Source organism: Hyla sarda, chromosome 2, assembly GCF_029499605.1.
Source record: "Hyla sarda isolate aHylSar1 chromosome 2, aHylSar1.hap1, whole genome shotgun sequence".
Taxonomy (NCBI): Eukaryota; Metazoa; Chordata; class Amphibia; order Anura; family Hylidae; genus Hyla; species Hyla sarda.
The window spans coordinates 70,574,933-70,688,255 of NC_079190.1; the positions used below are offsets into that span (position 1 = coordinate 70,574,933).

The 113,323-nt window shown below is 42.5% G+C and overlaps 1 protein-coding gene across 3 annotated transcripts; it reads right to left on the reverse strand.

Annotated features, from left to right (window-relative positions):
- Window positions 1-21,692: 21,692 nt before the first annotated feature.
- FAM124A (family with sequence similarity 124 member A) lies at window positions 21,693-107,564 on the reverse strand. Of its 3 annotated transcripts, none has more exons than XM_056562039.1 (4): window positions 107,292-107,564; window positions 54,344-54,375; window positions 33,634-34,370; window positions 21,693-25,115 (listed from the first exon to the last, which is right to left on the reverse strand). In XM_056562039.1, the coding sequence occupies exons 1-4, from the start codon at window positions 107,342-107,344 to the stop codon at window positions 24,399-24,401; spliced, it is 1,539 nt and encodes a 512-aa protein (XP_056418014.1). In that variant the 5' UTR covers window positions 107,345-107,564; the 3' UTR covers window positions 21,693-24,398. The 3 variants fall into 3 exon arrangements, with proteins under 3 accessions (XP_056418014.1, XP_056418015.1, XP_056418013.1); XM_056562038.1 differs by having other exon boundaries at window positions 21,698-25,118; window positions 107,292-107,522; XM_056562040.1 differs by lacking the exon at window positions 54,344-54,375 and having other exon boundaries at window positions 21,696-25,118; window positions 107,292-107,541.
- Window positions 107,565-113,323: the final 5,759 nt, after the last annotated feature.

The following is a 113,323-nucleotide window of genomic DNA, read 5'->3' on the forward strand; positions in this document are numbered from 1 at the left end:
CCTGAAGTGGATTAAAGGGTACCATTTGGCTTTGGGACAGAACAGGTTAAAGAAAAATTAAGGGTTAGTGTAATATTTTTAAGATTCATTTAAATGGAATCTGTCAGCTGTAGATCATTGTTGGAGCTCAAGTGTCAAGGAGGCTTTGTGAGCCTCAGGGTGCACGCCTCCTCCCTCCTCCATCCCTTCCTGTCTTGACTGATTGATGTACAGGGCTCATCTTCCAACACTGAGCCCTGTATATCAATCAATTAAGGCAAGGAGGGGTGGGGGAGGGAGAAGGCATGCATGATGCAGCTCACACATCCTCTTGACACATGAGCTCTGAGCATTATCTAGAGTTGACAGATTCCATTTAAAGTGTTGATAGCCATACAGAAATATATAATTCCTTAATAAACTGTTATTGAGATTGTGCACTTTTAAGGTAGAGTTACACATGCCTGCGTATTTGCGTCTGCATATTTTCTTACCCATTGAAGTCAATGGGTAGCAAAATATGCAGCTGATTTTGATACCCATTGAATTAAATAGGTAAGAAAATATGCAGCATTAAGTACGCAGCAAAATATGGCACGTGTGACACTACCCTAGGAATGGAAGTGATCTGATAATACACATACCTTAGTGTCTGTTTATTGCTCCCACAGCTCTGGGTTTGTATAATTTTAGTATTATTAGGACTTTCCTGTTTGGTTTGATTCTGATAATAACATTATATTGTTACATAGATTTGAATAGATAGATGTAAATATGCGTGAATTTAAAATATTTTTTTATTTCTCTCATCGCTGCAGATATTTTATGACACAAGTATTTCAGAAAACTTAACTCGATTTTAGATTTCTTCCAAGAACAATTATTTTCCTGAGCCGAGGAACCGCATGGTGCCATATCAGTCCCAGCTTAGAGGAATAGTCTTCTACAAGCTCTTAATCTGGTGTTTGGTGGCTGGCACTGAAGTGCTAAGATGTTCCAATTTCTTTCTTTCATGTTTTTCCCTTCTCTGCTCCAAGGGGAAATCTTTGCCTAATAAGTTAAAATCTCACAGCATGTGCTCAGATTGTTGTGAATAGTCATGCCAAAGGTAGAAGCCGAAAATGCTACATGACAAGTGACACTTTGTATCACAAAACTATTACAGCTCTAAACAGTTATAATGTAGCATTTTTTATTAATATTTCCGGTGTCAAAATGATAGAATCCCCACTCTTAGAGAATGGTAACCCAGCTTTATTACATTATAGAAAACACACAAATCACAGAACATTAAAAGCTGAAAATTTGGACTTCATGAAACATCCCTCAAACACATAGAAGGATATTATTTCCATTATCAGCTGATATTTTCTAGATCAACTAGAAGAAATAAATATGGAATCTTCAGGTTTGCTGCTTTTAGATACTTTAACCCCCATAGAGGACACGGGGTATAAATGTATATCATGGTGCACTGGTACTTAGCACACCATAACGTACATTTACCGTATATACTCGAGTATAAGCCGACCCGAATATAAGCCGAGGCCCCTAATTTCACCCCAAAAAAACAGGAAAAGTTATTGACTCGACTATAAGCCTAGGATGGGAAATACATCATCCCCCCATGTCATCATCCAGACCCCCGTCATCATCCCCCCCCTTCATCATCACCGCCTGTCAATCCCTTCATCAGTGGTCTTCAACCTGCGGACCTCCAGATGTTGCAAAACTACAACTCCCAGCATGCCCGGACAGCCATCGGCTGTCTGGGCATGCTGGGTGTTGTAGTTTTGAAACCTCTGGAGGTCCGCAGGTTGAAGACCACTGCGGCCTTCGTCATCATCCAGACCCCCCCCCCCCCCTTTTGTTTTCTACTCACCTCCCCTCGGTGGGAAGGAAGGGTGAGCTGGTCCGGACCATCTATGCTGCAGGGACCATCCGGTGGGGAGGGTTAGTCGTTCTGGGGGGGCCCTCTTCTCCGCGCTTCGGGCTTGCCCCGGACTAGTGACATTGCCTTGACGACGACGCACAGGGACGTTCATGCGCGTCCCTGTGCGTCATCGTCAAGGCAGCGTCACTAGTCCTGGGCAAGCCCTGAGCGCGGAGAAGAGGGCCCCCCCAGAACGACTAACCCTCCCCACCGGATGGTCCCTGCAGCATAGATGGCCTGGACCAGTTCACCCTTCCTTCCCACCGAGGGGAGGTTAGTAGAAAACTAAAGGGGGGGGGGGGTCTGGATGATGATGGAGGCTGCAGTAGTCTTCAACCTGTGGACCTCCAGAGGTTTCAAAACTACAACTCCCAGCATGCCACTGAGAAGGGATTGACAGGCGGAGAGTTCACTCGAGTATAAGCCGAGGGGGGGCGTTTTCAGCATGAAAAATCATCCTGAAAAACTCAGCTTATACTCGGGTATATACGGCACATCATACACGTAAAGTGAGTGCAGGAGAGGCAGCGGGTTGTGATCCGCCATTAACCGTTTAGATGTCGTGATCTGTGCTGATCAGGGCATCTAAAACAGTTGCGAGGCTTTGGAGAAACTAAACGGACCATCAAAGATGGCAGCTGAAGCTCTCTTACCCTCCTGCTTACACTTGACATTAGACATCACCAACTCGAGATTGCGTTAAAATGTTTGCTTTTATCCAATTTGTTTATTATCTTATACAAAACACTTTTCAACAGGAAAGAAACATATTATATTCACCCCAGTGCAAAGTCTCTTGTGTGAATCCTTATGTATGTGATGTCTTCAGAAGGAACATTCACCCCCAGCCGGGGTCTTTCATTCCTGGCCACAATCCTGCTTATCCTCTGGACAGGACTGGAACCTGATTTTTGGTAGACAGAGAGACTCTCTTACCCTCCTCCATGCCACTCTCAGGGGATCCTCTTGTATAGTCTGCTGTAAGGCAGGTTGTACAAGTAGAGCGTCGATATTACTGATCATTGCTATGCCTTTTCATAGCATTAACCGCTTAAGGACTGCGCCCTTTTTCACCTTAAGGACTGAGCCCTTTTTCACCTTAAGGATGGAGCCCTTATTCACCTTAAAGGGGTACTCCGGTGAAAACCTTTTTTCTTTTAAATCAACTGGTGGCAGAAAGTTAAACATATTTGTAAATTACTTCTATTAAAAAATGTTAATCCTTCCAGTACTTATTAGCTGCTACAGAGGAAATTCCTTTCTTTTTGGAACCCTGATGACATCACGAGCACAGTGCTCTCTGCTGACATCTCTGTCCATTTTAGCAACCATGCATAGCAGATGAATGCTAAGGGCAGCATGGTGGCTCAGTGGTTAGCACTGCTGCCTTGCAGTGCTGGGGACTTGGGTTCAAATCCCACTAAGGACAACAATAAATAAAGCATTATTATTATTATAATAACGTCAGCAGAGAGAACTGTGCTCGTGATGTCATCAGAGAGCATTCCAAAAAGAAAAGAATTTCCTTTGTAGTATTCAGCAACTAATAAGTACAGGAAGGATTAAGATTTTGTAATAGAAGTAATTTACAAATATGTTTAACTTTCTGCCACCAGTTGATTTAAAAGAAAAAAGGTTTTCACCGGAGTACCCCTTTAAGGACTGAGCCCTTTTTCACCTTAAGGACTGAGCCCTTTTTTTGCAATTCTGACCACTGTCAATTTTATTTTTAACACTAAAATTATGTTGTTACACCAATTTTTCATTTTCACATGGTGTCATAGGAGAAAATGGACCCCAAAATATGAAGCCCAATTTCTCGCAATTAAGAAAATGCCCCATATGTGGATGCTAAGTGCTCTGCTGGCGCACTACAGGTATCAGAACAGAAGGAGCGCCATTGGTCTTTTGAAGAGAGAATTTTGCTGAAATTGAAGTCGGGGGTCATGTGCATTTTCAAACCTCTCATGGAGCCAGAAAAGAAGAAACCCCCCACATGTGACACCATTTTGGAAACTAGACCCCTCCAGGAACATAGCAAGAGTTACAGTGAGTTCTTTCACCTCACAGGTTTTTTTGAAGAGTGGGCCATGAAAGTGAAAATTTTTATTTTTAATACTAAATTGAAAATGAAGTTTTTAAGCCCCTACTCTAATAAAAATTTCAATCATCCTCTTTGCACATTTTAAATATAAAAAAATAAACATATTTGGTATTGCCACATGTCCAAACTACTAGAATATTAAAATATAATGTTAATGATCCTGTATGGTGAACGGTGTAAATATAAAGAAAAAAAAAGTCCAAAATTGAGTATCTTTGGTCACATCTGTAACACTCACATTTCTGAAGACAGGATTCCGGTGTATGTGGATCCGCTGGTCCTGTGTGGTAGATGACTCGGACCATACCATGGAGCGGAGTCTAAGGTGCCGCTGGTCTTCACCAGAGCCCGCCACAAAGCAGGATGGGCTTGCAGCTGCAGGCAACACCCAGGTCGCTACCCCTGGCACCGCTCGACCACACAGGTGGCTGAGGAGATGCGAGGCACAGGAGGGATGAGGCAACTCATAGTCTGGATAGCAGTAGGTCAGGGCAGGCGGCACAGTAGCGAAGCCAAGACATAGCAGGAGTTCAGTAGGCAGGCGGCAGAGGAGCAAGGTCAAGTCACAAGAACAGGAGATCTGGTACACTGCAATACAAATGAACGCTTTCTCTAGGGCACAAGGCAACAAAGATCCGGCAGAGAACTGAGGAGGGTGGAGGAATTTATCAACAAGACACAGGTGGTTACATTAATGAGCGTACTGGCCCTTTAAATCTTAAAGCTCCGGTGCGCGCACGCCCTAAGGGATGGGGACACGCACGTCGGAGCAGAGAGGTGGAGGCAGAGGCAGGAGAAACACCCAGAGAGCGACGGACTGGGGCTCGCATGCGGGGGCGTTCCGCGATGAGAGTACCAGCCCTGTCGGCAGCAGAAGGTAAGGGGACCATGCGCTCACGGCCAGCGTGTGAGTCCAGAGCGCATAGAGTAACAACATCCCATCCCAGAAAAAAATGGAATAAAAAAAGTGATCAAAAGGTCACATATACACAAAATTGGTACCGGTAAAAACTCATGGTGCATCAAATGAGTCCACTTACAGCCGTGTATATGAAAAAATAAGTAAGTTATTGACTCCACAGCCTTTAGGCAACTTATGGGGTGTGCACAGCCCAGATGATACATACCTAATCACCATTATTTGCCAAAAATGCCATCCTTACTTTGCAGAATCACCTGGCAGAGAGGGACACTCCATGCAGTTGTCGATGTGCAGCACAGTGCGTGCCACATAAGATACTTGGAGTAGTAGGTATGGCCAAAGCCAATACATCTCTTTTACTGACCACTAGGTCAACATCCTGCAAGATGAATAAAAAGTGATCAAAAAGTCCGATCAATGGTACCGACAAAAACTTCAGATCATGGCGCAAAAAAATGAGCCCTCATAGCCCCCTGAACATGGAAAAATAAAAAAGTTATAGGGCTCAGAAAATGACAATTTTAAACGTATAAATTTTCCTGCATGTAGTTATGATTTTTTTTCAGTAGTAATACAAAATCAAACCGATATAAGTAGGGTATTATTTTGACCGTATGGACCTAGAGAATAAAGAAAAGGTGTAATTTTTACCGAAACATTTACTATGTAGAAACGGAAGCCCCCAAAAGTTAGAAAATGGAATTTTTTTTTCAATTTTGTCGCACAATGATTTTTTTTTCGTTTCGCCGTTGATTTTTGGGTACAATGACTGATGTCATTACAAAGTAGAATTGGTGGCGCAAAAAATACGCCATAATACAGATTTTTAGGTACAAAATTGAAAGAGTTATGATTTTTTTAAAGGTAAGGAGGAAAAAACGAAAGTGCAAAAAACAAAAAACGCCAGGTCCTTAAGGGGTTAAAGAGGCAACAAGATTTGTCAGCAAGGATAAAAGTGGTATTAGTGGTGTTATGCAGGCCCGTCGCTACCGGACCGGCAAACCAAGCAATTGCTTGGGGCCCCGAGCAGAGCCGGGGCCCGCACATTTCAATTAAATTACCTTTTTGTAGGGCGCGGGCCCCTTAAGAAACAAAGCAGGGCCGGCACCGGACAGGTCAGGGGCTGATGGGAGTAGAGACGTCACGTGCCCCGCACAGGCACACACGTCTACGCCAATCACCTGACCTGTCCCTGCTTACATCCCCACGCGAACCTCCAGCATCCTCCGTGCAGTGACAGGAGCAGCAGCAGACTCACGCCGCTGCAACGATCCACGGCAGGGTAAGTAAACTGGCGCGGGGGGCCTGGGGGGGGGATTGTATGGGGGTTAGGGGACTGCAATGGTGATGAGAGGTGTGTGTGTGTGTGTGTGTGGGGGGGGTGTTATGGGGGTCATGAGAGATGCAGGGGTGTTATGGGGGTCATGAGAGATGCAGGGGGGTGTTATGGGGGTCATGAGAGATGCAGGGGGGTGTTATGGGGGTCATGAGAGATGCAGGGGGTGTTATGGGGGTGATGAGAGGTGCAGGGGGGTGTAATGGGGGTGATGAGAGGTGCAGGGAGGGTGTAATGGGGTGATGAGAGGTGCAGGGGGGGTGTTATGGGGGTGATGAGAGGTGCAGGCGGGGTGTTATGGGGTGATGAGAGGTGCCCCCCCCTGCACCTCTCCTCATCACCCCCCCTGGTTATAATAGTGATGAGGAGAGGTGGGGGGGGGGAGTTATAGTAATGATGAGGAGAGGTTTGGCGGGGGTTTATGGGGGTGATGAGGACACAGAGGATAAGAGGGGGTGTATATGTATATATGATGTGTATGCATGTGTGGCAGTATTGTATTCAGTGGATACAGTGTGGAGCAGCATTATATTCAGGGTACAGTGTGTGGCAGAATTATATTTAGTGGGTACAGTGTGTGGCAGTATTATATTCAGGGTACAGTGTGGGGCAGTATTATATTTAGTGGGTACAGTGTATAGCAGTATTTTATTCAGGGTACAGTGTATGGCAGTATTATATTCAGGGTACAGTGTGGGGCAGTATTTTATTTAGGGTACAGTGTGGGGCAGTATTATATTTAGGGTACAGTGTATAGCAGTATTATATTTAGTGGGTACAGTGTATGGCAGTATTATATTTAGTGGGTAGAGTCTGTGGCAGTATTATATTCAGGGTACAGTGTGGGGCAGTATTATATATTTAGTGGGTACAGTGTATAGCAGTATTTTATTCAGGGTACAGTGTATGGCAGTATTATATTTAGGGTACAGTGTGGGGCAGTATTTTATTTAGGGTACAGTGTGGGGCAGTATTATATTTAGGGTACAGTGTAAAGCAGTATTATATTTAGGGTACAGTGTATAGCAGTATTATATTTAGTGGGTACAATGAATAGCAGGATTATATTTAGTGGGTACAGTGTATGGCAGTATTATATTTAGTGGGTACAGTGTGTGGCAGGATTATATTCAGGGTACAGTGTGTGGCAGGATTATATTTTGGGGATACAGTGTATAGCAGTATTATATTCAGGGTACAGTGTGTGGCAGGATTATATTCAGGGTACAGTGTATAGCAGTATTATATTCATGGTACAGTGTATAGCAGCATTATATTCAGGGTACAGTGTGTGGCAAGATTATATTTTGGGGATACAGTGTATAGCAGTATTATATTCAGGGTACAGTGTGTGGCAGGATAATATTCAGGGTACAGTGTATAGCAGTATTATATTCAGGGTACAGTGTAGGACAGTATTTTATTTAGGGTACACTTTCTGGCAAGGTTATAATGATTACTGTCTTCATGCAGAGGGTGAGGATCTGCTGACAAAGTGAGGAGCCAATGATGTCTGGATGTCAGACTTTGCAGAGAAGATGGAGCTGGAGGAAAACCTGGTCTCTGGACCAGATGAAGAAGAAAAGATTACAGAGGAGACGTCACTCAAGTCACAAGACATCACTCAGGTCACTGATATCATTGTGTATTCTGACTGTCCCATCAGAGCTGTAGTGACTTGTAAGTTCTGCAGTGATGATGGGTAAAACTGTGTCCAATCTGTGTCTCTCCAGCTGTTACAAAACTACAACTCCCATTGCCAGAGGCTCTTCAGACATGATGGGAGTTTTAGCTTTCCAACAGCTGGAGAACCACTTTAACCGAGGTGATCGGTGGGGTCTCAGCAGTCAGACCCCCACCAAAAAAATGGCCCGGGGGGGAGGGGGGGGGTGTCTGGACAGGGGGTATGGGTAGGGAACACTGCTGCACCTAATGTGGGGGGAACACTGCCTACCTAATGTGGGGGGAACTCTGCTGCACCTAATGTGGGGGGAACACTGCTGCACCTAATGTGCGTCGTATCGACGTTCGCTCACGTTGCGCTCCCAGAATTCAAGGGCCGGCCCTAGAGAGTGAGGTGCGTGAACATCAAAGGGGGCGGGGGGGGGGGCCTCCATGTCCATTTTGTTGGGGCCCCCAAATTCCTTCAAACGGCCCTGGTGTTATGCTGCTGATATTCCTTCTGGAGAAAACGCTTATGGTGATTATTGAGGAAGGGGGCATGGAGGAGGGTTCACATCTGGCTGGCAGCAGTCTGGATTTTCTTCTTGAGGAGGAGTTGGATGAGGAGGATAAAGAGGTGGGACCTGACAAGGAGGATTTAGAGATGGAATCTGTTGATATCTCGATAGGGGATGAGGAATCTACACAAGGTGACAGTGACGATGATGATAATGTCAAGGACCCTGATGACCAACCTTGGCAGTATGGGATGGAGGCAGTACAAGCTAAGGTTTTAGAAAAGCTGGCAAGGATGGCAAGCTGTATGTTTACTTGCTTGCACCGTGACAGACAAATTGCATGAATGAAGGAAAGAAATGAGTGCTGGATAGCCACACTCTTAGACCGATGGTATAAAGCCAGAATGGGAGAATTTTTCCACCTTCCGAGAAAGAGTCTGAATTGAATTTTTATAGGGAAAAGCTACGCAGCCAGCTTGACACAGCTTCCGAGTTCCAAACAGCTACTGAACGAGGGTCCACTCTCCGTTTCCCACAGAGTCAATACCGCACTACCTCTGCCAGCACTACCCCAGCAGTATCTTCACATTAAAGTACAGGATGACAACGCTTTGATATCTGGTATTCTGGACAAATATCGTCACCAAAGGGATGTACACTAATGCATACCTAAGTTGTCCCCTTTCTCTGAAAGACACCATGAGCCCAGACCACATGGACTTCTAGGTCATCAGATTAGACCATTGATCAGAACTTCTGTCTTGTTCTGTCCTGCACACCCTTCAATGTAGCATCAGAGAGAGTGTTCAGTGTGGCAGGAAATGGCGTCACCCCTAAGCAAAGAAGATTGTCTGCCAGCCAGGGCCAGATCATCATTGGCGCTCATGGAGCACCTGCTCCGGGCCCCGTGCCCGCAGGGGGCCCCGTCACATTCGGGACATCCCTGCGGGCTGCTCAGTAGCGGATCGGGGCCCCATGATAGCCCAGCCGCGGCCACTTTAAAACAGTGACCAGCGGCGGCTCCTGTGGGCCCGCCCCGGACTCCTCCTGCTTTTCCTATATTTCATATTTCCTTACCTGGCCGCGCTCGGCAGGCTCAGGTGATGCGTCGGGTCATGTGGGCTGTGACGAGCGACGTCTCCTGCGGCTCCTCTGCACGACATCAGGGACGTCACTCATCATTTCCTGCAGGGCACAGTTTTCTTCATTACACCCCAGCGCTGCAGGAAATGACGAGTGACATCCCTGAGGCCGTGCAGAGGAGCCGCAGGAGAAGTAACTTGTCACAGCCCACAAGACCCGACGGATCACCTGAGCCTGCCGAGCGCTGACAGGTAAGGAAATATGAAAAATAGAAAAGGAGGAAGAGGGGGTAGCAATGATGGGGGGAATGATTGGCAGGGGGGGAATGTTAAGCGGGGGGGGGGGGGGTTGGAGGGGGAAATGATGAGCAGGGGGGTTAATGATGAGCAGGGGGGGTTAATGATGAGCAGGGGGGGTTAATGGTGAGCAGGGGGGGTTAATGATGAGCGGGGGGGGTTAATGATGAGCAGGGGAGGGGTTAATGATGAGCAGGGGGGGTTAATGATGAGCAGGGGGGGTAATAATGAGCAGGGGGGGATGATGAGCAGAGGGGTAATGATGAGAAGGGGGGGTAATGACGAGCAGGGGGGGAATGATGAGCAGGGGGTAATAATGATCAGGGGGGAGAATGATGAGTAGGGGGATGATGAGCAGGAGGGGGGGGGAGAATGATGAGCAGGGGAAAACACGGGAAAGGAGGCGGGGAGGTTAAATATGGCACAGAGGCTGATAAAAGGTGGAGGAAGGAGGGGGGGCAAACTGAGGATAAGGGGAATCAAAGTTGGTGGGGATGATGAGGCATATAGTTCAGAGCTATAGTCATTTATTTTACATTTATTTTTTCCCCCTCAAATTTTCCTGTGAAAATTAGGGTACGTGTTATATGCCAGTGCGTGTTATATGCAGATAAATACTGTAATCCCCCCCCCCCCCCCCCCACATTCAGCAGGAAATCCCTGTGTCCTGAAAGATCTTTTCGGGACACAAGGATGTCCCGGTTACTTTTCTGTGGCCCCGCTATAACTTTAAAAACGCAGGGGCCGCCGGGAGGTAGCGCACGCAGGGACATCACTGACGTCCCGTGCGTGCGCCCATAGGAGCGGAGCAACGAGGATGCACGCTTGGTAAGTTACCTAAACGTCATCTTCAGTGCTCCGACCACCGCTCCTCCGGTCCTGGGAACCTACTGCTATGGCCCCTAGGCCATAGCAATAGATCATGATCCCGGACCAGAGGAGTGGTGGTCGGAGCACTGAAGTGGGGCAGTACACAGGCATATAGTCGCCAGCCATACACTGCATATGACTGGAGGCTGTATGTCTGTGGGAGACACTGCCAACGTAATGTGGGGGAACTACAACCTAATGCGGGGAACTGCAACCTAATGTGGGGGAACTACAACCTAATGTGGGGGAACTACAACCTAATGTGGGGGAACTGGGGGTGGGGTTGGTGGAGAAAAGTGTAGTTGAGAAGGACCAGGAGGGCATGGGGGGCTGAAGTGAGGTTGTTTGGGGGGGGTGGGGTGGGGGGTGAGGTAAGGTAAGTGTGGGTTTGGTAAAGGGGGCAGAGGAGTGTGAAGGGGACTGAGGGGGTAGGGGGTGCAGAAAAGTGGAATAGTGGAGAAGGACCAGGAGTGTTGAAGGGGGGGGAATTAAAGGGGTACTCCACCCTAGACTTCTTATCCCCTATCCTTTGGATAGGGGATAAGATGTCTAGGGATGGAGTACCCCTTTAAGGACCAGGGGAGGACTAAGGCTAAGTTTCCAGAGAAGGCAAAAGCACAAGAAAAAAATGCCAGGAAATTACCATAACAGGAAAAAGCAGTAGCAATTTTTCTGTTTTTTTGCAGGTAAAAAAAAAGGGGGAAAGCTAGCCTTAGGGGTCTCTGGGAGCAGGAGTCAGGAGGAGGACTTAGGGGTCTGGGGGGGCAGAGAGGTCTGGGGGAATTAGGGCTCGTCCACACTACGAACTTCCGCCAGCAGAATTTTGCTTGTTTTTAATGGGATGCTGCTGCTTTGTGCAGACTACGGAAGACACAGTGTATGGTAGGATTATTTTTAGAGGGCATGATGTTTGGCAGTATAATATACAGGGTACACAGGGTTTGGCAGTATAATATACAGGGTACACAGGGTTTGGCAGTATAATATACAGGGTACACAGGGTTTTGCAGTATAATATACAGGGTACACAGGGTTTGGCAGTCTAATATACAGGGTACACAGGGTTTGGCAGTATAATATACAGGGTACACAGGGTTTGGCAGTATAATATACAGGGTACACAGGGTTTGGCAGTATAATATACAGGGTACACAGGGTTTGGCAGTATAATATACAGGGTACACAGGGTTTGGCAGTCTAATATACAGGGTACACAGGGTTTGGCAGTATAATATACAGGGTACACAGGGTTTGGCAGTCTAATATACAGGGTACACAGGGTTTGGCAGTATAATATACAGGGTACACAGGGTTTGGCAGTATATTTAGGAAGCACAGTCTCTTGTAGGGTTATAATGATTGTTGTCTTTATACAGAGGATGAGGATCAGCTGGCAAAGTGAGGAACCAATGATGTCCCGGCGTCGAACTTTACAGAGGAAGATGGAGCTGGAAGAAGACCTGGCATCTAGACCAGATGAAGAAAAGGAAAGACAACAGAGAAGACGTCTCCTGTGAGTCATTTTATGTTTGTGTATTCTCCTGACTGTCCCATTTGATCTCTCGTCACTTCTAAATTTTGCAGTAATAATGGATGACACTGGATGATACCCCAATTTGAGGCTCCAGCTGTTACAAAACTACAACTCCTATAATGCCTGAAGCTCTCCAGACATGATGGGTGTTGTAGCTTGGCAACAGCTGGAAAGAGTAACTTGAACTGAAGTGATTTTAGACCATGCAGCCATTTTATTTTAACGGGGGCCTGACTCCTGTGACACCCACCAAAAAAAAAAAAAAAGGGGGACATAGTGACGACCACCACGCCCCCTCCCATAGACTTGTATTGACAAGGCGGGCCGTGACGTCACGAGGGGCGGAGCCGTGACATCACGAGGGGCGGAGCTGTGACGTAACGATGCTCCGGCCCCTGTATTGCCCGTCATTACACGCAGAGCGATCTCGCTCTGCGCAGTAATCATAGCGGGGTGCTGCAGCAGCGATCCCCGGGGTCCCCAGCAGTGGGACCCTGGTGGTCTGACATCTTATCCCCTATCCTTTGGATAGGGGATAAGATGTCTAGGGGCGGAGTACCCCTTTAAAACCTGTTTCAACTCTCAAAAAGGGAGACTTTTTGATAATTTTGTTAACTTTTTAATATTTACAAAAGTGATTTCTTCCTCACTATCTACAAATCTTTCACTATTTTCAGACATCGTCACCAATCCTGTTGCTAATCCCAAAAAGGAAGAATATTTGGAATGCTTGGAAAAGGCCATTGCTTCTTCTGATAGCTCCGTGTGTATTTTAACACTGGAAGGCATCTGCCAATAAAAAGGGATATTTTATGCACCTTTATTTTAATGTTAAAAGGCATACAAAGTCCACTAGTGCAATGTGTTTCTAAAACTAATTTAAAACTATTTAAATGCATTTCTAGGTCACCCTAGCAGTGTTATACAGAGCTTTAGAGCTCTTAGACAGTGTTATACATGATTTTTTAGGCTTATTTTGTTTTAAAAAGTTCGCTCAAGTCTACCATCCTTCATGATGAACTGCACTGCGGATGTTTTCTGACAAAAATATAATTTAAGACACAAATAAGCAGTGAGCCTGACAGCTATGTTTGCTAATTCACCAGGAGCAGATGTCAGTGGCAGGAGCCGACTTCACAGGATCATTTGTTACTCCTGACAAGCCGAGCACGGTCTGTAGCCAAACATATAAATCATGACTTTTAGACTTATCTATGTCACCTGTCTCTCTTACAAAGGCTAGTGATCCATCAGCATTGATAGATTATTTATAATCCCCTAGAAATCATAAAATGCCCCCTCCTGTGTGATTACAGAAAGAGCAAAGTATTTGACTCCTTGAAGGGGAAAACTCAGGGGAAAACTCATATGGCATACTATTTTGGAAACTACACCCCTCAAGGAATGTAACAAGGGGTACAGTGAGCCTTAACACCCTACAGGTGTTTGGCGACTTTTCGTTAAATTCGGATGGGTAAATGAAATTTTTTTTTGCCACTAAAATGCTGGCTTTTCCCCAAATGTAATTTTTTTGAAGGGGTAATTAGAGAAAATGCCCCCCCCCCCCAAAAGTGTATGGAAGAACCCCATATGTGGATGTAAAGTGCTCTGCGGGTGAACTACAATACTCAGAAGAGAAGGAGTCACATTTTGCTTTTGGAAAGCAAATTTTGTTGAAATGTTTTTTTGGGGCATGTTGCATTTTGGAAGCCCCTATGGTGCCAGAACAGCAAAAAAAAAAAAAAAAAAAAACTCACATGGCATACTATTTTGGAAACTACACCCCTCAAGGAATGTAACAAGGGGTACAGTGAGCCTTAACAACCCACAGGTGTTTGACGACTTTTCGTTAAAGTCGGATGTGTAAATGGAATTTTTTTTTCACAAAAATGCAGTTTTTCCCCCCAAATGTTAAATTTTTAGAAGGGGTAATAGGAGAAAATGCCCCCCAAAAAGAGTATGGAAGTACCCCATATGTGGATGTAAAGTGCTCTGCTAGTGAACTACAATGCTCAGAATAGAAGGAATGCCATTGAGCTTTTGGAGAGAGAATTTGTTTGGAATAGAAGTCGGGGGGCCATGAGCATTTACAAAGCCCCCATGGTGCCAGAACAGTGAACCCCCCCCCACATGTGGCCCCATTTTGGAAACTACACCGCTCACAGAATTTAATAAGGGGTGCAGTGAGCATTTTTCATTTTCCCCGACCACTGTTCCAAAAATCTGTCTGACACCTGTGGGGCGTAAATGCTCACTGTACCCCTTATTACATTGGGGTGTAGTTTCCAAATTGGGGTCACATGTGGGGGGGGGTCCATTGTTCTTGCACTATGGGGGCTTTGTAAACACACGTGGCCTTCAATTCCGGCCAAATCTTTTCTCCAAAAGCCCAATGGCGCTCCTTCTCTTCTGAGCATTGTAGTTCGCCCGCAGAGCACTTTACATCCACATATGGGGTATGTTCTTACTCAGAAGAATTGGGGTTACAAATTATGGGGGGCTTTTTTCCTATTTTCCCTTGTGAAAATGAAAAATGTAGGGTAACACCAGCATTTTAGTGAAAACTATTTTTTTTTTCATTTTCCCATCCAACTTTAACAAAAATGTCAAACACCTCTGGGGTGTTCAGGCTCACTATCCCCTTGTTATGTTCTGTGAGGGGTGTGGTTTCCAAAATGGGGTCACATGTGGGTATTTATTTTTTTGTGTTTATATCAGAGCTGCTATAAAATCAGCTACCCCTGTGTAAATCACCAATTTAGGCTTCAAATGTACATAGTGCGCTCTCACTCGTGAGCCCTGTTGTGCGCCCGCAGAGCATTTTACACCCACATAATGGGGATTTTTGTACTTAGGCGAAATTGAGTTAGAAATTTTGGGGGTCTTTTTTTCTTTTTATCTCTTGTGAAAATGAAAAGTATGGGGCAATATCAGCATGTTAGGGTAAAACATTTTTTTTTTTTACAATAACATGCTGGAGTAGACCCCAACTTTACCTTTTCATAAAGGGTAAAAGGAGAATTTGTTAGGCAACTTCTCCCCACATGTGGCACTAAACTGTTGCCTTGAAATACGACAGGGCTCCGAAGTGAGAGAGCGCCATGCGCCTTTGAGGCCTCAATTAAGGATTTGCATAGGGACAGACCCAGATGCAAGAACTACACTTGCCTCCGATACCAAAATTAGGGTGCCTCCAGCTGTTGCCAAATTCCCAGAATGCCTGGACAGTCAATGGCTGTCCGGCATTACTGGGAGATGTTGTTTTGCAACAGCTGGAGGCTCCATTTTGTAAACAGTGCTGTACCAGACGTTCTTCATTTATATTGGGGGGGGGGGGGGGGGGACTGTGTAGGGGTATGAGTATATGTAGTGTTTTACTTTTTATTTTGTGTAGTGTAGTGTAGTGTTTTTAAGGTACATGCACACAGGTGGGGGTTTACAGCGAGTTTCCCTCGAGTATGAGCTGCAGCGGAAAATTTGCATACGCCCTGCGTTCCCAAGAGGTTAGAGGGGTACTCCGGTGGAAATTTTTTTTTTTTTTTTTTTTTATCAACTGGTGCCAAAATTTAAATAGATTTGTAAATTACTTCTATTAAAAAACCTTAATCCTTCCAGTACTTATCAGCTGCTGTATACTACAGAGGAAATTCTTTTCTTTTTGGATTTATTTTCTGTCTTTCCACAGTGCTCTCTGCTGACACCTCTGTCCATTTTAGGAACTGTCCAGAGCAGCATATGTTTGCTATGGGGATTTTCTCCTGCTCTGGACAGTTCCTGACATGGACAGAGGTGTCAGCAGAGAGCACTGTGGACAGACAGAAAATAAATCCATTATACAGCCGCTATTAAGTACTGGAAGGATTAAGATTTTTTAATAGAAGTAATTTACAAATATGTTTAACTATCTGGCACAGTTGATTTAAAAAAAAAAAAAAAGTTTTCAACCGGAGAACCCCTTAAAGTGTTTCCAAAAACAGCACCACACCTGTTCTCGGGTTGTTTTTGGTATTGCAGCTCAGTTCCATTGAAGTGAATTGAATTGACAAGCAGGGCTCTGCATACTGAGGACAAGTGGGGCTCTGTACACTGAGGACAATCAGGGCTCTGTGCACTGAGAACAAGCAGGGCTCTGTACACTGAGGACAAGCAGGGCTCTGTGCACTGAGGACAAGCAGGGCTCTGTACACTGAGGACAAGCAGGGCTCTGTGCACTGAGAACAAGCAGGGCTCTGTACACTGAGGACAGGCAGGGCTCTGTACACTGAGGACAAGCAGGGCTTTGTACATTGAGGATAAGCAGGGCTCTGTACACTGAGGACAAGCAGGGCTCTGTACACTGAGGACAAGCAGGGCTCTGTACATTGAGGATAAGCAGGGCTCTGTACACTGAGGACAAGCAGGGCTCTGTACACTGAGGAAAAGCAGGGCTCTGTACACGGAGGGAAAGCAGGACTCTGTACACTGAGGACAGGCAGGGCTATGTGCACTGAGGACAGGCAGGGCTCTGTGCACTGAGGCTCTGTAACATGCCTTCGTCTCAGGCGAGGAGCCCGCACATAGCCCTACTTGTCCCACCCACACTTCCTTTATTTTGTCTCCGCACAAAGACACACAGGCAATAGCTGCACAGCAATGTATCAGCAACAGGGGACTCACCAATAATGGAGGACATCAGTGACTACGCCGTGATCAATACCGTTCACATCATCTATAGTGAAACCTGAGGCTCGACTGGGCTTATCGCACCCCTGCTGTGCAATGGTGGAGGTCCAATAAGTGCAAATGGCAGCCAGAGATCTTCTCACCTCTCACCGAAGTGCAGGATGGCCAAGATTCTTGGGCAGCCTGGAGGCCCAGGCTATACAAGAATACTATGTGTTCCTTCCTACAAGTGCAATCTGAATTTGGGGTACCTAGGGAGGCCTTTTATTGTAATCTACGTCTGAGACATGTATTGAATGGGCAGTTCCAAGGTGATGGTCTGCAAATTTCTGCTTACCTTATTGGAGTTCTTCGGTCGCAGGGTCCAAGGGGACTCGTGTATATTCTCTATACACACACCTTACACAGGCCAAAATCTCCAAGTTTCCTCTGTCAGCTGAAAGGCATTGGAAGACACATAGCCCTGCTATGACCACTGAGGAGTGGGAGGAAGTCTCATACATTAGCATCGCCAGCAGCAAATAATAAACCTATTCAAATGTACATTATTCATTATAGCAATACACCTCACTATCATTACTGCGCAGAGCGAGATCGCTCTGCACGTAATGACGGGCGATACAGGGGCCGGAGCATCGTTACGTCACGGCTCCGCCCCTCGTGATGTCACGGCCTGCCCCCGTCAATACAAGTTTATGGGAGGGGGCGTGGCGGTCGTCACGCCCCCTGCCATAGACTTGCATTAAGGGGACGGGCCGTGATGTCATGACGTCACGCTGCTCCGGACCCTGTATCGCCCGTCATTACGCACAGAGCGAACTCGCTCTGTGCAGTAATGATGGCGGGGTGCCGCAGAGGCGATCCCCGGGGTCCCTAGCAGCGGGACCGCGGCGATCTAACATCTTATTCCCTATCCTTTGGATAGGGGATAAGATGCCATGGGCGGAATACCCCTTTAAGGCCAAAATGGGTTAAAGGGGCATCACAGTTTAAGCAATTACATTTTATTATTTTTGCTATGAAATGTTTGAATTTAATTTTACACTATATTTCCTGTATCAATTCTGCATGTGATCTCTGTCTACTGTGATTCATTAGGGACCATTATTATTTTATATAAATATCTGTCCATAGTGATATAATGGGCACACAGGTCAGGGCTAGTTACAGAACTCTGATAACTGCACTTTAAAGCGTACCTGTCAGAGCCCACAAGAAAAAATATTAACATGTTACTCAGTACCTAATCCTGACCATGTACATGTAATTTTTATGCCTTTATCATCTATATTTATAATAAAAATCTCTCTTTTCATTAGCTCACAGTGTTACAAATCCTCTCAGGAGAAGGGGGCGTGTCCCTCTCTCATGGTGGTGGGAGGTGATTGGTATGTGGTGAGAGGGGGTGTGTCCCTCCCTTGTGGTGGTGGGAGGTGATTGGTGTGTCTGCTCATGCAGCCTTGTCCATAAGTTATCACTTGTCCATGACACATGGACAAGCCTGATGCTGCTCCAGGACTATTTAGTGTCCCAGTAGATATGGGGTCCCCTTGAAGTGGCATATTCAGGATCTGTTTTCTTTGTTTTAACAAAATGTTGAATATTTAATAACCATATTACAAAAGGTCTTTAATTCTATTAGTAACAACCTATAAAAAGTTTTTGGACCGTGCCCATTTAACTACATTAGCCTCCATCACAGGACCACAACAGACAAATTCTGCTGTTGAATGTAATAGAAAATGTGGTGCACTGAACGAGTACAGTGGTCCCTCAAGTTACAATATTAATTGGTTCCAGGATGACCATTGTATGTTGAAACCATCGTATGTTGAGACCAGAACTCTATGAAAACCTGGTAATTGGTTCTAAAGGCCCAAAATGTCATCCAAAAATAGGAAAAATTAGCTAATATAGATAAAGGAAATCCTTACATATAAAAGTAAGAAAGATCTGCTGGGAGCTGTAAATCACTGTCTATGTCAGTGTTTCCCATGCAGGGAACCTCCAGCTGTTGCAAAATTACAACTCCCAGCATGCCCGGACAGCCAAAGGCTGTCCAGGCAATGCTGGGAGTTGTAGTTTTGCAACAGCTGGGGGCACCCTGCTTGGGAAACAATGGTCTATGTAGAGGACAGGAGCTTCTTCGGGGTCCTGTAAAGTATACAGTGTCCTAAAAAAGTAACATGGAGTCACCCTCACCTGGTGTCCAAAGGAGCAAGTAACCCTGGTACAGGTAAAGTATACAGAACATGTAGTACCTCCCTGTACTGTAGGGGGCGTTACCAGACATCAGTCAGTGCATACGCTTCAGTAAGACAGGTGTTTTACCAGTAAAATGCCCATTCTGATTGGTCAGTTCTTCCAGCTATTGACATGTTTTGCAGATCTGGACTGTCTGTAGCATTGTATGTTGAGTCTGGTTTCAACTTACAATGGTCCCAGAAAAGACCATTGTATGTTGAAACTATTGTATGTTGAGGCCATTGTAAGTTGAGGGATCACTGTATTGAGGAGGTGCTAGTTGAAGGTATTTTTCCAGTGATTATATAATGATTATAATAAAGTGAATGACAGCACACTGCAGATTATCTGCTTATACATATAGGTGGAAATTTATTTAGCCCTGCCAGAAGCATATTTGCTCAAAAGCTGCATATTTTGGACAAAAGTGTGTATTAATGTGTGTCACAATATGTCATAAGAACATAATGCCAGGAAAACATAATTACTGCTGGATGCTGGAAACCTCAATGCTCCACAGATGTGTCTGCTGGTGCCCCCAGTGGAGAAAAGTGAGAATTGTTTTTGTAATAAGCCCGGGCTGAATGTAGAAAGCAGCAATGTGCGGTACAGTGCATTCTGCATAGTCAATCCAAATAAATAGAATAGAAATAGAAGGCACTCACTATTCAGAAGACGTGCAATATTCTTTATTGAAGGTGCATAAAAACTTCCAGTAGCGGGACGCGTCCTGCTACTGGAAGTTTTTGTGCACATTCAAAAAAGAATTTGCATGCTCAGTGCAAACGAAATTTGGAAACAGGGCTAGGTACTGGCAGCTGAGTCCAGACTGTCAATCAAGCAGGAACAGGGATTGGAGAGGAAGCCTTCTAGTTGGGAATGCCTGTTTGACACTCAGCATTGGAGAATAAAAACATTCCCCTACATTGTAAAAGCACACATAGGTGTATCAAAAAGTACCATGTACCTCCTTGTCCTAACAGTTTCAGCAGTTTGGAACTGCTATGTGACCCTTATATGGCCACATGCAAGAGGTATCAAAGTAATAATTTAAAGGGGTACTCCGGTGGAAATTTTTTTTTCATATCAACTGACTCCAGAAAGTTAAGCAGATTTGTAAATTACTTCTATTGAAAATATTAACCTTTCCAGTACTTTATTTCCTCTGTAGTATACAGCAGCTGATAAGTTTCTCTTTTCTGTCTGATAACACTGCTCTCTGCTGACACCTCTGTCCATGTCAGGAACTGTCCAGAGCAGGACCCATAGGAAACCTCTCCTGCTCTGGACAGTTCCTGACATGGACAGAGGTGTCAGCAGAGAGCACTGTGGTCAGACAGAAAAGAAAAACTCACCTTCCTCTGTAGTATACAGCAGCTGATAAGTACTGGAAAGGTTAAGATTTATTTTATAGAAGTAATTTACAAATCTGTTTAACTTTCTGGAGTCAGTTAACATAAAAAGAAAATGTTTTCCACTGGAGTGCCTCTTTAACATAGTTTTGTGCATTCATTGGGGGAGATTTATCAAAACTGTACAGAGGAAAAGTTGCCCAGTTGCCCATAGCAACCAATCAGATCGCTTATTTCATTTTGCAGAGGCCTTGTTAAAAATGAAAGAAGCGATCTGATTGGTTGCTATGGGCAACTTTTCCTCTGTAGAGGTTTTGATAAATCTTCCCCCATTGTGTTCACCTATGACACATTTTCCAGGTGTTTTCTACAATAAAACTACATGGCCCTACATGTTTTTAATTGCATTTAAATGAAGGACACATATAAAGGAAAGGCTGCAACTTCTCTTTTCAAATCCTTTACTGCTCTTGTATTTAATAATTGCAATTAAAAACCTGAATGTGTGAACACACCCTAAAGGCCTAGACAACCATACTTCAGATTGCTGGGCCTACAGCAGAGTTCTTTGCCTCCTACTGCTCACTTTTTTTTTCTTTTAAACATCAGTAAGTGCCCTGGTGGGGTGTGCCCGAAATAGCAGAGCACAAGCAACATCCCTGCCCACTACATACATTGGCCCTCATTTACTATTGCAAACCCGACATGTTTTGTCAGGTTGTGCGCCAGATTCTGTCGCATTGCACAAGAAATTCTGTCTGCGCCAGATTTTGCACCAGAATTGGAAAAAAAACCCGACTAACTCTCCACTAAGAAAACCTGAAAAAGGGGCGTGGCTGCTGAGAAAGGGGGCGCGGTCTCCGAAAAGGGGCAAGTTCCCGACATTTTCACAAAAACCCAACATATTCACTAAGGTTTCCACAGAAAATGTGGTGGATTTGAGCTGAGGAAAACCCTACAGATCAGAGAATGTATAAAAAAAAAAGTTAAGTGTAGGGAAAGTGGAAAATGTAGGGAAACCTTAGTAAATACCGTGGAAAATAAATTGTAGGGAATTAAAACCCACAAAGAAACCTACACTCCACTCTTAGTAAATAAGGGCCAGTGTGTAAGAATGAGACACTGGTTGCTCATAGTGCCTACACATTCATGTACCACTTCTATGCTGATGATCATCCTTTCCCAATCTCACTCCACTTGATCTATCGATCACAGTCAATGGCTCCACTCTCTCTCTCTTGTACCACAAACCCGTTGCCTTGGGGTCACCTTTGATTATACGCTCTTTCAAACACACATACAGACCCTTACCATGCATGTCCTGCAACCTTTAACTCAAAAACATTTCACAAATCTGCTCATTCCTCAACTTTGACTCAACTAATCTACTGGTACATGCCATCCTCTCCCACTTGGACAACTGCAACGTCCTCCTCTGTGGCCTTCCATCAAACACTTTCCAATTCATCCTCAACTCTGCTGCTTGACTAATCTACCTCTCTTCTCTGCCAAACCAGTAACTGGCTACCCGTTGCCCAATGAATTCAGTTTAAACTGTTAACTATGACATACTTATGTGTGATCTCTTCAGGACCGCCTACAACCTGCAATTACCCTATTGGCACTTCAGTGTGTTTTCCTAACTGCTCACTGATGACCTTCGGTAGTCACGCCCCCTCCCACAGACTTGCATTGAGGGGGCGGTGTGTGACATCATGAGGGGGTGGGGCTATGATGTCACGAGCTCCCGATGCTGGCTCCAGCGTTCAGAACAGTTTGTTCCAAACGCTGAGCAGCGGAGTACCCCTTTAAGGTAAAGGATATAGCAGTCCAAAATAGCTGTATATAGAAGAGCCACACACACACAGGCATTCTTCAAGATGTCATCAGTTGATCACAGAAAATGGACAACACATGTCCCCAGATCGGTCACATCATCAGGTCTACCTCTCAGACTTTTTGAAGAATACTTTTGTGTTTAATACTTTTGTCTACAGCGATATTCTCCTTTTTTTGATTTACTTATGAAAAGTACATACAACACTATAAGGTGGATAAAAGCAAACATTTAGATAACCTATACATATAAATACACATATTTGAGGGGAAAAAAATGCCCTAATATTTATTCTGATCCCAGTTTGGATCCCAGATATTAATTTATGTCCATAACGAAAGACTACATTTTTGTTAATTTGTGTAGTTATAATGAAAACAGAATAAGGCACAATCTCTGTAAATGTACATTGTTTTCTGTGCTCCTAGCAGATCACATTGAGATATCATATGAATAATTTACATTCTGAGCAGATGTCACATAATAAGAATATTCTCCTTTAAAGTCATTTCCTAAAAAAAAATATAAATCATATAAATCATCACATGTCTCAAACAGCAGCTCCAGAATCTTACACTAATGTATCAGAAAATAAGAACATGCAGGGCAACCTATCGGCAGGTTATTGACAGGTTATAACTGCAGAAGATGGAAGTCTACAGCCTGTGGAAAACTGTTCAATGGAACCTGCAGTTCAAAGTTCCCAAATGTAAAATAATGCCCTTGGAGAGAAGGAATCTGAGTATCATATCCGCAAGTTCTATATTGGTGAAGACTTCAGAAGAGATGGATTTAGGGGGAGTGATCTCTGACAGCCCTTAAAGGGGTATCCCACCCATAGACATCTTATCCCCTATCCAAAGGATAGGGGATAAGATGTCTGATCATTGGGGTCCCACCGCTGGGACCCCCCACAATCTCTGTGGAGCACCCGGCATTCTATGGCTCCAGTTTCTGGACCCCCGCGATCAGACATCTTATCTCCTATCCTGTGGATAGGAGATAAGATGTCTATGGGAAGAATACCCCTTTAAGTCACCAGTGCAGCTGTATAGCTAGAGGTATAAACAATAGAAAGAGGGAGGTTATTGTAGTCCAACTGTATAGAGCTCTAGTTAGATCACATCTAGAATACTGGGGTCAGTTCTGGGGACCGTAGCCCCAAAGGGATAAACAGGTCAAAAGACAGGCTAAAAAAACAATGGAACTTCTAAGGACAGAATTAAAGAGAATGTATTGCCTAGATATGTTTTTCACCTATTACAGCCCGCTACTGAAACATTTTCTTTTTCCTAAACGGTTTCTTTTTTTCCTAATAGCAATTTTTTTCAAATTTCATTTGTAGCACATAATAATGAGGCAACCATCTTGTCTAAGCTGTTTTAGCAGCATTTAGAGATAAGCTTTACAGCAAGCTCCATAGACGTAGGCAACAATAGACAGAAGCTATCCCATTCACATGAATGGGAAACATTACTGATCATGCTCTGTGACTCCCTTAGAAAAGGTCACTCCACAGGGAGGGGAGGCTGAGCTGTGAGCTTTATCTATTGTCTTCTCTATCTTGAGGTGTCACTTTTCACTATAATGCTGTACAGATCGCTTTTCAGCAGCCTCCACCTTATCACAGACAAATCTGGAAGTGTCATCTCATTATTGGGCCTAGTGGCCAGACAGAAGACTGTACAAACTACAGGATTATTTTATAATAGACAGTAAGATGAAAAATTTGTAAAAATTACGGCAGACTAGATGGACCAGGTGTTTTTTTTTCTGTGGACAATCTTTTATGTTTCTATGACATTGAGTTAAATTTTTTCCAGGCAGCACTGAATCTCTTTATGTGATCATGCTCACAAGTTTAGGGAGCAATTTATACAATAACATTATATTATGGACTACTATTTAACATTATCTGAAAGGTTCACCAAAAGTTAAACTACTAAACCAAAACCTGCCAGAATCTTTACTTTATATTCAGTAGAGAAAGTCTTCAAGGAAAGTGTCTTATCCTATGACGTGACATGTTAGAAGATAAATCATGGATGCCAATAGAAGACCATTGATCAGATATAGAATTCTTCCTCTTCGAAGGTCTCTGCATCTGATGCATGCTTGGTGATCTCGTCTATGTCCTTCTGGGATTCTGTAATGGAATTACAACCTGAAACACCAGGAGATACCAAAGAGCAGGAAGATCTTTCAGAAACAGAATGGAATGACTGATATGAAAGCTCACAGAGCTTATTCCTGGAAGACGATTTCTCAGGATGAGGTTCTCCAGGTGAAGGCAGGGAAGCTTCTAAGTCACTAGAGAGTCCGTCTAGGGGTGAATAGGCTGACACAACAGAGAGGTCAGAGCTTGAAAGCTTCATTCCCGTGTCCACATCAGTCTCTTGCACCCCCTCCAGGTCATCAATGTTAATCCTTGGGCTGCTCCTCCATACAGATGAATGAGGGTCACGCTGATATAAATGAGGGGGCTCACTGAAAGGGAAGGACTCACATGATGGGAAGGAGTTCAGTGTTGGTAGGCATACCAAGGACTTGCTTCTCTGAAACCACTCTGGGACACTCTTTGAACTTTGGGTAATGTCTACTGGGTTCTTAGGAAGGTTTTGGTCAGATATTCCAAGTCCTGGAGCTTTTCTGTTTCTCAGGTGCGTCAAGTTTTTGTCTTTATAAGTGTGGTGAACCATGCTTATATATGGTGTTGTCCCAGCGGAATTCCTGGATAAATACTTTTGATGTTTCCAAATTGATTTTCTGGTCAAGCGATGGACCTGCTAAAAAAAGATAATACAGTTTAGTGACTCATTTTTACAGTGGGGCAAAAAAGTATTTAGTCAGCCACCAATTGTGCAAGTTCTCCCACTTAACCCCTTAACGACCAAGGACGTATATTTACGTCATTGGCCGGCTCCCACGATATAACGCGGGGTCACGCTTTGAACGCCGCATCTAAAGGGTTAATAGCGCGTGGCACCACGATTAATGCCAGGTGCTATTAACCCTTTAGAGGCGGCGTTCAAAGTTGAACGCCGCTTCTAAAACGAAAGTGAAAGCTGCTCGGCTGCTCAGCGGAGCTGATCGGGACCACCGCAGTGAAAATGCGGTGTCCCGATCAGCTGGGACACGAGCGGAGGTCCTCTTACCTGCCTCTGGCGTGTCCCTTCGGCAATTGATTGCTCCAAACCTGAGATGCAGGCTTGAGCAATCAACTGCCGATAACACTGATCACTGCAAAGCTATGGCTATGGCCAACGGCTGTCCGGGCATGCTGGGAGTTGTAGTTTTGCAACATCTGGAGGTCCGCAGGTTGAAGATCACTGTTGGGTGCAGAATCTTTTTTTTCTAGATTTTGCACCTTTAAAATTGGGTGCGTCTTATATGCCGGTGCGTCCTATAGGGCGAAAAATACAGTAAATATTGTATTTAGCCAGATAGGTGTGCTTCTAGTAAGGTCAGGTGACAACAACAACCCCTGCAGGATGTCCCAGATACCTAAATAGCAAATCTGTGAACAGTATGGTAACACAAGGAAAATCTCTTAACAACTAGACTGAATTGCCATTTTAGAATATCATAAGAAATCTGGGTGACAATGACTTCTATGACAGCCATGTAACAAAGATAACGAAGAAATAAATGAATCGAAAAAAATAGCACATGAAACACATCTACATTCAAAAGAACAGAAACTGCGCCTCACCTGACAAGAGAGACTTTTCAAGAAAAGGAGTTTATCTTTATCAGGAAGGCGGTGTGGGCTGTTTTTTGGGCTGTTTTTTTTTTTTACATACTCCTATACCAAAGTATTATAATGTAATGAAACTTCATTGTTACACACTGTTCTAAAAGAACACAACAACTTTACTCCAACTCAGACCAGTCTTATATTCTCCCTGGAATGAAGAGAGTCCAGCTCACCTCTCGTGTCGTGCTATGCACGGACCGGTGCCCGGCCAGGCGCCCCGGATACTAGAAATGAAGAAGGAGTCCAGCACTGCAGTGAAGGCAGCTTTATTATGTGAGGAGCAAGCATTAAAAGCACACTAGTCAGACATGTTTCAAGCGCGAACGCTCTTCCTCGGTGACATCAGTGTGAGCACAGGTGAGCCATTATATACCCAATTCAAAGGGTGGGGCAAGGTGAAACAACGCCCATGTACCTGACATCACACTGATAGACAGGGATCGAGGTATACAGGTAAAATGCACATGCAGGATACAAAATACAAAAGAAGTATATATATATATAAAAGTGTATCAAAATACATAAATAAAATGTATAATACCACATACCAAAAAGGCTAAAAACTAACAAAGGGTAACAGGACTAACAGGACAAAATATGTGAAATTAATAATGGAACAACAGTTCCCGTCGGATATTTAACCCTGTGGGACTGCTTGTTCCTAATGCGAACTGCCAGAAAGCTTAATATCCACAGCCAATATTCTTCAGATCTTAAAGAATTTATCAAAATGGTCATCTGGTTCCTCATGTCCCGCAACTATTTCATATTTGATAGAACATTCTACGTACAGACTAGTGGTGTTTCCATGGGAGCCAAACACTCACCATCCCTGGCCAATTTGACTATGTCCTTTTGGGAGTCTAATTACATCTTCACTACTGATAATCCATTTGCCAACAGCATACAGTGGTACGGTCGCTTCATTGACGACCTCCTCCTCATTTGGAAGGGGGACGCCGCGACCGTAACACTGTTTGCTGCATATCTGAATGATAATCCATATAATCTTAAATTTACATACCAGTTTGATTCACAGACCATGGCATTTTTGGATTTAACCTTCACCACCAACTCATCAAGTCAAATTTCCACCTCAACTCACCGCAAGCCCATCTCCGGTAACACTGTCCTCAGAGCTGACAGCAATCATCCATTACACACCACCAGATCCATACCAGTAGGGGAGTTCACTAGACTCAAGAGAAATTGCTCCGATATGACCACATACAAATCTCAGGCCGAGGATTTAAAGAATAGGTTGTCTAATAGGGGTTATTCCCATCATACCTTAAATAGGGCTGAAGGTATTGTAGCCAACAAGGATAGAAGTGCTCTTGTTAATCCACAACACGCACCAACAAAACAAAGTAAAAAACCCATTGTGGCACTCACTTATTCACCCTATTTCAATAACATCAAACAAATTATTAATAGACACCTTCACTTCCTCAGGAGGGATGAAACGCTATCATCCCTTCTGAGTGAGGGATGCCAAGTAGTGTCCAAAAGAGCCCCCACACTTGGTGATCAGCTATCGCCAAGTGTGGTGGTGAGTGAAAGATCCAGTCACTCACACTGGTTAGCCCAAAAGGGTTTTTTCAAGTGCGGACAGAGAATATGCCGCACTTGTAATTATGCAAAACCCACAAAAACTTTCACCTCTGCCGATGGCACCAGGACTTTTTCCATAAAGTCATATATTAATTGTAATTATACCAATGTGGTGTACATCATAGAATGCTCACTCTGTCAACTTAAGTATGTGGGTTACACAACCAGAAAGTTAAAAACCAGAGCGTTAGAGCATTTGAATGACAGTACCACTACATCGAGCAGACACAGATCAGCTGCATCTGCTCACTTTCAAACTGTGCATCATGGTAATACGAGTGGCTTTACCATCTATGCTATTGAACTTGTTAAATCTAACATTAGAGGAGGATGTATCAGGAAAAAATTAGCTGACAGAGAAGCTTTCTGGCAGTTCACTTTAGGAACACGCAGTCCCACAGGGTTAAATATCCGACGGGAACTGTTGTTCCATTATTAATTTCACATATTTTGTCCTGTTAGTCCTGTTACCCTTTGTTAGTTTTTAGCCTTTTTGGTATGTGGTATTATACATTTTATTTATGTATTTTGATACACTTTTATATATATACTTCTTTTGTATTTTGTATCCTGCATGTGCATTTTACCTGTATACCTCGATCCCTGTCTATCAGTGTGATGTCAGGTACATGGGCGTTGTTTCACCTTGCCCCACCCTTTGAATTGGGTATATAATGGCTCACCTGTGCTCACACTGATGTCACCGAGGAAGAGCGTTCGCGCTTGAAACATGTCTGACTAGTGTGCTTTTAATGCTTGCTCCTCACATAATAAAGCTGCCTTCACTGCAGTGCTGGACTCCTTCTTCATTTCTTATATTCTCCCTACATTTATAACACAAAATTCTGTTTTCAGACAGAATTTTTATTTTATCTGATACCGTTCAGACAGAAAGGTGCAGAGATATGAGTAAGAAGCTTATCTTTTTAAAGGAGAAAACGTTTAGTTGTCATCAGAAACTTAATAAATGTTATCAGTGTTTAATAAATTGGTATAAAAGTCCTAGGGACAAAAAAGTCCCATCTTGCATTCAAGGCAGTCTATCCAGAAAAATAGACACGCATTCCTTTTAAAATTGTCTTTCCTCACCTAAACAAAAAAATTCAAGAACTGGTACTTGACTGTCTCTTATGGGAAAATGCTACCTACTCAAGTTCTTCATTTTTTAATGAATCGCATTGTCATAATAGAACATTTCCAGCAGGTGGTGCTGTTATACAGTGGTTGTGATGAGGTCATGTAGATGTGACCATAGCAGCAATATCTGTCAATCTAGTGCACTTCTTGGCCTTTCTACAAAACAAAAGCAGGTTTTGTTGACAGACATAGGCATATGAAAGCTTGTTTCTTCTGGGACAAGTTAAGGTTTTTAAGTGTGATTGATCAATTCTAGAATACAATCCAGTAATATGATTATTATAATATTATTATTATTGCCAGTCAGTGTTTCACAGTGGCATTTAAGGTGTTGAGCAGACAGGATCACAGTTATCTCTGATCCCAGCTGCGATACATCTGACACATGCAACTGATTGTACAGGATCTCTTCCTGTGGCTGCACTGTATTCCTGCACTGTATTCCTGCCAGGCATTGTATTCCTGCACTGTATTCCTGCCAGGCATTGTATTCCTGCACTGAATTCCTGCCAGGCATTGTATTCCTGCACTGTATTCCTGCCATGCACTGTATTCCTGCCAGGCACTGTATTCCTGCACTGTATTCCTGCACGGCATTGTATTCCTGCACTGTATTCCTGCCAGGCACTGTATTCCTGCACTGTATTCCTGCACGGCATTGTATTCCTGCACTGAATTCCTGCCAGGCATTGTATTCCTGCACTGTATTCCTGCCATGCACTGTATTCCTGCCAGGCAATGTATTCCTGCACTGTATTCCTGCACGGCATTGTATTCCTGCACTGTATTCCTGCCATGCACTGTATTCCTGCCCTGTATTCCTGCCAGGCACTGTATTTCTGCACTGTATTCCTGCCATGCACTGTATTCCTGCCAGGCACTGTATTCCTGCTAGGCACTGTATTCCTGCACTGTATTCCTGCCAGGCATTGTATTCCTGCCAGGCATTGTATTCCTGCACTGTATTCCTGCCAGGCACTGTATTCCTGCCAGGCACTGTATTCCTGCCAGGCACTATATTCCTGCCATGCACTGTATTCCTGCACTGTACTCCTGCATTGGTCAAGCCATAGTGCTCTATAGGGTGCTATTGTGTACACTGATGGACTTTTCAGAAGAACTTGGCAAATAGATAAGCCTGACCAAAAATGGATAAAGGTTGTACAAACATATAGTTTGTAGCATGTTAAAGCTGTTTCACGCTGTCCGAACCACAGACAGCACGGTACAGGGTCCGCGTTCGGTGACACATCTCTCCCTATACACACATAAGGAGAGACATGCCACCCAAGGCCCAATGAAATAATCCCGGAACACCATCTCTTATAGCTCTGTGTTGTGCTGTTCTTGTGTTATTCTTTCTAGAAGAGTGAATTGCCATCTGGGTATTACCAGTTGGGGGCCAACTGGTAACACCCAGCTGGCTATTTACTCATACATGTCTAGTAAGGATAGCAGAGGTATAAGAATAAATGACCCATAACTGTGAAGCTTTTACGGAAACAGACTGGCAAGTGTTTAAGCATAGAGGGTGCCCTGGGAAATTTGAGAAGATGTGGGGGATTTGGTGTTCCTCTATGTCTACCCAATACTATATATATATATATATATATATATTAGTTTTTTTTTCTCATATACTTTTTTCATTTTTATTAAATTTATTTTAGTTTGTTTCCTTTATTCTCACGATTGTGACATTTGGATGTCCCATTTCCACATAACTTACATCTGTATATTCTATATATTACTTTACTTTTATTGCTTTTTGCCCCACTTTCTCATACTCCGCTATTCGCTATTTTTGGCACTTATAATTGACTATTGTGTTTTAGTGTACGAAGCCCCGTGCCCATCTCGTACTGCGTGCAGAGCCTCGTTCTTACTTCGCTCTGCGTCTAGAACACTGCGTGCAAAGCCTACTTTTCATTCCGCTCTGCGTATAGAGATTCTGTGTCATTTCACACTGACGTTATACTGCTGTAGAGCCTCGTTTTCATTTCGCATACTATGCGACTCTCGCCTGGACACTGCAAATGTCACGTGACTTATCCTGTTTCCGGTGAGTTATTTCCGGTTTAGCAGATAACATACAACGTCATGAGAAATACTGGCTGATTACACACAGGTATCATTACAGATGTTTTTTTTATTTTCCATGATATATAAGAGAGACCCAGTGAGTATGAAACCACTCCTGAAGAAGCCTCCGTAGCTGGGCGGAACGCATGGGGTTAGCTTTTCCCTGTCGTTGATGTAGGGAGTCCCGGCAGCAGCATGAGACAAGCTTGGTATTTCAGTAGCCACTCTCATTTGCACCTTTACTCCCATATATTCTTTAGCACATAGCACCTTGCATTTTTTTCATCTTGTTATTTATATTCATCTAAATCATTTGCTCAGGATGCTGTACAGCATATATATATATATATATATATATATATATATATATATATATTAGCTTAATACCCGGCGTTACCTGGCGGTTTTTCCTTCCTAATCCTTGTAGGGGAGGAAAATAAACAAAGGAGGAAGCTTTTGACTTCATATCCCGTCCTCATATATTGTTGTCATATCCCAACCCCATATCCGTCCTCATATCCCCACCTCCTATCCCGTCATCATATCTCGACCTCACATCCAGTCCTCATATCCCGTCCTCCTATCCCGACCTCCTATCCCGTCCTCCTATCCCGACTTCCTATCCCGTCCTCCTATCTCGACCTCCAACCCCGACCTCCTATCTCAACCTCCTATCTCAACCTCTTATCACGACCTCCTATCCTGACCTCCTATCCCGTCCTCCTATCTCGACTTCCTATCTCGACCTCCTATCCCAACCTCCTATCTCGACCTCCTATCCCGTCCTCCTATCCCATCCTCCTATCCAATCCATCTATCCCAACCTCCTATCTCGACCTCCTATCCCGTCCTCCTATCCCATCCTCCTATACTGTCCTCATATCCCGTCCTCCTATCCCATCCTCCTATCTCGTCCTCATATCCCGTCCTCCTATCCCATCCTCCTATCCTGTCCTCATATCCCATCCTCCTGTCCCGACCTCCTATCCCGTCCTCCTATCCTGGTCCTCCTATCCTGACCTCCTGTCCCGTCCTCCTATCCCGACCTCCTATCCTGGTCCTCCTATCCCGTCCTCCTATCCCGTCCTCCTATCCCGATCCTCCTATCCCCATCCTCCTATCCCAACCCGTAATATGTGTATCAGGTATTGAAGTATCTCCAGCCATACGGAAGTTATATGGGAACATACATTTCCCATTGATTTGCATGGGACTTTAAACAAAAACCCCGACCCTCACAAATGGGGATAGTTAAGGGTTAAATTAACTATCCTATATTTTAAGTGGACATATAAGTAACATGTGACCAAGTATTATCGAAATATCTCCAGCCGTTTGGAAGTTCTGCAGTAACATATGGGACTTTAAACATAAACCCCGCCCCTGGCAAATGGGGGTGAGTAAGGGTTAAATCACCTATTCTGTGTGTTGTTGACATATAAGTAACATGTGTGCCAAGTTTCATGTTAATATCTTTAGCCGTTTGAACGTGATGCTGGAACATACACACATATACACGTTGAGTTTTCTATATATAGATTATCATTATGGGGGATTAATAACACACATTATATTGGATCTGTTATTTGATTACTGTTTATACCTCGGTGCGTTCTTTGTTACTGCTGTGGTATTGTCTGGTAATTTTGTTAGTTATTTTGATTATCACATAGTGCCGGGACTGTTTATTGGGGTTATTATACCCAATACGGGGTGAGCGTAGTAGGATTACATTGCTCTGCTCGGGTCATACTGTATTTTAAATGTTTTTAATTGTTTGTGTACTCTTTTTTTGTGTCGAGTAAAATATAATAAAATAATTAATACATTAAGTGGTGTGCATCCCTTTATAGTTGCTGGCTTTTTTCTTCTTTGGTGTATAGCTCTGGTCTTAGACCGACCTGTTCCTGTTTAACATTCAATCCCCTGTGAGGGAAACTGTCACCTTGTATGTTATATTGTGCAAGTCTGTTGTTATTGTTTTTTTTTTTTTTATTCAATAAAATGAATAAAAAAAAAAAAAAACAGACTGGCAAGGAAAGGAGAAAGGCTTTATGCGTTGCATAGAAAAAAAATCTAACTTTATATTTGGGTGAATATATCCTTTAACAGGCTATAAAACCTTTTAGTACTGGGTCATTTACAGGATATGACTTAGACACTAGGAAAAACCCTTCTTCTTCCAAGCAGTGGGCTGTCAATATATTTAGCACATTTTAGATATCGTCTAAACCTGGTTAAACTATTTTCTGAAAAATACATTCAACAGGTGGATTTGTCATATTTTACACAGTGGTTGTGATAGAAATATGTCTACAAGGCTCAATATACCATACACATCTATTTAAACATATTTGCAGACATAAAAGCGGTGCTTAAAAGGGAACTACTAAAAATGTATCACCTATTCACAGGGTAGAGGATAAGTGTCTGATTTCATGAATGTTGCCCAACTACCCTCGCCAAGTGCCTCGGCCCCAACCTTCCGAAACAAACTGGTCTCATTAGGGATGAGCTTCTCGGTCAATCACTGGCCGCAGCTGTGTCCTGCCTCAGCGGCTGATTGGCCAAGCGGGCTGTCACTAGCAACACTAGTCCCTCCCAGAAGTTGTGGCCCAGAGAGCTCAGAGAGGTGAGTTGGGCCCTGTTCTGGAGATCGCAGTCTTCTATGGTGGCACTCTGAGCCCATGTCAAATTAAAGGATCCATACTAACCTGCAGTAATATTTTATTGCCATCATGATCTTCGGTCTGCCATCTGCCTTCACTGATCGGGCTACACTGGTTGGGCAAGAGAGGCACCAGCTGTCCAAAGTCCTTTACTCTAAACTCCAGTAAGGAGGATTCCAGGGGCACATGAGTTTGGCCCTTAAGAAGCCTTTTTAAAGAAAATTCTATATTGATATCCATATTGGAGTAAATTGGAAACACACAAAAATCAGCTTTTTTCTTCCACACAGATTTTTTCAGTATGAGTTCATACATTTTCATCATGTCTGAAAAGTTCTCATAACTGCAATATATAGTAAAGCGGATAATCTCCTTCCCATAATGCACCTGCCTGACGGCCCATAGAGGGGTTCCATTGGCCAAAGTGAAAAAGTCTTGATTACACGGCATGTAGGGGAGGAATTTACCATGTACCCGCTCCGTGTGATGGAACTGCCAAGGTGGTTTTTGGAAGCATTCATGAACATGTATGATCTGATCTTCCCCATATTCCTCTTGCAAAAACAGAATTATGGCAAGAGCAGGCTGAGAGGTAAAGCTCTGCTTCGGCTTCTTCTTCTTTGAAGTCCTTCTTTCAGAGACACGGAACAACTGGAGATCAGGGTGGATCCATGATAGGACTTTGTCGATAGCTCCTTGGAGGCATCGGGATTCACCAGGGTCTGCAATAATATGGATGCTGACTAGAAATGGGTCTTGGACATCATCTACAGAGAGCTCACCTAATGGGATAAATGCAGAAAAGGTATTATATGATCTGCTTCACACCAGTCACACTTTTATAGACATTTATAAAAAATAGGCACAAACGTTTAGACCTTAAAACATCAACAATGGCCGAGATATATCAATATATCAATCTGGCTGAAACCCAAACTGTCTGGTTTTGTCCATAACAACCAATCACAAGTTTCGGTTTCGGGCAGATTAATAAATATGGGCCACTAACTATAGAGTTGTTAATACAATGTACAATGCGTTTGGAAACACTATTGTTTCACATTTTGTTATGTTGCAGTCTCGTGCTAAAATAATAAAAGTTCAAGCGTCGTCGTCGCCAACTCCACCCCCCCCCCCCCGCCATCAATCTGCAGTCAGTATTCAATACATTTATTCAAAAGGAATACCTTAAATCTCCCATGGACATAAGTATTCAGACCCTATTACTATGACACTTGAAATGTAGCTCTGGGACCTTCAATTTCTATTGATCTTCTGAGATCTTTCTCCACCTTGACTGGAGTCCCCTTTGGTAAATTCAGATGATTGGACAGGATTTGGAAAGACACAGCCCTGTCTATATAAGGTCTCACAGCTGATGATACATATCCGTGCAAAAAAAATAAAAATAAAATCTATGAGGGACAAAGAACTGCCTGAAGAATACAGGGACAGGATTGTGTAGAGGCACAAATCTGGAGAAGGGTACTAAAAAAGGTGGGTTCTGGTCTTTATTGGATTGCTAGGTTAATATGTCTGGTCTTCATTGGAATACTAGGTTAATATGGTGGTAGTGGTATTGAAGAAGACCAAAGAAGACTTGGTAGGAGACTTTGTAGTGTTTTTACCTAGCTGTAGCTAATTTGTAATATAATTAAGTCAGCATAATCTTATGATTTAGGAGCATGTTATCTCATAGTGAAAATAATGGCTAATTTGCCAAATAAATGCACAGTAAACCATGGCTTTGGGATTACTGAAATATCATTATCTCCAGCTTCATGCAAACACAAAATATACACTCCTCAACATGGAAATTGTAACATCAGGAACAGAAGGAAAATTTGTGGAATTACATAAATCACAGGATCGATAGACATGTTAATGATAAGCAAATGATAAAGTAGGAACAAAACCACTAGTTTTTGCATTATTAACATCTCTATGATGTCCCTTCTCAAAAGCTTTTAACAGATGCTGGGAAAAATGTTCCAAAATATGGGTGGAACCTCTTAATTTAGAGTCTACACCGATGTGATGTCTGGGCCTTCAAATCACAAATCCATGTATGCATATCACCGGCCAGGAATTTGTATGTTTTGAAGGAGAAGCATCGAAGTGAAACTATTCTCTGGTGAAAAGACCATTTGTCTCTTAACTTAGCGCTTCAATTTATCCCAAATTCTATTAAAAACAAGCAAATCCCAACTGATAGGGCTCAGGCACAATACAGATTATATACTCAGAATTTGGATACTGCTGCTCAGTGCATACTATGGGAGTACCCCATCCCTTCAATTCCTTGGTTGAACTTGATGGGCGTATGTTTTTTTTTTGGCCATACTATGTAACTATGTACTGTAGTGGAACTTCCGAAACAGATATGGATTAAACACAGTCATACTTTTGGTGGAATCCCACCTGGAAAAGCCAATAGTCAATATTGAATTGCAGGGGTTTATTTACAAAGTAAAATATGTGAGAAATTAAACTTAAAGGGGTTATCCAGGAATAGAAAAAAAAAAAAATATTTTCTTTCAAAAACAGTTTCACGTCTGTCCCCAGGTTGGGTGTAGTATTACAATTTGTCTCAGTTCACTTCAATGGAACTGAGCAGCAGAACCACACCCAACCTGGAGACAGACAGGGAGTGGTTTTTGAATGAAATTTGCTCTGTTTTTCTATTCCTGGATAACCCCATTAATTCCAGACAGCCCAGATCCGCTAACAAAATTCAGCAAGGAAATTCTTTGTGTGCCTAGGCCCTTACAAGTAGATGTGGAAATATCAATAATGTTGGACTTGAGAAGATTGAGAAGTCTCATATGTGGGCTCCATATTTGGAGACAAGGTATTCTCTTTCCACTCTCTTGTCTCTGTGGCTGCGATCACTGATGAACTCATTAAAAGTCACAAGGAGAGAGAATCGGGAGCTTTGTGAGATCCGTCACAAGCATTAGTATTCTGGGGGAACATCTGATGGTGTCTTCAGGGCGAGATGGTAAAACAAATAGCTTCAGAAGACCACCGCAGAACTGACAAAGCCATCATTAGGAGCTAGAGTTACACAGACAGCAGAGAAAATCTTTTTTTGTTGAGCGGTGGAAAAGCCGAAGCCTGTGCCAAGAAAAAGAGCTGGCAGAGCTAATCGGCTTGTTAAGTAGAGTACTGTACACTTCACAATATCACAGAAGCCCCTCTTAGGTTCTTTTTTCCCACCTGCAATGAAGTGACTTCTTTGCTTTTTGAGGAGAGATGTTGATAGAGGCAAGGAGCCGGGGGGTTCACGTCAACTTACACTGGATGTTGACAAGTTCATTGTTGAGGGGAATTCTTTGAAACCTGTTCACATAACACTTTGTGCTGACTTGTCAACACATCTGCAGAAAGATTAAAGGAGACTATAGACAAAAACTATTTTTTTTTTCAGTTAAACCAAACCAACGTGGTGTTGACATGGTTACTTTGTAAGTAGATAATTTTTGGGCATACTGTAAAAGAAGCAAATGTAACATTTATGAAAGATCAAAAATAATTCGTCCTATAGAACAGTTAGGCAGCTTTCGCACTATAAAATTAATCCGTTAAAAGATCCGTTATAAACGTCTGTTAGAAAAGCTTTAAAAACTGATGTTAAACGTCCGTTACAAAATCCCATTCAAGTCTATGGGATTTTTTGATTATCCGTTATGACCCATTATGGCCCGTCATGAATAACGGACGTTAATTGTGATGAAAGAAAAAACAGCACATGCACTCATTTTTCTTCCGTCACAAGAAACGGGTAAATTAGCGGCCGTAATTTTTAACACTGAAGTCTATGGCAAACGGATGAGCCTTTATTTCATCTGTTTGCACCTGGTTTATAATGTCACCTCATCTGAGCATGCTCAGAAGTAATAATGGATATCAGCAGACTCGTGCACTGCTGAGGGACTACTACTACTCCCATCATGGAACAGACTGTGGCTGTGGAGGATACATTAGTGTTTGTACTACAACCCCCATTATGGAACAGACTCTGTACCATGATGGGGATTGTAGTACAGGGGCTGAGGTATTGATCATACCAGGTCTTACTTCTGAGACCCGATGCGATTAGAAGTTATTCAACAGGGGAGCGGCGGCATGCTGTGCTCCCCTGCAATGTACGATGTATATACTTTCATTTTTAAATTCCCCGCCGGGAGCCCTGAACAGTCGGAACTGAGGAGCTATTCAGGGCTCCTGGCGGGGTTTTCAAATAGAAGCGCTGCGGAGGGAAGATATATAGAATCGCTGGGGGTATATATCTGGCCCTCACATCACTTCTATATATCTTGCCCCCTGCAGCGCATTTATATATGTTCCCCCTGCAGCGCATATACATGTTCCCCCTGCAGCGCATATACATGTTCCACCGCAGCGCATATATATGTTCCCCCCTCGCAGGGCATTTATATATATTCCCCCCACAGCACTATCATATAGACCCCGGCAGCACTATGAATGAAAAGTATTCTACAGCAGCCGGCGCGATGTGCTGCTGAAAGAATACTTTTCATTCATATTAGCACTGCGGCGGCATTTGATTATAGAAGCGCTGTGGGGGGCAAGAAATATGGATATATGTCTGACCCCTGAAGCGCATCTATATACAGATGCCGCTGCAGCACGAATGACAAGTTTTCTTTCAGCAGCACATCGCGCCGGCCCCATGCGTTGCTGTAGAATACTTTTCATTCATAGCGCTGCAGCAGCATTTGATTATAGAATTGCTGTGGGGCCAAGACATATGGATATGCGCTGCTGTAGAATACTTCATTCATAGCGCTGCCGGGGGGGGGGGGGGGGGGAAATATATATATATATATACACTGCGGGGGGGGGGGAACATATATAAATGCGCTGCGGGGGGCTAGATATACTGAAAGGCTGTGGGGGCCAGATATATACCCCCCCCATCCCTCCCCCGCAGCAATTCTATATATGTTTCCCCACCGCAGCGTTTCTATTTGAAAATCCATCCGGGAGCCCTGAGTGGCTCCTCAGCACCGGCCATTCAGGGCTCCCGGCGGGGAATTTAAAAATTAAAGTAAATACATCGTACATCGCAGGTGAGCACAGCATGCCGCCCACTACCCTGTTTAATAAATTGTAATCGCATCGGGTCTCAGAAGTGAGACCTGGTTCGATCAACCCCTCAGCCCCTGTACTACAACCCCCATTATGGAGGTTCCATGATGGAGGTAGTAGTACAAACACTAATGTAGCCTCCCCAGCCACCCGCAGCAGGGGAACTACTACTCCCATCATAGAAAGAAGTCTGTTCCATGATGGGAGTAGTAGTAGTCCCGGCTGTGGGAGTCTGCAGGCTTTACTCTGCCGTTAGTGCTCGTTATTTCATCCGTTATTATACATCCGTTTTTACACAGAAAACGGATGTTTAATAATGGATGAATGCTCATAGTGTGAAAGGAGCCTTACACTTTTTTTTTTATTGCACTTGGAACTATTTTTCATGGGGAAGCTTCTCCAATTGTTGCATAAAGTTTTTTTTATATAGCCAATTGACAATTGTATTATTCATTTGTCAGAAGACCCTAAAATTAAGCACTTCACGTGAAAAAGGTGTGATGAGTCTCCTACACTTATATGTCTATTTAGAATCATATTAAGCATGCAGACTTCTTCCTGATGCAAGCGCCGATCAATTAGATCAGTGCTCGTCTATTACAACGCTCAGTAAACAGGCAGGGCAAGACTAGTAATGGGATTAATGGATCGTTTGTGTGACCCTTTACTTCTATCATTTGTCGACTGCACATTCCAAATTATAGAAAAAGTGATGTTCGGCCAATAAATGAGGATTTTTCAACATGTTAAAACCATGAGATCAGCTGAGAAATGTGGATGTTTGCTTGTTTGTGATCACTGGGCCTAATACACAGGGAAATGATTCCCTTGTTTGGCCATATAATAGGGCCTTAAGTCTGTGTTCACATGGTGCAGTAGCAGTGCAGTGATTTTACGTGATTACGCAGTACTGTGACAGTACTGACTCCCCCTGCGTTGCTATAATTTGGAGGTGCTGGGATATACACTCACCTTTTTATTCCTTACTATGTAATATGACTGGTTCACCCTCCTTTATGTAACCTAGTCTATTTATAAAACATGGCTGGATCACTGTATCAATAAAGCACATTCTACCTTTTGTCTTAAAGGGGTACTCCGCTGCTCAGCGTTTGGAACAAACTGCTGTTCCGAACGCTGGAGCCGATGCCGGGAGCTCGTGACATCATAACCTGCCACGCCCCATCCCATAGACTTGCATTAAGGGGGCGGGACATGAGGGGGCGGGGTTATGACATCACGAGCTCCCAGCTCCCAATTCAGAACAGTTTGTGCAGCGGAGTACCCCTTTAACCGCATTCTTGATAGACTATGCTCTGACGAGCAGGGTCCTCACTCCTCCTGTTTGAATATTTATTGTTTGACGTCAATGGGTAGGAAAATACGCAACAGCAAATACGCAGCAAAATACGGCAGCAGTGACCCTACCCTTAGTGTGTAATTTTGTTTTGTCTGATACTTGTCTTTATTTGTATCCCCAATATTGTAAAGTGCTGCAGAATCAGTTGCTATATAAATAAATATTATTATTATATTATAATCACTATTATATGCCCCTGACATTGGGATAACTTTCCTGAATACATTTTATATATGTCTATCTAGGAGCCTGCATATTTTGTTTTGAATAGGGTCACCCCGATATCTTTTTCTCATTTTGTGCGTTTAACTTGTTGATTCCTTGATTCAAATACAGTTTCCTTCTTTTGGAATTTTGTCTTTTATGTTCTGTTTTATTCTTTGTGAATAGATCTATAGTAACTGGTTAACACCAAGTATATGATTAACTAATAATGACCAAGAAAACTTTTCAAACACAAACAACTTATTTTCATTTTGACCATCAGTGTTTGGAATTAGGGGTTTTCAGTACCATAAAATAATGATCATAAATGATTGTCAAATATACAAAAAAAGAAGGGGATGGGGGAGGGTTCAATAAATGGCACGCTTATCTTTTTTCATTGATCCAGCTAAAAAAAAAAAGTACACAAAAGAGGTTATCTATGCTTTTATTTTCTCTCTGTTTAAAACACACAGGTTTTAGGGAAATGTTCTGGGAGCCATAACTTTCTTTTATTTTTCTCTTGATGTTAGTAGTCATATCAGAACTTTTTTTGCAGGATGAGTTGTGGTATTTCTTGGGGTAAAAATAATTACAATTTATAAATTTTATGAGGCGCAAAAACTTTCCTGACACCTCCTCCCTTGAAACACCAAGCGTGACAAGCAAAGATTGAATGTAACATTTTCTATCCACATAAAACAGTTTGTAGGTTGGTCAAGCAGTAGTATGGAATAGCACAAATCCTTGGCGAGCTGAGTGATTTCTTGGTTTATTGTATTTTCTTAGTATATATTATGATAACTGGACCTAAAACATGTTTTGCTACATTTTTCTCGAGAGTACCAAAAAGTTGTATCTTAAACACTGATTAAGGAAATGAAGTAAAGGATAATAAAGCGGAGGCTCTAACAGAGTACAGCGCTTCCGTCCCTTTGATTAATACTATAGATGGGTCCTGGTAAAATGATTGATGGAATACTTCTTGTAACATCAAAGAAGGAAGCCGCCCTCAGCTTCCTGAGGATATGTCCATCCATTGCCACGGCCCTTAAATGGCTTTTCAATAATGTTCCCTTAAAGGGACGCCCCCCAAAAAAACTCTTCATTTTGAACTATGAGAGGTAAAGACTATAAACATCTGTGTTTAAGCTCCAGCACTCAGCAATATGTTCTATGTAACACAAAATGCTGCCAAGTAACACACTAGGGAATGATTTAGCGATTGAATGGGATTTGCATGATATAGAGTGAAATAGGATTTGGTATCAATGATCCACAGTGATGAAAAATCTATCAGACCAGCAGTTTATTTGGAAGAAGAGAGATTTGCTATAATGGACACAAATGCAAACAGGAGGAAAGAGAGAATACACTTGTTGCTTATATTGAGAGCAAATGTGCAACACTTGAAATAGATCATAATCATCATCATATATCTGAATATGTAGGGATATGTGTGAATACATACACCAGTAAGCCACAAAATTAACTCCCTTAAAAGAGTATTGCAGCTGAGGTTTTTTTTTTTGTTTGTATTTTAAATATCTCCAGGCTACCTGAATAAAAAAGAAAAACCAAACCTTTACCTACCTCACACGCTCACCGGTCCCCTATGTAATCCTCTACAGATACACAGTGCTGCTCAACGAATCGTTGGCCAAAGCGGGAGTCATACCTCAGCCAGTGGTCGGGTCCAGACTCCAGAAAACGACAAAAAATACAATTTTGCAAACTTGGGATAGGGGGGTGACCACCAAAAGGGAAGTAATTTTGCGATGTTGTCACCCTAGCCACTCTTCACTACCTCTGCGTCCGCAGACACAGTATAGTAGAATGGTGGAGTGGGAGCTGACCCCCGGCAGGCTGGCATGATGATGTGACATCATCGCACCTGCCCAGAGAACCCATCCCTGTGGCTTACAAGCTGAAGGCATAAAGAGAGGGAGAGAGCTGTCTGTGGAAACACGGACTGAGTTAGTATTGTTTTTTTAATTACTATTCTGTTTGGAGCTTTATGACCATTTGGGTGGCAGTGGGGGCATTATTACAACTTAGGGCATGGGGCAGAGGGCATTATTACAACTTGGGGGCACAGGACAGGAGGCATTTTTACTATATGTGTGGAGCACAGAACAGGAGCATTACTACAACTTGGGGACACAGTACAGGGGGCATTATTAAAAGTTGGGGCACAGGGGGCATTATTACAACTTAGAGGCACAGAGGGGAAGTTTTACAAGTTGTAGGCACAGGGGCCATTATTACCACTTAGTGGCAGAGGACAGGGGGCATTATTACAACTTGGTAGCAGCGGACATGGGGCATTTTTACTGTATGGAGGCATGGGGAGGTGGGACATTACAAGGGGCATTACAATAGGGGCATTATTTGTGAATAGGATTATAGTAGAGGCATTACTGGTATGTGGGGGACACAGTTTGGGCATTATTAGACACCATTTTATACCTCTCCATGCCACTGGCTTGAGGGCCCCTGGTTTGAGGATCAATGTGTAGGGGCCCTAAATTACTGCAGCTCAGCTCCCATTGTCAATCAAGGGAATAACATTGATTATCTCATGGTAATGTCCACTGTGGGATATATAAGGCAGCAAGTGAGGAGTCAGTTCTTGAAGTTGATGTGTAGGAAGCAAAAAGTTTAAGAATCTGAGTAATCCTCACAAGGGCCATTTTGGGATGGCTAAACCACTTCAGAGTATCTCCAATATGGCAGATATTATGGGGTGTTCCTGGTATTCAGGTGGTTGACAGGGTCTGGGTATCCAAGGCTCATTGATGCGGGGAGCGAAGAAGAGCTACTGTAGCCCAATTGCTGAAAAAATTACTGCTGGTTATGATAGAAAGGATTCAGAACACATAAAGCATTACAGCTTGCCCTATACTCTTATAGAGTTCATTCCCACATGCATAATTTTTGCTAGAGATTTGCTGTTGCAGGTTTTGCTGCCTATTGACTTCAATGGGTAGCAAAATCTGCTAAAGCAAATCTGCAGCAGAAAATCCGCCGTGTGAACATAGCCATAAAAGACATCTTATATTATTGTAAATCAACACGGAATAGTGTTACTGGTAGTAATGATAGAAAGGTATGGAAAAAAGAGCGACTGTCTAATCTCTTACCAGTAAGTATACCCTGCCAAATGATGAAGACAGAACAAGGGAAAACATGAGCTATTCCATCGCTGTGGGAAAGTGACTAATTTCCTGAGGCGACAGAACAGTGTCTCTTATCTGCGAAATGTACAGCGGTGTTATAGACAAATGCATGATTAATACCATGCTACACCCGCTGGCAAACGGAATAGGCCCATTTAGAGAGCATGCCATTGTTGAGAATCGTACTTCAGACTGCCTGAAACAGTCCATTCTCTCGTCTTTCTTCCATTGTGTCAGACCTCAAGAAGATATATTTACTGTTCAGAAGTCTACAATGTGCTAGTTTAATGTAACATGTGACCCCCGACAGTCGTCAATTCATTTTATTTGCACAGCTAATAGAATGGTCACCGTGCATTTCTCTGTCCAACTTCTCGAAGAGTCTTTCAGCGATTTTGTATGCAGTGGTGCCAATTTATCTTGTCGACATTTCCAGAGGAGTTTTGCTTCTACTTAGAAAAATTCTTGGGACATGCACTGGGTAGTAGCGTGGGTACCTGCTTCAGCTAAGATTGAACAAGCTATAGTTTTATAGCTCCTGTTGCAACCATAGAAAGCCCTATGCAGCTTACAATTACGTGTAAGAAAACTGCCTCAGCAATAGGGGGTTACAAGGTGACGCAACATTGTAACAAATGCACAATATCAGTTTCCCAAATAAAGTAAATTTTTGGGAAACAAGACAATGATGTAGAGAGAGGAAACAAACTCTGTGTTCTGGGTGGCAAAATCCAACAGCATAATGGGGAGGAGGAGGGCAATTTTAAAGGGGTACTCCGGCCCTAACACATCTTATCCTCTATCCAAAGGATAGGGGATAAGATGTCTGATCGGGGGGTCCCGCCGCTGGGGACCTCCGCTATCTCGCATGCAGCACCCACATCTGGGAGCTGCGCACAGCAATGCAGACTTGGAATCTGCCTGGTCACGACTACAGGGCCGGAGTATTGTGATGTCACGACCCACCCTTGCAATGCAAGTCTATGGGAGGGGGCATGAAGGCCGTCACGCCCCCCTCCAATAGACTTGCATTGCGGGGAAATGGCATGACGTCACATGGGGTGGATTCGTGACGTCACGATACTTCGGCCCCATAGTCGTGACCCGGCAGACTCCGAGGCTGCAGCGCTGCGTGCAGCTCCAAGAGGTAGCTGCTGCATGCGAGATAGTGGGGGTCCCCCGCGGCGGGACCCCCCTGATCAGACATCTTAGGGGATAAGATGTCTTAGGGCCGGAGCACCCCTTTAATATTTAACACAGGAAATCATGCTAGTAATCCAAGAGCCAGAATGTTAGAAAGCTAAAATTTTCTAGAAGCAAAGCTGTATTGGTGTTGTCAATATGGAATTTCTGTAAATGGAAAGAATTACAGACATGCATGGCCACCTCTTCTGTCTGGCCTATATTACTTCCAGTATTTGTCTATGGAGAATCCACACCTATGAGCCTGATTTTACAGGGGTGTACTTGTTCTGCAACAATGTGTAGGTAGGTGATGCGTGTCAAAGTAGTATCCACGTAAATGTCAAGACCCAATGTTTCTCTGAAGGACATTCCCCAGATTATCACAATGTCTCTGCCGCTTATCTTCTTCCTATATTGCATCTTTGTGCCGTCCAGTTGATATAAAAGAAAATATGAGTTATTAGAGCAGGCAGATTTTTCAATGGTCCACTTTCGATGATTAGGGATGTCCAGATACAGATACTAGTAACGGTATTGGGGGCCAATACTAGCCATTTCCCTGGTATCGGGGACTCGTTCAATGTCCCCGATACCAAATCCGATACCTGCTGCCACTCCTCTGCCCCGTTCTCTATGCTCCGGTCGAAGCAGAGTGATGTGTATGTCACATGTTCCTTCATATAACGCCATTATGCGTACGGGAGAACGTGGCAGCAGCAGCACCCGTCAGAGGACAGCCACAGGTGAGCTGTTTACAAGGGTGGGGGCTGCGGTCTACAGGAGGGCTGCTGTCTAAAGGGAGGCTTGCTGTCTACAAAGGGGGCTGCGGTCTACAGGGGGGCTGCTATTAATGTCTACAGGGGGTGCCTGCTGTCTACAAGGGGGTGCCTGCTGTCTACAAGGGGGTGCCTGCAGTCTACAAGGGGGGACCTGCTGTCTACAAAGGGGGGCACTGTCTACAAAGGGGGGCTGCGTTCTACAGGGGGGCTGCTACTAATGTCTACAGGGAGGAGCTGTTAGTGTCTGTAAGGGCATACTACCTAATATTAAAGGCAGTCTTACAGCAGAGTCACCTGCACTAACTTGAATTTATAGGTAGATAGTGCAGGTGACCCAGTTTCTACCGCTGCTCATCATGTGGTCATAGGTTTTGCCACCAATGCAAATTTTTTGTTCTCCAACCGACATATCATACGGTAAGCAGCGCCAGAGACCGGGTCACCCTGGGGTCAGATTCCCTTTAAAATAAAAGTACTTGTACTTGGTATCGGCGAGTACTTGAATTAAAGTATCGGTACTCGTACTCGGTCTTAAAAAATGGTATCGGGACATCCCTATCGATGATCATGTGTCCATTGTAGGCACTTTCAGGGGTGGACAGAGGACTGCATGGGCACTCTGACTGGTTTGTGGCTTAACAGCCCCCATACACAGACAGCTGTAATGCACTGTGTTTTGACAGCTTTCTATCATAGCCAGCAGTACATTTTCCAGCAATCTGAGCTACAGGAATTCTTCTGTGGGTTCAGACCGAATAGGCTAGCCTGCGCTCTCCATGGGCATTAGGGAGCGTGAAGTGCCCATGACTGTGTCAATAATTGTCCTTCTCTGAAGCACTTTTGGTAGGTACTTACCTCTACATAATGAGAACATCCCCAGAAGATGGGCATTTTGAAGAAGCTCTGACCCAGTCGTTTAGCCATTACAATTAATCCCCTGTCAAAGTTGCTTAGATCTTTATACTTATTTTTCCTAATGCCTGCACATCAGCTTTCTACCTAATATATTCCCCCCCTTGACAGGAGACATTGTCATGAGATATGCGGCATTATTCACGCCACCTGTCAATGGTTTGAATGGTATTGCTGATTGGTGCGGTATGTATACATACTACTTTATATACACAAAGCAGCAGTCGCCAAGTAGGATCAGCCTTAGTTTTTTTTTTTTTTTTTACAGCTGGAATTTCTTGGTTCTATCAGTTTGTTAGAACATCTATCCCCACAGTCACTTGATATTCGTTGTACATTCTGTTTGCACTTTGACCAGTGTAGATGTGTTGCAGGGATCAGTCTGTAACCTGCCGGGATAAAAATTCTTTTGTCCAGCTTTTGTAGAAAAACTGCAGCGCTCTTCAGTCCTGATGAATGACTTAATGCGGAAGCACCAAGATAATTCCCACTTTATAAAATGTAGCTGTCAGCATTGCCACGCACTCTCTGAATGGAGCCTGTCTGCTGTAAGCGTAACGTCCTCTAATAACTCCTATTCAAGGGAAACCAGACATGAACCATAGTGCAATTTATCACCAAATCTGCTGCCCTGACCAGGACATGGCTCCTACTGTCGATGCGAATGATATCACAACAGAAAAAAATCTATTCTAGTGAAGAACGGCCGGTGTACACATACAACGATCATAATTAACATTAGGATCAGGACAGACACTCCATTCATGTTAATATGAGTCCTGTATTGGGGCGTCCCAAGCCATTGCACTACCGACTGAAGTCTGTTATATGGAATATTCTCCCTAACTTAGTGTTTCGAGTATGGTCTCTCTTTGTTTCCAGAACCATTAAAAAAAAAAAACCTATAGGCAACAGCTTTAAAGCGTACCCGTCAGATCCAACAAAAAAATTTTTTTTTAATATATCACTCAGTACCTAATCCTGACCATGTACATCTAATTTTAATGTTCTAGCACTTTTATTTATTTATTACACTTTTAATTTAGTCTGAATTCCTCTCAAAGGGAGGGGGCGTGGCCTCACTGTGCAGGTCTCCGCCCCCTCCCTCAGTATGCTGTCTACTCACATCTCCCCTAGAATTAGCAAAACTACAACTCCCAGCATGTCCTCACTGACAGTAGCGGGACACAAGCTGACAGTGGGAGGATTTTTCCTCCAGCTGTGAGCCCTGCGCTCACAGCTGTCAATCAAGGAAGTGTGTCCATGACATAGGTGATGATGCATGGACACAGCAGGACTAGTATGTGTCCAAGCAGGCAGGGGGGGGGCAGTTGTTTGACTGGCTTTTCTGTATGAAATACTGAAAATTTTCTAATGAAAGCAATTGCAAAACCTATTGGTTTTGCATGCTTTACAACATATCAAAAATGTTGGTATCTGACAGTTGCTTAAAAACAAAACAATAAAAATATACTTACCTGACCCATCCCCTGCAGCTCGTATGTTGCCTAGTCCCTGCCTCCTATTCCATGTCTCCTCGGTCACAGGCTGCTGCAGGTTACCAATGCAGCCAATAGCCAAATAGCCAATAGCCAAATGATCTTTACTAATAAAGAACTTGAAGCGTACATCCAATGATGTTCCTGGTTGCAGGAAATCTGCTTAAAATCTGCTGCAATTCTGAGCACAAGACTATCAGGGTGTGGAGACTTATTTGCTGGAAGTCAAATGCAAGCTTATGGGACTTTCGGCAGATTCATCTCCAAATGGGGATATTCTCAGGGCAAGTCTAGGGCTCAGAAGTTGTTAGGAATTTGACACAAACAGATATCCTGCCTTTAGGACCATCATTGGATGTACGCTTTAAAAGGGACAATTTATCTATGTCATTCACAAACTAATAAAAGAATAAAAAATACTAACAATTTAGTGCAAGACCATGCACACAGCGATGCTTACCGGAGGATAGCTGATGGCATTCTAATTTTACTACAAAGCATTAGCAATGTACAGACCCCACAAACGGCAGCTTGATAAAATATTCATGGGCATATTACATTATTTGTGTAGCTTTTTTGTCCCAAATAACTAGAAACAGAACAGTTTGATGTAAATAAACTAAAATACACTATTTAACTATAACATATCCTACTTAAGAGGCTATCAGGCAGATCATTATGAGAACAGCAGCGAAAAAATGATATAAACAGGTTTATTTTTAACAATGTTCCTATGAGTAGGTTTCCCGTTTCTCACACATTGCTCAAGAGACGTTATCAGGATTAGTTAAAACTGAAAAGCCTGGTTTACTACTTATGAAGAATAGGGATTATTATGCATCATCTCCAGCGTATCATCACGGAAGGCCCTGTCAGAACAATGAGCTTTGTTTGTGATGGGACTTTACCCAATGTCACAGGATTATCCATAAACAGCAGGTCAATGATATACTGTTGCATGGCTTTATAGACTGCCATGCTATGCATCCTTAAAGGGGTATTCCACGCCAAAACTTTTTTTTATATATCAACTGGCTCCGGAAAGTTAAAGGAGTAGTCCAGTGGTGAACAACTTATCCCCTATCCTAAGGATAGGGGATAAGTTGCAGATCGCGGTGGGTCCGACAGCTGGGGCCCCCTGCCATCTCCTGTACGGAGCCCCGACAGCCCGCGGGAAGGGGGCGTGTCGACCTCCGCACGAAGCGGCGGCCGACACGCCCCCTCAATACAACTCTATGGCAGAGCCGAAGCGCTGCCTTCGGCAATCTCCGGCTCTGCCATTGAGATGTATTGAGGGGGGCGTGTCGGCCGCCGCTTCGTGCGGGGGTCGACACCCGCTATATGGCCGGAGAGCCTGGCCCCCGTACAGAGAGATCGCAGGGGGCCCCAGCGGTCGGACCCCCGCGATCTCAAACTTATCCCCTATCCTTAGGATAGGGGATAAGTTTTTCACCACTGGACTACCCCTTTAAACAGATTTGTAAATCACTTCTATTAAAAAATCTTAATCCTTCCAATAGTTATTAGCTTCTGAAGTTGAGTTGTTGTTTTCTGTCTAACTGCTCTCTGATGACTCACATCCTGGGAGCTGTGCAGTTCCTATGGGGATATTCTCCCATCATGCACAGCTCCCGGGACATGACATCATCATTGAGCAGTTAGACATAAAACTTCAGAAGCTAATAACTATTGGAAGGATTAAGATTTTTTAATAGAAGTAATTTACAAATCTGTTTAACTTTCCAGAGCCAGTTGATATATATAAAAAAAGGTTTTGCCTGGAATACCCCTTTAAACTCTATGTGCCTTTCATTTTATACAGAGGCACACAAGGACCATATTTGTTCACTTGTGCCTTTTCACTTTCACATGATGTATTATGGAGGTATTAAAGGGGTACTCCACTGCCCCTAGGAGCGGGCTGCGGGGGTCGTGATGTCACGGCCACACCCTAGTGACGTCACACCACGCCCCTTCGATGCAAGTCTATGAGAGGGAACGTGGCGGCTGCCACGCCCCCTCCCATAGACTTGCATTGAGGGGGCGTGGGCATGACATCACGACCCCCGCAACTCGCATCCAGCGCGTGGAACAAGATGTTCAGAACACTGGAGCAGTGGAGTACCCCTTTAATGTAATGTACTCTGCTACTTATTTTGCCTTATTTATCATACCCATGATTTGGGTATTTCTGTATACTTATGTGTATTGCTTATCTTTTTGGCTTATAATATAACTTCACTGTTTAAGTCATAGAAGTACTGCATCTAAAAGAGGATACTCTGCCTCATAGGGCACCATACAGTGACTATGGGTCAGAAATCTGCTGGGGGTGAATATAATATACAACTTCTGTGATGTGATATAATATACATTAACCCCTTGGGAACGGAGCCCATTCTAACCCTAAGGAAGGGAGCATTTTTAGCAATTCTGACCACTGTCACTTTAAGCATTATGCTTTTCATTCTGATTCCGAGATTGTTTTTTCGTGACATATTCTACTTTATGTTAGTGGTAAATTTTTGTTGATACTTGCGTCATTTCTTGGTGAAAAATTCCCAAATTTTATGAAAAAATAAAAAAAATTGCATTTTTCTAACTTTGAAGCTCTCTGCTTGTAAGGAAAACAGACATACCAAATACATTATATATTGATTCACAAATACAATATGTCTACTTTATATTTTCATCATAAAATTGACGTGTTTTTACTTTTGGAAAACATCAGAGGGCTTCAAAGTTCAGCAGCAATTTTCAAAATTTTCACAAAATTTTCAAAATCTGAATTTTTCAGGGACCGGTTCAGTTTTGAAGTGGATTTGAAGGGCCTTCATATTAGAAATACCCCATAAATTACCCCATCATAAAAACTGCACCCCTCAAAGTATTCAAAATGACATTCATAAAGTTTGTTAACCCTTTAGGTGTTTCACAGGAATAGCAGCAAAGTGAAGAAGAAAATTCAAAATCTTAATTTTTTTACACTCACATGTTCTTGTAGACCCAGTTTTTGAATTTTTACAAGGGGTAGTAGGAGAAAAAGCCCCCCAAAATTTGTAACCCAATTTCTCTCGAGTAAGGAAATACCCCATGTTAGGGCGTAAAATGCTCTGCGCACGAACTCCTATGCTCAGGAGAGAAGGAGTCACATTTGGCTTTTGGAAAGCAAAAGCAAAATGTTTTTTGGAGGGCATGTCGCATTTAGGAAGCCCCTATGGTGCCAGTACAGCAAAAAAAAAACACATGGCATGCTATTTTGGAAACTACACCCCTCAAGGCACGTAACAAGGGGTCCAGTGAGCCTTAACACCCCACAGGTGTTTGACGACTTTTCGTTAAAGTCGGATGTGTAAATGAAAAAAACTATTTTTTCACTAAAGTGCAGTTTTTTCCCCCAAATATACAATTTTTACAAAGGGTATTGGGAGAAAATGCCCCCCAAAATTTGTAACCCCATCTCCTCTAAGTAAGGAAATACCCCATGTTAGGGTGTAAAATGCTTTGCGGGCGAACTACAATGCTCAGAAGAAAAGGAGTCACATTTGACTTTTTTGGTGGGCAAGTCGTATTTGGGAAGCCCCTATGGTGCCAGAACAGCACAAAAAAAACACATGGCCTACTATTTTGGAAACTACACCCCTCAAGGAATGTTACAAGGGGTACAGTGAGCCTTTACACATCACAGGTGATTGACGAACTTTCGTTAAAGTGGGACGTGAAAATGAAAAATTTGATTTTTAACACTAAAATGCTGGTGTTAACCCAAACTTTTGAGTTACACAAGGGGTAATAGGAGAAAATGCCCTATCAAATTTATAACCCCATTTCTCTCGAGTAAGGAAATACCTCATATGTGGATGTAAAGTGATCTATGGGTGCACTAGAAGGGAAGGAGCGACATTGGGCTTTTGGAGAGCGAATTTTGCTGAAATGGTTTTTGGGGGCATGTCGCATTTAGGAAGCCCCCATATTTTGGAAACTACACCCCTCACAGAATTTAATAAGGGGTGCAGTGAGCATTTACACCACACTGGCATTTGACAGATCTTTGGAACAGTGGGCTGTGCAAATTAAAAATTACATTTTTCATTTTTACGGATGACTGTTCAAAAAATCTGTCAGACACCTGTGGGGTGTAAATGCTCACTGCACCCCTTGTCACATGGGGTCACATGTGGAGGGGGTCCACTGTTCTGGCACCATGGGGGCTTTGTAAACACACATAGCCTTCAATTCCAGCCTAATTCTCTCTCAAAAAGCCCAATGGCGCCCCTTCTCTTCTGAGCATTGTAGTTCGCCCGCAGAGCACTTTACATCCACATATGGGGTATTTATATACTCAGAAGAAATGGGGTTACAAATTTTGGGGGCTTTTTTCCTATTACCCCTTGTGAAAATGAAAAATTTTGGGTTACACCAGCATTTCGGGGGAAAAACAAACTCATTTTTATTTTCATGTCCAACTTTAATGGAAATTTGTCAAAGACCTGTGGTGTGTTAAGGCTCACTATACCCCTTGTTATGTTCCGTGACGATCAGCCACCCCTGTGCAAATCACCAATTTAGGCCTCAAATGTACATGGCGCTCTCTCACTCCTGAGCCATGTAGTTCGTCCGCAGAGCATTTTACGTACACATATGGGGTATTTCCGTACTAATTTTGTGGGTCTTTTTCTCCTTTTACCTCTTGTGAAAATGAAAAGTATGGGACAACACCAGCATGTTAGAGTAAAAATTTAAATTTTTTTACACTAACATACTGGTGTAGCCCCCAGCTTTACCTTTTCATAAGGGGTAAAAGGAGAAAAATCCCCCCAAAATTTGTAACGCAATTTCTCCCGAGTAAGGAAATACCCCATATGTGGCCCTAAACTGTTGCCTTGAAATACGACAGGGCTCCGAAGTGAGAGAGCGCCATGCGCATTTGAGGACTAATTAGGAATTTGCAATAGGGGCGGACCTCGATACAAGGATGGGGCTTGTCTCCACCAAAACCCTACAGCAGTGTTTCCCAAACAGGGTGCCTCCAGCTGTTACATGACTCCCAGCCTGCCAGGACAGTCTATGGCTGTCCGGCAATACTGGGAGTTGTGGTTTTGCAACAGCTGGAGGCTCAGTTTAGGAAACACTGCCGTATGAAACGTATTTCATTTTTATTGGGGGGGGGGGGGGGACATGTAAGGGGGTATATATGTAGTGTTTTACTTTTTATTATCTGTTAGTGTAGTGTAATGTAGTGTTTTTAGGGTACATTCACAGTAAGTTTTCTGCTGGGGGTTTGAGCAGCGGCGGAAAATTTGCCGCAGCTCAAACTTGTAGAAGGAAACCCACTGTAAACCCGCCCATGTGAATGTACCCTGTACATTCACATGGGAGGGGGGGCACCCCAACCTTCAGCTGTGGCAAAATGACAACTCCCAGAATGCACTGACAGACTGTACATGCTGGGAGTTGTAGTTTTACAAAAGCTCTAGGCACACTGGTGGGGAACCACTGAGTTATAAAACAGACTCTAGCTCAGTGATTCCAACCCGTGTGCCTCCAGCTGTTGCAAAACTACAACTCCAAGCATGTACGGTCTGTCAGTGCATTCTGGGAGTGGTAGTTTTGCAACAGCTGGAGGCACACGGGTTGGAATCACTGAGTTAGGAAACAGACTCTAGCTCAGTGTTTCCCAACCAGTGTGCCTACAGCTGTTGCAAAAGTACAATTCCCAACATGGCCAGACAGTCAGGGATGCTGGGCATGTAGTTCTGCAATATCTGGCCCTTCAGATGTTGCAGAACTACAACTCCCAGCATGCCTGGACAGTCTAGGCATGCTAGGAGTTGTAGTTATGCAACAACTGGGGAAGAAGAGTTTGGAGACCGCTAAGTAGTGATCTCCAAACTGTAGCCCTCCAGTGTGGGCATGCTGGTAGTTGTAGTTTTGCAGTTTTTAGAAGGCCATAGTGAAGGTCATTTACCGCGATCTTGACTGCAGCCTTCTCCACGCCGCACTTTCTGGCTGCACTCCTCCTGCTGCCGCCGCTGCTCTGGGTTGCTGACTCCGTCGGTCTCGGTAAGCCGGCCATGCTCCCCCCTTGCCGCCCGTGTTCCCCCTGCTCTGCCCCGCCCCCCACCTGCCATTGGTCGTCAACACTGCCACCTCACTCCTATCCTTTAGGATGGTCGGTGCTGTCCATCATTGACAGCTCCGATCATTCTTATTTTCCGGGCGATCGGGTTACGAGTGACGCGATTGGCCCGGATCACAGCAAATTGCCGGTCTGCATTGACCGGTGATTTGCCGCGATCGCCGACATGGGGGGGGGGGGGTCTCAGGACCCCCCTAGGCATTGCCACGGGATGCCTGCTGATAGATATCAGCAGTCATCCCGGTCCGATCACCGCCCGGCCAAAGGCTTACGATTATTTACAAGCCCTATTTCATGGTATAGCGTTAAAAAAAAAAAAACACATAGGAATGTACTGTATGTATGTGTGCATATACAAATACTGTATGTACTATTATACTTACTACTTGTAGAGGACATGCGGCTGTAGTCTGACCTGCAAAGCAAACACAGAACACGGTTACAATACTAAAAGTTTCTAGGGGCTCATGTATAAAATGTGTTGGTGGAAAGAAATGCCATAATTCAGTGGGTGATAATCACTAAGACTGTAGTATCTTCTGGAGCGATTTGTATAAGAAGAAAAAAGTCACACTTGTACATGTGGTGGTCCTGGAACTTTAACCCCTTAAGGACCTGGGGTTTTTCTGTTTTTGCATTTTCGTTTTTTCCTCCTAACATTTAAAAAATCATAACTCTTTCAATCCTTCACCTAAAAATCCATATGATGGCTTATTTTTTGCGCCACCAATTCTACTTTGCAGTGACATCAGTCATTTTACCCAAAAATCTACGGCGAAACGAAAAAAAAAATCAATGTGAGACAAAATGGGAAAAAAAAACGCCATTTTGTAACTTTTGGGGGCTTCCGTTTCTGCACAGTACATTTTTCGGTAAAAATTACACCTTCTTTTTATTCTGTAGGTCCATACGGTTAAAATGATACCCTACTTATGTAGGTTTGATTTTGTCGTACTTCTGGAAAAAATCAAAACTACATGCAGGAAAATGTATACGTTTAAAATTGTCATCTTCTGACCCCTATAACTTTTTAATTTTTCTGCATATGGGGCGGTATGAGGACTAATTTTTTGCGCTGTGATTTGAAGTTTTTAGCGGTACCATTTTTGCATTTATAGGACTTATTGACCAAAAATGCATTATTTTGGACTTTGGAATCTTTTTGCGCACATGCCATTGACCGTGCGATTTAATTAATTATATATTTTTATAATTTGGACATTTCCGCACGCGGCGATACCACATATGTTTATTTTTATTTACACTGGTTTTTTTTTTTCATGGGAAAAGGGGGTGATTCAAACTTTTAATAGGGAAGGGGTTAAATGATCTTTATTCACTTTTTTTTTCCACTTTTTTTTGCAGTGTTATAGCTCCCATAGGGACCTATAACATTGCACACACTGATCTTTTACATTGATCACTGGTTTCTCATAAGAAACCACTGATCGATGATTCTGCCGCTTGACTGCTCATGCCTGGATCTCAGGCACTGAGCAGTCATTTGGTGATCGGACAGCGAGGACCCTCCGGCTGTCTTGTAAGCTGTTCGGGATGCCGAGATTTCACCGCGGCTATCCCCAACAGCTCCCTGAGCTAACCGGCATGGTTTCACTTTCATTTTAGTGAACTAAAGGGTTAATAGCGCGCGGCAACGCGATCAATGCCGCAAGCTATTAGCCACGGGTCAAAGAACGGCCGGGCCCGACCCGACGGGGTCACGTTATAGATCGGGAGCGGACTCAGGGCGTACAGGTACGCCCTGGGTCCTTAACAGGTTAAAGGGGTACTCCGGTGGAAAACTTTTTTTTTTAAATCAACTGGTGCCAGAAAGTTAAACAGATTTGTAAATTACTTCTATAAAAAATTCTTAATCCTTCAAGTACTTTTTAGCTCCTGAATACTACAGAGGAAATTATTTTCTTTTTGGAACACAGAGCTCTCTGCTGACATCATGACCACAGTGCTCTACTGACATCTCTGTCTATTTTAGGAACTGTCCAGAGCAGCATATGTTTGCTATGGGGATTTTCTCCTACTCTGGACTGTTCTTAAAATGGAAAGATATGTCAGCAGAGAACACTGTGCTTGTGATGTCAGCAGAGAGCTCTGTGTTCCAAAAAGAAAAGAATTTCCTCTGTAGTATTAAGCAGCTAATAAGTACTGGAAGGATTAAGATTTTTTAATAGAAGTCATTTACAAATCTGTTTAAAGGGGTATTCCAGGCAAAACCTTTTTATATATATATCAACTGGCTCCGGAAAGTTAAACAGATTTGTGAATTACTTCTATTAAAAAATCTTAATCCTTCCAATAGTTATTAACTTCTGAAGTTTTCTGTCTAGCTGCTCAATGATGATGTCACGTCCCGGGAGCTGTGCATGATGGGAGAATATCCCCATAGGAACTGCACAGCTCCGGGGATGTGAGTCATCAGAGAGCAGTTAGACAGAAAACAACAACTCAACTTCAGAAGCTAATAACTATTGGAAGGATTAAGATTTTTTAATAGAAGTAATTTACAAATCTGTTTAACCTTCCGGAGCCAGTTGATATTTAAAAAAAAGTTTTGGCCTGGAATACCCCTTTAACTTTCTGGTACCAGTTGATTTAAAAAAAATAAAATAAAAAAGTTTTCCACCGGAGTACCCCTTTAAGTTCCACCAGCATTGAGCATGTTTAGGGTACAGACAGAAGCATGGTGCTTTTAAGTAAATGTACCATCTAGATTGTTTTCCCCTGATTAGAACCAGAAGCTGGAACATGTAAATTTTTCTAATCTGTTTTTATTACCAACATTTAATGAGTGAGCCCCATGGACATAGGCACAATAGACTAGATCTGATCCTATTGACTGCACAACACACAGAATTGCCGCCACTTGCCAGGTTTGGACCCCACGACCTCTGCTGTTTCAGGCCTTTCTCTTTTGCCACATATGACTGAACTACTCTACTTCACAGTCCACCGTATTTCTGTCATTGTCCCTAAGACAGACACTAAACAACAATTGAAGTGTAGGTTTACTTGACCAGACCCCAGTCTACCCCAATACTCATCTGTAACCCTGGGTACCATTTCAACTACCAAAATGTGCAAAATGAAGAATGGAGCTGACAAGGTTATTTATGAAGAATGGACTAGACACCAATTAACCATTCAGGAGCCAGATGGGGAGGAGGAGTGCAGGGCAGGCCAGACAGGTCCTGGAAGTGGGGGACACTATTATTAGGGGGGACAGACAGGGCGATCTGTCACAAAGATGGGGATCGTTGACCAGAGTGTTTTCTTCCTGGCACTCGAGTTCGGCACATAGTGGATCGGGTTGACAGGTTGCTGGGTGGGGCTGGAGAAGACCTAGCAGTTATGGTACAATGACAAAGTAAGAGGTAGGTGGAGTGTCCCTAAAAATGATTTCAGGGACTCAGGCCGCAAGCTTAAGGCAAGGACCTCCAAGACAATATTTTCTAAAATATTACCTGTATCATGAGCCACACCAGAGAGGCAGCGGGAGGTTAGGGAGGAAAACAAGTGACTCAAAAGCTGGTGTAGGAAGGAAGGGTTTGGGTTCATGGAGAACTGAGCCGACTTCTCTGTCGGATACCTGCTCTACAGTAGGGACGGGCTGCACCTCAAGGGTGGAGGAGTGTTTAAACTAGGGACTGGGGGGGGGGGCTACAACATAGAGGGGGAAGATAGTGTAGATAGAGAGGTCAACATACAGGGATATAGTCTATTCAGGAAGGTTCGGACAAAACGGAAAGGAAGAGGAGTTTGTCTTGACGTAAAGTCCAGTCTGAAGGCCGCACTGTGGGAGGATATATGGGAGGGAAACGATAATGTGGAGTCATAATGGGTAGAAATATATGGAGATAAAAATTAAAAATTCTGATAGGGGTTTGCTATAAGCCACCAAACATAATGGAAGAAGCAGAAGATCAATTACTGAGGCAAATAAACAAGGCAGCAAATCAGAATGAGGTGATAATAATGGGGGACTTTATCCTGATATAAACTGGGAGACTGAGACCTGTGAATCTCATAAAGGAAACAGGTTTCTGACTATAACTAAAGACAATTATCTGTCCCAAATGGTGCAGGGCCCGACCAGAGGGGGCGCCCTACTGGACTTAATATTAACCAACAGACCTGACAGAGTAACTGATGTGCAGGTAGAAGGACACCTAGGAAATAGTCATCATAATATAATACATTATAACTTGTTCTTCAATAAGGGAATCTCTCGAGGGGCCACAAAAACAATGAACTTTAGGAAGGCAAAGTTTGATCAACTCAGAGAAGCCCTTAACAATATAAAATGGGATTATGTCCTCAAAAAGAACAATACTGACACTAAATGGGAGACTTTTAACTATCTTAAATTCTCACTGTAAGAGGTACATATCTTATGGGAATAAAAGGGTCAGGAATAGGAGAAAACCAATATGGATGAATAAAAATGTTAAAGAGGTACTCTGACCCTAATACATCTTATCCCCTATCCAAAGGATAGGGTATGAGATGTATGATCGCGGGGGTCCCACCGCTGGGGACCCCCGCAATCTGTCATTTTGCACCCACCTTTGTGAGCTCTCCGCAGCGCTGGAGGCTCCGAATGTGAACTGTGACGACCACCGGGTCGGAGTATCATAATGTCACGACTCCGCCCCCGTGATTGTCACGATACTCCGGCCCCGTGATTGTCACGCTTCACACTCGGAGCCTCCAGCGAGAGCTCACAAAAATGGGTGCGGAATGACAGATTGCAGGGGTCCCCAGCGGCGGGACCCCCTGCGATCATACATCTTATCCCCTATCCTTTGGATAGGGGATAAGATGTATTAGGGCCGGAGTACCCCTTTAAGGGGCAATAAATGATAAAAATAAAGCATTTAAACTACTAAAACAGGACGGCAGTGAAGAAGCATTAAAAAGCTATAGAGAAAAATGTAGAATATGTAAAAAAAAAAAGTTAAATGTAAAAAAAAAGTAGAGACAGAAAGACTCATTGCCAAAGAGAGTAAAACTGACCTCAAAATGTTCTTTAACTATATAAATAGAAAAAAGATTAAAAATGAAAGTGTCTCTTAAGGAAAGTAACCTCTTAAGGACGCAGGGCATACCTGTACGCCCTGCGCCAGGTCCTGGTATAAAACGCGGGGTCCGCTCGGCAATTGATTGCTCCAAGCCTGAAATCCAGGCTTGAGCAATCGGCCGCCGATTACACTGATCTTTGCCGTGTCAATGCACGGCAATGATCTGTGTATGAGATCGGTATGTGCAGTGAAATAGCCACCAAGGGGGGATATAACACTGCAAAAAAAAAAGTGTAAAAGAAAAAGTTAATAAAGATCATTTAACCGCTTCCCTAATAAAAGTAAGAATCACCCCCCCTTTTCCCATTTAAATGTGGTATCGCCGCGTGCGGAAATTCCTGAACTATAAAAATATATTGTTAATTAAACCGCACGGTCAATAGCGTACGCGCAAAAAAAATCCATAGTCCAAAATAGCGTATTTTTGGTCACTTTTTATATCATGAAAAAATGGATAAAAAGCGATCAAAAAGTCAGATCAATACAAATCGTACCAATAAAAACTTCAGATCATGGCGCAAAAAATGAGCCCTTATACCAGCCCATATGCAGAAAAGTAAAAAAGTTATAGGGGTCAGAAGATGACAATTTAATCGTATACATTTTCCTGCATGTAGTTATGATTTTTTTCAGAAGTACAACAAAATGAAACCTATATAAGTAGGGTATCCTTTTAATCGTATGGACCTACAGAATAAAGAGAATGTGTCATTTTTACCGAAAAATGCACTGCGTAGAAATGGAAGCCCCCAAAATTTACAAAATGGCGTTTTTTTTTCCAATTTTGTCTCACAATGATTTTTTTTTTCCGTTTCACCGTAGATTTTTGGGTAAAATTACTGATATCATTACAAAGTAGAATTGGTGGCGCAAAAAATAAGTCATCATATGGATTTTTAGGTGCAAAATTGAAAGGGTTATGATTTTTTAAAGGTAAGGAGGAAAAAAACGAAAGTGCAAAAACGGAAAACCCCTGAGTCCTTAAGGAGGTTAAAAAGGAGTCAAAAAGCGATCCCGGGAATTATAGGCCTGTTAGTTTAACCTCTGTTGTATGTAAATTGTTTGAGGATTTTCTAAGAGATGCTATTTTGGAATATCTGGATAAAAATAAATGTATGACTCCATATCAGCATGGCTTTATGTGGGATCGGTCCTGTCAAACTAACCTGATCAGCTTTTATGAGGAGGTGAGCTCCAGACTGGACCAGGGGCAATCGCTGGATGTCGTATATCTGGATTTTTCCAAAGCATTTGATACGGTGCCTCATAAAAGGTTGGTGCATAAAATGAGAAGGATTGGGATGGGGGAGAATGAGTTTAAGTGGGTAAGTAACTGGCTCAGTGACAGAGGGTGGTTATTAATCGTACTTATTCTGATTGGGTGACTGTTACTAGTGGGGTACCACAGGGGTCAGTCTTGGGTCCTGCTCTATTTAACCCCTTGGGGACGGAGCCCATTATGACCCTAAGGACGGGAGCATTTTGTGCAAATCTGACCACTGTCACTTTAAGCATTAATAACTCTGGAATGCTTTTACTTATAAATTTGATTCCGAGATAGTTTTTTCGTGACATATTCTACTTTATGTTAGTGGTAAATGTTCAGCGATACTTGCATCCTTTCTTGGTGAAAATTGCAAAAATGTCATGAAAAATTTGAAAATTTTGCATTTTTCTAACTTTGAAGCTCTCTGCTTATAAGGAATATGGATATTCCAAATAAATGATATATTGATTCACATATACAATATGTCTACTTTATGTTTACATCATAAAATTGATGAGTTTTTACTTTTGGAAGACACCAGAGGGCTTCAAAGTTCAGCAACAATTTTCCAATTTTTCGCAAAATTTTCAAAATCGGAATTTTTCAGGGACCAGTTCAGGTTTGAAGTGGATTTGAAGGGTCTTCTGGTTAGAAATACCCGATAAATGACCCCATTATAAAAACTGCACCCCTCAAAGTATTCAAAATGACATTCAGTAAGTGTGTTAACCCTTTAGGTGTTTCACAGGAATAGCAGCAAAGTGAAGGAGAAAATTCAAAATCTTCATTTTTTACACTGGCATGTTCTTGTAGACCCAGTTTTTGAATTTTTACAAGGGGTAAAAGGAAAAAAATCCTCTCAAAATTTGTAACCCAATTTTTCTCGAGTAAGAAAATACCTCATATGTGTATGTCAAGTGTTCGGCGGGTGCACTAGAGGGCTCAGAAGCGAAAGAGCAACAATGGGATTTAGAGAAGTGAGTTTTTCTGAAATGGTTTTTGGGGGGCATGTCCCATTTAGGAAGCCCCTATGGTGCCAGGACAGCAAAACCCCCCACATCGCACACTATTATGGAAACGACACCCCTCAAGGAACGTAACAAGGGGTACGGTGAGCCTTAACACCCCACAGGTGTTTGACAACTTTTTGTTAAAGTCGGATGTGTAAATGAAAAAAAAATATTTTTCCACTAAAATGCTGGTTTTTCCCCAAATTTTACTTTTTTACAAAGGGTAATAGGAGAAAATGCCCCCCAAAATTTGTAACCCCATTTCCTCTGAGTATGGAAATACCCCATGTTTGGACGTCAAGTGCACTGCGAGCGAACTACAATGCTCAGAAGAGAAGGAGCGCTATTGAGCTTTTAGAGAGATAATTTGTTTGGAATGGAAGTCGGGGACCATGTGCATTTACAAAGCCCCCCGTGGTGCCAGAACAGTGGACCCCCCCACATGTGACCCCATTTTGGAAACTACACCCCTCACGGAATGTAATAAGGGGTACAGTGAGCATTTACACCCCACTGGCGTTTGACAGATCTTTGGAACAGTGGGCTGTGCAAACAAAAAAATAAAATTTTTCATTTTCACGTACCACTGTTCCAAAAATCTGTCAGACCCCTGTGGGGCGTAAATGCTCACTGTACCCCTTATTACATTCCGTGAGGGGTGTAGTTTCGAAAATGGGGTCACATGTGGGTATTTATTTTTTTGAATTTATGTCAGAACCGCTGTAAAAACAGCCACCCTTGTGCAAATCACCAATTTCGGCCTCAAATGTACATGGTGCGCTCTCACTCCTGAGCCTTGTTGTGCGCCCCCAGAGCATTTTACGCCCACATATGGGGTATTTCCGTACTCAGGAGAAATTGCGTTACAAAGTTTGGGGGTCTTTTTTTCCTTTTACCTCTTGTGAAAATAAAAAGTAAAGGGCAACACCAGCATGTTAGTGTAAACATTTTTTTTTTACACTAACAGGCTGGTGTAGACCCCAACTTTTCCTTTTCATAAGGGGTAAAAGGAGAAAAAGCCCCCCAAAATTTGTAGTGCAATTTCTTCCGAGTACGGAAATACCCCATATGTGGCCCTAAACTGTTTCCTTGAAATACGACAGGGCTCCAAAGTGAGAGAGCACCATGCGCATTTGAGGACTAAATTAGGGATTGCATAGGGGTGGACATAGGGGTATTCTACGCCAGTGATTCCCAAACAGGGTGTCTCCAGCTGTTGCTAAACTCCCAGCATGCCTGGACAATCAGTGGCTGTCCGGAAATGCTGGGAGTTGTTGTTTTGCAACAGCTGGAGGCTCCGTTTTGGAAACACTGCTGTACAATACGTTTTTCATTTTTATTGGGGGGGACAGTGTAAGGGGTGTATATGTAGTGGTTTACTCTTTATTAGGTGTTAATGTAGTGTAGTGTTTTTAGGGTACATTCACACTGGCGGGTTACGGTGAGTTTCCCGCTAGGAATTTGCGCTGCGGCGAAAAATTTGCCGCAGCTCATACTTGAAGCAGGGAACTTGCTGTAAACCCGCCTGTGTGAATGTACCCTGTACGTTCACATGGGGGGGGGGGGGGGCAAACCTCCAGCTGTTTCAAAACTACAACTGCCAGCATGCACGGTCTGTCAGTACATGCTGGGAGTTGTAGTTTTGCAACAGCTGGAGGCACACTGGTTGGAAAACCTTCAGTTAGGTTCTGTTACCTAACTCAGTATTTTCCAACCAGTGAGCCTCCAGCTGTTGCAAAACTACAACTCCCAGCATGCACGGTCTGTCAGTACATGCTGGGAGTTGTAGTTTTGCAACAGCTGGAGGCACACTGGTTGGAAAACCTTCAGTTAGGTTCTGTTATCTAACTCAGTATTTTCCAACCAGTGAGCCTCCAGCTGTTGCAAAACTACAACTCCCAGCATGCACGGTCTGTCAGTACATGCTGGGAGTTGTAGTTTTGAAACAGCTGGAGGCACACTGGTTAGAAAATACTGAGTTGGGTTCTGTTACCTAACTCAGTATTTTCCAACCAGTGTGCCTCCAGCTGTTGCAAAACTACAATTCCCAGCATGTCTCATCACAGAAGGGCATGCTGGGAGATGTAGTTATGCAACAGCTGGAGGTACGCAACTACAACTCCCAGCATGCCGAGACAGCTGTTTTCTGTGTGGGCATGCTGGAATTTGTAGTTTTGCAACATCTGGAGTGCTACAATTTAGAGACCACTGAAGAGTGATCTCCAAACTGTGGACCTCCAGATGTTGCAAAACTACAACTCCCAGCATGCCCAGACAGCAAACAGCTGTGTGGGCATGCTAGGAGTTGTAGTTTTGCAAGAGCTAGAGGGCAGTATAGAGATCACTGTGCAGTGGTCTCTAAACTGCAGACCTCCAGCTGTTGCAAAACTACAAATTCCAGCATGCCCACACAGCAAACAGCTGTCTGGGCATGCTGGGAGTTGTAGTTTTGCAACATCTGGAGGGCTACAGTCTAGAGACCACTATAGTGGCTCAGACTGTAGCCCTCTAGATGTTGCTAGGCAACTACTCACCGGCTTCCGTCGCATCCGGGAGCCGTCCTCTTCTGCCGCACGCAGATCTCCGTCGCCGCCCGCCGATCGCCGTTGCTCCGCTGCCTCCGGAGGGGTAAGTGGACTCCGGCGCCGCTCCTCTTCGTTTTCCCCGTTCTGCCCCGCCTATTGTGGGAGGGCAGGACGGGGAAAACGAAAGTAAACCCCTCCGCCCCAGATCTGCTATTGGTGGTCGCGTCTAGACCACCAATAGCAGAGATAGGAGGGGTGGCAACTCTGCCACCTCACTCCTATCGCTTTAGGGGGATCGTGGGTGTCTTAGACACCCGCGATCCCCCTTCTATTCCGGGTCACCGGGTCACCATAGACCCGTAATGACCCGGAATCGGCGCAAATCGCAAGTGTGAATTCACTTGCGATTTGCGCCGATCGCTGACATGGGGGGGTCTAATGACCCCCCTGGGCATTTGCACGGGGTGCCTGCTGATAGATATCAGCAGTCACCCCGGCCCGGTACCCGGCCGGCCCGCGGCGGGGGCCGAAATTCCCACGGGCGTATGGATACGCCCTTCGTCCTTAAGTACCAGGACGCAAGGGCGTATGCATACGCCCTTCGTCCCCAACAGGTTAAAGCAAGACATGGAAGACCAAAAAAATATTAGATAGAACAGCTAGCAGGATTGTGAGAAAAACAATCCCTCTAGAAAGATCTGGCAGACACTGGAGTTGTGGTACACTATTCCACTATAAAGAGATACTTGTACAAATATGGTCTTCATGGAAGAGTCAGAAGAAAACCTCTTCTATGTCCTCACCACAAAAATCAGCATTTGAACTTTGCAAATGAAAATATAGACAAGCCTGATGCATTTTGGGAAAAAAGTTCTGTGGACCGATGATGTTAAAAATGAACTTTTTGGCCGGAATGAGCAAAGGTACGTTTGGAGAAGAAGGGGAACAGAATTTAATGAAAAGAACCTCTGTCCAACTGTTAAGCATGGGGGGTGGATCAATCATGCTTTTGGGTTGTATTGCAGTTAGTGGCACAGGGAACATCTCACGAGTAGAAGGAAAAATGGATTCAATAAAATTTCAGCAGATTTTGGATACTAACTTGATGCCATCTGTGAAAAAGCTGAAGTTAAAGAGAGGATGGCTTCTACAAATGGATAATGATCCTAAACACACCTCAAAATCCACAGGGGATTACATCAAGCGGCGTAAACTGAAGGTTTTGCCATGGCCTTCATAATGTCCTGACCTCAAAATAATTGAAAATCTATGGATAGACTTTAAAAGAGCAGTGCGTGACAGACAGCCCAGAAATCTCAAAGAACTGGAAGACTTTTGTAAGGAAGAATGGGCAAAGATACCTCAAACAAGAATTGAAAGACTCTTGGCTGGCTACAAAAAGCTTTTACAAGCTGGGATACTTGCCAAAGGGGGCAGTACAAGATATTAACTCTGCAGGGTGCCCAAACTTTTGCAGATGCCATTTTTTTGTTTTCTGTTATTTTGAAAGTGTAAATGATGGAAATAAAATCTAACTTTTGTTGACATATTGTAAGAATGTCTAATCTGTAATTTGATGCCTTTTTGAGATTTTTCCATCTTTCCTTGGCTTCTTTATGCACATTAATACAAATTTTTACCTGGGGTGCCCAAACTTTTTATCCCCACTGTAGTTATTCGGTGCATAGGCTCTTAGTTTGTTCTGTGCATGCGACATGGCCCTCCTGCTTACAAGCAGGTCGTGTCTTGCGTTTTTTTTCTAGGCGTGCACTCGTCAAAAAAGTGTCCACTATTTAGAGATGCCCCTTATTGGGAAAAAGGCTCAAAATGCTCAAAATGATTTGGCACAGGGAAATAAAGAGGCACGGGGGGATCAGAGAAAGAGGGGGGTAAATTATGTGTCTGGCAGACGTACAGAAGCAGGAGATCACTGTTTAAACATTAGTCTTCTGCTTCTGTGCTTGGGTTTCTGCAGGGGGGTGCAGCGTGGGCCTGGGGTATTGACAGTACCCCCTCACGAAGGCCCTGCGTACAAGGTAGGGCCGGCACATAAGCCTGGTTGTCCCTATTGGGAGTGTTTTGTCCCCAAATGGGAGTGTTTTGTTCCATATTGTCCCTTAATGGGAGTGTTTTGTCCCCTATTGGGAGTGTCCGCGTCCACTATTGGGAACGTCCACTATTTGGAGGGTGCAAGTACATTAAGTCTTATGGGACCCAGCCGGGGAATAACTGTCCGCTATTGGGAGGTGTCCTCTAAGGGAGATTTCACTGTACTAACCACTATATGACTGAGCCTCCCCAAGTCATTATTACTCCTTCAAAGTCATAAAATCTGCAGGGTCCCCTGGGATGGTGTAAATACAGCTCTAAATACAGAATATGTAGCTTTGTTGTTGACAGCGGACTAGTAAACCTTAATGTATTCAGAGCAGGACCTGCAGAGCAATAATCCAGATTTTGTACTGCTTAGTGATGACTGTTCTTCACCTCGGTAGAATGTAACTTTAGTGAATGTACTTCGCTCTCAATAGATGTCTGTCAGCACGAGTTTTAGGTTTACAATATGAACAATGGCTTCTGTGAAGAGACATTAAAGCCTCATGAATGGCTATCTGAAGTGTACATCATGTCTTCATGTGACAACACTGACATTTCACAGAACAATGGCAGCCATTACTTCTACTGTGGCACATATTTTATACACACAAACTAAAATATATTTGTTGTGTGATGCCCTTGAAAGTTAAACTGAAGCTGAAGGGGCCTTGATTCTGATCGGCTGTTTTTTTAAGCCTGAAATGAGTTGTGGAGACACGCTGTGTGCTATGTCCTTCAGGCTTCTAAAACAATGCGACCGAGAAGAAATTCAGATAAATAGTGCTAGATCACCAATATTCTATATGGCTATACAAAAGAAACCATAAAAACTATCTTAAATTACCTCTTTGGCAAAAAAATATGAAATATTTATTATTAATAATAATAATAATAATTATATATATATATATGAGAAGCTGCAGAGCAGTTCCAGGTACAACTGATATTTGCTGACATGTTGAATAGAAGGCCCTATAGGCCCTATATTTAGATGTGGTGGATTTGGTGCCTATTTTAAGCGCAGATTTCTCTATGAATACAGACAACCGACTTGTACCGATCCCACCTAGCCAGGCATCACATGAGCTGGTCCTCCTGAGCTGGGCTTCAGTCTGCTTCTACCCATTGCCTGTGTTATCTGCACTAGCTCCTGTTCTTTGCTATATTGATCCTATGTATTCTGACCTTGGCTTGTTACCTGACGAGTCTTTACAGAGAGTAACATGAGCCTCCATCTTTCCTCTATCCCAGATTGCAAGTTTTGAGGTAAAGGTGCCTCAGGATGTATGTGAGAGATTTGGGTGCAATGCACCATAATTTGAGATGCTCCTAAATTCTGGCTGATGTGAGACACATGAATGAATGTAAAGGGTTTGAGGCTAAGTTTCTACTTGTTTTTTTTTTTTTTGTGGCCCAAAAAACGCCAGAAAAACGCAAAAACGCAACATTTTCCTGTTTTTGGCGTTTTTTCTGGCATGCTTTTTTTTTTTTTTTGCCTTTGAGTGGAAATTGCATTTTTTCCAAATGTGTTGGGTACCAAAAGGAAAAAAAAAAAAGATGCGGTTGTGATGGAAAAAAATGTATTTCACTAAATGTATATTTTTTTATAACGACATTTGAATGAATTTTTAATAAAGTGTGTGTTTCACTTTTTTTTCTCTATTTTTTTAAATTTTTTAGGTAGTACTACTACTCCCGGCATGGAACAGACTGTTCCATAATGGAAGTAGTATACAGCGCTCGCATCTCTGCTCTGTACTCCAGGCCTGGGGATTAGTCGGATGGTTGCAGCCAATCACCGCTCTGAGAGGGAAATATAAATGAGTGATGTTCTATTCATATCACTGGCCAGAGTATAGAGCAGAGATGCGAGCGCTGTATAGAGCCGCTCCGCATTTCTGCAATAGATAGGACGATCGCATCGGGTGTCAGGAGTGAGTGTAACTTCTGACACATGTTGCAATCTGTCTATTAATGCAGGTACTACAGTTCCCAGCATGGAGCAGAGTGTGCTCCATGTTGGGAGTAGTAGTACCTGCAGTTAAGGAAAGATCACAGCAGATGTCACTCCTGACACCAGCTGTGATCCTCCTGTATAATGTATAGATGCGGCCGGCCGCTCTTCTATGGTCCCCTGCACTGACGGGCCGGACCTGACAAGCAATGCGGCGCTCTGCAGTCTGTATGGAGCGGGCTCCGGACTCGTGTCCGCTCAATACAGACTGCAGTGCGTCCTCTGAAGCAGAGCAGGGGGAGATGAGAAGCTGTCCCTCCCCTGCTCTGCAGACGTGCGAGGGGGAGATGAGGGCCCCCCCGCAGAGTGATCGCAGGGGGGCGATCCACTATAGAAGTAGCCGGAGGGCTTACCTCTGTTCCCTGCTGTGTCTTCCCATGGCTCTGTCATTGATAGATCCTGGCTGGACCAGGCTCTATCAATGGATCACAGAGCACACAGATCAATGAGTTCAATAGATCTCTATTCATCTGTCTGAGGAATCTAATGATTCCTCCTATAAGTCTAATAAAGTGTAAAAAAAAAGTTTTAATAAAAGTTTTAAAAAAACACACATGAACCCTTCCATGTTAAAAGTTCAAATCACCCCCTTTTCCTATATAAAAACATGCAAACATAATAAAAATAAACATATTTGGTATCGCTTCGTGCGTAATTGTACGACCTATTAAAATATAACATTATGTATCCTGTATGGTAAATGTAAAAAAGATACCAAACCGCAGAATTGCAATTTTTATAATATCCCAGAAAAAAAGAGTTAAAAAGTGATTAAAAAGTCAGATCAATACCAAAATGGTACCGATACAAAAAACAGATTATGGCGCAAAAAATTTGCCCTCATACAGCCTGGTAGGTGGAAAAAAAATAAAGCTACAGGGGTAAAAAAAAAAAAATGGCAATTAAAAAAATTCTAAAAAGTTCAAAATTTTTTTCTAAATTTGTAAAACAACGTAAATTATACAAATCTGGTATTGCTGTAATCAGGCGACCTAAAGTATGAAACTAACATGTTAGCTCAACCACAAGGTAAATGGCGTAGAAAAGAAAACCACCAAACCTGCAAAATTATCATTTACTATTTCACTATAGATTTTGCTCCATTTTAGTCCCGTGGACAAGTAGTTTTTTATAAAATTTCCACACCCCTGATATATATATATATATATATATATATGTATATATGTACACATATTCATATTTCCCACAGAGAGTTGTGATTGGCTGGAACCATCTGGCCAATCCCAGCTCTCTGCAGGAGACATGAATAGGTGTATATATACGTCAGTGCAGGGGACCATAGAAGAGCAGCCGGCTGCATCTATACATTATACAGAAGGATCACAATGGACCCGGGGCGATCTTTAAATTAGTACAGCTACTTCTACTCCCATCATAAAACAGTGCTGGGGGTAGTAGTACTACCTAAAAAAAAACACACACACACACACACTACATTTTTATCGTTCAACAAGTAGAGAGAGATAATAAGTGCACTCACCGCAATAGCTGCTTTATCCATGAAGTTTATTCAAGGTCCACATCAAAAATAGACAGTGCAGGGAGACGACATAGGGAGGAGGTGAGCGTGGGCTATGGACCCGTCTCGCGCTACAAGCGATTTGTGAGGCCTCACGAAGCGCTTGTAGCGCGAAACGGGTCCGTAGCCCACGCTCACCTCCTCCCTATGTCGTCTCCCTGCACTGTCAATTTTTGATGTGGACCTTGAATAAACTTCATGGATAAAGCAGCTATTGCGGTGAGTGCACTTATTATCTCTCTCTACTTGTTGGATTAGATGAACTTGAAGCTCTTGCATGCATAAGTTTGCACCACCACCCGCTGCCGAAATATCACACTGTAGGCTATTGTCCATTACACGTAACATCCTACAGGTGTATGCAGCAGCAGTGCCAGGCTGCCTTTCTCTCTTACCTTGCACATTTTTATCGTTGTTGGCTACATTTTTTGTTTTTTTAGTGCCCTGCCCGCCCACATAAATTGATCCCGCTTTAAAAATTAACAAAAATTTTGTTATAAAAAATGATAAATTTGGTTACATACAATTTTTTCCATCACTACTGAATCTTTTTTCTTTTTTTAATGGTACCCTACCAAGCTTTATTAAAAAAAGGTATCTCCATCACTTTTTTTGGGATCGCAAATGTTCAAAAAAAAAAAAAAAGAATAAAAACCGGCAGCAAAAATGCCAAAAGTAAAAACCCACATGTCGTCTTTCTTGGCGAGAAAAACGCCAAAATTTCAGGGGAAAAAAACCCATAGGCTCAACATGCTGTGACTTTGCAAAACCGCCAAGGAGCTGAAAAACATCACAAAAGAGTGAAAAAACACCAAAAGGATTAACAAAAAAATGCCAAACTGAAAAACACAAAGTGGAAAAAGAATTTTGCGATTTCTCATTGATTCACAGCTAACATCTGGCTGCAGCATTTTTTTCAATGAAAAAACGCCATCAGGGCCGTTTTGGCGTTTTTGGGGGGAAAAATGCACAATAACAAAAAAAAAAAACAAGTAGAAACTTAGCCTTACACCGTGGTAAACAGAACATGAGAAATGCAAACACCACACTATTAATACATTTCCCCCAATGCGTTAAACCCGATCCGTGACAAGTGTCTTTATGCTGTTGAGACATTGTGGTGTTTCTAACAGATGCCCATCTTTCTATTATAAAACATGTTTCCAAAATGTCTCCTTTCACTGATGGATTATTTTGTTTTTTTATTTTTATGCTGGATGTGTTGCTTACTGCTGCAAAGTATGGTGCGACAGATAGAACTGGATGACATTTTTTTGCGTATCCATTTACTTTTTGCCCATATTTGTATTGTTTCCTATTAGAGATGAGCGAACTTACAGTAAATTCGATTCGTCACGAACTTTTCGGCTCGGCAGTTGATGGCTTTTCCTGCATAAATTAGTTCAGCCTTCAGGTGATCCGGTGGGCTGGAAAAGGTGGATACAGTCCTAGGAGACTCTTTCCTAGGACTGTATCCACCTTTTCCAGCCCACCGGAGCACCTGAAGGCTGAACACATTTACGCAGGAAAAGTCATCAACTGCCGAGCCGAGAAGTTCGTGACAAATCGAATTTACTGTAAGTTCGCTCATCTCTATTTCCTATACTAAAAGGTATACCCAGATAAGCTGCATCCATATTTTCAGATTCATCTAAAAAGGTGTCCACATTGTACACGTTTTTTGGACTGACCTAGCTAGATGTCCAAAAAAAAGAAAAAAGAAAAAAAAACAGGAAGTGAAAAAGCTTTATACTGAAAAGTAGAAGTTTTAGAAGCAGCTGTAAAAAATAACCTGTTTTTTTTTCCAAACGATGTTGCATTTTTTTACCCATCGTTTGCCAAAAAAAAGCACAACAAAAATGAAAAGTACATTTTCCATACAAGCTGTACATTGATTCTCTTCCCATATCTGCAGTCCCAGCACCTCTATTGGAACACTTAGTTTCTGCATTTTTGTAACAGGACGTAACCTCACGTGATGCTGGACACATCATGCCATAATAGGTTTAACAGGTGTTTTTTTTCCCTTTTTTTGTAACGTTTTCTGCTGTACTAGCAATGTGGCCCATCGTATGTAAACATACAATAATAGCGCACAGTTTATCAGATACATTCCCTGCGTAGTGTCAAGTAAATGAATGTATACATAAAATTATACATGACGTCCGGAAATAAAGGTAGGGAAAAAATAAAAACAGTAGTGTGAGACAATAAGCAGCTCGCTCTATTTCGGCTCGGGATGAGATCACTCGCTGTGAATTATAAATCTCCCATGTGTTTTCCTTGAAGCTGTATGTGCAGCGCTGGGAGATGTAAACTAATTGGCTTATTTGTTCTCTTTTGTGGATGGACTTAGACCATTCTCTCATTATTCGGACACTATTTTGGTCCAGTAATCTGCCTTCAGGTTTCACCAGCTGAAGACATGTGGCAGCTTGAGAGTATTCTCTAATGAAAGCGGACTAAGGGGCTCCGCATTTAAATAAAGCATTGTGGCCGTATAATGCCTAGATTAAAAATGGCCGTTGACGAGAGATGAATGTAGTAGTGTCCGATGAAAACAGCAACATGCTTATTGTGCCAAAAATGTTCTGCTTTGATGCCAATACTAGACGCATAAAAAAATGCTAAATTGATGCCCATTAGATATTGGTGTCAATGAACTGTAAACCAGCTGCAGAACATTTAACCCTTATGCAGAGCGATCCATTTCTCATCCCCTGCGCATTACAGAGTGCAGCACACTGCGCTAGCCAAATGTCGCAGTCCATCTATACGAGCTTATTACTGCTCACTTCTTTTTAGTCCACTTTTCCATTATTAGCACCAGATGGCTGGGAGGTCAGCTGCTCCATAATAGTGTAAAATAACAAAGAGCAGATCTGTGCTGCGTGAAATTAACCAAAATCATCTGCTGGCTTCTAAAGTCACTTGGGAGGGAACTGATATTGTGCATTGCGTAGCGGCTAGGATACTGTCTTCTGGAAACTAGTTATCCAATTACTGTGTAAATCAGAAAGTAAATCAAACATCCCTTTTAGTTATGATGATATATATATATATATATATATATATATATATATATATATATGAGACGCCAAATAAACGTAGAGCGAGAAGTGCTGCCAAATTATTTAGAGGGAACTTGCCACAAGCACATGTTCTCTAAACCGTATCAGGACAGGAAGAATTAATCATTATGTTTGTGCCAAATAATAGCCCCCAAACTGACACTCAGGGGCCAAGCCATGTCCATCCGTATATTTCTGAGATGGAAAATCCATCAATGAGGAGCCTTTTTTGCAGCATCCAGATAGACAGTTTACGCTATACTGAATTATTATTAATCTTGGGGGGATTTAGGTAAAAAAAAAAAAAATAGATTTGACCAAAATGTACAAATATATGAATGGACAGTACAGAGATAGCTCTAGTGATCTTTTCATACCTAGATCAATAACCATGACAAGGGCGCTTTGTCAGTAACTATGTCAAGAGGAAAGAAGGTTTCACCATCGTCACAGACAGGATTCTTTACTGTAAGAGCAGTGAGACTATGGAACTATGAGACTATGATGCCACATGGAAAAAGGCAAGTGGTCCAGCGTCTCTTGGTGTAAATCAGGAACTCTTTATTAGATCGATAAAATCACATCACAGACAAGGAACAAATGCCGGCGCATTTCGGATCATGCAAGATCCCTAGTCATGGCATTACAACCTAGACACACAGTTTTATAGCAGTATTATTATTCAGAGTTCTGAACCGAAAATCCTTGATTTCAGATTTCAAAAGATCTGAGAAACAGTAATGAGAAAAAAATTTGAGCTGCTGGATTTTGTAACAGGGTACAGCAAGCAATTATTTGCTATCATACAGTTATTTCAGAAATATCTTCCCATCCTAGAAAACGACACGGCGTTATCAGATTTAGACAAATCTTCAGTAAGGGTCGTCTCTAGGCGGGGCCCTTCTTTGGGATCTGTTTTGTCCCCAAGTTTATTCCAGGATTCTAACTACAAAGGATCTAGTAAAATATGGTTACATTATCCAGGACCTTGGAAACGTGGACACGGGCAAAGCATCACATGTACCCATAGAGATACATCAAAAAGTTTTGTGTCTAATAGCACAGGTAGAAAAAATACCTTAATAAAAATCATGTTAATTGCAATACCTGTTCGGTTGTCTATCTGGCATCATGTGTTGAATGTCACCTACAATATGTAGGTTGCACATCTAATTCCCTAAAAACTCGCATACGCAGGCCCATTTCAGATGTCAGTAATAATCAAGTTAATGTGTCGGCGCTTTCAAGACATTTTAGAAATGTGCATAATGGGGACATGTTAACAGTATTGAAAGAGTATTTAATAATGTTAGAGGCGGTGATCTAAAACGTAAACGCTTTAATAGAGATTCTTATGGGATTTTTGTCTTAGAGACTAGAGAATCTAAAGGTTTTAATCTCAGACATGATCTAATATGCACATATTGATATCACCATATATAATTCTTAAAATAACCCTTGTGGCCTTTTCTTTTTACTGTAGTGTATACATAAGTGGGGTCTCTTTTTTGTTTCCTTGGCTTTCATTCCATCATGTCCCCTCCCCCCCCCCCCTTTTGCCAATTCTAATCCAGTCTCCAGATTTTATATGTGTCTATGTTTCTATGTGATGTCATGTGTCATGTGACCGATAATACTGCTATAAAACTGTGTGTCTAGGTCATTTGTAATGCCATGACTAAGGATCTTGCATGATCCAAAACAAGTCGGAGTTTGTTCCCTGTCTGTGATGTGATTTTCTCAATCTCATAAAGAGTTCCCGATTTACACCAAGAGACGCTGGACCACTTGCCTTTTTCTTTTCCATTGTATCCACGTGGCCAAGCGAGGTGCTGGCCGGTCCGGGCACAGGTGTGTGAAGAAGCAGAGCCGTCATTGTATCTATCTTATGTACCGGTATCTATCTTATGATGCCACATGGATGTCTTTCTTGAAAAATATAATATGGGTTTTGGATACTAGATACTGAAGATGTCCATCCAGGGATTTGGAGGGGAGGATTTGGAAGGAATTTGCCTCATATGGTTTTTAGCCTTATTATGGATTAACACAGTAGGCTATAGGTTATATTGAAGGATTCTCTTTTTTCCTCCAAATTCTTGCTGTTACAATGGTACAAAACAAAAGGACCCCTATGATAAGTGAATCCGTCATAGATTAGATCTTAAAAAGCAGCATTAACAGAAGTTACAGCTCAGATGTGAAAAGAGTCGTAAAATGTATGTAACACCAGGTTTTGTCGCAGTTACTTTAGTTTTCAAGTAGATGATTTTCTCATGGTTGTGTGGGAATGTCAAAATTAAAGTTGTTTTTCTGCAGTGGTGATGAATTTAACATGTGAACTTTAGGTGACAAATCGCACATTTAGTAGCAAATCTACACCAGTCCTTACCTGGCTTACAAAATTGGCTGTGGACAGCAGTTTTGCCGCACTTTTTGGAACAATGGATTAAAATTTTCACACAATCTGTTGCACGTATTACCACACAAAAAAAAAGTTCACCCACACCAATATTGATAAATCCACCCCCCCCCTCCGATGTGCACATAAATGAATCTTTAAAGGGGTACTCCGGTGAAAACCTTTTTTCTTTTAAATCAACTGGTGGCAGAAAGTTAAACATATTTGTAAATTACTTCTATTAAAAAATCTTAATCCTTCCTGTACTTATTAGCTGCTGAATACTACAGAGCAAATTCTTTTCTTTTTTGAATGCTCTCTGAAGACATGACGAGCACAGTTCTCTCTACTAACGTTATTATAATAATAATAATGCTTTATTTATTGTTGTCCTTAGTGGGATTTGAACCCAAGTCCCCAGCACTGCAAGGCAGCAGTGCTAACCACTGAGCCACCATGCTGCCCTTAGCATACATCTGCTATGCATGGTTGCTAAAATGGATGTCAGCACTGTGCTCGTGATGTCATCTATGTTTCAAAAAGAAAGGAATTTCCTCTGTAGCATTCAGCAGCCAATAAGTACTGGAAGGATTAAGATTTTTAATAAAAGTAATTTACAAATATGTTTAACTTTCTGCCACCAGTTGATTTAAAAGAAAAAAGGTTTTCACCGGAGTACCCCTTTAATACTGCCCTTATATACATGCACTGCTATATGGTCACACATAATCAGAAACCAATATACATCTTTTCTCCCCGGAGCAATGTCATTTTTGCAAGTTTTTTTCAGTACTCGGGTATCAGCCCTGCTGGGAGTCCTCTGTGAGTAAACAACTGGGGTTATAGGTCATATCATATAAGACTTGTGAATGCTGGTTCCTTGGCTGCTGTAGCACAGCAAGTCCCAGCAGCTGGATAGCCCCAGGATGCTTCCCCTCCGCTCTGTGTGTAAACACTGTCATCTACACGGAGAATTTGCAGGGTACAGGCCCTTTGAAGAAGCAAAACAAATGCTTCCTGTAAAATGAAAAGAATCTATTACTGTGAGAATTTAAAGGAATCTCCTTTGAAATAAATAAAAAATATATCAAATAAAATCACTGGATCCGCTTTTTTTCATTTCTATTAGCTGATTCGTAGCAATATTTGTTTCTGGAAAAAACACAAGACAGACACTGCCCCTATCTATATCGGCTCTATGGCCTAGTTGTAGCACCAGAGGACAAAAGAACCAGTGAAGAGTCGCAAATATTCAGTATGAGACCATGTTCACACAGCTGAACTTCCGAGCGGAATTTCGCATAAAAATTACGCTGGAAATACTGCAGAAATTTACTGGCCATTTGCTTCAATGGGATTCCACTGTTCGGCAGAATTCCACAATTCTGTTCACCAAGCGTTGCTAAACGGAATTTGTGTGGAATTACAGACATTTCGCCATGTGAATACAGGGATGTGGAATTTCTATCGCCCGACGCCCCGGACTAGCAGTTTTAAGCGCCGGGCAGGTGAATTTGTCCGGCCCTTAGCCCGGCTTCGGGCAAGCAGGGCCGGACCTGACAAGTGCGGCGGATCTGCAGTCTGTATGGAGCGGGCAGGAGTCGGGAGCCCGCTCCATACAGACTGCAGATCCGAAGCAGAGTAGGGAGGGGAGATGAGAAGCTGTGTATTTGTCTTCTCTCCCCTGCTCTGCAGACGTGCGGGGGGAGATGAGGGGGCGTGGCTTACTTCTCCCCGTGCAGACCTACGTCCTCTGCCTTCACTCCCCCAGCTGTAGCTTCGGAGAGGTGAGGGGAGGAGGCACGTCTGCACGGGGAGATGCTTGCGGCGCTCTGCAGTATGTATGGAGCGGGCTCCGGACTCGTGCCCGCTCCATACTCTGCAGCCCTCTGCTGTTCTCAGTAGCCGGGGGCCGCCGCTAATAGCCAGCATGCGGCGATCGCCGCGGCTGGCTATTAACCCTTTAGATCGCCGCTGTCAAAGCTGACAGCGGCGTCTAAAGCCTGGGTTCTCAACCTGGGGTACGCGAAAACGCTGACAAATACCGGCCATGCATTGGCCAGTATTTGTCAGCGCATAGCCGCGGCAGCTCACTGTACAGTAGCGCGGCCAGAGATGCGTCCGGGGCTACTGTAAGTGAGCTGCGTGGTTGCCAGGGAGACGTGTGGCCTCCCCTGACGTTGCGCGGAGTTGCTGCACAGCGCAGGGGGACGTCACACGTCAGTGCGGCCCTGTGGAACATCCCGTGAAGCAGCAGGCAACGGGACCACAGGACGCCAGGTAAACAACTCTATGGCACAGAGGGGAGGGGGACTGTATGGGACGGAGCACAAGGCATTAAGATGGAGGGGGGGGGGAGTAATAAAGCACAAGGCATTGAAATTTTATGTCTTGTGCTTTATTACTCCCCTCTCCCCTTCCATCTTAATCCCCTTGCACCATTCCCCCTTCCTCTGATCCCCCTTTTGCCATATCGGATAATAATGGCACAAGGGGATTAATATGGAGGGGGGAAAATGACAAAAGGGGATCAGAGGGAGGGGGGAATAATGACACAAGGGGATTAATATGGAGGAGGGGTGGTTGATTATCCCCCCCCCCCCCCTCCATCTTAATCCCCTTGTGCTATTATTATCCGATATGGCAAAAGGGGATCAGAGGGAGGGGGGAATTATCAAACCCCCCTCCTCCATATTAATCCCCCCGTATCATTATTCCCCCTCCTCCATCTTAATCCCCTTGTTCCATATTGGATAATAATGGCACAAGGGGATAAAGATGGAGGGGGAATAATGGTAAAAGGGAATCAGAGGGAGGTGGGAATTGTGGGACAGGGGGACTAAGACGGAGGGGGAATAATAGCACAAGGGGATTAAGATGGAGATGGGATGCATTAGTATAAAGGTAAGAACACGCCTTTTGTCTGCGGGTCACTATGGAGGTAGCCGGAGGGCTTACCTCTGCTTCCTCCTGTCCCGGCTCTGTCATTGATAGATCCTGGCTGGACCAGGCTCTATCAATGGATCACAGAGCACACGGATTAATAGAGTTCAATAGAATCTATTCATCTGTCTGAGGAATCTAATGATTCCTCATATAAGTCTAATAAAGTGTAAAAGAAAAAAAAAAGTTTTAATAAAAGTTTGAAAGACACCCAGTGGTCTTCAAACGGTGCCCCTCCAGATGTTACAAAACTACAATTCCCAGCATGCCAGGACAGCCGTTGGCTGTCCGGGCATGCTGGGAGTTGTAGTTTTGCAACATCTGGAGGGCCACAGTTTGAAGACCGCTGCATTAACCCCTTCCATGTTAAAAGTTCAAATCACCCCCTTTTCCTATATAAAAACATGCTAACATAATAAAAATAAACATATTTGGTATCGCTTCGTGTGTAATTGTGCGACCTATTAAAATATAACATTATGTATCCCGTACGGTAAATGTAAAAAAAATACCAAACCACAGATTTTCAATTTTTATAATATCCCAGAAAAAAAAAATAAAAAAGCGATTAAAAAGTCAGATCAATGCCAAAATGGTACCGATACAAAAAACTGATTATGGCACAAAACATGAGCCCTCATACAGCCTGGTATGCGGAAAAAAAAATAAAGCTACAGGGGTTAAAAAATGGCAATTAAAAAAATTTAGAAAAAGTCCAGAATTAGTAAAACATGATGTAAACGATACAAATCTGGTATTGCTGTAATCAGGCGCCTAAAGTATAAAACTAACATGTTACCTCAACCACAAGGTAAATGGCGCAGAAAAGAAAACCACCAAATCTGCAAAATTATCTTTTACTATTTCAATTTCACTTCCCTAAATATATATATATATTTTTTGGTTCGGAGAATATGTTATTGAAAAATTAAAAGGTGTCATTATATTAGGTAGTCATGGCTATTATAGGGCGAGGAGGAAAAAACGAGAGCGTAAAAGCGAAAATTGGCCGGACAAGTGGATCGTCATGAGGGACAAGTAGATTTTGCTCCATTTTAGTCCCGTGGACAAGTAGTTTTTTATAAAATTTCCACACCCCTGTGAATATAGCCTACCAGAGGCTTTTCATATCCTGATCTTTGCAGGCTGAAAAAGTTTATGAGGTCCCAAAAGAAGCACTAATATACAGTATATATGTAATTTCAGGGGTTAGAGCCCAGTTTGTCTGGTACCGAGCAGCAACAATGTGGACTTGCAACATTGATGGCAATGCAGTTGGAGCTTAATTCCATGGAAGGATTGAACATGTTCATTCTTTTGGCATGTACCGTATTTTTCCCCCTATAGGACGCACTGGCGTATAAGACGCACCCAATTTATAGGGGCAAAATCTAAAAAAATAAAGATTTTAAACCCAATAGTGGTCTTCAACCTGCGGACCTCCAGATGTTGCAAAACTACAACTCCCAGCATGCCCAGACAGCCGTTGGCTCTCCGGGCATGCTGGGAGTTATAGTTTTGCAACATCTGGAGGTCCGCAGATTGAAGACCACTGCATAGGAGGTAATACTCACGTGTCCCCGCCGCTCTGGACCCGTCACCACTGCCCTGGATGTCGCTCCATCGCTGTCGCCGTGTCCCCGTCGCTCCGGAACGTCTCTGCTGCCGGCCGGGTATCCTCGCTCTCCGTCACCGCCATCACATCGTTACGCACGCCAACGCACGTACGCAACGACGTGATGACGAGGAAGGAGAGCGCCGGCCATACAGGGGATCCCTGAACAGAGAAGACACCGAGGAGGCAGGTAAGGTCCCTCCCGGTGTCCTGTAAGCACTAACCCGGCTATTCAGTCAGGCTGTTCGGGACCGCCGCGGTGAAATCGCGGCGGTCCCGAACAGCCCGACTGAACAGCCGGGTTAGTGTCACTTTCCCTTCAGACGTGGCGGTCAGCTTTGATCGCCGCGTCTGAAGGGTCAATACAGGGCATCACCGCGATCGGTGATGTCCTGTATTAGCCACGGGTCCCGGCCGTTGATGGCTGCAGGGACCGCCGCGATAGGGGTGTATTCGCCGTATAAGACACACCAACTTTTTCCCCCCAGTTTTGGGGAAGAAAAAGTGTGTCATATACGGCGAAAAATACGGTAAATTTTTGCAGCTGAATTTTTTGCCGCTGAACAGTGACTTTACTTTCCATTGCAGCTCCATTATATATATATATATATATATATATATATATATATATATATATATATATATAGTAATTTTAATATAATAGAGATATTGTATGATAATATTAGTAAGAGGGCCCTGCACAAGCATTTTATATATTTTTATATATTAGTATATCACTATAACAGCTTGATTGGATACACACCATACATTCTTCCATAGTATTTATTTTCCATCTATTTTATTTATTCTTTTTCAAATATTTTATTAATGGATTTTTGTAAATATACAAGTCATACACAATTATAATCAAATCATACATAATTATGATCAAGTCTTTTACGACTTTCATTATCTTCATCTAACACAATCTGCAGTATATAACAGCATATGACAAGTACATCCACTGTGCTAAATTCAATGATCTGTTCCGTTAAAGAAAAACAAAGAAGAGAAAAAAAACACAAACATAAATAAAAAAAAATGTATATAGCAGCAACAAGAGACAAGAGAAAACTATTAAACAGAACACTAGTAAAATTCCTTAGAATTTTTAGTTACTATAGTCCACTGTAAGTTTTGTATTGTATTGTATTATATTGTATACCCAATCTGAAAACAATTTCTTAACACCTCTAGATAAGCGAGCAGGCCATTAGTTGTTTTGTCGAGAATTTTATTTTGTAATATTTCTTCCAGCTATCCCATGTCTTGTAAAAAGTCTTTGATTTTCCCTCCCCAATTGCAATTATCTCTTCTAGTTGTAAAGTATGATTCACTGTGTTGACAACCTTTAATATATCTGGTATCTTCTCTGACTTCCAATATCTTGTTATTATTATTTAACAAAAACAAGGATAAGTTAGCCAGCACTACTGACACCAAACTACTATATGGACCTGGCATACAGGTGCACGCTGCTAGGCTAAATATACAGCAACAGGAGAATACAGCAGCACACTGCTAGCACAATGATACAGCTAAAACATGAACTGCTATACAGCTATAGTGAAAAAAATGAAAAAGTGAGGTACTTAGCTCACAATTTGGCGGCCAAATAGTTTGGACCATCCCACCACGGTAAGGTGACCTCATTGGGACTGACCCTATTAATATTTAGCTATAATAAGAATCATGCATAACAGTTTTCTTATTGCAGGGGGAAAATCTTTTATCCCTATCATTAATAACGAAAGGTGAGGCATTAGGACCACTACATGCCCCAAAATCTCCGATAGGAGGTTTGCAACACTCTCCCAAAACACTGTAAGATTGGGACAAGCCCAAAGGACGTGCAATCCCCTTTCCCAACACTTCCTCCAACATTCTCCATTACCTGTTTTATAAATGCTCACTAGACGGTGTGGAGTATAAAACCAGCGCAGCTGCGTTTTTATTGCTGCTTCTAAGTGTGATATAGAGGTTAGAGAGCCCCAAATCCATCTAATAGCTATTAACCATTCTGCTTCTGAAATTTTAATCCCCAATTCGGGCTTCCACGCAAGATATGGTCCTGTACTTTTAAAACTCATGAACTTCACCATCAATGAATAGATTGCCTTTAACCCTATTGAGGGGGTTGAAGTCAGGAGGACAAGCCCCTTCGGACTAGTAGTTCAGAGTACTGCAAAATTCCCCCTCTATCTTCATAGAATTGACAGATATATCAGCTTTAGAGCAAGGCCTAATGTCCAGATCTACCAATGCATATTTCAAGATCGTTATTGGTGTTATTTGTCTGAAGGCATTCGAATTTACTCCACCTTTCCTATGAAAAAAATCGACCAACAATCTAATCCCACACTACTTAGTGGAAAAAGATTGTTAGGGAGCTTTATACCCCAGAAATGAAACATTAGTAGCAATTTTAAACCAATATTTTGGGTCCTAGGTTCCTCTATCCTGACCCAATGTTTATCTGCTAAACTTTGCCACCAGTATTTTAATTGGGTGACTTTAGTAGCTATATAGTAACTATAAATATCCGGCACCCCCAATCCTCCTACAGATCGATGTTTAATCATTATGTTGTAAGCCACTCTTGGTTTGGACCCTTTTCAAATATAATCACTCAGTATCCTCTGAGATGTATTGAAAAAGGTTGGTGGTACCATAATTGGCAAGCAACGAAACAAATATAAAAGTTTTGGTAGAAGCTTATCTTAAATGTAGCAATTCTTCTAAGCCAAGATATTTCCAACTTACTATATTCTCCCAATTCTTTTTGTAATTGGTTTAACAAGGTGGTATAATTCTCTCAGTATAGAGCATCAAATGTTGGGGTTACAGAAATCCCCAAATAGGTTATATATTTTTGTTGCCAGTCGAGACTATATCGCTGTTTCATAGAACTAAGGGGAGGTTTAGAGTCATTGCCTGGGATTTACTTGTGTGTAAACTATAATATGAGAGACGGCCAAACCTCTCCAATAATTCCAACACTGCTTCAATAGATTGGACTGGGTTCAACAGGGTCAGGATAATATCATCCGCATATAGCGAGATTATATGTTCCTCTGTCCCTACATTAATCCCTTTGATCCTCTCGTGCTCTCTTATTGTTTGCGCCAGGGGTTCCAACGAAAGAACACCATTGGCGACAGTGGACACCCTTGGCGTGTTCCGTTTTTTATCATAAAGGTTTCCTATATTGCTCCAATGGCCCGTACCTGTGCAGATGGTTATAGGGCATTAATTGCTGAAATAATCTGCCCCCTTAGACCCATCTTATGTAGTGCCCATAAGGCATTCGACCAGTTCAACCGGTCGAACGCCTTCTCGGCATCCAGGGCCAAAAAAGTAGATGGAATCTGCTCCTGCTCTACGAACCATAACAGATCTAAAATCCTCAGAAACATTGTCTGAACCCTGACGTCCTTTAACCCCTTAACAACCAAGCACATAAATGTACGTCCTGGTGCGGCGGTACTTTGATTTCTTTGCACTATGCATAGCACTGAACAGTATTAGCAATCAGCTGATTGCTATTAATAGTCCCCTATGGGGACTATTAAAATGTAAAAAAAAAGAAGTTAAAAAAAAAGTAAAAAAAAATTGAAAAATCCCCTCCCCAAATAAAAATGTAACACGTCCCTTTTTCCCATTTTGCCCCCAAAAAGTGTAAAAAATAAAATAAAATGAATAAACCTATTTGGTATCGCCACGTGCATAAATGTCTGATCTATTAAAATATAATGTACATTTTCCCGAACGGTTTGAAAATTACTGCTTTATTTGTCACATTTTATTAAAAAACAATATTAAAATTAATAAAAGTTTTATATACACAAATGTCGCATCAATAAAGAGAACAGATCACGGCACAAAAAATGAGCCCTCATACTGCCGCTTATACGTAAAAATGAAAAAGTTATAACCCGTCAAAATAGAGGGATTTTAAACGTACAGTGGTCCCTCAACATACGATGGTAATTCGTTCCAAACGAGCCATCGTTTGTCGAATCAATCGTATGTTGAGGGATTCATGCAATGTTAAGTATAGGAAGCTGTAGTCACCTGTCCTCGCCGCTCCCGATGGTGTCCCCGACGCTCCCGATGGTGACCCCAGGCCTCCGCTGGGCTCTCCTGGTCTTCTCCGGTCCTCTGCTGGGCTCTACTGGTCTTCTCCGGTCCTCCGCTATCTTCCGCAAGGCCTTACTGGGCCGGCGTAGCGACGTCATTAATGCCACTGCGTACGCCGTTCCTATGGGATGACGGGACGGCGTGCGCAACAGCGTAGTGACGTCACCGGAGAGGACCAGCGCTGGACCCAGAGGGCACCCTGGAGCATCGTGGAGGGGTAAGTAATACTTACCGCACCACACGGGGAACATTAAGCTGCTATCCGGCAGGCAGCAGCTTAAGCATTTTGCGCTGCCGGATAGCACTTAATGCGATGGCCCAGACATAAAAAAGCATCGTATGTCGATGCTGACATCGACATGCGATGGCCTCTGAGAGGCCATCGTATGTCGATTTGATAATATGTCGGGGCCATCGTAGGTTGGGGGGGTCACTGTACTAATTTGGTTAAAAAGTTTGTGATTTTTTTTTAAGCGCAACAATAGAAAAGTATGTAATCATGGGTATCATTTTAATCGTATTGACGCACAGGATAAAGAACACATATCCTTTTTACCGTAAATTGTACGGCCTGACAATGAAACCTTCCAAAATTTGCTAAATTGCAGTTTTCTTTTTTATTTCCTCACACAAATAGTATTTTTTTGGTTGTGCCTCCCATTTTATGGTAAAATAAGTGATGTCATTCCAATGGACAACTGGTCGTGCAAAGAACAAGCCCTCATACTAGTCTGTGGATGAAAATATAAAAGAATTACGATTTTTAGAAGGCGAGGAGGAAAAAAACAAGATGCTAAAACCTGTTTGATCACCCGAGATCAATGTTGGAAGGATCATTGTCACACGACTGGCCAGGACCTTGGCATATATTTTTAGATTGTTGTTTAAGAAAGAGATCGGTCGATAATTTCCTGTCTCTTTACCAGGCATTGGTATCGTTGTAATCAGTGCTTTATGGTTTTCAGCAGGGAAGGATCCCAGACTCATAGCTCGTTGGAAGAATTTTGTCATAAGGGGGACCAGGGTAGCAGAGAAATTTTTTATAATACTCATTAGTGAAACCATCTACCCCAGGTGACGTTCCTAACGGCATAGAAGCAATAGCATTTGCGACCTCTAATTGGGATACTGGTGCATTTAACTGTTCTAACTTCTCTTGTGCTATCTGAGGTAGAGTTATTGATGAGAGAAAGGATTCAATGTCCTCCAAAGTTGGCACATAAGTAAGTGTGTCTGAATTTAAGTCATACAAGGCAGCGCAGAATTCTTTAAAGTGGTTGGCAATGTCATAGGGGCTGTCAGTTTATCCTTTCAATCTTTTGTTTTCATAAATGGGATTTTAGTTTTGAGGTGTTGTGTTTTTAGTTTTTAGCCTTCTTCCTGCTATTATAGTATCTTGCTCTATTTCTCTGAAGCACCTTTTCATATGAAAAGATCCCTCTCGTAACTGATTGCGTAACCAGGTCATCTCTTTCCCATGTTCTTTATTTTGCTGGGATTTGTTAGCTGACTCTATTACTCTAATCTTTGCAAGTAATTCATCAATCATTGCCCCACGTACTTTCTTTAATCTATGTCCTAATGAGACAAAGACCCCTCTTATTGATGGCTTATGTGCATTCCACAGTGTAAAGATATTCATGTCTTCTGTATCATTTGTCATGAAGTAACTCTCCATATTATTTGTGAAAGTTTAGAATGGTTGATTAAGAAGGAATTGGCCCTCCACGGGTATGTTTAAGTACTATCATGTCTTTCCTGGATGGATAGAGACACAGGTGCTTGATCCGACCATGTATACTGCTTAATGTTTGAATCCCATATTGTCCGCAAAGTGTCCCCATCCACCAAAAACATGTGTATTCTTGAATAGCTATTATATACAGAAGTATGAAATGAGAAATCTCTCTCTGAGCTGTGTTTTACCCGCAAAGCATCATACAGATCTGCACCATGCATTATTTTTAACAAAGTTTTAGTGCGCCACTCCGATACCGTGGTAGTATCCCAATCTGGGTCCACCACGGTGTTGAAGTCCCCACATATTATCACTTTTCCCTGTCTATATTTATTTATAATTTTTTGTATTTTTTTGAGGAAGGTAAATTGTCCCTTATCAGGGGTATAGATGCTTGCTATCGTATATGTAATATTATTAAATGTGCCAACTAAAATAATATATCTCCATTCTACATCCAATATCTGTTGGGTCAATTTTATTGCTACCGTGTCTCTTATTGCCATCATCACCCCCCTTGTTTTCTTTATATTATGTGCCTGTATAATATATGGGAATGAGGGGTGCCAAATAAGATGGGCATCTTTTGCTATCATATATATGTCTTGTGCACAAAATAGGTAGGTTTTCAGCCTATTTGCTTCCTCCCACATGCAAGCCTGCTTGTAAGCACTATTAAGGCCTTACATTTAACGATACTAGCTTAAATACCATGTTTCCATACATACGTACATTTACGTCCTGTGCATAACCGCGGGCATCGGAGCGATGCCCGTGTCATGCGCGGCTGATCCCGGCTGCTGATCGCAGCCAGGGACCCGCCGGCAATGGCCGACGCCCGCGATCTCGCGGGCGTCCGCCATTAACCCCTCAGATGCCAGGATCAATACAGATCCCGGCATCTGCGGGAGTACGCGATTTCAATGAATGATCGGATCGCCCGCAGCGCTGCTGCGGGGATCCGATCATTCAGAACGCTGCACGGAGGTCCCCTCACCTGCCTCTGTCCGGCTCCCGGCGTCTTCTGCTCTGGTCTGAGATCGAGCAGACCAGAGCAGAAGATGACCGATAACACTGATCTGTTCTATGTCCTATACATAGAACAGATCAGTATTAGCAATCATGGTATTGCTATGAATAGTCCCCTATGGGGACTATTCAAGTGTAAAAAAAAAATGTAAAAAATGTACAAGTAAAAGTAAAAAAAAAGTGAAAAATCCCCTCCCCCAATAAAAAAGTAAAACGTCAGTTTTTTCCTATTTTACCCCCAAAAAGCGTAAAAAATTAATTGAATAGACATATTTGGTATCGCCGCGTGCGTAAATGTCCAAACTAATAAAATAAAATGTTAATGATCCCGTACGGTGAACGGCGTGAACGTAAAAAAAAAAAAATAGTCCAAAATTGCTACTTTTTTAATACATTTTATTAAAAAAAATTATATAAAATTTATTAAAAGCTTTTTATATGCAAATGTGGTATCAAAAAAAAGTACAGATCATGGCGCAAAAAATTAGCCCTCATACCGCCACTTATACGGAAAAATAAAAAAGTTATAGGTCATCGAAATAAAGGGATTATAAACGTACTAATTTGGTTAAAAAGTTTGTGATTTTTTTTAAGCACAACAATAATATAAAAGTATGTAATAATGGGTATCATTTTAATCATATTGACCCTCAGAATAAAGAACACACGTCATTTTTACCGTAAATTGTACGGCGTGAAAACGAAACCTTCCAAAATTAGCAAAATTGCGTTTTTCTTTTTAATTTCCCCACAAAAATAGTGTTTTTTGGTTGCTCCATACATTTTATGATATAATGAGTGATGTCATTACAAAGGACAACTGGTCGCGCAAAAAACAAGCCCTCATACTAGTCTGTGGATGAAAATATAAAAGAGTTAAGATTTTTAGAAGGCGAGGAGGAAAAAACGAAAACGCAAAAATTTTATTGTCTGAGTCCTTAAGGCCAAAATGGGCTGAGTCCTTAAGGGGTTAACAAGGGAAATTGTAACAGCCAGCAATCACCGATTAGACAAGGGTCAGAGTGAGCAGACACATCCACAACTGGTCACACCCACTGATCACACCCAGTTGTGTCATTTTTGGACTGTGTCAGTTTTTGCTGCCAGACCAAAAACCGTGGTCTACTGTGGTTTTAGTCCTGCAACAAAAAAGGATACAGATCCTTGGTCAGACCAGGACTTGGTGTCATAAAACAGATACAAGAATTCTGAAGTCTTTTCTTTTAGGGTAGTTTGGCTTATGAGTTTCTTCCATAACTGTTGGGGAATTGGATTCCCTCAATAACTGCATTCTTTCCAGATCTGAGGTCTGAACATAATGGCCCTGATTTATCAGAAATGTAGGGTTGGGTTTGTTTTTTTGGTTTCAACCCGACCATCTTTTTCCCTATCAATGTATTATTGTGTCGCACGTTTTTTCGCAATCAGGTTTTTTTTTGTCGCAGGCAAGTTTTTTTGCCTCAGCTTTCTAATTCTCGCGTTATTAGCAAATTTCATGTCAGAAGAAATAACAAATATTTTTTTTTTAGTTTAGAAAACAATGCATAATGACTATTGACATAAGAGCATGTATCGGAGAGTTTAGAAGCCTAAAAAGGGGCGTTTCCCTAACAAAACCAAGGTTTCCAACTGATTTATTAAGAAACCGACCAGACTTTTAGGGTTTCAGTGTACTTTTTTTTCCCAATGCTTGAAGCAGTGGGATAAAAAGGACACTGAAACCCTAAAAGTCTGTTGGGTTTCTTAATAAATCAGTTGGAAACCTTGGTTTTGTTTGGGAAACGCCCCTTTTTCATCTTGAAAAATCCCTGAATCGGGTTCGTAGGTAAGGCTTGTCGCAGTTTGTCGCACGATATCTGCGCCTTGTCGCAGACATCTTGCACCAAAAAAAAAACGACAAAAACTGTCGGGTTTCCAATGATAAATGAGGGCCAATGTGTTCCTTAGGTACCCTTCCTAAAGGCTGTTTGATCAGAAAAAAGAAAGAAAATAAGCAAAAAAGTGTTTTTCAGTTTTTTCTCTAAGTCACTGATTTTTTTCATGATATGTATCTAAAATCCAGACCTGAATCCATGCACAAACCACAGCATACAAGTTGCAAATACGCAAATGAAATCGGAGGGTATTTTTTGATTTTTCTGCCACAGATCTCACAGATTATTCAATGGAAAAAAAATCTTTCGTGTGTGACTAAGGGGGGGAATTTATCATTATGTTTGGAGGTTTTTTAAGTCTGTTTTTGTTGCAATGGTTTGGCGAAGTCATTTTCTGCAGCAATAGTGTGCAACTTTTCTTATGGAAAATTTCTAAAGCTGTTGACTACATGGTTGTGTTTGATGAGGAATTTTACAGTGGTAATGTATTTACTAAGTTTGACATTTCAAACAGTCGCATTTTGCTAACACAACTGGCCTCTAAACATCGCAAACCCACGCCACCTGAAATCACACTTCAAAAAAACTGCTTGTTCAGACTCTAGAAAGTGATAACAGCCAAAGTTACATATACTGTGCAACAAAAAATAACTTTGGTGCACAACAATCAAAATGCCAACCAGAAACCATACTAAACAAACCAGCAGACAACAACCTACTTCAGTAAATTTCTCCTATATCCTTACCGTCCTTTTAATGCAAAAAAAATTATTCGGAGCAGTCTTCTCATCGCTTTGTGAGTGGAAACATGCGTCCACTGAGTAGAACAGATACTGTGAGAATAGCGCTAAAACGTCTGAGGAATAACATAAATTAGCGCCTTTTACAATCCCCATCATGGGAATCCCCAAACAATGTCATCAACAACCAGGGTGGTCCTGCTGGGTTCACTTACACAAGCGACAGAAAAAGAATGTAAGAGTGTTTATCCTCTCTATATACTAGTGTTTTATGTCTGATGGTAGCCGGCTATTGGGTGCTGGCAGAACATGCTATCCATCACTGTCGCTCCGCAGCCCCTTACCAGTAACTGAGTGCATTTCAGCTCAATAAATATACAATCTGCTAAGTAGTATTTATGGGCTGTGGAGCAGTCTCTCAACCCTTAGCTGTGATGTCTGTCACAGGGTAATAAAATCCTGCAGACCTCTAGGCTGTCTACAAAAAAAAAAAACTCATGTATTTATAGGCGGCCATAGTCACTCTGTAAAGAGCTGGTTTTGACATCTTCGTGAAAGTCAACCAACATCTTCCCCTAGTTCTCTACAGACATCAGACTGAACTTGCACAGGTGGCCATCATGGTGACTGTGGTCCTGTGACAAGAAACGGTGATCATGTGGAGCTACTGTATAAGCCAATATGTAACTCTCAGTGGCTTGAAGTATAAGTGGACCTTTAAGTGCACCTGTCATATCTCACAAAAAAAACGTTATGTTACTCAGTACCTAATCCCGATCACGTTCATGTAATTTTTAGTTGTCTAGCACCTATCTTTATCCACAAATACCTTATTTCTGTTGCTCACTTGGTTTGTCATTCTGTGCATTAGAGGGGGCATGTCTGCACTCTGCATGACTCAGCTTCCTCTCTAAGTCTGCTGTGCTGAGTCTCTTCATCCAATCACTGCAGGCTGCTCTGTAACCCCTTCCTCTCTGTTTTAATGCTGCAGTCTGATAGGAGAGGAATGAGCACAGAAGAGCACTAGTCCCACCTTCATTTACTGGACTCTCTCCATGCCTGTGCTTCAGCTTGGACAAAGATGGGAGGGTGGGCCCTTAGTGGTGTTTTTAATAGGCCATGATTTCTATAAAAAAGGAAATAGAATCTTTTTATGAAGTATATTAGAAAGGTTAATGCTTTGCCAAGATGTACAACATATAAAAAATGTTTTTCAATCTGCCAGTGCCCACTTAAGACATGACACAAGATGGCATTGGTTGGGGCTGATAAGCTATGGCTGTATGTTGTCACCACTAGACGGTCAAACTACACAGACCAGCAGAGCTTGCGTCATGACCAGGTAAACATGAACAATAGCAATGCTTACTGAACTTGGGCAGCCCCTGGCAATCTAGATAAATTTGTTCCTTCATTGTAAACTTTCGGGAGGCACGGATTGTGTTGGACGAGGGTATACATACACCAAAGCCTTCCTTTAATAGCAACCAAGTGTGATAGGTGGGGAACAGAAGCATGTGCATCACACTATACAAATACTGTAGCCTTATCAAGTATCTCAAAAATTCTAAATCTATTCTGGTGCATAGCGGGAAACAAGGATTGGGCATGCTGGATCTTAACATGTCCAATTCTTTGCTGTCAGAGGAGATACGCTGCCACCAAAGAGGAATGCCCGCTCAGCCAAGCATGAATGTAAAAGGGGGCGTGAGAAGGAAGAGTTGTTGATCAAAAGTGTATGACCACCTTAGTGGGGTTGTCCCCATTTTAAAATGTATCACCTATTCGGAATATAGGTGGCTAGAATATGATTGGTGGGATCCAACTGTTGGAAGCAAAGGACCCATGTCCCCCAGTGTGAATGCAGCAGCATTTAAGAATGGACACTGCTGCTCAATTCACTCTCTCAATGGGGCCGCCAAAGATGGAAATAGCCGAAATATGAGTGAATGAATATTCAATGTGCACATTCACCCACTGCTCTTTTTACACGTGTTGTGTTTATGTGATCAGTGGAGGTCCCAGTGGCTGGATGCCTATCAATCAGATACTTATGACCTACCCCAGGGATAGGTGATAAGTCTGAAGGTCCCAATAAACCTCAGTCAAAAGTAAGCCAGACCAATAAATTCATTGCGACCAGACAAAGATCTAGAGGAAGCATTTTGACTCCCCCCATCAAATGACGTCAGACATGTTGGAATTCAACTGCCTGACCCTTTAGTCTGGCAGCGGCTTACACCATATTGTTCCCTTAAGAACATATTTTAGTTTGGCCGCCCCAAACATGCATGTGTATGGTGAGATTGGGAAGCATAGCAGTCAGCTGAACAGCCACTGAAGGTGTATGGCCATCTCTAGGAGATATACAGCATCCCACCAAGAATGTCATGTTTATGGTCGGCTCTAGAACTTACTCTAAGCTGTCTTGAAAACTATTTCCCCATTGTTCCACACATGAATATAAACAAAAAAGGTAAGTATGGAAAGCAGATTGTACCATCAAAAACTTTTGAAGCCATGTTCACACAATGGAATTTCTGAGCGGAATTGGGCAGAAAAATTCTACACACAGGCAAAACATCTGCCGTGGAAATCCAGATTCCGGGATCCACTGAATAAAGTGACATGTCAATTCTTTTGGTGGAATACACTCAGAAATGCATTGCCGTCTATGGCGGAGGCTAACTTCCGCTATTTGCAGGGATGTCCACCCATGTTTTCACAAATTTTTGGTCATGTGAACATGGCCTTAGAAAAATTTATCATAATTTCTCTGAAAGACTTGGTTTGATTACACTGACTTTTCGGCTCTTCAAGGCCACACATCACATCTTGAGCTAGAACATTGATAAACTCCATTCACCGAAACGTATCCAACTTTTACACTGCATGACCAATTGTCAGGCCCAAGGCCTGATTATTAAAATCCTATATGTGTATTATAAATTATAACTGTGTGTGATGAATTGTCCAGGACATGGGTGAGAGGTCATTCGGACGGTGTGTCCTTTTGTGTATTGCATTTTATTGGGGGTCTGGCTGTTTGTTTACATCTCCTTTGAAGTCAAAGGCTTTTTTGAAGTCATGCACTCTGGTCCCATCATATAATCAAACAGATAAGGGGCCAGGAAGAGAGAAGACCCCCTGGTGGGATCAGAGGGGAGGGGGGAATGGAGTCTCCCTCCCAAGAAAGGAGATAGGATATAAAAAAAAAACAATGCTAGACTCAGGTTGTTCAAGGCTGTGCAACAAGCTGACAAGACCATCCTAAGAACAGCTGGAACTCACTCTGACTCACAAAGGAGGGCTATACCATCATGCTGTAAGAACTTCATCTTTTGTTTTCTGAACTTGCCTTGCAAAACTCTTTTATATATTTTTGTACCTGTATGTCATTTATTTCTGTATTTTTATATAGTCAGCACTGTGATACCTTTTATCAGATTAAATGTTTAATTAATCAGCTCTGGTCTTTGATCTCTAAATATATGAGCTCACCTTTCTGAAGGAGGCTCTGGTAAACACGTTTATCTAAGGATTAATTTGGTGACTTGCTGGGACTTGTAGTGGATACCCAGAGGTCTGGCGGCTTTAACCCTTGCACCATCACACTCTCTCTAGCGTCTTGGCTGGACCGATAGGGTGTGATCGTTACAACTGGCTGTTTGTTTACATCTCCTTTGAAGTCAAAGGCTTTTTTGAAGTCATGCACTCTGGTCCCATCCTATAATCAAACAGATAAGAGGCCAGGAGAGAGAAGACCCCCTGGTGGGATCAGAGGGAGGGGGGAATGGAGTCTCCCTCCCAAGAAAGCAGATATGATATAAAAAAAACAATGCTAGACTCAGGTTGTTAAAGGCTGTGCAACAAGCTGACAAGACCATCCTAAGAACAGCTCGAACTCACTGAAGCACTGCTATATCATCATGCTGTAAGGACTTCATCTTTTGTTTTCTGAACTTGCCTTGCCAAACTCTTTTATATATTTTTGTACCTGTATGTCATTTGTTTATTTTTATATATTTAGCACTGTGATACCTTTTATCAGATTAAATGTTTAATTAATCAGCTCTAGTCTTTGATCTCTAAATATAAGAGCTCACATTTCTGAAGGCAGCTCTGGTAAAACACGTTTATCTAAGGGTTAATTTGGTGACTTGTGGGGCTAGTAGTGGATACCCAGAGGTCTGGCGGCTTTAACCCTTGCACCATCACGCTCTCTCTAGCGTCTTAGCTGGACCGATAGGGTGTGATCGTGACAACTGGTTGCAGTGTCGAGATATATTTAGAGATTTTTAGTGCTTGGTGGATTTTACCTGTAAGGAAATCTTAGCATTAAAAAGAAATTGCATACATATTCTTGTGTGTAAATTCAAAAGACAGAGCTCAGTGCTGGTTTAATAGACATACAAAAATAGTGCAAGACAGTTCTGTCCTCCCCATCTCCTGTTTTACCTCCTCTGTCTCATATCGGAAATATGAAGGCATATCGCAAGCAGTTCAAGCCTGCACTGGAGCTAATGTGCCAAGAAAAGGACATCCCTACTGCAGGAAAGAACAAGGAACAACTTATTGCTGATCTTGTGGAGTATGATGCCCGTGCAGAAGAGCTGAGTGACATGAGACAAAGTCCTACAGCTGGAACTGCCATCCAAGGACTGATATCTCCTGGGGAATACAACATTACTCCCCATCAGGACAGTACTCCACATGAGGCCTTGGACTCTTATATGCGGACTGCCTTACAACACCTTGGGAATGTGGATGCCAATATGAAACTCCAACTGCTTCTCCAGTACCAAACTGCAGAGAGAGAGGCACAGGCACGGGCTGCAGAGAGAGAGGCACAGATATGAGCTGCAGAGAGAGAGGCCCAGATACGAGCTGCAGAGAGAGAGGCCGCAGAAAGAGAGGCCCAGCGAAGGCATGAATTGGAGGTTCTGAGGCTGAGAGGGGATATTTTATCTGCACTCAGTGATGTGCAGGATCAAGGAGACCACAAACCTCGCCTGGAACATTTCCCCATGTTGGAGAAAGATGGTGATCTGGATGTGTTCCTGAGGGGATTTGAAAAGGTTTGCCGGCAGTTCCATCTACCTAAGGAACAGTGGGGACGATATCTAACCCCACAGCTGCCAGGCAAAGCTCTGGATGTCTTTGCTTCTCTTCCCTCTGAAAGTGACCAGGACTATGAGGCAATAAAATCTGCCCTGCTAAAAAGTTTTAATCGGACTCCAGAGGCTTATGGGAAAAGATTTAGGACTTTGCAACAAAGCACCACAGAAAGCTGCACTGAACATGCAGGTCAGCTAAGGACTGCATTCAGGCAATGGACTGGGGGCCTACAAGTCACTACCTATGAGGCCCTGGAGGACTTGATGGTCCTGGATCAGTTTCTCCAAACACGGAGCTTTGAAGCCAGAGAGTGGATTTTGGACCGCAAGCCCAAGACAGCCATGGAAGCAGAAGAACTAGGAGATGACTTTGCCAACAACCGCCAGCAGCAAAGCGTGGATCTGCACAAGCTGGAGCAAGTACCTGGAGGGGAGCCACACAACCACAAAGCACCACCATGTCAGCGGGGAAATTCTTGCCATCATTCCCAAAAGTAACAGGAGCCACATTGGGTCAGGGGGACACCCGCCGATGCTACAGATGCAACAATATTGGGCACCTGAGTGCCACTTGCCCCAACAAAAAGAATTCTCCACCAGTAGCTGGAGGACACACAGCTGTTCTTCTGGTGTCTGGAGCGGTGGAGAAAGGAGCGGATAACCTGCAGAGTGTAACTGTGGGTGACTGGGTGACAGTGGGTTTGCGAGATTCTGGAGCCTCCTTTACCTTGGTGCGGCCTGAAGTGGTGGATACAGAGGACATCATCCCTGGAAGAACCATGGCTTTAAAAGGAATTGGAGGTGTGCGGCCTGCTGTGCCCATGGCCCGTGTGTACCTGGATTGGGGTACAGGCAAGGGTTTGCGGGAGGTGGGGGTCTCTGAGGACGTCCCTGTTAATGTTCTGCTGGGGAATGATTTGGGTCGGATGCTCTGTCATTATGCTCCAGAGGACACTACCTGCACACCAGAAGGGCTAGGAGAGAGCCCTGTTCATTCTGAGGTACTGTGCGAGACTTTGGGAGACACTGCGAAATGTGGTAACCGGGAGGGGGTGCAGGGGATTGATAATTGTTTACCTGTGACTGAACCAGTAATGTTTTCCAAAAGTGGAATGGGATGTATAGTAAAATGTGGTGACAATGCATTGCCAATGCCAAAACCTAGTGGAGATGGGCTAGGGGGAGGGGTTGGTGTGCCCCTGGTGACATGTAAGGATGAGGGACCAGCAGTGAGTGATATATCCCAATCCTGTGAGCCTAAGGAGGAGGAGGGAAGGCGTGATAGCCCTGTGTATGATGCCTGTATTGTTATGTCTGGAACTGAGAGAGAGGAAGGTAAACCCCAGGGAGGCATACCAATGGTGGCAGTGGTAACACGTCAGCAGCGTGCCAGGGCTGCAGCTTTAAAAGGAAGGGAGGATGGTGATGCAAGGGGCAAGCTGTGTGACTTGTAAGCCCCAGCAGAGGAAGGTGGAGATGCTAGTTCACCTGGGGGAAATGTGCTCCCTGATACCACGAGATGGGGGGAGGGAAATGAGCATTTCCGGGAAGCTCTGAGACAACGTGCTGAACATACAGGTGTTGACACAGATGGGCTCGGGTATATTGGGAAAATGATATCTTGTACTGGGAGTCCCTTTCCAAAGGCATGCTAGGGGCCCAGGAGAGAGAAAGGCAGTTGATAGTTCCTAGGCAGTACAGGAAAGAGCTGCTGAGGTTGGCCCATGAGACTCCCCTGGCAGGACATTTGGGAGTAGCCTATGTGGTCATTTTTTGAAGTCATGCACTCTGGTCCCATCATATAATCAAACAGATAAGGGGCCAGGAAGAGAGAAGACCCCCTGGTGGGGATCAGAGGGGAGGGGGGAATGGAGTCTCCCTCCCAAGAAAGCAGATATGATATAAAAAAAACAATGCTAGACTCAGGTTGTTAAAGGCTGTCCAACAAGCTGGAACTCACTGAAGGACTGCTATATCATCATGCTGTAAGGACTTCATCTTTTGTTTTATGAACTTGCCTTGCCAAACTCTTTTATATATTTTTGTACCTGTATGTCATTTGTTTATTTTTATATATTTAGCACTGTGATACCTTTTATCAGATTAAATGTTTAATTAATCAGCTCTGGTCTTTGATCTCTAAATATATGAGCTCACCTTTCTGAAGGCAGCTCTGGTAAAACACGTTTATCTAAGGGTTAATTTGGTGACTTGCTGGGACTAGTAGTGGATACCCTGAGGTCTGGCGGCTTTAACCTTTGCACCATCACACTCTCTCTAGCGTCTTAGCTGGACCGATAGGGTGTGATCGTGACACCAATATCAAAGCTGTGCAACCTGTGGCTTTCCGTCTGGGGGTTGTAGTTCCAGTATTTGGGAAAACACAAGTTTCTTCAGTGGGAGACCCTGTCATGACCAGCAGACAGGGTGTTAGCAAAGCTTTACAAAGTGTCACTATATACCAGTGTCTCCCAACCACTATACCTCCAGGTGGTGAAAAAGTACAACTCCCAGCATGCTAGGATTTGTAGTTTTGCATCCTGGAAACATCCTGGTTGGAAAGCACTGATATATACTAGTGAACACCAAATTTAACCCCTTAAAGACCGAGGGTTTTTCAGTTTTTGCATTTTCGTTTTTTCCTCCTTGCCTTTAAAAAATCATAACTCTTTCAATTTTGCACCTAAAAATCCATATGATGGCTTATTTTTTTGCGCTACCAATTCTACTTTGTAATGACGTCAGTCATTTTGCCCAAAAATCTACAGCGAAACGGAAAAAAAAATCATTGTGAGACAAAATAGAAAAAAACGCTGTTTTTTAACTTTTGGGGGCTTCCGTTTCTACGTAGTAAATATTTCTGTAAAAATGACACTTTATCTTTATTCTGTAGGTCCATACGATTAAAATGATACCCTACTTATATAGGTTTGATTTTGTCGGACTTGTGGAAAAAATCATAACGTCATGCAGGAAAATTAATATGTTTAAAATTGTCATCTTCTGACCCCTATAACTTTTTTATTTTTCCGCGTATGGGGCGGTATGAGGGCTCATTTTTTGCGCCGTGATCTGAAGTTTTTATCGGTACCATTTTTGCATTGACAGGACTTATTGATCGCTATTTATTCATTTTTTCATGCTATAAAAAGTAGGGATCGACCGCTTATCGGTATGGCCGATAATCATGATTTTGGGCATTATCGGTATCGGCAATTACCTTGCTGATAAGCCGATAATGCCCCGCCCCCACCGCACCGTGAACGCCCCCCCCGCCGCGACCGCCCCCCCCCCCGACCCACCGCGTCGCACCCCCACCGTAGTGCTGGGCGGTATACCGGTATGGATTTTTGCCCATACCGCTAAACCGGTCGGGCCCCTCCCCCACCCTCCGAGTCAATAAAAAATAAAAATAAACTTACCCGTAATGGGGGTGGTCCGGGCCATCCATCCTTCCTTCCTGTAGTGTCCGGCGCCATTCCGGGTGGAGGGTGAACCGGTCCGGGCTGTCCTTCTCCGGGGGTCCTCTTCTCCACTCCGGGCAGGCTCCGGCCTAGTACGCTGCATAGACGCCGCTACGCCGTGACGTCAGGTGCCTGCGCCCGGGCGTCACTGTGCAGCGGCGTCTATGCAGCATACTAGGCCGGAGCCTGCCCGGAGTGGAGAAGAGGACCCCCGGAGAAGAAGGACAGCCCGGACCGGTTCACCCTCCACCCGGAATCGCGCCGGACACTACAGGAAGGAAGGATGGATGGCCCGGACCACCCTGACAGGTAGGAGAGAGAAGCAGGTGGTGGCGGCGGCGGCCTATGGCCCCGCAAAAGCCACTGCAGTGCATTGATTTAAAGCGCCCGCTTTAAATCAATGACCTGCAGCGGTGTCGAGGGGGGATAAATAGCCGATAACTTATACCAGAATATCGGTATAAGTTATCGGCTATCGGCCCTAACCTCCACCAATTATCGGTATCGGCCCTAAAAAAAACGATATCGGTCGATCCCTAATAAAAAGTGACCAAAAATGCACTATTTTGGACTTTGGAATTTTTTTTTTACGCCATTGACCGTGCGGTTTAATTAATGATATATTTTTATTCGGACATTTCCGCACGCGGCGATACCATATATGTTTATTTTTATTTACACTGTGGTTTTTTTTTATGGGAAAAGGGGGGTGATTCAAACTTCTAATAGGGAAGTGGTTAAATGAAGTTTATTAAAAAAAAATTTCCCTTTTTTTTGCAGTGTTATAGCTCCCATAGGGACCTATAACACTGCACACACTGATCTTTATTATTGATCACTGGTTTCTCATAGGACACCAGTGATCAATGATTCTCCCCGCTTGACTGCTCATGCCTGGATCTCAGGCACTGAGCAGTCATTCGGTGATCGGACAGCGAGGAGGCAGGTAGGGATCCTCCAGCTGTCCTGTAAGCTGTTCGGGATGCCGCGATTTCGCTTTCAATTTCACTTTAGACGCGGCGTTCAATTTTGAACGCCGCGTCTAAAGGGTTAATAGCGCGCGCACCGCGATCAATGCCGCGTGCTATTAGCCACGGGTCCCGGCCGTTGTTAGAGGTTGGGCCCGACGCGCTATGATGCGGGGCCACGCCATGGCCCCGGGTTATAGATCGGGAGCGGACGTTCCAGTACGTCATGTGTCCTTAAGGAGTTAAAGGGGTATTCCAGGAAAAAACTTTTTTATATATATCAACTGGCTCCAGAAAGTTAAACAGATTTGTAAATTACTTCTATTAAAAAATCTTAATCCTTTCAGTACTTCTGAAGTTAAGGTTGTTCTTTTCTGTCTAAGTGTTCTCTGATGACACCTGTCTCGGGAAACGCTCAGTTTAGAAGAGGTTTGTTATGGGGATTTGCTTCTAAACAACCTTAACTTCAGAAGCTCATAAGTACTGAAAGGATTAAGATTTTTTAATAGAAGTAACTTAGAAATCTGTTTAACTTTCTGGAGCCAGTTGATATATAAAAAAAAAAGTTTTTTCCTGGAATACCCCTTTAAGGGGTACTCTGGTGGAAAACATTTTGGGGGAGATTTATCAAAACCTGTCCAGATGAAAAGTTGCTCAGTTGCCCATAGCAACCAATCAGATCACTTCTTTAATTTTGCAGAGGCCTTGTTAAAAATGAAAGTAGTGAGCTGCAGGTTTTGATAAATCTCCCCCTTTGTTTTTAATCAACTGGTGCCAGACAGATGATTAAACAGATAAACAGATTTGTAAATGACTTCTACTTCGAAATCTCAATCCTTCCAGTACTTATCAGCTGCTGTATGCTCCCCATGAAGTTGTATTTCTTTCCAGTCTGACCACAGTGCTCTCTGCTGACACCTCTGTCCATGTCAGGAACAGTCCAGAGTAGAAGCAAATGCCCATAGCAAACCTCTCCTGCTCTGGACAGTTCCTGATATGGACAGAGGTGTCAGCAGAGAGCACTGTGATCAGACAGAAAAGAACTCCAGAAAGAAATACAACTTCCTCTGTAGTATACAGCATCTGATAAGTACTGGAGGGATTAAGATTTTTTAAATAGAAGTAATTTACAAATCTTTCTAGCACCAGTTGATTTAAAAAAAAAAAAGTTGTTTTCCACTGGATTACCCCTTTAACCTGTTAAGGACCAAGGGCGTAAACTTACGCCCCTAGTCCTGCTCCCGTGATATAACGCGGGGTTACACGGTAACCCCGCATCATATCGCGGCGGGCCCAGCGTCATAGTGACGCCTGGACCCGCCTCTAATAGAGCGCGGCACTGATCGCGGTGCCGCGCGCTATTAACCCTTTAGGCGCGCACTCAAAGCTGAAAACGAAAGTAAAAATGCCCGGCTAGCTCAGGGAGCTGTTCGGGATCGCAGCGGTATAATCGCGGCATCCCAAACAGCTGTAGCACAGGAGGAAGTCTTCTTACCTTCTCCTGTGCTGTCCGATCGCCGAATGAATGCTTCAAGCCTGAGATCCAGGCTTGAGCATTCAATCGCCGAAAACACTGATTGATCCATTCCTATGGAGATGCATCAATCAGTCTAAAAGGTCAGTAAATGTAATGTTGTAGCCCCCCCCTATAGGAGCTATAATATGGCATAAGAAAAGTGTAAAAAAAATCATTAACCCTTTCAATGATCCCTCCCCCTAATAAAAGTTTGAATCACCCGGCATTTCCAAGAAAAAAAAACAAACAGTGTAAATAAAAATAAACATATGTGGTATCGCCGCGTGCAGAAATGTCCGAATTATAAAAATATACCGCTTTTTAAACCGCATGTTCAATGGTGTATGCGCAAATAAATTCAAAAGTCCAAAATAGCGTATTTTTGGTCCCTTTTTATATCATGAAAAGATGAATAAAAGGCGATCAAAAAGTCCGATCAATGCAAAAATGGTACCGACAAAAACTTCAGATCACGGCGCAAAAAATGAGCCCTCATAGGCCCTGAACATGGAAAAATAAAAAAGTTATAGGGCTCAGAAAATGACAATTTTAAACGTATACATTTTCCTGCATGTATTTATGATTTTTTTTCAGTAGTAATACAATATCAAACCTATATAAGTAGGGTATCATTTTAACCGTATGGACCTACAGAATAAAGAAAAGGTGTTATTTGTAACGAAAAATGTACTACGTAGAAACGGAAGCCCCCAAAAGTTACAAAATGGCATTTTTTTTTTCAATTTTGTCGCACAATGATTTTTTTTTTCCGTTTCGCTGTAGATTTTTGGGTACAATGACTGATGTCATTACAAAGTAGAATTGGTGGCGCAAAAAATACGCCATAATACAGATTTTTAGGTGCAAAATTTAAAGAGTTATGATTTTTTTAAAGGTAAGGAGGAAATAACGAAAGTGCAAAAAACGAAAAACGCCTGGTCCTTAAGGGGTTAAAGATCTATCCAAGGCAGTGATCTCAACCTGAGGGTCTCCAACTGTTGCAAAATTACAACTCCCAGCATGCCCAGACAGCCTTCGGCTGTCAGGGCATGTTGGGAATTGTAATTTTGCAACAGCTGGAGTCCCACAGGTTGGAGATTGCTTGTTTCAGGTAGTACAGCAGCCCAGACTTAGCATTCACACCTTCAGTACTGTACCGCCATTAGGGAATATTACCGCAGCGAGCTCAAGGCTTTGCGGTTTCCCTAGTGATGCTGCACACTACAGGTGGAGAGGGATTAACATTGCTGAATTACATTAATCCGGAAAAATACATCACTCATCATAAACAATACAAGAGCCGATAGCAATACACACCATATAGTATGAAACCCTCCCCCTGGCGCCACTACATCACATTCATCCGGAGATAGACAACGGGGTCCTATCCTATCACTCAGGAGCGGGAATCAGGGTGGGGGCAACTTTCTGACCCTCACCCAGTGGCGTTGCGACCGGGGTGCGGGGGGTGCGGCCCGCACCGGGTGACACCATCCTGATGGGGTGACACCAGGTACGCCGCCGGTCCTCAGTTGCGCTGCCTGTCTCCATACTAGCAGCCCCCCATTTGCGCTGCCTCTGTAAGAGCATCCCCCCCCCCCGTCCTCACTTGTTGCGTCTCCGTACTAGCACACCCCCCCCCCCCCCGTCACCTGCACAGTGAACCGGCCTGCGCCCCCACGTCTTCTGTTGCGCCAGTCCGACGTCCCTCCGCAGGGCCGGCGCAGGAGGACGTGACGTCACTCGCAGAGCGACCGGAGAGAAGGAGCGCTGCGCTGGATGGGTGAGTGAGTGTCTGTCTCTCTCTGTTTGTGTGTCTCTGTCTGTGTGTCTCTCTGTGTGTGTGACTGTGAGTGTGTGTCTCTGTGTGTGTGTGACTGTGAGTGTCTGTGTGTGTGACTGTGTGTGGCTCTCTGTCTGTGTGTGACTTTCTGTCTTTGTGTGACTGTGTGTGTGTGACTGTGTGTGTGTGTCTCTCTATCTGTGTGTGTGTGTGTGTGTGTGTCTCTGTGTTGTGTGTGTGTGTGGTTTTTTTTTTTTGTGCGTGGGGGGGGGGGGGAACCAGTGATCTAATGTGGGGAGACTTTGACCTATTGTGGGGAACATGCAAGGGAACCTGCGGCCTAATGGGGGGGAAACTACTACCAAATGTGGGGAATCTATGCTACCTAATGTGGGGAAACTGCTACCTAATGTTGGAAAATTGCTACCTAATGTGTGAAGGCTGCTACATAATGTGGGAAAACTGCTACCTAATGTGGGGATTCTGTGCTACCTAATGTGGGGAAACTTCTACCTAATGTGTGGAATCTGTGCTACCTAATGTGTGGAATTTGTGCTACCTTATGTGTGGAATTTGTGCTACTTAATGTGGGGAAATTACTACCTAATGTGGGGTAACTGGTACCAAATGTGGGGAATCTATGCTACCTAATGTGGGGAACTGCTACCTACCTAATGTGGAGAACTGCTACCTACCTAATGTGGGGGAACTGCTACCTACCTTAAGTGGGGGAACTGCTGCCTACCTAATGCTCCCCCCCCCCCCCCTGGCAGTAGCACCCTCATCATCCACCAGCAACCCCCCCCCCCCCCAGCAGCAGCACCTACATCAGCAGATCCTGATGGTGGATGATGGGGGTGCTCCTGCCAGGAGGATGATCCTGCCGATGGACGATGGGGGTGATACTGCCAGGGGGGATGGCCAGTAGCACCCTCATCATCCTCCAGCAACACCTCCCCAGTACTAGCACCCCCATCATCAACTAGCAACACCACCAGATTTATATTCAGAGGGTACAGTATGTGGCAGATTTATATTCAGAGGGCACAGTGTGTGGCGGTATATTCAGAGGGTACAGTATGTGGCAGATTTATATTAAGAGGGTACAGTGTGTGGCGGTATATTCAGAGGGTACAGTGTGTGGCGGTATATTCAGAGGGTACCGTATGTGGCAGATTTATATTCAGAGTGTACAGTATGTGTTGGTATTCAGAATGTACAGTGTGTGGTAGTATTATATTCAGTGGGTATGGTGTATGGAAGGTTTATAATCAAAGAGTATAGTGTATAGTAATATTATATTTAGAGGATACAGTGTCTGGCAGGTTTCTAATAATTATTGTTTTCATATAGAGGATGAGTATGCGCTGACATAGTGAGGAGACGTCTGGGCGTCAAATTCTACAGACAGAAGTTTTAGCTGGACCAGGCGGTATGTACCATCTGAATTAGATAAGGGAAGACTATAGAGAAGACGTCACCTGTAGTCACTGATGTCATTGTACATTCTCCTCTCTATGTCCTATCAGAGCTGTAGTCACTTGTCAGTTCTACAGTTATGATGAGTGAAACTACAACTCCCAGCATAACCTCACCACTGCATAAAGGGGTACTCTACTGGAAAAAACATTTTTTTATCAACTGGTGCTACAAAGTTAAACAGATTTATAAATTACTTCTATTTAAAAATCTTAATCCTTCCAGTACTTATTAGCTGCTGTATAAGTGATTCACAGGAAGTTCTTTTCCTTTTTAATTTATTTTCTGTCTGACCACAGTGCTCTGTGCTGACACCTCTGTCCATGTCAAGAACTGTCCATAGTAGGAGAAAATCCCCATTGCAAACCTCTCCTGCTCTGGACAGTTCCTAACATGGACAGACAGAGCACTGTGGACAGACTGGAAAGAACTACACAACTTCCTGTGGAGAATACAGCAGCTTATATAAGTACTGTAAGGATTAAGATTTTAAATAGAACTAATTTAAAAATCTGTTTAACTTTCTGGCACCAGTTGATATAAAAGTAAATGTTTTCCAGTGGAGTACCCCTTTAAGTAATTCTGGGAGCTGTATATTTAAATGGTGAAAACTTCTTTAACACTTTCCTATTCTGTGGCAACTGGTATATCTGATTATTATACTGGAATTTCTCACAATGCGCTACAACAGTGGTGTCTGTCACAACAGGCTAAAAACTTACTGAGGGGGGGGTAGGTATGGGGGGTGACACCATTTTCTACCGCACCAGGTGACACCAACCCTAGCAACGCCACTGCCCTCACCCAGTCCTGATTCTGCCTCCACAAAAGGATCCAGCAGGACAGTGCCTTTCCGGGAGAATACAGTGCCACATTCTTTTCGGCTGGCACATGTAAGGGGCAGCACATGTCTATGAGCCTGACCCAACGTGACAGCGACACAAGTCTAACCTCAATGGTGGAGGATGCTATCCAGATATCTATCCCACATCCATCTAGACCAGTGTTTCCCAACCAACCGAAGGCTGTCCGGGCATGCTGGGTGTTGTAGTTTTGCAACAGCTGTAGGGACACTGGTTGGAAAACACTTATGTATATTATATCAGTATCAATATATCCATCTCATATCCATCCAGCTATCTACAATCTATCTATCTATCTAATATTCATATAGATTATATCAGTATCTAGTATATCTTTTTATTTATATCATCTCCATCTATCAGTATCCATCTCACACCCATCTAGATTTTATCTATCTATCCATCTATCTTTCTCATATCTTTCTATCTATCTGATATCTATCTCTTTCTCTCTCATATATCTCTCTCTCTCTCTCTCTTTCTCTCTCTCTCTCTCCCTCTCCCTCTCCCCCTCCCTCCCTCCATCCATCTCGTATCTATCTATCTATCTCATATCTATATCTTCTATCTATCTCATATCTATATATCTATCTATCTCATATATATCTGTCTCATATATATCTTCTATCTATCTCATATCTATCTATCTCATATATATCTTCTATCTATCTCATATCTATCTATCTATCTCATATATATCTTCTATCTATCTCATATCTATCTATCTCATATCTATCTATCTATCTATCTCTATCTATCTATCCATCTATCTCATATCTATCTCATATCTATCTATCCATCTATCTCATATCTATCTCATATCTATCTATCTTCTATCTCATATCTATCTATCTATCTCATATATATCTTCTATCTATCTCATATCTATCTATCTCATATCTATCTATCTATCTATCTCTATCTATCTATCCATCTATCTCATATCTATCTCTATCTATCTATCCATCTATCTCATATCTATCTCATATCTATCTATCCATCTATCTCATATCTATCTCATATCTATCTATCTTCTATCTCATATCTATCTATCTATCTATCTCATATGTATCTATCTATCTATTTCATATCTATCTATCTATCTATCTCATATCTATCTTTCTATCTATCTTTCTTATACATAGCCAATTTATCCATGTAGCTATTATTTGCTCAGATATATCCACAACTATCCATTTATCTTCAGCAGACCCTCATAGATAAGTGTCACTCAGACCTTCTAGAACCGTCACATTCTTATACTCCATGTCACTGTCCCCCTGAGGGGGGTTTCTATAACCAGTGTAGGGGTGCTCTGATTCTGGTCATGTTGTCTTGTTTCTTATCTTCTATATGGAACAAAACAAACAACCTTGTATGTGTCCCTTGTACATACATTATTTTTTTCGGCATATACAATAGCACGGTTGACATTTTTGCACACAGCAAAATTAAAGGGACTGTATAGGCTATGATGAAACCGAGCCAAAAGCGGAGTGTGAACGCACCCTAAGGGTTCATTCACACCACATTATTGCTGTTTTTTTTAACGTATACGTTCTATAGGAAAAAATGTTACGTTAACAGATGCTAAATACACATGCCATACAGCATAATCTGTTTCCCATTGACTTGTATATTATAATAATTGTATTCTAAAACTTTTTTTTTTTTTGTTTTTTTTTTTTTTTATAGGACAGTAACATACTTTTTTTTGATCCACACAATAGCGTAGTTGACTACTCTAAATAAACATAACTGTAGCAATAATGGTGAAAGGGAGACAATAATGTGAACTCAGCCTAACCAAAGCAGATATCCGTGGACCCGGACTCATCCATAACAATCCAATCTGCCACTAAGCTGCTTTTACACTATAAATGAATCCGTTTTAAAGATCCGTTATAATGATCCGTTAACAAAACCATTAAAAACGGATGTTATACGGCCTCTACAAAATCCCATCCGGCCATTACAAAATCCCATTATAGTCTATGGGATTTTTACATTACCCGTTTTAACCCTTCATAGCCCGTTATTAATAATGGAAGTTATTTTGTGATGGGAGAAGGTAACGGAAGTAATAGTGCATGCGCTATTGCTTCCGTTACCTTCTGCCGTCACAAAATAACATCCGTTACTAATAACGGGCTATGAAGGGTTAAAACGGGTAATGTAAAAATCCCATAGACTATAATGGGATTTTATAGAGGCCGTTTAACATCCGTTTTTAATGGTTTTGTTAACGGATCTTTAATTCTATAGTTTGAAAGCAGCCTAATAAGTAATATAGATACATACAAGAAGTTCAGACTTCAGGTGATACAATGTAATGTTTTATGTATGTATATATATATATATACACACACACACATATAGTCATGACAGATACAATATAACGTATTATATATATATATATATATATATACACACATATAGTCATGACAGATACAATATAATGTACACATATAGTCATTACAGATACAATATAATGTACACATATAGTCATGACAGATACAATATAATGTACACATATAGTCATGACAGATACAATATAATGTACACATATAGTCATGACAGATACAATATAATGTACACATATAGTCATGACAGATACAATGTAACCATATAGATGTAATGAGATCTAATATATATGTGATGTTACATGTAATAATCTTACATGTAGTGATGTCTGACAGTGTTTCCCAACCTGGGTACCTCCAGCTGTTGCTAAACTACAACTCCCAGCATGCCAGGACAGCCTTTGGCTGTCCGGGCATGCTGGGAGTTGTAGTTTTGCAACAGCTGGAGGCGCCCTGGTTGGGAAACACAGTCTACATGTATGATCTGTCAGAGTTTGATACATGTGTAATTTACAGTCATGTCTGATATATGTGAAGTGACTTGTCATATGTATTACAGATATGATAAAGTCTGGCACACGTGACTAGTATATATATATGATAAGGGATGTCTATAGGACACAGGGCTGACACCTGACCCCACACATGCGCTCTCTCCCCGCTGTCCCGTACACTTACCCCCCGGTCTCGGCTCCCGAGTCCTCGCAGTCATCCTCCGCGGTCTTCTCCATGATCAGGGAGCCATAGCTCTCCGTGCTGTACCGCTGCAGTATGACCGCTGTCCCCCTCCCGCCCCCGGCTGAGCCCCTGGAGGTCCCGGCCTCTCCTCCTCTCCTGCCCGGGTGTCTCCGCCTTCTGACCTGCCCTCCTTTCTTCTCCCTCTCGGTGTCCCCCTTCTCCTGGATGAAGCAGCCTCTAACAGCCCATAGCCCCGCCTCCCCCCATCCTTTGTATCGGCCGGTGAATGAGCTCGCCCGTCTCCATCCTCCGTCATCAGCAGCAACTACCACTGTGTCCTTCGCAGGGAGGTTTTCGGGGCGTGACAGGGTAGTGACCCTGTGAACTTGTGTGATAGTTCTGGAGACTCTCTGCTTCCGCAGGACCAGACATGGAGACCCTGATAAAGTATCTCAGACATACTACCTGTATAAATACTGACTACTGCCTGAGGGAGCCTATATACATCCACTGGAGCATAGATATATATATATATATATATATATATATATATTCAGAGATACTACCTGTATAAATACTGACTACTGCCTGAGGGAGCCTATATACATCCACTGGAGCATAGATATATATATATATATATATATATATATATATATATATATATATATTCAGAGATACTACCTGTATAAATACTGACTACTGCCTGAGGGAGCCTATATACACCCACTGGAGCATATATATATATATATATATATATATATTCAGAGATACTACCTGTATAAATACTGACTACTGCCTGAGGGAGCCTATATACATCCACTGGAGCATAGATATATATATATATATATATATATATATATATTCAGAGATACTACCTGTATAAATACTGACTACTGCCTGAGGGAGCCTATATACATCCACTGGAGCATAGATATATATATATATATATATATATATATATATATATATTCAGAGATACTACCTGTATAAATACTGACTACTGCCTGAGGGAGCCTATATACACCCACTGGAGCATATATATATATATATATATATATATATATATATATATATATATTCAGAGATACTACCTGTATAAATACTGACTACTGCCTGAGGGAGCCTATATACATCCACTGGAGCATAGATATATATATTCAGAGATACTACCTGTATAAATACTGACTACTGCCTGAGGGAGCCTATATACACCCACTATATATATATATATATATATATATTCAGAGATACTACCTGTATAAATACTGACTACTGCCTGAGGGAGCCTATATACACCCACTGGAGCATATATATATATATATATATATATATATATATATATATTCAGAGATACTACCTGTATAAATACTGACTACTGCCTGAGGGAGCCTATATACATCCACTGGAGCATAGATATATATATATATATATATATATATATATATATATCAGAGATACTACCTGTATAAATACTGACTACTGCCTGAGGGAGCCTATATACACCCACTGGAGCATAGATATATATATATATATATATATATATATATATATATATATATATATATTCAGAGATACTACCTGTATAAATACTGACTACTGCCTGAGGGAGCCTATATACACCCACTGGAGCATATATATATATATATATATATATATATATATATATTCAGAGATACTACCTGTATAAATACTGACTACTGCCTGAGGGAGCCTATATACATCCACTGGAGCATAGATATATATATATATATATATATATATATATATATATATTCAGAGATACTACCTGTATAAATACTGACTACTGCCTGAGGGAGCCTATATACATCCACTGGAGCATAGATATATATATATATATATATATATATATATATATATATATATATATATTCAGAGATACTACCTGTATAAATACTGACTACTGCCTGAGGGAGCCTATATACACCCACTGGAGCATATATATATATATATATATATATATATATATATATATATTCAGAGATACTACCTGTATAAATACTGACTACTGCCTGAGGGAGCCTATATACATCCACTGGAGCATAGATATATATATTCAGAGATACTACCTGTATAAATACTGACTACTGCCTGAGGGAGCCTATATACACCCACTATATATATATATATATATATATATATTCAGAGATACTACCTGTATAAATACTGACTACTGCCTGAGGGAGCCTATATACACCCACTGGAGCATATATATATATATATATATATATATATATATATATATATATTCAGAGATACTACCTGTATAAATACTGACTACTGCCTGAGGGAGCCTATATACATCCACTGGAGCATAGATATATATATATATATATATATATATATATATATATATATATATATATTCAGAGATACTACCTGTATAAATACTGACTACTGCCTGAGGGAGCCTATATACACCCACTGGAGCATAGATATATATATATATATATATATATATATATATATATATATATATATTCAGAGATACTACCTGTATAAATACTGACTACTGCCTGAGGGAGCCTATATACACCCACTGGAGCATATATATATATATATATATATATATATATTCAGAGATACTACCTGTATAAATACTGACTACTGCCTGAGGGAGCCTATATACATCCACTGGAGCATAGATATATATATATATATATATATATATATATATATATATATATCAGAGATACTACCTGTATAAATACTGACTACTGCCTGAGGGAGCCTATATACATCCACTGGAGCATAGATATATATATATATATATATATATATATATATATATATATATATTCAGAGATACTACCTGTATAAATACTGACTACTGCCTGAGGGAGCCTATATACACCCACTGGAGCATATATATATATATATATATATATATATATATATATATTCAGAGATACTACCTGTATAAATACTGACTACTGCCTGAGGGAGCCTATATACATCCACTGGAGCATAGATATATATATTCAGAGATACTACCTGTATAAATACTGACTACTGCCTGAGGGAGCCTATATACACCCACTATATATATATATATATATATATATATTCAGAGATACTACCTGTATAAATACTGACTACTGCCTGAGGGAGCCTATATACACCCACTGGAGCATATATATATATATATATATATATATATATATATATATATTCAGAGATACTACCTGTATAAATACTGACTACTGCCTGAGGGAGCCTATATACATCCACTGGAGCATAGATATATATATATATATATATATATATATATATATATATATTCAGAGATACTACCTGTATAAATACTGACTACTGCCTGAGGGAGCCTATATACACCCACTGGAGCATATATATATATATATATATATATATATATATATATGTATATATTCAGAGATACTACCTGCCTGAGGGAGCCTATATACATCCACTGGAGCATATATATATATATATATATATATATATATATATATATATATTCAGAGATACTACCTGTATAAATACTGACTACTTCCTGAGGGAGCCTATATACAGCCACTGGAGCATAGATATATATATTTAAAAAAAATAAAAAAAAATATATATATATAACACACATACATATGCATACACACACAAATATATATGCATATACAGTGTTCCCTCAAGTTACAATATTAATTGGTTCTGGGACGACCATTGTATGTTGAAACCATTGTATGTTGAGACCATAACTCTATGGAAACCTGGTAGTTGGTTCTGAAGCCACCAAAATGTCATCCAAAAATAGGAAAAAGTGAGAATTAAAGAAAAATAAGTAGATAACTAATATAGATAAAGCAAATCCTTACATATAAAAGTAAGAAAGATCTGCTGGGAGCTGTAATCACTGTCTATGTCAGTGTTTCCCAAGCAGGGAGCCTCCAGCTGTTGCAAAACTACAATTCCCAGCATGCCCGGACAGCCAAAGGCTGTCCGAGCATGCTGGGAGTTGTAGTTTTGCAACAGCTGGGGGCACCCTGCTTGGGAAGCACTGGTCTATGTAGAGGACAGGAGCTTCTTCGGGGGCCTGTAAGGAACATGCAATGTCCTAAAAAAAGTAACATGAAGCTGCCCTCACCTGGTGTCCTAAGGAGCAGGTAACCCTGGCACAGGTAAAGAGAAGTACAAAACATGTAGTACCTCCCTGTACTGTAGGGGGCGCTGCCAGACACCAGTCAGTGCATACACTTCAGTAATACAGGAGTTTTAACAGTGAATGCCCTTTCTGATTGGTCAGTTCATTGACACGTTTCACAGATCTGGAGTGTCTGTAGCATTGTATGTTGAGTCTGGTTTCAACTTACAATGGTCCAGAAAAGACCATTGTATGTTGTAACCATTGTAAGTTGAGGGATCACTGCATATTAGAAATGTTTTTATTTACCATAAGGAGTGCAATAGCAAAAATGTATTTAAGGACTAAAAACTATCTTTGTTTTTTCCTCCTCACCTTCCAAAAATCATAACGCGTTAAATTTTGTACCTACAGACCCATATAAGGGCTTGTTTTTTGCATCACCAATTGTACTTTGTAATGAAATAACTTATTTTATAACATAATCTGCGGCGAAACAAAGAAAAATTATATGTGGGGTGAACTGAAAATGAACGCCATTTTGCTTACAGGGATACCAAAAATATGTAGGTTTTATTTATTGATTTTACTTATTAAAAAAATAACTACATGCACCAAAATTTGTATGTTTAAAATAGTTATCTTCTGACCTCTATAACTTTTTTATTTTTCAGTGTATGGGGCGGTATGAGGGCTCATTTTTGCGCCATGTTCTTTAGTTTTCATCGGTACCATTTTTGTTTTGATGGGACTTTTTGATCACTTTTCATTAATATTTTTATGATAAATGAAGTGACCAAAAATCCACAATTTTGGACTTTGGTATTAACTAACCTAATATTTTAATAGTTCGGACATTAATGCATGTGGCGATACCACATATGATTATTTTTTTAAATATTACATTATTTTATTTGAAAAATAGGAAAAGGGGGGTGATTCAAACTTTTATTAGGGGGGGCTTATTCACATTTATTCTCTTATTTTTTATTTTTTTTTACCACTTTTTTTTTAGCCCCCACAGGGAGCTATACCATGCAATCTTTTGATTGCATACACTGATTAATGCTATGCCATAGCATAGCATTGATCAGTGTTATCAGTGCCCTGCTGCTCCAGCCTGCGGAGCAGGCATGGAGCAGTAGATTGCCGATCGGATGACAAGGAGGCAGGTGAAGACCCTCCCGTCATCCAGTAAGCTGATCGGGACTTAAGGACTCGGGAACAGGGGCGTGCCTGTACGCCTTGTGTCCTTAAGTGGTTAAAGGGGTACTCCACTACCCCAGCATTTGGAACATTTTGTTCCAAATGCTGGCTGAGGGTGCGTTCACACAGGCGTATTTGTCAGCGGATCCGCAGCTGCGGATCCACTGACAAAGGCCCCTAAAGTGCTGCCCTCTTTGTGCCTGCCAATAGCGGCAATCCGCCTCTACCAGCAGACACACTGTGAAGTGCGGGTCGCAGTGTATCCGCACATCCCGCACATCGCGGCCTCTCCCCCGGCTCCCTGAGCTACACAGAGAGAGGCCGCGATGTGTGCGAGTACAGTCACACATCGCAGTGTGTGTCTGCTGGTAGCGGCGGATTGCCGCTATTAGCAGGCACAAAGAGGGCAGCACTTTAGGGGCCTTTGTAAGCGGATCCGCAGCTGCAGATCTGCTGACAAATACGCCCGTGTGAATGCACCCTGAGGAGGTCCTGACGTCACGGCCATGCCCCCTCAATGCAAGTCTATGGGAAGGGGCATGGCATCTGCCACGCCCCCTCCCATAGACTTGCATTGAGGGGGCATGACGTGACATCCCGAAAGGCCTGGCCGTGACGTTACGACCCCCGCAGCCAACACCCAGCATTCAGAACAAAATGTTCGGAATGCTGGGGCAGTGGAGTACTCCTATAATGTCAGAGACTGCTGCTG

Excerpts from the sequence above, each read along its gene's own strand:
- FAM124A (XM_056562038.1), bottom strand. The coding sequence starts at position 107,344 with ATGGAGAAGACCGCGGAGGATGACTGCGAGGACTCGGGAGCCGAGACC. Across the intron at positions 34,371-54,343 it reads CCGCATGTCCTCTACAAGTA|GTGAGCTCTCTGTAGATGAT; the intron begins GTAAGTATAATA and ends TTATCCCATTAG. Across the intron at positions 25,119-33,633 it reads GCAATAAAATATTACTGCAG|CAGGTCCATCGCTTGACCAG; the intron begins GTTAGTATGGAT and ends ATCTTTTTTTAG.